General features: G+C 39.1%; 6 protein-coding genes and 1 long non-coding RNA gene across 10 annotated transcripts in view; 2 read left to right on the top strand and 5 right to left on the bottom strand.

Moving 5' to 3' along the window:
• The window catches only part of stab2 (stabilin 2), a 21,177-nt gene extending 5,573 nt beyond the window's left edge, over nucleotides 1-15,604 (bottom strand). Inside the window, exons 1-49 of the mRNA XM_079454374.1 lie at nucleotides 15,508-15,604; nucleotides 14,712-14,839; nucleotides 14,358-14,464; nucleotides 12,158-12,243; nucleotides 12,007-12,073; nucleotides 11,822-11,917; nucleotides 11,619-11,741; nucleotides 11,282-11,478; nucleotides 11,048-11,178; nucleotides 10,847-10,980; nucleotides 10,651-10,733; nucleotides 10,440-10,583; nucleotides 10,098-10,241; nucleotides 9,936-9,998; nucleotides 9,657-9,773; nucleotides 9,526-9,579; nucleotides 9,365-9,445; nucleotides 9,133-9,285; nucleotides 8,907-8,966; nucleotides 8,122-8,223; nucleotides 7,855-7,941; nucleotides 7,603-7,714; nucleotides 7,307-7,484; nucleotides 6,850-6,943; nucleotides 6,613-6,771; nucleotides 6,364-6,459; nucleotides 6,192-6,287; nucleotides 6,051-6,098; nucleotides 5,424-5,560; nucleotides 5,234-5,342; nucleotides 5,045-5,122; nucleotides 4,859-4,948; nucleotides 4,650-4,757; nucleotides 4,436-4,567; nucleotides 4,220-4,348; nucleotides 3,647-3,709; nucleotides 2,944-3,036; nucleotides 2,616-2,811; nucleotides 2,415-2,510; nucleotides 2,220-2,265; nucleotides 1,984-2,063; nucleotides 1,779-1,904; nucleotides 1,534-1,610; nucleotides 1,167-1,238; nucleotides 834-953; nucleotides 702-746; nucleotides 542-622; nucleotides 250-402; nucleotides 24-173 (exon numbers count right to left, since the gene is read on the bottom strand). Coding sequence (XP_079310500.1) covers nucleotides 24-173; nucleotides 250-402; nucleotides 542-622; nucleotides 702-746; nucleotides 834-953; nucleotides 1,167-1,238; nucleotides 1,534-1,610; nucleotides 1,779-1,904; nucleotides 1,984-2,063; nucleotides 2,220-2,265; nucleotides 2,415-2,510; nucleotides 2,616-2,811; nucleotides 2,944-3,036; nucleotides 3,647-3,709; nucleotides 4,220-4,348; nucleotides 4,436-4,567; nucleotides 4,650-4,757; nucleotides 4,859-4,948; nucleotides 5,045-5,122; nucleotides 5,234-5,342; nucleotides 5,424-5,560; nucleotides 6,051-6,098; nucleotides 6,192-6,287; nucleotides 6,364-6,459; nucleotides 6,613-6,771; nucleotides 6,850-6,943; nucleotides 7,307-7,484; nucleotides 7,603-7,714; nucleotides 7,855-7,941; nucleotides 8,122-8,223; nucleotides 8,907-8,966; nucleotides 9,133-9,285; nucleotides 9,365-9,445; nucleotides 9,526-9,579; nucleotides 9,657-9,773; nucleotides 9,936-9,998; nucleotides 10,098-10,241; nucleotides 10,440-10,583; nucleotides 10,651-10,733; nucleotides 10,847-10,980; nucleotides 11,048-11,178; nucleotides 11,282-11,478; nucleotides 11,619-11,741; nucleotides 11,822-11,917; nucleotides 12,007-12,073; nucleotides 12,158-12,243; nucleotides 14,358-14,464; nucleotides 14,712-14,839; nucleotides 15,508-15,594 — 5,208 coding nt within the window. The 5' untranslated portion in view covers nucleotides 15,595-15,604. The remainder of the gene's footprint in view (nucleotides 1-23; nucleotides 174-249; nucleotides 403-541; nucleotides 623-701; nucleotides 747-833; nucleotides 954-1,166; nucleotides 1,239-1,533; nucleotides 1,611-1,778; nucleotides 1,905-1,983; nucleotides 2,064-2,219; nucleotides 2,266-2,414; nucleotides 2,511-2,615; nucleotides 2,812-2,943; nucleotides 3,037-3,646; nucleotides 3,710-4,219; nucleotides 4,349-4,435; nucleotides 4,568-4,649; nucleotides 4,758-4,858; nucleotides 4,949-5,044; nucleotides 5,123-5,233; nucleotides 5,343-5,423; nucleotides 5,561-6,050; nucleotides 6,099-6,191; nucleotides 6,288-6,363; nucleotides 6,460-6,612; nucleotides 6,772-6,849; nucleotides 6,944-7,306; nucleotides 7,485-7,602; nucleotides 7,715-7,854; nucleotides 7,942-8,121; nucleotides 8,224-8,906; nucleotides 8,967-9,132; nucleotides 9,286-9,364; nucleotides 9,446-9,525; nucleotides 9,580-9,656; nucleotides 9,774-9,935; nucleotides 9,999-10,097; nucleotides 10,242-10,439; nucleotides 10,584-10,650; nucleotides 10,734-10,846; nucleotides 10,981-11,047; nucleotides 11,179-11,281; nucleotides 11,479-11,618; nucleotides 11,742-11,821; nucleotides 11,918-12,006; nucleotides 12,074-12,157; nucleotides 12,244-14,357; nucleotides 14,465-14,711; nucleotides 14,840-15,507) is intronic.
• Nucleotides 15,605-17,405: 1,801 nt separating this feature from the next.
• On the bottom strand, nucleotides 17,406-24,024 carry wnt16 (wingless-type MMTV integration site family, member 16). Of its 2 annotated transcripts, none has more exons than XM_079454539.1 (4): nucleotides 23,666-24,024; nucleotides 23,269-23,552; nucleotides 21,879-22,165; nucleotides 17,406-20,472 (listed from the first exon to the last, which is right to left on the bottom strand). In XM_079454539.1, exons 2-4 carry the CDS (start codon nucleotides 23,408-23,410, stop codon nucleotides 20,008-20,010), a joined length of 894 nt encoding a protein of 297 aa, XP_079310665.1. In that variant the 5' UTR covers nucleotides 23,411-23,552; nucleotides 23,666-24,024; the 3' UTR covers nucleotides 17,406-20,007. The 2 variants fall into 2 exon arrangements, with proteins under 2 accessions (XP_079310665.1, XP_079310664.1); XM_079454538.1 differs by having other exon boundaries at nucleotides 19,014-20,472; nucleotides 23,269-23,495; nucleotides 23,666-24,005.
• Nucleotides 24,025-27,264: 3,240 nt separating this feature from the next.
• cped1 (cadherin-like and PC-esterase domain containing 1) lies at nucleotides 27,265-66,213 on the bottom strand. 2 transcript variants are annotated; one of them, XM_079454537.1, is made up of 21 exons: nucleotides 65,577-66,213; nucleotides 59,913-60,084; nucleotides 56,808-56,902; nucleotides 56,100-56,181; nucleotides 54,639-54,723; nucleotides 53,980-54,136; nucleotides 52,657-52,787; nucleotides 52,047-52,119; nucleotides 51,533-51,700; nucleotides 51,211-51,315; nucleotides 50,656-50,801; nucleotides 49,843-49,913; nucleotides 49,514-49,700; nucleotides 47,696-47,864; nucleotides 35,611-35,725; nucleotides 34,118-34,254; nucleotides 31,032-31,252; nucleotides 30,296-30,397; nucleotides 30,091-30,178; nucleotides 29,780-29,926; nucleotides 27,265-28,529 (listed from the first exon to the last, which is right to left on the bottom strand). In XM_079454537.1, exons 1-21 carry the CDS (start codon nucleotides 65,853-65,855, stop codon nucleotides 28,302-28,304), a joined length of 2,958 nt encoding a protein of 985 aa, XP_079310663.1. In that variant the 5' UTR covers nucleotides 65,856-66,213; the 3' UTR covers nucleotides 27,265-28,301. The 2 variants fall into 2 exon arrangements, with proteins under 2 accessions (XP_079310663.1, XP_079310662.1); XM_079454536.1 differs by having other exon boundaries at nucleotides 27,319-28,529; nucleotides 49,843-49,916.
• LOC306893055 lies at nucleotides 32,569-35,674 on the top strand. Its single transcript, XR_013786527.1, has 5 exons — nucleotides 32,569-32,798; nucleotides 32,944-32,979; nucleotides 33,117-33,146; nucleotides 33,306-33,343; nucleotides 34,137-35,674. It is a non-coding gene; the product is annotated as an uncharacterized lncRNA (long non-coding RNA).
• Nucleotides 66,214-66,628: 415 nt separating the features above from the next.
• Nucleotides 66,629-73,557, bottom strand: ing3 (inhibitor of growth family, member 3). The gene is made up of 12 exons (XM_079454834.1): nucleotides 73,380-73,557; nucleotides 73,176-73,247; nucleotides 72,128-72,228; nucleotides 71,838-71,903; nucleotides 71,558-71,654; nucleotides 70,829-70,900; nucleotides 70,626-70,742; nucleotides 70,373-70,533; nucleotides 69,728-69,918; nucleotides 68,962-69,148; nucleotides 68,456-68,494; nucleotides 66,629-67,997 (listed from the first exon to the last, which is right to left on the bottom strand). Exons 1-12 carry the CDS (start codon nucleotides 73,405-73,407, stop codon nucleotides 67,881-67,883), a joined length of 1,248 nt encoding a protein of 415 aa, XP_079310960.1. The 5' UTR covers nucleotides 73,408-73,557; the 3' UTR covers nucleotides 66,629-67,880.
• A 1,935-nt stretch (nucleotides 73,558-75,492) lies between these two features.
• Nucleotides 75,493-86,088, top strand: tspan12 (tetraspanin 12). Of its 2 annotated transcripts, none has more exons than XM_079454832.1 (8): nucleotides 75,493-75,773; nucleotides 76,090-76,222; nucleotides 76,741-76,823; nucleotides 78,233-78,368; nucleotides 81,397-81,462; nucleotides 82,574-82,681; nucleotides 82,859-83,002; nucleotides 84,485-86,088. In XM_079454832.1, the coding sequence occupies exons 2-8, from the start codon at nucleotides 76,157-76,159 to the stop codon at nucleotides 84,779-84,781; spliced, it is 900 nt and encodes a 299-aa protein (XP_079310958.1). In that variant the 5' UTR covers nucleotides 75,493-75,773; nucleotides 76,090-76,156; the 3' UTR covers nucleotides 84,782-86,088. The 2 variants fall into 2 exon arrangements, with proteins under 2 accessions (XP_079310958.1, XP_079310959.1); XM_079454833.1 differs by lacking the exon at nucleotides 75,493-75,773 and adding an exon at nucleotides 75,932-75,992.
• A 3,269-nt stretch (nucleotides 86,089-89,357) lies between these two features.
• LOC306892949 (A-type voltage-gated potassium channel KCND2-like) lies at nucleotides 89,358-97,302 on the bottom strand (the record flags this gene model as incomplete). The annotated part of the gene is made up of 5 exons (XM_079454373.1): nucleotides 89,358-91,733; nucleotides 93,041-93,282; nucleotides 94,772-94,867; nucleotides 96,029-96,127; nucleotides 97,150-97,302. 5 exons carry the CDS (start codon nucleotides 97,300-97,302, stop codon nucleotides 91,553-91,555), a joined length of 771 nt encoding a protein of 256 aa, XP_079310499.1. The 3' UTR covers nucleotides 89,358-91,552.
• Between the last annotated feature and the right edge of the window lie 46,877 nt (nucleotides 97,303-144,179).

Raw genomic sequence — 144,179 nt, 5'->3', positions numbered from 1 at the left:
GGTGTGATTCTGTGAAGACATACGGGGGTGTTTTCTTCCTTCCTGTCAACAATGGCTTTCAGGTTCTGCAAACGGGGCGGGATTAGGACAGTGTCGATCTCGTGTAAAATCCCATTACTGCTTTCCAGATTACTGAACACAATTTTGGCCTTGTCATTGATGTATATAGTATCCTGGGAACAAAGAAATAGTGTTATCTTACAAAGTCGTATTTTCTTTTCCATTCATAAATGATATAGTGCATACTACCTCAGTGTATGTGATGCTTAGGACGTCACCCATAAGTGTTGTTAGGTTACGGGGTTGCGTAAGGTCCTCCGGGAATAAACTGCGGCAAGGCACTATATGGTACCTCATGATTTCGGCATATATGTCAGAATTTTTCCTAGCTATATCCTTTACCTAAAAAAATGAGTGACTCATCAGTAACCGTAAAGAAACACTACTGGTTCTCAATATCGTCTTTGTTTGTTAAGAGACATATAGCAATGCTTCATGTTGGATTCGATGGAAATGTCAGGAAAACATCAAAATCACATACCTCGGAATTTTTATAAGCATTTGCGGTGGGTACAAAGACAGTGAAGGGACCACGACTTCTGAGAGCAGAAATACCAGTCGTCTGTAAACGAATTCAGTCAACGTTTTTCTCACCCATAGAAAACACCTTTTTTATACACTATTATAATGAAGACACATACCAGCAATCCCAATAGAAAATCCCTCAATCTTCTGGTTGAAAGCTCCTGAAAAAAGGAATAAGTATACATATACTATAGTTGGAGATCAGTATCTAACGTTTGCGTGCTGAGGTGTTTTGCTGTACATCTTACTTTCTGCAGGGATGCTGTACAAGTCTCTCCATCTCCGACATAGCCATGATCACACATACAGGATCTATTTGAGGGTCCTTTCATGGTACAGCTGGCAAACTTGTGGCATCCACCATTTAACTAATAGAACACAAGAGATGAGATGGAAGTACGTCACAGAATAGTTAGTTATTTGTTTTAATGTGTGCTTGAGTCCAATGGATCTTTGGTACAAATGTAGTCTAAAATAGATCATGTAATTCAACGGTCTGTTTTGATATGACATTAAGCATAAACAAAGCTTCATAACAAATCATAATAAAATGGAATATATCACCAATACGCAAAACGTACCTTACGACATAAATTGATGATTTCACACTTGTTCCCGATCATAGTAAATCCGGTTTTGCAAAAACATGCGGTCTAAAAAAAAATGTCAGTGCCAAGTGTATTATTTAACAATCAGCAATTGCAAAACCCACATGATTTATAATAATTGTACTTCGACTACATGTGCCACCTAAACCCATTCATGTTTAATGTCAAATATATTTTGAATTCACTATATATGACATACAAAGTTATCTTTGTGAAATAAAATTAATTTAAATGAAGGATTTAAACATTCTGGTCGTATCCTTAAACTGCACATTTAAATGAAATGCGTTTAATGCTGACACAAGTTTTTACCTGGTGTGTGTTTATATTTAGCTTGTACCTTATTTGGGCCTGTATGAATGCAGTCCGCATCCGGGTGGCATCCCCCTTTATTACCGTCCAGACAGGGGTTGATGGCTTCAGAAACACAGGCTCCAATTAATAAATTACACAATCAATAATTCATCAGTCACCATACATTAATTCATCAATAGGTCCTTGAATTGAAACCTAAATTGAAATAAAATTCTGCCCCAAGCACACATTTTGTGTTAATTTATCATTGTGAACATTGAACGGACTTACAAATGCATATGATCCCATCTCCTTCATAGCCTGGGGGACACACGCATATTCTCTGTCCCGGGACAGTTTTCTTGCACAGCGCACGGGCATAGCAGCCTCCGTTATTCTCTGCACAAGCGTCCATCGCTTGGAATGACATAAAAGCATGTTTGATGCTCATAACGATTGAATACAATCTCTATTTCGTTTTGTGAAGGATTCTTACCTGTACAATGAGTGCCATTACCCTGAAATCCTGCTACACATTTACAGTAATACGTACTGTCCGCTTCATTCAGCAGACAACTGCAAACATTCAAATATATACGTTAGGTGCAATTTCAAGGTACTTCTATGAATGGCGTAATATTAAGGTTATTAAAAAAAAACATGGTGGCACTTTGGTCTATATATATATATATATATATATATATATATAGGGTATATTGAAAGTCAACTTACTTGGCACTGCTGTGACATTTTCTTCCACACATGTCTGATGTTATAGCTAAAAATAATCATTGGTAAATATGTTGATGTGAGATCAGGCAATATATTATGCTTATCCACATTTGGATGGATATTGCCATCGTATAGAATCCCATTTAACCATTTAATGTATGCATACTCCATGTGTGCAACTGATGAAAATCATACCAAGATTGCAGGTTATTCCTTTCCAGCCCAAATCACACTCGCAGCTGCCGTCTCCATCCATACCATCTTTACAACGTCCATGAACACACTTGCACTCTAGAGGGAAAGAAGTATGGACCCAAATTATAAACCTTTGGCCAACCAACTCTTTACGTCCAGTCTCTCAATGCAGTATGTGAATGTAGTTTAAATGTCTGGTACCTTGGTCGCAGTGAATTCCATATGTTCCACTTCGGCAATTCTTGCAGGCAGCGCCCTTAAAATTCTGGTTACACTGGCAAACCCCTGTGCCGTTCGTTCCATCAGCACATACACCGTTACCGAAACAGGGTTGAGCCTCTGGTCCCGGACACAGCTCACAGTTTATTCCATAATAACCCGCACAACACTGTCTTTTCTGCCAATAAAATGATATCACTTCAAACATACTTTGAAAACTTTATTTTTAAGTGTGTATTTTTTATACTGAAGTTAGGAACCGTGCAATGTCTGTGGTAAATTAATAATTGAAATGTAATAATTCACATACAATAGTGACTTTCACACATATGACTTCACATCCGATAACCACCACTGTGTCTCCGTAAAACACTCGAGTGTACATGCATCTCCTTGTTTTCATCTGAAAAGAATGTGAAATGTATATAAGTTATAAGTTTAATTGAATGCAGTATCTCTGGTAATCCATTAATAAATTGAATGTTTCATTTCGGTAATACAGCATATTTGGGTTCGTAAAGGGACAGTTCACCCAAACATGAAATTCCGACCGTTTATTCACCCAAAAGTTTTTTCAAATCTGTAAAATGTATTTGTTCTGGTGAACTCATAGAAAGATATTTAAAATAATTATTGTTACCAAACAGATCTTGGCCACCATTGACTACCAAAGTAGATTTTTGTGAAAATGTTATTTTCTGATGATATTTTGAAGCATGTAGGAAAGCAAATTGTTCTGCGGCGCTTTTGACTAACTTTTTCCTACTATGGTAGTCAATGGTGGCCAAAAACTGTTTGGTTATAAGCATTCGTGCAAATACTTTTCTCTGTGTTCATCAGAACAAAGACATTTATACAGATTTGGAACAACTTGAAGGTAAGGAAATGATGACAGGATGATCGTTTTTACATACAATACAGATCATAATAATGAGACAGCGTGAGATTGCACAATATGACTAAATATAATAAATATACATTCATGAGTAAAAATGTAAAGCTTTTGCACTCACCACTCTTTTCGTTCCTAGAGGACAAATGTCCTCAGCAGGTCCAAAACAATCCATGCAGCGTCCCTGCAGAAAGAAATGTATAGTTAAATATAAATCTATCTATCTATATCTATATATATATATATATATATATATATATATCGTATTTATAACATGATGTTTTGTCTTTGTGCTTCACAGAAGCCAGAAAATGGTTTGGTTTGGTTTGGAAGGAGATGAAGGTGAGTGAATGAACTGTGTATTTACACATCGACACAGCATATACAGTAAAACCAAAAATTATTCAGACAACTTCAAAATGTCTTGCATTACTTACTTGGCAACCATGACCAAGCAATGCTTTATTTAGTTTCATCTGTGGTGTTAAGAGCGCATTGGCAATTAAAATAAAAAAACACTGACACAACATGTCAAATGTCTGAATCATTTTGTCCCAAATTGTTATCAGTTTTACTGGTAGTCCACCATATGAAGAATTTTGGGGTATATGATGTCGGTTTACTTTATTTACTATAGTGTCCTGCACCCACTAGTAAAAAATCTGTTTGACTATTTTAGTGTGATGCATTATACCGGGAGAAGTGTAGTGGATTCTCTGTCACAGCGGTTGTTTGGGATGGATAGAACAGCAGACACTGTGTGGATCACCCCTTTATTGGTTTCGATATTTGTTGCGTTCATCTCGGCATCATTTACAAACAGCTGTTGGAACAGAGAACGATTTTTAACATTTATGGTTGAATACCAAACGATTGCATCATCTTAGCATGGCATGAGTTATGGACTTGCCTTGTTATCTTGGCGGAAAAATCCAAGCTGATAAGAGAAGCCCAACAGAGTATCTTTATAAAGTCCATCGATCAACTGTTCTTCTTTAATGATTTCATTCACAATAATGTGATACCGGGTCACATTCAATTCCTAAAAACAAACACGATGCACTTTTCAAGAATCATACTGTGTTACACAGATGTGTGTGCAAGTGTTTGTACTTGTGTATTACCAGTATTTCCTTGCCCGTTCTTCTGAGGTATTCTTGGATGGCGCTGTCCGTGGGGGCAAATATGGTAAATCCAGTAGACTCCTCTAAATCATCAGTCAAGTTATGTTTCTGAAAATAAAATCACAACTCTAAAAATCACAATTGATCCTTGGGTAAGATAAAATGCAACACAAGGTAAAGAGGTGCATTATTGTAGATATGACACTTACAATGAGAGCGTTGCAGAAAATAGAGAGATCAGAACTTTCATTCAACACCTCCAGTAAACCTTTGCTCAACTGTCGCTCAGAGATCAGCACCTGGAACAGACCAGCAGTGGTGTATTTCATTAAACCTCTTAGTTCTTCAACAAAAAAAATTCCAGATAGGAAAAAGATAAGGTTCTGGGCTCATACAGTGTCAATAAGATGGATTACTCCATTCTTCGCTGCCATATCTCCATATATTACTTTTCCTCCTGCGACAATAGTGCTCTGAATTAAGAGAGAAAAAAAAGTATTATTTGAAAACTATTTTAATGTGTGTTAAGAGAATGAGAGAATATCAATACACAGGAATTTTTTTCTTGTCATTGGTGGACTCACATCATTGGTTGAAGAAACTGGAAGTGTCCTTTTTAAAAGAGAAGCTAGTTGTGGCAAAGGGGTGGTACGAAGATCGGTCAGTCTAAATATCCCAGGAATAATGTGATTCCTGTGAAAACAACAAACAGATGCATTATGAAACGTAAAAGGTCATGTTTGTTGGATGCTTCTGCGTTCATCATGTTCTTACTTGATAAGACTTGGAAGGTTACTGGGGGACAGCCAGAAGTCTTTGTCGTCTTCACTCATTTTTTCTATTGCTTGAGCCGATGGTACAAAAAGTGTCAAATTCTCTGTCTCTGATAGCAGCTGAGAAGCATCCGCTAGCTATTAAATAATTCAGAACAAATAATTACATTCAAATTAATAAAAAAATCTGTAACAATATGTAGTCACGAATCATTCTTTGTATGTTTATTTTAGGCTTGTTTTGAAATTGTAACATTAGACGTATGATTTAGTGTCCTCAAATTCAAAACATATGATAAAAATATAAGGGTAATTGATAAATAAATTGTACATGTGTCCTATGGTGTGACAGCAAAATTTTGAAAACAAACTGTTAATATTACATTGTTCTGTATTATTGTTAATATTTATATAAAATAGCGAGAGGTTTGTCTTAATTGTTGGTTATTTTCTACCCATACACAATATATGAAGAGATAAATTCAAAATCATGTTTACATTTTTTGTGTTAGTCTGCTGTATTTTTTTGTTGTTATTATTATTTGATAAAAAACACGATTTGTGAACTATTGATGATGTATATATTTGAAATGTATAAAATACTAAACTACTTCAAAGCCAAACTTACAGTGACCCATTTGTTAAATTCTAGAAGTTCAGGGTTTGTTGCAACTTCCTACAAAGACATAATTTAAAAACATGTTAATACAGGAAAGGTTTGCATGCTTACAGAATGTAAAATCTCATCAGAAAACCTCATGTCATATACCTGTGCAAGCGTTCCATAACAGATGATTCCATCACCAGCGTAATCGTCCTCACACACACACTGCCATCCGTCCTGACCCATGAACCGACAGGTGGCCTTCAAAAATAAAAACCTGTAAGGATGCTTCAGATGTGTACATGTTTCTCTGTGTGAGTATTTGTTTGACACTCACCAGGTAATGACATCCACCCTTCTGTTCTACACACTGATTGATCGGTTCGCACGCCATCCCGTCACCGTGGTAACCGTTTTTACAGGCACAGTCGCTCTGATTAAAATGTATGTATCAGTGGTTAAATCATCAGGTGAATAGATGGATAAAGGGATGAAATTAATGAATAAATTACTGAAAGAATGGATTAATGAATAGATAGTTAAAAACAGATGAATAAATGAACACAGAGTATAAAGTCTCTCTCACCTGTCCTGGGCCAACGTAGATACAGGTGGCATTAGGGTGACACCTCCCTCTAGACTGATCCAAACAGTTATTGATGGGCTGACACTCATCTCCATCCTCTCTCCACCCGCTCAGACACTGGCACGTATGTGTACCTGGACCCGTCTTTATACATTTGGCCTGTGGATCAAGAGTTAACGCACTGTCTAACATAGAAGCTCATAAAACAACCCAAGCACACATGTGCATCTGACTCACGTTGATGCTGCAGCCTCCACGATTAGGCAAAGCACACGGATCACTCTCAATGCACATGTATCCATCACCTTTGAAACCCGGCTTACACACACACCTGATAGAAATCAATACAAAACCGTCTTATATGACTGATCAATAATTTAATAAAGATTTGAAGATGATATTGAAGTATGATTTTGCGGTTTCTTTTAAATAAAGGATTGTGCGACATTGCATTTTAAATGTGACATTGTCCGAATACTTTTTGCCAATCAGTTCACAGGACAGTGGAGAGCAGACAGGAAAATAGGGATGTTGAATAGGGAAATTTTCCAAGTCCCCATGAGCCAAAGACCCCTTAAGCCAATATATCATGGGTCTGGAGCATGTGCACTAACCACTATGCCACAGCTCTTTGAGATATTTTATTGCAAGGTTATTTCTGACTCAATTTAAAGATGTAGGGGACGGGACTAACGTTAAGGCTCCATTGTTGGACACGCAGTCAGCGTGGGCGTGGCATGGCCGGTTGGGCCCACACGACTGAGTTTGCTGCTCGCAGAATTCTCCGGCATAACCGTCTTTACAGGAGCCCTCCTTACATTTACCGCTCGCCTCTGGACGATTATCACATACACCGTGTATGCATCCACAGGCTGGTGTTGGGGGGAAAACAGAATATTGTTAGTTACCTGTTAAAAAAACTAACATTTGAAGTATTGCGAAATCGTTTTATACCAAAAGGGTATGATAAGTGGAGACATGAATTCATACTTTTGTCACAGGACGAGCCGTATTTGTTAGGGTTTGCACAGTACTGGCAGCGAGAGCCTTTAAAATTGAGCTCGCATTGGCACGTGCCGTTTCCATCGATGCCGTCAGAACACTACAAAAGAGATGTGGTTACCTAAACCAGCTGCCTTTTAGTGCTAAGCAAGCATATAAATACACAGAACGGTGAGTGGAAGTGGAACAATGCAATTACATATATTTATAACTGACAGTTCGTAGGTTTTAAAAATGTACCTTGCCATGAAAGGAACAGGGGGCGGTAAAACCACCTGGGCATGGAGAGCAGTCTGGCCCGAAGAAACCTTTGCAGCAGAGAGGGGTCTAAATTCACACAGATAAGCGTTCACATTAAGACTTAAGAAGCTTTGACTGGGTCAGACTGACCAGCAAAAATACAGTTGCACATGCAAGAAAATACTTGACTAAAATATAATAGGCTTAAAAATATATAGATAATAATCAGTTGGATTTAATAAAAGCGGAGGTGAAACAGATACTTACAGTCTTTGTCTCGTTGCAATAGTGAGCACAGCCAGAAGTGAGTAAGGGTATATGGCTCTCACGATTATTTAACCTATACACACAGTTTTTCACGACCTTATTCTGAGAATAAGGACGCAACAAAAATCAGGCACAGGTTGGTTTGAACAGATTTGCAACAATCTAACAAAGATTAATCAACATAATGTGTTTAATGATGTAACCGATTTACTCGGAGCAAGCTATATGTATAAACATTGTATGTACATCCCAATAATCTTGTTTAATAATTTTCAATACAAAACAGAAAAATAGTGATAACCTTTATGAAAAAAAACTATATTGGAATATAATGAAAATATAATTCAATTAAACAATACATTACCATATATTTAAACCGAGTGCTTATATTTTTTCAATTCTATATAATAAGGGCTGTACAACGATTAGTTGCGACTAATATTTGTAAACAAAAACTTGTGTGTGTGCTGTGTATAATAATTCTGTATATACAAACAAACACACATGCATGTATAATTTTTAGAAAATATATATATATTTATATATTAAATATTTATAAATACATATAAATATACAAATGTACAATTATACACATGTAAATATTTCGTATACATGAACATGTGTGTATTTATATTTACGGTAGTATTTTTACATAAATGCTAAATAATTTAATATATTCACTGTTTAATATATAGGAAAATACATTTCTTTCAGCAAAGGAAAATAAAATTAATAAAAGTAAACAATTTTTAAATGAAAATCTGATCTCTTCATTGAAACCTCACCGTTCGTTCACCGGTAGGACAAAGAGATTTGGAGGGATTTGTACAGCTAACACATGGACCCTGGGACAAAGAGAAAGTGTCATTTAAGCACTTATTCCACATTAACAAAACAAAGTCGATCCATGTTTAAAAAACAGCATTGGGTTATATCTTCATTTAAACAGCCATCGCTGATACAAAGAACACATTAAAAATGTATTTAAACCGATCTGAATATGTGACTCACCCTGTAAACATTGTTTTCTGTAAGGTCACAGCGATGTGGAAGGATGGGCTCTATAGATGCTGGAATCAGAACGCCCTCTACTGAATGGAGACGACCATTCGCTGCCTCAACATCCAGTTCCAGCATCGCCTCGCCATTGACCAGCATTTGACCCTGTATGCATTAAAAAAACAGCATAGACCACAATAGTACTGATCCAAATCGCTAAATATAATGATTGAGATGTACTCACAGCAGCGGTTACGTTAAAGGTCAGGGCCTGGTTGGCCAGGCTCATGGTACGAGAATTTGAGGCGATGAAACTGGCACTCAACTGCGTACAAATATACAGATATGAGAAATTATTTCTAGTCAACGATCAAAAAATAGAATTGAACATGTACACTCACAAACCTGGGAAGAGGAAATTATGTGATTGCGCATCAGCTCCAGTAGCTTATTCTTACCCTGAAATGGGAGAAATCAGAATTGTTTTTATATAATACACAACTATAATTAGGGAATTTGCAATATTTACAGTGTACCTCTTCAGACGTGAGGTAGTCTAGATAGCCAGCCTTCAGGAAACTAAATGCTGAATTTGTCGGTGCAAACAGTGTATATGGTCCTGGACTTTCTAAAACGGCTGCCATGTTGGTTTTCTGAGAAAAACAAAAATCTTTCAGATTGAGAAATTTCATTACAGATTGATTCAATGCAAGTCGTATTTTAAATAGAAGGACAGCACATAGTGTGACCTAATAACACCCCAAGGATGCATATAATGGCTCTTAGAACCTTGAAGGAACATTGAGTTTTCATACCTCAAGCAAAGACTTAAACTGAGAAAACTTTCCATTTTTCGAAAGAATCTGCAACAGGTTTTCCTGAAAGTAAATTGTATTTGGATACAACATCATGTTTATAATAAATAACACAGTTCAAACATAAAAACCGTGATCAAGAAATTCTTTAACTTTTCGAACCTCTTTCTCGCTGATCACGGTGGAAGGGACGACATCCATCAGCTTATCAACCAGATGAATAATTCCATTCGAGGCGAAGATGTCCGTCTCCACAAGCGCAGCTTTCTTGCGGCTGCCATGCAGACGGATTTTGATCTGCTTGAGCTTCGAGCGATCAGAATAAAATGTATTAGTCATCAAATAGAGATTCAAGTCATGACATAAGCATATTATACACTTTCCGGGAACAGAGCCGGAAAGAATTTGGGGAAGAAACAGGATATCACCATTAGGCTGCATGTGGACATTCTTGAGAACAACCAATGAAAAATCTACACGCACAGTTTGAACTTAATTACATACATCGATCATGGATTCACCCGCCAGGCCAGTCAACGTGTAGTATAAGATTCCTTTCTTCAGAGAGTCAAAATTCACCTCTCCGGCCACCATGTGCAGCTTGGCGAGATAGCGAGCTTGCATTTCATTGGCGAGCAGGGTTTTCACCTGAAGTTAAAACATGTTATTATCCAGCTTTGTGTATGTGTGAGTGTGAGTGTGTCGTCTGACTCACAGATGTGCCTTTAAAAGCTTTGTTCACCGGCACGAACACTGTAAATGGTCCGAGGGAGGTCAGAGGCCATGACATGGCTTTATCTGAAACAACACAGTAATGTCTGAATGTGTGAACAGATCCTGCACAGATTTACTATACGAAATACAAGCTAGAATTAAAAAAGAAAAAGCTCCAATAATAATAAAGTACTCACCAAACAGTGTAATGGCACTAGAAAGCTGGCCCGTCCACTCCCCACCTGGCTTTGAATTCAGTTCCTGCAGCTGCTGAATTATGTTGCCGAGGCATATCTTCCCGTTGCCAAGGTAACCGTCAAGGCACTTACACCTGTAAACAAGTAGGAATGTTGTAATGCGGGTAGTTCATTATAGTGATAAAGTAAAAAGAGACATACTCGACTGTCCCCGGTACTACTGTGGCACAGGTGGCGTATTTATGGCACGAGTCTGGTCTGCACACATCTTTAATAGTGCAGCCCATCCTTTCAACGAACTTCTCAAATCCCTCCAGACACTCACAGTGAGCCTTTTTAAATTAAACCGAAACGATCACAAGAAAGATGGAAGTGAACAAATCGCATTCAAACTGTTTAAGTGTATGTTGCTGAATATCATTTTAACACACTCACCTTTCCAGGGCCGTCGTACACGCAGCGTGTAGAGCTAGAAGGACAGTCACCCAGGTTAGTCTGGCAGGGGTCAATAGGCATGCACACGTGTCCATCGCCACTGTATCCTTCTACACACGTGCACACGTGCTGGTTTGGTCCTTTATGCGCACACACTGCATTCGCATGGCACACGCTTCTTAAGCAGGGATTAATTGCTGCATGAAGAATGAGACAAAAACGCAGAACAGATGTTGTGAAGTTGCCATCTCGCAGACGATTTCAAAGTTTGCCCTATGGAATCAATGTCCCATCCCAAATTCCTGTTTCAACAAGAAATATTAAATGAGGTACTCACACGTGCACCTGACTCCATCACCTTGATAACCAGGTTTGCACTTGCACACGATCTGGCCTGTGGAAATTTCCTCGATGCAGCGAGCGTCCGGCCCACAACGTAAAGAAGCACAGGCGGGGAGCTCTGGATAAAGAAAACACATATATCTGCTATTCCAATCTAAAGGCACGTATGCATAAAGTAAAACACCTCTCATTTCTTACCTTGACTGCAGTCTATACCAGTATACCCAGACAGACATGTGCATTGTCCCGTGCCTTTAACTCCGCTGTCACATAAGCCATGCTTGCACTGGCACACTGATTATAACAACACGGATGAAACAGTCAGAGCGTGTTTCTATTACAGACAAGATTTATTGCATTTAGGTATTTTGGTGACCCCTTACCGTTGCTGCATGTTTGTCCGTATAAGTTCTCTCCACAGTCCTCACAAGCTGTTCCCACAAAGCCTGTCTACGAAGACACTCAGAGATTCGTTGGGTGCTCGGTTACAGCGTGATGAAGTTAGAGAGATCATGAAAACGAGAGGGAACTTACCTTACATGTGCAAGTACCATTGCCCCCCATACCATCAGAGCAGACACCATTATTACTGCAGCGACTCGCCGCGGATCCCGGACATTCTATCAAAAGAAAAGGAGTAGAAATTAAATAGAAACGTTTGGAAAGAGAGAAGAAAGTTAACCAACTATTTAAAGTATCAAATCAATCTAGACAAATTAAATATGGCTGTCAAACGATTAATTAATATCAATCACATCCTGAATAAAAGTTTGTGTTTACATAATATACGTCTGTGTACTGTGCGTATTAATTTTGTATTTATAAACACATACATATGCATGTATATATTTAAAGGGATACTTCACCCAAAAATTGAAGAGAATGATATTTGAAAGAACACAGAGAATGATATTTGAAAGAATGCTTTGCTTATAACCAAACACAAACCTATTGACTACCATGGTAGGGAAAAATACAATTGTAGTCATAAGTGTCCCAGAACTGTTTGCTGTCCTACATTTTTCAAAATGTCTCGTGCTCAACAGAACGAAAATTGCTAGAGTCATTTTTCCTACTATGGGAGTCAATGGGGGGCAATTTCTGTTTAGTTATAAGCATTCTTCCAAATATCTTTCTCTGTGTTCATTAGAACAAAAACATTTATACAGATTTGAAACAACGCGAAGGTGATTTTTGGCTGAAGTATCCCATAAAGTAAAATATTAAATAAAAAATCAATAAACATTTACATATAATTTCAATGATTGGTCAATATAAATAAACAATAAATAAATCTAAATACATGTATGTGAATGTTTTGTGTTTATAAATAAAACATTTATATGCACAGCACACAGACATATATTATGTAAACACAAACTTTTATTCTGGATGCGCTCGATCTGGGGGCACCGAGTTTGACTGATTCTCATTTAAAATCAGGGATTTGGTGTGACTGATCCTAGGACAGTGTTTTGGGTGACAGACGCTTTGGGAGAGGATATGAGTTAGCATGTTTCTCTATTCTTTCTCCCGTCTTCTGTTTTTCTGACCCTCACTCTTCCTTTCCTTCCCGTCATTCTCACTTAGAAAGAACACTTGGTCTGGACAAAATCCCTGACATGATCAAAGCATTCCTTGCACAAAACGTAAAAAGCACACTTGTGGCTTATATTGTATAAACAGTAACTAATAGGCAGACTTTGATGGAATCGGTAAGGTTTCTCCTCGGGTCAGCATTATGAAAGTCTATGGAAACATTGTGATTTACCATCACAGCACTGTCTCATTGACTCAAAGGTCAAATCATTTAACTTTTCAGAAACAATGCAGGAAGTTCTGCTGATAACAGACCAAAGAGACCAAGACAACAGACGGTAACTTAAGTGCTTGACTCAGCTAACTGGTCGTGAGGTCTGTTTGTGTGCTGACAGGCCGAGGAAGTTCTGGAAATGAGACCTCCAAAACCTGTTGGTCAGCACATTCCAGTGGCATAGAGGTACAGGACTGCCATATCCCTCGTGTTGGAAAGGAAGTCTGCAAATCCCTTGTTCTACAAACTTCCTTCCACAATCACACATTTCTATAATGTGTTACAACTGGAAGCGTTCGGGGACGAGATACAGTGACTTGCTTTCATTGTGGAAGGCCAGATCCGTACATACAGGATTTATATCCCTAGTTAGAAATTCCATTGGCGTTCCTTTACAAATTTTGTATCACAATTTGATCCCTATTGGGATCAAATAAAAATCCTTTAGGAATTCACAAAATATCCTTCCGGATAAATTGAAATTCCCATTTTCTGTTTATTTTGTTCACTGAATTTTCCAGTTATCCAGTAGGAACAGAATAATAATGCATAACGCCATTTTTTCCATGTTTAAACACATCCACTAGTTCCCGAGAGGAACCGTTCTTCCCCTTGTTTGTGTTCCAGACCTTGTTAGTGGTCATATCAGAGTAGTTCCTGTCCAACTCATCCGATCAAAATATTCCCTCTGTGAATCTTGCCTCAAACAATAAAGGAAACACTCGATGCCATATAAAATGTGTAAAAATTGGATAAGGACATTGAAAAAGATATGAACGATTTTAATTTCAGGTTCAAGGGGTTATTGATGTCATAATGCCTGTGTGAAAGTGAATGATCCTTTTTTAAATCAAATTCTACATTACCACAACAAAGTACATTAGTTTACCATTTAAAAAAAGAAAATTTCACCAAACTTACCAATGCAGTCATTGCCCCAGTAACCAGGACAACATTGGGGCTCCATTGTGTCCTTAAAGCACACAAATGAGCAGCCCGCAAAACTCAATGCAGCTGTGACAGAATATCTAAATACACAGGCAAAGTTACCTTTGTCAATGGTTGGCAATTTATTATTGCATTTCACATTTTAATGTCACAAACAAGCATGCATGTTTTATCATGATCTTAACATTGACATCCATTTATTTTGTGGTTTAACTAATGTTTTTTTACTGTACTATTTAATCTAATCCTCACATAAAACTACACATTTATAAACGGTATATAGTATATAATATAACATTATGGAATAATATACACACGCACACTCACCTGCAGTCCTTGTTGCTTTTGCCCGGTGACATCTTGCTGTATCCCTTGGGGCAATTCATGAAAGATGACATGGAACAAGAATGACACACCGATTTGGTCACCACCTGGATGTTTTTATCACAGCGGTTCTGATGGACACCAAAACAAACAAGAAACAGTACATTACTATACGAGTTGAAACTCACATGAAGACAAACGTTCTCTTTCATATCTTCAGTTCTTACAAAACCAGTCTCAACACCTGTTCCTGATTTTCCAAGAAGATTTACCTGATTCGTACAGCAGCACGTTCATTCTCAACATGACTTTACCCAGCATCCCACAGTGCATGTCAAACAAATCAAACCAGGGAAGTTTGAATGGAAAAATTGTTTTGAATGCTTTGTATATCTTGATGGGCTACGTCGACCACATAGATGTGTTTTAGACTCAAACCACAAAAAAGCAAACATCTTTTAATTTAATATAGTAAACAGCTCACTTACTGGGCAATGAAGTTTTAGCTACAGTACAGGCAGGTAATTACACCGTTTTTTTCCCACGGAAACGGATAAAAACACTATCATCTAAAAAAATTACTTGTTTATGTCTTTCTTTGCCAGCCTGTTGCCTGGCATATACAAACATCTGTAAACAGAAACTGAAGTAGAGATAACCTAGATGCAACATGCGTCAGTATAAACTGTCCAATGTCTTGTGCCAGAAAGGAAATCTACAAATGCCCTCTTAACTCAAATTCCATTTATAGTCCAAACATGGCACATTCGTAACATGGGTGCACGTGAATAATTCTCACCTGTGAAGTTGCACCATTCACCCAGAGTATCTCGATTCCCATCAGGAGCAGCAAACTTGCATAAACGGAGTTAAATCGGAACTCCATGGTAGTCACACTGTTTATTTACCTATATCTCACCGTCTGAGAGGTTCCTCACCAGACTGTGGTCGCACAAGTTGGCCTTCTGCCTTTTTAACAATCCCTCCTCTCCTCTTTCCTGTACCATAACATGACAGTCGGGGGGGGGGGGGGTCAAATCTAAATCCCTGGCAATCACAGACACATCCATACATATAACAGAATGTCTTTATTTTTTTCATTTACTCCATATAAGATGGCAGTTCATATAGAGAAAGGTTAATGCATGATACTGTGTTAAGATTATAGGTGCACAAAGTATGCAACATCAGTATTTTTATGTGTTTTTTGTACAATATCTAAATATTTTAAATACAAGATTACTAGACTTTATATTAAATATATAATATTCAGACTATTGGTTGGTTTAAAGGTGTTGAGATATTTTTACTGTAAAACTGCTTCTGGATAAATATAAAACCACGTAAAAACTATCACAGATACGTTTTATTCAGCATCTCCGAGGTTTAGATTCTCTTCAGATTAAGAAAAATGGGGTTGAAGAATAATATCTCTTGCAGATAATAAACCCTCATAGGTGACGAATAAGAATCACAGAGTGGATTTTAGAATAAAAACTCAAGTTGCATGAGCTGGTTGATTTTCAGGATTGTGTGTGTGTGTACTGAAAAAAAGCAAAGCTAAAGGCAGAAGAATCACAGGATGTCCCCAGTCATAAATAAGACAAGCGATCAGGCGAAGATTACCCTGTCACACACACAGTTCCTCTGTGTCCTGCTGCATCATGACTTTCCTTTCATAGTTCGAGAACTTTTTAACTGAGAAATTTCTTCGTACAGCATGTGTGTGTGTGTGAGGTATCTAGCTATATACATTTATACAAGATAGGACCAAATTGTAAATTCATTTTACATGATCAAATTTTGCACTTTGATCAAAAAAACAAACACGTTTTAAGTAAACGAAGTTTTAAACAAACTAGTAATATAGTCCAACAACTCATTTGCAACGTTATGTGATATTACATTTATACAAAGAGGTAACTAAACAGGTCATCGACAAAAACAATTATTGGTAAAGAAATAAACAGTTACCAATGAAAAATCAAGGTTTGGAGTTTTAGATTCTATAGATGTCTACAGATTTGTATTCAGCCAAAAAATGTCAGCATCTTACAACAATGGTAAAACATTTTGTTTCTATTTTGAAAGCTTCTCCTAAGACCCTAAAAAACCTCCAAACCTGCTCTTTCGGCATTGCTCATATACTTCAGTGAGGAACACGGCAGTTAAAAACTATATAGATCTGTTATAGATAACTATTTATTTTTATTTGTTATCATTTTAAAATGGATAAACATAAACTGAGACTCTAGATTTGCATTTGTTCACCAAGACACTGTGACTCCAGCAGATGGAGGCAAAGGCCAGTTATACCACCAGTGGATTCCTTCTATTCACATTTCTTATACAAAGTATAAGAAGCGTAAATATGTCCAAACTTCGATAGTAGTAGGATATAACAGGGAATAAGTTAATAGATATGGAAAACACAATGTGAATTAAAGCAGAACTGGCACGAGAGGAAGTGTGTAGAATTCTAGGATTAACCCTACAATAGTTGTTGTCGGAATTTCAACGTTAAAACACAGTTATTGGCAGGAAAACATAATCACCATTCCAAAACTCCTCAGGCCTTAACAAACTCGACCAGACACCATCACGGCATCTACTAACTTCTGGGAAGGCGTACAGAGCAGGGCACCGCTCATAGAGCGTGCAGGAATGGGCAAGTGAAGGAAGCGTGACTCTTGGCTTGGGTTGTAATGTTATGCTCAGACGGACAGAACTGTTTATTCGCATACTGAAACAAAAGTACAGTGATCAACATGAGTGATGATCCTGGTCTCCACAGGCCAGCAAGGATCAAAACTAAAACAAAAAAAATGTCTCACGTGTGCATGAGGCAGCACCACCCACTGCGATGCTTTCAGTCTCAACAGTACGCACAAAAAAATGTCCGAAAATGTCTTCATCTACCTTAATTTAGCTAGAGAATGTAAAGTATTGCACGGACATGCATCAAAGTCCACTGGGGATAAGCAAATGCAGAATAAATATGTTGAATTTTTACTTTAAAGTGAAAAGGAAGGGGGTGCATATTCCTTTACCTATTAAAAAGATTACATTTTATCAAATGTTTTTCTTTTGTTTTAACAGTTGTGGAGTGAATGTCCACACTTATGTTTTTTCTTATTGCACTTTCAGAACATTAACAAAATCACTTTCAGCCCATTAACAATGGCGGAACAAAACCCGAACTGCAGTACAGCAGATTTATTTTGACAAATGATCTCATTTCGTTTATGATGTAACTATTAAACACATACTATAGCAAATGAGAGGAAAGAAAAGTGCTAAGAAAGCATTGAGGGAGTCGAAATATTGGCGGACGACTGAGCTGTTGGGTGAACGGATGCATCCACATCCTCGTCTCCGTCCAGGATGAGTTACTGTACCTCCAAATTTCCAGCACATCACCGCTCCTGAAAATGTACCTGGAGGGGTGCAATGAAAAATTCTCCTGTGATGTCTATGTTATTTGTTGGATTGGATTCAGGCAACAAGATGCTGGAATTCACCCCAGAAGAGAAGTGATTCACCGTGTTGTCCAGGAGCACAAGATCGGAAAAAGTGATTAAACGGTATTATTCTCATCGGAGAACAAGGAAGAATTTGTTATGGCTCTCGGGCAAAAGAATGAAAAATCAATTCAAGTCTTATTTAGAGATGCCATGATTGATATACTGGGTTCTCTAAACGGTGTTTAGCAGCGTTTCCAAAATGGAAACGTGTATTGGAAAGGCTGCGAGTCGTTGCTCTTCGGTTTACCTTAACGCAACAGAATTACTTTACACTGAAAGACAAAATTTCAAGCAAACTCGATGCATAAATGCAACCACATGAGAAGGAACAAAAAGGCATTCGGAGAGAAATCACGAACCGCAACACGAGAGGTGATTTTCCAGTAACTTAAACAGATTTGCCAGTGAGTGAAAGAGCTCACAGGAGTTTTTGTTATCGTACGGAGGCTCTCAGATATGGTTGTAAACCGTCACTGTCGCCTAGAATGTGGCAACATAAAAGGACCACTTGCATTAGCATTTAAGGGAATGGAGTCATGGTATTTGGCACAACTCTGTTACTTCTAGCGAAGCACTACGCTTTCAGAGATGGGGGGGTTTGGTGGTGGGACAGAATGAGGAGAAGAAGAGAGGAATGAGACATACAAACTGAAAGTCTCCAAACATGACATTAGAATTACGAATCGATAAAGCTCCAAGTGCAGAACTAATCCATTATCGACAATCTTTGGGAAATACAGGATGTGTAAACAGAAGTCACAATCCAAAAACAAGGTTTCTTCCAATAAACTTGAAAATCTTTATTTCTAAAATAGGTTTAAGCTACGTTCGAAGCTGAAGCCCACTGTTCATAACTTAATATGTACATTGAAAACTACAGTATGAGCAAAATTGGAAAATACATCATTAAAAAGGATTTAGAAATATAAATTCTGTCATTATTTACTACCTGCCTGTCAATTAACTCGTATCACTTTCTTTTTTCTGCAGAATACAAGAGAAATATTTAAAGGAACAGTGCTGGCAATTCAATTCTATCGTCTGGACATAAAACCAATCCAACTGAATGGATGCCGGTAACCAAATTAAAAATATCTTCTTTTGTATTCTGCAGAAGAAAGTCGTACAGGTTTGAAAGCGCAAGAGGGTGAGTAAATGATGACCGAATTTTCATTTTTGCGTAAACTATCACTTTAACTACATTAGGAATGTAACTTTAAATTGAGTGTGTTTGTTTATTCAGGGGAAAAATCTCATTTAGGATATTTATAAACATAACATAAAACAGCACATATGTTGGCATAAATACATTGCTTCATGAAGGTTGATTTAATTCACCTTCCATGAAAAGCGCCTATGACAAATGATATCAAATGCATTGAAAATTATACTTAAATGATGTCTCTTTTTTTATAAAATATTTTTTTAATCTATTTACACTTTTCTATGCAGTTCTTTATAAGCAAACTATTTCATTTCCCTTTATGTTCCAGTTATATTCATAGTCATTATATACAAAATGGCTTGATTCCCGTTTGAAGCCCATGGGAAGGGTTAGGCATGTGGAATTGAACGAATTATGCCATTTCCCCCCAGTATTCGCCGTGGATCATCGGTTGCCATGGATATTTTGTCAACATACTTGTTTGCTCGTCCCTAAAGGGCTTGCGCAAAATGGTCCACGTCAGTTCTACTCCCCCTCCCATCCTCACACGAGATGTTGTCTCTTGTAGGGTCCCACAGGGCCCCATCTTTCTCACCCTAACCGAACTGCTCTACTTGCAGGTGTGCATGTCGTTCATCGTCTCGCAGCGACGACAGCGAACGTAACAGCACCATACAAACTTGCACTCGCAGCGCTCTACATGCCGTACCACGTGTGTGTTGTAGCCCCTCCCACAGCACAGCAGGTTGCAGCCATCCGGCCCGGCTGAAGTTCTGTTACACCTGCGGCCCCTGGTCCCCGTCACGCCCAAGCGCCGGTCCTCTAAGCAGTAATTGGGCGATTTGTTGAGAAAGATTAGCTCCTCTTTGGTGATAGGCATGTGGCGGTGGTCTTTGTCCTTGCGTCTCACCTTACGTTTGAAACGGTCCACCACCTGAACGCTGGTCTCGTACCGCTCCTTCAGGTAGGCCCCCACACGCTCGAAAGCAGCTATTGTGCGCCAACATGTCTTCACGGCACAAGAACCAGACACGCCATGGCAGCGGCAGTCAGTCAACATCGTCTTGGCAACTGCCTGTAAAGATAGAAGATATGTATTTGATTGACAGATCTGATAAAAAGAGAAACAGATCTAAAGTAGATTTCAAGTTCTTTTTTATACATTTAAAACCTACCAAAAATATAAACATAAGAATTTAACCCCGTGTCTCACTTCCAGCATTTTCACAATTTGTTTTGACAAACTTCCCAGAGTTAAGGCAGAAATGCAGAACTAATTCATATCATCAGGAGAATTAACCAGGTGTGTGGAATCTTGTCTTGCTGTGAATATCCAAAAACAATATCATTTCAACGACTTCTTCACTTATTCTGCGAACTGGCAACTTCAGTAAAATAGGAGCATTTGCTTGGTTGAAGCGTTATGGAGGGCCTGCTCGCCAATTTAACAATTCTGTCTCAATAAATGTCCTTTGAGGTTTCCAACCAGAGCTGTGTTTGAGGGTTTTCAAATTTTTTCTGCAGAATTTGGTGCAAATCCTTTCTCTAATTTTCAACAAAACATCAGCGTTTAACGTTATATAAGAGCAGGTCTAGGACGAAAAAGGTTACTCATCTGATTGAAAAACTGCCGGATTCAGGAGACCTCTAGGGTGAAATCGATCAATTAGGTTTCTCATGTAGAAGCACCTATACAACATGCTTCTTAAAATTATGTTTCATTTACATTAAAACAATGATCACACCCTGGAATAATCTTATGACCTTTATTAACTTTTAGGTTAATTTTTGCAAAATACTGCATGTGATGATAATATTTTATGTAAATAAATACATGTACATGTACCCTATAGAGTTTCATCAGACGCACGCGCCTGGTCCAAAGTTAACTTCTGGTCTGTGTTTGGTAACAATAACAATTTATTTTGTATTTAATCTATATTATTAAAATTATTTATATTATTATTTAATTGCATTAAAACTTCTTTAAAAATTCTTTGCAGAGGAAGTTAAGTTTGGGTCACGTTTGTTTATTTGTTGGCGCTGAAACAGTTTATTGTAAATAATAATAAAATATACGTTTGAAAATACATTTTAACTACAAAGTAAATAGGTTAAATCCAAAAGTTGATTTCTCATTTTATATGGCACTTTTTACTGTCGTTTACGGTTTACTTACTTTTAAAAATGTTGGTAGCCTATATTTCTGTACATACTAGCAGTGCAATTTATTGTTTTCAGATTTATTTTCAGTCTGCACAGAAACACTCTTTGTAAATTACTCAAATTTGCTTTTGATGTTGGCAAGTGGCCTAACAATGAACTTTTATTCAAGAAAGTATTTTTTTCAACGCACACATTATATACACTGTCTCTTTTTCTTACAGATACATAACTAAATAGGTGACGCTTTTTCGTTCCTTTAACTTCCTTTTTTGTAAACAAACGTAATTCAGCAAGGTCATAGGTCATTTCACGCACCTGTCTCCCAGCTTCGCTGTTATGCTGGTTCATGGTGAGCAGAGCGTCTTCCCCGCGGATTGAGGTGTTCTTCACCGAATTGTCGATGAACCGACGGCTGAACACGGTCCCGTACGCGATGTCATCCGAGCAGCCACCCCACTGCCATCCTTCCGCGGGCGACCCGGTGCCCGGCAGGCTAGTATCACACGAACACTCCGTCATATTACCCGCACTGCACGCGCGAGTGACGGCGTGAACGAGTCCGGCCGCCATTATGGCGTAGACAAACGCCGTCTCTTTAGTCCCTTAAAACAATAAGAACAGAGAATTTAAGACAGACACCGATGCATGCCAAGTAGGCGAACTTATACATTTTAACAGAGGAGTGTGCGTTTTACAGTCACACCTGGAGAGACTGCGAAACCATAATGCGCAACAATTTATGGAGGAGGGTGTCTGCGTTTTGAACAGCAAGTATAGCACCGGTATGATTTATTTAAACATTTTAGGCGGTTGTTTATTTTTTATTAAATCTTGTTTGATGGAAATGTTACTAGTTTGAATGCATGCAGTCTGCGCGTATCTGGGGGTTGCCATCATGTCCAAATAAGAATAAGACGATTGTTCATCTTCATCATTACACGCAGCAGAAATTACGCGTGTCGTTACATAAAGTCAGAAATACATTTGTCAATTTAAGTTTATTCCTGTTTACAGATTTGAACTTTTGGGTTGAACTTTCAAAAGAGTTTCCAAAAAATCAAGAAGCGTGTTCTACTGTTACCGGTTGACTCTTTGTTTTATAATCACTGTAATCTTGTAGGGTTTACGGTTTTGTGCTGTTCAGGGCCAAGCTGTCCGCATGGCCAATTTAGTGTCGAAACAGTTAACCCAAAACAGATGCGCCACAGCTGCTCCCCGAATCGAATCACCTTGTCTGCATGATCAACCCCCGAATCATCTTTTAGCCCATCTAAACCGCCATAACATGACCGTGGGATTAATATATGTGCTGTATATTTTAAATATGTTGATCTCGAATTTATTTGAGTATAAAAAACCAATTTGATGAGTGGCACTAGCCAAATACAATGCGAAGTCATTTAAATAATGTAGCCTACAGTCAATGTTTCAGAATAGTTCAATACATTTACATTTTGCGTGTATACAGTGTATGGCTTTCTCAATAAAATCATGTTTATTTATTTAATACTAATATATTTTCTTTTTCAATCAAATAAGCAGAGATCTATCACTTTTTTGATCAGTCTCAGTCGTAGCACGTGCCCCAAATTTAGGCTACATTTATCACCTATCAAATGATTTCCAGACGTGCTGGTAACGATTTGTATTTTGATGAACAATAAGCAATATTTAATATTGATTTAACGTATGCATTAAAACATACCACTGGTTAGCTCGTAGCCGAACACGGTCGGGTCCCGTCTGGTCGAGCAGTTCCAGCGCTCGTGCTTGAATTGAGTCTGGCACTCGGTGATGCCCAGGCGCGCGCCCTCTTTAACGCTAGGGAGAAGATGCGGTTTGCGCATGCACAGGTCCTTTTGCTTGTTCGTTAAGGGCAAATGCGCGCATTCCGTCTTCTCGAGCACCCCTACAGATGTGAAGCCCAACCACCTGTGATGCGGAGCAGTGTGACACAAAGATCAGAACCGGTTCACCTCTCCTGTCGGCCTGGGTTGAAATGCCATAACCAGGCCCGAGGAAAAGGAGACAATTTACAAACGATCGCATCTTAAATAATGCGTAAATTCATTTTAGTAAACTAATATACCTGTAATACTTACATCCAACTTCCTTGAGAGCACAATGGGCAAACGGAGAGCCATATAAGGAATACATTGTAAATTACATTTAGTCCAAGACCGGTACTTTCCATGACCACTTCATTTATAAGAGCTGCTACTCATAAAAGTCCTAAACTGAGCGTTTGGACAAAAACGATTCATGCCCATCCACTACAAGATCTATTTATATAATCCACAAGGGGCGCGTTTAACTTCTTAAATCTCCTTTGCATGTATCCATTAAGTTACTGCTCGATCCGCCTTGGTGTTGTCCAGGCACTAACAAATGAACTTTTCCATCAGCGCACACCCGATATACACCAAACAGTTACATGCGCCTGTTGAAGAATCCCGCAACTAAACACTACCGCAGTGCGCTCCCACATTCTGATTGGTGAAACTACGTCTTAATATTCAGTAGCTTTGTCCGTTCTCGTCGCTGATTGGTCAGACTGCTGGCTTGGAGGCTGGTGAGTGAGGAAAGAGCGCAAATGATGGACATAAAGAAATCATCAGTTATCCAGGTCACTCGGGAGCACCGTGCGTTTAAAACGATGAAAAGCAGAATAACATGAAGGAATTATATATTTTTCAAATTTTGTACTTGACAAATACTTAGAGACGATAAAAAGGACACAATGAGTAAATCGTTTTTCCCCATTTAAAATATAATTTAACAAATAAAGAATGCCATTTTATTTATTTTCCACGCCCTTTTCTTCAAAAGTTAAGTATACAACAGGAAACAGGCTGCTTTAATTTATATATACATTTCGACTAAACTTAAGTTGCTTGAAAGACTATACAAATAAAATAAAAAACTCAAACTTAAAAATTGGCAAATTGTTATATTAAAATAATAATATAACATTTTAATTGGATAAAAATCTCGAAAACGTTTTATCCCAAATTGATAAACATTAAACTGTTTATAACATTTAGTGTTTCAGTAAGTATTTGGTCTTACGTGACAAACGGAATTCGTTTTCAGTTATAAAAATATAAATGTTTAATGGTTCAAGATGTGGTAACATTTAATTTTGATTGCAGCTTATGCATAACATGTATGATTTAAACAACCAAACATACTGGCACAATCCTTCATAAACACCAGAAACATTCTTCTAAAATGTGATCAAATAAATTGACCTAAAAACTGATACATCGTAAGCGGGAAATAGTTGCCAGCACAACCCTTTGAAATAGACAGTGTGCAAAATAACAGGAGAGTAAACATTCACTGTGAAATGTTTATAGATGGACCCTCATTCATGAAATGAGTAACTTGCGCGTGAAACAGACATTTCCAAAAACTTTCCTCCTGATTCACAAATCCTTGCAAAAGTAAGATTTCATAGTAAAATGTGTGTATGTTCATGAATTACAACCATTCGTAAACAGGGCGCCCTCTATCACAATTAGCACAGTCCCCGCCTTTGACTTATAGCTACGTAAATTACGTATCTAGGAATTCTGGAACCTCTGGACTTCATTATACTATTAGGCGATACCAATAAATGAATCAATTAAACGATGTGCACCAAAGCGTAAAACAATATCTGGTGCTCTTCTGAAGGCGACCAGCTGGTGGCGCTTAAGAATGCTAGGGGCAATTATTCTGGAGATGCGTTGCTTGCTGTGATTTAGAATATCCGCAACAGTTAACCTACTTGTTACTAGTATCTTATTTTGAAGAATATTGCTTAATATTAAAATGCAGTAACCATTAATAATAGCTTCTCCGTTGTTGTGTATGATGTAGTGTTTGAAACGCCTCTTTTTGACTCTGATTGAACGACTGTGTAGAAAAGGACAGTAAAGAGGTCTGCGTTTTACAGTTAAAACGTAGAAAAGGATAAAAGACAGGGTCAAAGAACTCGTGAATTATCATAATGATACGCATAAAAATGCAGTGTCATAATGTCTAAAATATTAAAGAACGTTACGTGTGGTTTTACGCACTATTTACACGTGGTATGGAGCTGGGACCCGTTTCAATAAGGAGGTTCAAGCAACCCTGAGTTAAAATATGAACTCTGAGTTGATTTACTCAGATAATCGCTACTCTGAGTTTTCTGTTTCAGAACAGCTGGTTTCAATGAGTTCAATCCACTCTGAGTAACTTCACCCGAGGTTACTCGTGTTCACCGCGGCTTTAAAAAGCCATCATCAATTGAGCGAAGATAACACGATTCACCATGGCAACGGCACGTGACAAAAAGCGCTCCGTTTATTTCTCGCCAGTCGAATTGTAGGCACTATATATCTATATATATATATATATATATATATATATACACACATATAAACATATATACCTAAGACTTTTGTCATGTAGGTGCAATCCTTCTGCAATAAAAAGAACATGGCAGCAGCTGGAAATGAAATATAAAAACATCATTCAGTCCGGTGAGTTTAAATGCTCTTGCTAGTAGGATGCCTGACTGGGAAATGTTTGATATATTTAATAAACTGGCCTTGAAAGTTATGAGGATATGAGAACCGAGCACTGTGGCTATAGAAGACAAAAAACTGGCCATGCTCGCCCCTGCTCCAGCTATGTGTAACGGAGGCCAGCTAGAGTCACTCCCCGACCAACAGAGATGCTCTGGCGACGGACGTTATAGGGACTGCGATCGTTAGGCTCGTTGTTAGAGCGCCCGTCTCTCATTCTGACCGACGACAGTTCGAAGCCCGCGCGGGGCGAGTTGGACCTTTTAAATTTGCACCCAATCACAATGGGAAACCCTAAAGGGTATTTGAATTATTAGAGTTTGCAGCGAGACCACATTTATTTGATCAGCTTATTCAGAAAGACGTAGGCCTACACCATTCACCTGCAATCCTATGAAACTCCTCTTTGATGGCTCTCACAGGAAACTTAACACAAATGTATATAAAGTGCTTGAGAGCGATACACACTTTTCTTACTGCTCTGCATACAGTTGCCTTGCTAACGTGTTCTGCATCCCCGGTGTTATAAAGAAAGCTTCCGTTAGTAAAGAAACGTAAAGCCATACAGAGAATCTGCTCAGATGTAAGAGCGCGACCCCGACGAGTGATGTAAGGATGAAGCAGATTGTGGATATATTTAATGGACTGTAAAGAAAAACTGTATCGCTCAAATAAAAGATCCTCCGGATACGATAAAACATCCAAACGGGGCTTCACCATATATTCTCTCCCGACGTAAATTTAACTCTCTCTGAATGAATGCAGCTTCCTCATCTACGGGTACTGAATAAACGGACATTTAATGTTTGTGTTACGAACTTGTGCGCGATTAAGGAAAACGAATGAAAAAACTAACTGCGAAGGCAATTTCAACACCACTCGCGCTTCTAAAAGGGGCGGAGATTGTAACAAACCTCGGGTTAGTGGAATAAAACCTGCTCCTGACCAGGTTAGGTTCACAGAGTAGGTTACTATGGTTACTCACTCTAAGTATAAGATACCTTGATTTCTGAAACGGGCTTGACTTACCCCGCGGTCGCGGGTTTGATATACCTCACGTTCTGAAACTGAAAACCCAGAGTATCCCGTTTTCCGGGGTTAACTTACACTGAGTTTGCACTTACCCTGCTTTCTGAAACGGGTCCCAGGTGTACATTTATTCCATACCAAATAACATTTTGAAAAAATGAGCATTTTCATGAATCCGAAAATTTATGGTAAAATGACTTTACGAATGATTTACACAAAAAATAGTTTTGCTCGTGTTTCATGAATGAGATCCATGGTTTCATGTTAATTCACTTCAAGTTTAAGGCTTAAAACTGTTGGAAAGAGAAGTCCTATGGAATATTTCAAATACTTTTTTCAAACTAAATCTCTCTTTCTCAAACTAAATAACAGACCAATGAAACATGTAATGTATTTCAACAATTCAGAGTAAACCCAGTAACAATTTAAAACTTACAGAAATAGCATAAATATACAGATAGCCCCTTTCCTGTAAACAGCAGTCTATACAATATTTACAAAGATTCTTATTAAAGGCACTAGAGAACACTGGTAGAAAAATAAATGTAGAAATATACGTTAAGAACATATGACAGATATACTACAACAAAGTATCCTTCATAAGACCTTTGGCATAAAATACTCATGGACCTGGTATGTGAAAGAAGGGAGTGCAAAGCTAGACTTCAAAACTTCGCTCGAGCTTCCATAAAAGTGACAATGCGAGACAGCGTGACATCAAAGGAACTCCGTAGCGCCTGCCAAACGTTTCCAAAATACATTTCCGCCCGAACGTTGCATAAGCGTTGAAGGAACGTTTCTAAAAGGCTGTTTGAAGGGACGACAGCTGTCACTGGCAGCCCTAAAACTGCAGCTGCCAGAGACATTTTGGAAAGACTTCAGGGGGTCTTATTTAACTCACCCCATGCCCCTTTCCATCTGAATCCCCCTGCATGCACAAACACCTAACCTGCATATCTCCAATGTACCACTTTGATGCAGCATATGGTAGAGTTTCATCTACGTAGATTTGGACCGAGCATTGCGCACTATTAATGTTTAAAAATACCTGAACGTTTTAGCCCTTTTAAAAAGAAATACGTGTCACTTATACACATGCTTTTCACTCTGCATACAACCTTAGGTTAGCGTCACCAGCCGCTAAATGTCCCTGTCATTGTTGGCCAATGGTCCTGCTGACAGCACGGTTCGCACAAATCCTACTTAGTAGGATTTCCGAGTAGACTTTGTTCACTTGTCCCTTGACGTGGTAGGACACATCAGGTTGATACGATGGTTGAGGCCCTGTGTGCACATTGGCCCTGGTCCCACTTTCTCCAGCGTACCTCAAGATCTTCAGCTTTCCTTCAGAAGCAGCAGTTGGAAAAGGAAGCTTGTAGACCTGTAAAGAACATATTGACACCTTTGAGAGAAGGCTGGTTGCGTAGCGTTAGCTGCGATTGTAAAGTCTGCAACACATGCACAACTATAATGAGCTATTGTAATCATGTGTGGTTCTTTTCATTGACTTTGGACATGTTTAATGAATTAGGGAAATGGTCTGTTTTTACATGTTATACTCTTAAATTAAAACGCTGACAAAATGCACAAAAAACATTTCTCAAAACAAAAATAAACAAATGTCAAGAAACATGCTCTTCAATTTGAGAAATATATGTTAAAAACCATGCATCATGTGTTTGTCTAAGTCCAGCCAAGCTGTAGACCAGAAAAAAGCACTCCGAGTTAGTTTAGCATTGTTCCCAACAATTCACAAATTTAGCAAGCTAATACATCTGTTCACAGCCTTCTCTTTACTGGCTAATAAAATATCGCCTAATTATTAATTACTCATTAACTGATCCACCTGCCACTTTAAGGGTACAGTAAAAATGAACTCAGTGCTCTTTTAAAAGGTTTACGGGGCTGGAAGCCAAAGAAGTATTTCTAAACGGAGCAATTGCCATTTAGCCTCATGTTTAGTTGAAATGATCATATTTGTTTCGTTCTGTGAACTACTAACAATATTTCTACCAAATTTCCAATAAAAATATTGTTTCTATTTGCAGAAATTTTAACTAGAGAAATGAGTCAAAATAATGCCCTGTATGTTTTTGTAATTTTTGCCTTGTGTTATTTGTATTTAGGAAAATAAGTGTGATAACCTTGATTTTTATTGCGGATTCATGTATTGTGTCATGCTCTCAGTCTTTTACGTTTCTGTGGGATAATTTTGTCACTCTTGAGGTTTCATTTTGTTGAAATTCAATAGACACTGGACTGGAATGACCACAATACATCTAGAAATGCTGATTATATGAAAACTTGGATGGTTCTCTTAATTTTTTCTGCGACTTGATATTTAATCTTTAAAATAATCTAAATTGAAAAAAGCCTTAAACATTTGGATGCATTGTGGTGAGAATTATGGGTATAATGTGCTTAATTGTCATTTACAAAAAGCAAAAAAACTATAATTTAATTGTACAAATGTCATCATAAAATCCATTTTATTTTGATTTTATATTTTGATGAGTTACACAAATAGATAACATTATTTAGGTTTAGTCCTGGAGTCGGTCTTTGTTCAAATGTGGAGCGTGCTTTGATTTCTTTGAAATACATGACAGGGCCTCACAGAATCTATTTTACCTCATGGAAATGGCAGGCACACCGGCCCTGCAGGAACTCTTTATATCGTCCCATAGTGATGCTGAATGTGTCAATGACCTCATATCCAAGATATTTGGCATTTTCCAGAATATCCTTGTTCACATGATGGAGTTCCTGCACTCCGCTCTACAAACAATGAATGAAGATGATGAAGAGTGACAGGTTTATACAATTTAAATAAACAAATATCTGAATGAATAAATAAATAACAACGTGAAGATCTGTTCCACAGACTTTGAGGGCTCTGATGTCTATCCAGTAAAGAACAAGCGGAATAATGCCTCTCTTACCAGGGGAAGGGACCGAATACCATCTATGGGGAGATGGAAACCCATTCCTAAAGACTTCACCACTACCAGAATGTTCTGAAGACCCTCACTAAGAGATAAATCAGAGATGTGACTCAAACATCAGATCTACTGTCATAGACAGAAGAAAGGGTATGAAAACTGCTTCGCTTAAGCATTTGTTTATTTGTAAAGGTTTCTGTGTCACCTCTTTAGAACCTGTTGAATGGTCCTTAGATGGTTTAGGTTGAGCCACTGCACCCCACCAGCGACCAGCACTGTCTGAGGGGTATCCTCCAGGGGTCTTGACCTGCCCGGTGAAAGTGGTTCAACGGTCAAAGGTTAAAGCTCTGCGTCATATCTTAAAACCATAAGCAACCACCATGGAAGGAACTGAACCACAATTCCAAGTGAAAGAGTGTAAATGTTAATGCTGGTTAAGTTTGTTAACTACTCAAATAAGCTGTATGTGTTCAATATATTAAAAATGGATAATTTCATCATTTACTGCCGCTAATGTTATTACTACCTGTATGAATTACTTTGTTGCAAAACACTAAACTATACTATTCTTTCAGTATAATGTAATTTTTTTATTTTAATACCACAGAACAGTATTGGATAAGTTAAACAGCTGAAACCAAAAAGGAGCTCACAAACACAGAAGATGATGCACACAAAAGCACTAAACACTACACACACATCTGTGCTGCATATCTCTCTGCCCACATCAGTAGCTGTATGAGATCATCGACACGCTGAGCCAGTAAAGTGACCACAGTATCCCCACAGATACGCACTGTGCGTTTGGGAGACGGTGTCAGATCAGTCACACAGAGCCTGCATCCCACCATCAGACACAGATATCATCATTCGGGGCCTTTCCACGTTAGACAGGCCATACACAGCCTAATAGGTATAATTTACAGACACATATACTGTACCTCTCTATAAGCTGTTCCAAAGCTCTCTGGAAGGTGGGTCTCTGGGCCTTCGGCAGCCAGAATTGTGGGTAGTAGGAGTAACTGGCGATAGTCCGCCCTTGATTCAGATTGTGGTAGATGATGGTATCGTGGGCCTTGTCCCAATCTTCCAGCGTGGTGTTTACTCTTTCCATCAGGTAGTACATCATCCCTCGGTTGGTGGAGTCGCCGATGAATAGGACCTGAAGCAAAACATTAATGTTTTAAGATTCATGATAACTATTGCTGTTGTTCATTCTTGGAATTGTGTCTATCTGTCCTTGACTAATCTAACTATCCATCCTTATCTGTCTACCCTTATCTATCCAACCTTATCTATCTACCCTTATCTAATCTATCAATCCTTATCTATCTATCCGAAGTTAACTTCTGTTCTGTGTTTGTTGATCGGTCTGGCTGGTGGCTAATAATATAACTAATTATATTTTAATTAATATGCATTTTTCAGATTTTTATGTATACTAAATTAATTCAACAATTTGTTAAATGAGTCGTGTAATTTTGTGGCATTTAAGTTTATCCAAGTAAGGGTTCTTCTACTGCTAACCCAAAAATAATTCTGACTAGACTTACTTTTAACTTGCTAGCAAATGTAATTTACTTGCTGCTTTTCAGAAATAATCCAGAGGGACAGACGGTCTACCGGGAGTTAAATTTGGGCCACAAAAGCTTGAAACCTGTTGTCGTACAAATGTTGATAGTTGTGGCAAAAATGTGACGAAACTGAATCATTCACCCTTTACAATAACTTATAAATACAGTAAAGTCTCTTTGTGCACATTTTCTGGAGTCAAGCACACACACGGTTTCCATATCCCCATGACACTGGAGCCAAACACCCCAATCCAACTGATGCCACACAAGACCTCAGACACACTTTTGGCCCCTAGCCCTCCACTCTCTTTCACTCACACACATGCATAGAGGAAAGAAATTCCAATAACGCTTGAAAAATAACGATGATAAAAGGAAGTGTCATTTTGAATACAAAAATTACACTTTCCTTGGTTTGCCGAGCCGTATGTGACACACACACCATGCACACATGCTGAGGGATGACCCTTTTTGAGTCTTAAATCAAGAGGGGGTGGAAAAAGTCATGCTGGGTGGATGAGTATTGAGGGAATTTCATGCGTGAACAAACTGTAGGTTTGGCACACAGCTCTTAAACCCCTGGTGGGCTTGAAGCAATCATTTGAAACACACAACTCAAAAGCGGAGATGCTAGGGAGACCGTGTTCAGTATAAAAAAATCCAAAATAAATTCGTATTCATTTAAAATCTTAAAGGCGCAGTGGTTCTTTTTAATGTGGAATATAACAACCAATCACGTTGGGATGTGATGGCGCAAGTTGATAGGTCCTTCATTTGCAATCTGTCAGGCAATCATGTGTATGTTGCGATCTGATAGGCTCTTAATTTGTAATTTGTTCACCAATGAGCTTTCACACGCCCTATACTGCTAACATATAAAGTCATTTGTGGCAAAATGGTGGATGTGGTTGCAGGTAAATGGCAGCTTGGAAAAGTAGTTTTATTGTTACATTTATTAAGGCGGTCATGCTTTACGTAAAGATTTGCGTGTCTTAATTTTGTGTTGTCTGTTCTAATTTTGCTTCTTGGAGCTTGTAGAGAACTTTCAATTTCCAAATTGTCAAAAAATGGCTTTACCAAATTCATTACTGTTCTGCTGCAGAAACAGACACCTACATCATGGATGGTTTAAAGGTGCGTAATTTAAATGCACTATTATTTGGCAAAATCTACTGTAAATAAAATGAAACCCCTGGTCAAGGCCTAGTTGAGGATTTGCATTTTATGAATCCCAAGGACCATGGTTTAAGCTAAATCATTATTTACTCTTTTGTTGCAGAAACGATGTCACCCATGTCTTGATTTGGCCTAAAAGGTATTTTCATAGCATTTTATTTGGTCCAATATTCTGTTAAAAGTTAAACCCTTTGTCAAGGCCTAGTTGAGTGCTTCCAATGTATAAATCACCCAGGTAAATGGTTTTCCCAAGTCATCTTTACTTTTCTTCTTCAGAAAGTCACTTACCTCTTGGATGGTTTGAAGGTGAATAATTTTACTGCATTTCGTTTGGCAAAATATTCTGAACCTTTGTTAAAGGCCTAGTTGAGGATTTGCTTTCACCAAGCCTTCTGTTAAATTGAGGGCTTTCATTTTATGAGTACCTAAAACAATAGTTTAAAGTTGTCTTTATTCCTTTTGCAGGAATGATGCCTGCTGAAACTTTATTGGCCTGAAGGGGAGTAATTTATCAGCTTTTTGTCATTAATCTAATATCCTGTAACCCAAAGTTGTTTGCAGTGTTTTGACTAGTTGAAAATTGGCCAAATCATTTCAGAAACAGCTGGTTGGGTTGTTAGCTTGCAATCCTTAAGGGTATGCCAGCCCAGGTAAGCCACTGGACATGCTAGGGGTTTTTCAAACCTGTCCTTGATGACCATTAGTCCTGAACATGTCTCCCATATTTGGTACACAGTTAAAGTATAGACTTATTTGGAACTCATGTCTTGAAGGACCAGTTCCCTGAATGATTTAAGTTCTTCAGATGCCCTATGTACTGTAGTTTAAGGTCCGGTTTGAAGCTCAACTACGAACAATAGCCACCCAGATACTTTCTGATTGCTTTCCTTTATTCAAATGGAATACTGGTAATGCTCTAATACAGTGGTATTAATTATGGAGCAATCAACCTAAATTTATCCTATACGTGTTTGAGTTTACAGCACTGTGACCATATCACTTTATTAAAATGTATTAATGTTTTAGCTTTCGCTGGAAAATATCAACCCAAGTAGCATGTGCACACAGATGGGTTTTTCAATTAACTTTGTGCACTTGGAAAAACTCAAGTTTTCCATGTTAATGTGCACCTTGTCTGTATACCTTATCTGAAGGTAATGAGCTCCATTGAATCTGATATTCACACAATGTGGAGTAGCTGTTTCCCTCAGACAAGAGTTGAACCGTTCTGATATGATTCTGATCTCCTTTAAAGTACTTCTATCTTTTGTCATTACCTTTCTGTCCATCATGCAGGTTTGTAACTGAGGTTGGTCCAGCAAGGGGTGATAACAGCTGTCGGGTTGCCAGGTGACCTCTCTCCAGTCACAGGTCCTGTTGTCCGTACAGCTCAGACATGGAACAACCCAACGACCTTATGGAGATCAAACATTCTGATATTTTGTCTGGCACAGTATGAATTTTATTATGTACTTTAACAAATATGATTCATGTTAAAATCTCTGTGAAAAATGCCAATGAGAAAGTTTTCAGACCCTACAGCCAAAAACTGTTGATTTTAAAAGGTTTCTTTAGACTGAAAGGTTCTTTGCAGCAATGCCATGGCTAAAAATTGTCTACACTGTTATGAATTTTACTTTAAAGCTTGTCATTTCTAAAAATAAGTTACAGAAGTGACATCTAGTTTGCACTGAATGTTGCCAGTTTCAAGTAAATGTTTATCAAAAATCACAAAAATTATTCTAGCTACTTTGAATGCTTTGTCAGATTTCCCTGGATTCTAAAATAATGTATAGGGAGGGTTTAGTAAGCATAAAGTCTATAACTCCATCCCAGACAGCTAAAGTGGTTCCCTTCTGACTTTTTTCGCCATAATTTGTTTTACTTCTATAGCACTGACCCGATCATTCTTCAAACTCTAACCTCATAGTGTTAAATCTAAAGTTCATAGCAGCTTAAGATGTGCACAGAAGCGGAACTTTCAGAAACAAATGTAAAGTCAGGATAGAGGCCCTACCTTTTCAGTAATAAATCAGCGCATTAAATCAGCAAGCAGCTTTTTGTAACAAATTGCCAAAGGTTGACTGGTGAACCAGATTTTTCTCATTCCCTACTACTGCAAGGAAATGGACTACAAATCTTTGCAATGGGGATGTTTTAAAGCCAGCTCCTTTATAGTAAAAGTTATGTCTGCAAAACTATTTGCAAGGCCTAGACTCTCTGTAGGAGTTACGACCGGCACAAGAGACTGAGGGTTTTAAATCTGACAGCGGGAAGTTACAGATTTTTATTTTTGATACTTAACCCCACCATCAAAAGAATTCCTTTGTTCGATGTATATTTGTTTCCAAACAAGTGATGTTTTGTATTTGGGTCAGTGTCGTGACCTTGTTTAAAAACATGTTTTGTTTTTGTAAGCTTTTATCTAAATGGTAAACTTGCCGGCCTTTGTTATCAAATAAAATGGCTTAGTTGATTTTAATCCATCGCTATAGTTTACTTTTGGTAACAAGTGGAAAGGGGTAGTTCAGCTACTTCACCTTGTGTTTTTGGACCATAAAATGGAAGTTAATGAGGGCTGATGTTTGATTTGTTCAAAATGTCTTTGAATATTGGATTTGGAATGAGAAATGTTTTTGGGTGAGCTTTAACAAATTTGTTAGATACAGAATTCCAAGATTGAGCATTGATTTTTCAAAGGAAACCTTTGACCTCAAGACTTTCACTTAACTCTAGTGTAATTCAGAGCTAAAATGTTGAAAAGACATACCGGTCTCATCTCCTGATAAGCAAGGTGGAAGTGATGCCTGAGCCTCTTCTGATCTTCTACCTGGAACTGGCTCCAAACCGCAGGGCTGGTCTAGTCTGACCACCAGGCCGCAGTCCTGAAGGTAAAACAAAGGTGAGTTTGATGTGTTTCGTGTTCTTTGCACTTCTCTCATCCCTCAGACGAATTAAACGAAGCTTTTCGTGGTTATGAAGTTGCTATCCCTTTTTTCACATGGACCCTTTTTCTCCTTCACAACCTTTGCTTTCATGTGTCTGTTTACGAAAGTGTACAGTAGCCACGCCGCCCGTCGCCTTCCCTGTGACCTTGGTCCTTGTAAGGGGTCAGAGGTCAAACAAACCTAACAGGCTAAATGCTCGGCTGACCCTCAAGGTCTCTCATGGGAGCCGTCGGGTCTGGCTCCACTTCAGAAGACCGGCAGCCCCACCCTGGACCGCCTCACTCTCTGATTTTCCCCCTTCCTTAACACTTTGCACAGGGGCTTCTCGCAACCACGTAACATTCCCCAAGATCCTGCCGCAATTCTCAACAAAGTGCCACAAAACAACTTAACAGGGATTTTCTTGTTAGTACCTGCACACAGTGTGCGCATGCAAACACGGGCCGGCTTTTGATATCGGCCAGGCCGACATAAATCAGTGGAACCGCTCGAGCCCGACGGAAACCGCGATGCCCTTTATCCATCAGAGTCAGCATCCCTCCGGAAAGGAAAATGCTTAAAATTGAACCACATTTGAAGTGTAAAAGATGATAAAATTGTTCACGCTCTCACCTATTATTCCATTCCTTGAAGAGGAAAGTGGAATAGATGCATCCAAGTGTCCTTTCAGTGGTGATGGTTTAGTAAGAGAGGGATAGAAAAATTATGTGCTGGTGAGAGCGCTTGGCTTTCAAATGTGCATAAACCTAAACGGGAAACTGTTATAGTATATTTAATATTGTAGGAAAGGTATTTATATAGAATCTTTTTCCTACTAACTGTCAGCATTTAAGTTCTAGCGGCTCTAGTGTCAATTACAAAGACCAGCGTCTCTGCCGTGTAATCTTCTCTGATCAAAGCATGACACCGATAGAACTGGACATTATTTTTCCGTATGAGACCGTGTGGTCAAGTTGCTAAGCAGTTTTCACAGGCCCCTTCAGATTCCTCAAGTTTTTTAAGCTCCATGAGTACGAGCGCGTACTTAAGAGTGCTGTGTTTGAATAAGCCGCCACTGAAGACGAAGTCCTGCTTTACCTTTGCTATAGTGGAATGAAACGTCAAAACATACAAGCAGGCGATAAGCAACGTTCCATCAGCGATTAAACATGTATAAACATCCCTATGGGATCGGGTGACTGATGAAAGTAAAGCAATTGTCTATCAAAAAGGTGGAATATGTGGACACAGATGTTTCATATCAACTATTTGTATTTATATATATTGAAATTTGGACTCTTCGATTTCTTTAATCTAGCCTACTTTACAATAAGGTTGTATTTGTTAACATTGCTAAGCATGTGAACCGTTATTACCTCAGTGACCCTATTCACATTTTTAATCTGATAAGCCCTTAAGGAATACTAAGTGATACTAGTGAATGATGTCCCAGACTGAACATTCTTGCAAATATCTTTGTGTTCAACAGAACAACAATTATTTACAGAATTGCATCAACTTGAGGATGAGTTAATGACGACAACATTTTTGGGTGAACTATCCCTTTGTTTTAACCGAAACTAACAATGAATAATATAGTTTTTTAGCATTTGTTCGTTATTTAATGCAGATACAATTATTAATGTTATATCAATGGGCATTAACTTAAGTAACAATTACAACTTGTGACTTAAAATGTGTATTAATACTTAAATACTGAAATGAACATGAACCAAGATTAATAAACACTATAGAAGTATTATTCAGTGTTATTTCATGTTAGCCAATGCACTAATGTTAATACTATTTGCATCTTTTTTTGCGATATCATATGAACTTATATTAATATAAAAAAGGTTCACACAAAATATGGTCTCTATGTGAGCCAAATTCAAACCTGCATGAGCACCAAAATATGCTTGAAGCAAACACTGCAAAAAGAAAATCTCTCAAACTTGAGAAGTTTTTCCATTTGACATAATATAACTTTCTTTTGTAAACAAACGGTTAATTTTTGTTAAATGCAAGTCTGACTTAAGCATTAAAGAGTGAATACAATAGACACAATAGTGCCTACATCTATGTAATGCAAAACCAAAAGAGTAATTAAAGTGAGTGCATGATGAGAACTGCCATACAGATGTCCCATCTGCTCATTCGGTCAAATCTTTTGTTATGAAAGACTGAAGTGGCTTTACAAAGAGTATTTAATGTAATCCTTTGGATTGTGAATTGTAATCCTATAGAACTGTCATGCTGTCGGCCAATCTCTTACGCTAAAAAAAGATTTGGACTTCTTTTCATTTGAGCTGGTGGAAAACCGAGTATTTTAAAGAGAATAAAAGGGCTTTCTGATTGGCTCCTTAAATCAGCCTTTATCAGAGAAAAACTGTCAAAGATAATTAAAATCTAGCAAGTAAAAGATCAATGACCATCATAAGAATGAACATGAACAGAAAACTGTAGGAAATGTGCGGAAATTCCAATACTGATACATAGCTTACAAACTACAATTTAATGCAATGCTCCATGTGTCTTTCAAAGGTATATATATATGCATTTTGTCCTTGAGCCTTATCTTATTCTCATCACAGATGGATAAAGTCCATGGATACAACATCTATAGACCGACTACCAGTGTTGCCAACTATTTTGAATGGAAATTAGCCTGCTATTATAAAGCCTGCTCGAAAAGTCGCTTAATGTCACCAGATGATGTCCCATGCTAATTTACAAATCACTGATGTCATCACGTATCTGACAAGCAAAGCACTCTACATATACAGTATTTTATTAAAACAATACACCCAAATGCCCAATAAACAGGTTATTTATTATTTATTTTTCTGTTTCTGTTGGCAGACAACAAAAGCTTTGTAATAGTGAGTGAACTCGACCAACACTACACACCAGAAGTCACTTACGCTGAACAGCTAAAATCCCTCTGTGTTCATGTTAAAGCGTAGGGATGATGGGAAAGCATCATCCTCTCGCAGGGCAGTAGAAGTGAAGCAGAATGTTTTGCCAAGTCGCCAAGGCTTATTCATAAAGTAGCTAGATTTGTTGCTAGTCGCTTTTTGAAAAATAAAACCAAGTCGCCGAGTTAACAACACAAGTTGACTACAGGAAATGAACTTAATTTAATATACTACAGTACATTTTTAGTATATACATGTTTGTCAATGTTTCATAAAACTGCAGGTCCAAACCAAACTTCTGGCTGTTGTCTGAACGGAACTGTATGCTCCTCTTCAGATGACCTGAACGAACATGAGTTTCCCTCCACATCTGGTCTGTTTTCATATAGTAGATCTCTATTAGAGCTGAACACAGTTACTGGCAGCTATACACTAAGAACAAACACACACTTTGTGGAAAAGATAACAAATCTGGGAAGCAATATAAAAAAGCATTATGCTCAAATGTTCCCTTTGTCTCTGGATGAAATATACCACGAATGTTCAGAACATTCATTTGTTTTATTCATTTAAAACGATCTAAAGTTTTTTACACAGTTTTTAAAAGTCAAATTTACTTAAAAAACCGTGCGCAAAACCTGCGAAATTTACACATAAGAAAATAAGTAAACCCTTTAGTTGTTTTTACAGTACTGCCATACTGAATACACGGAGTACTGGGCATGAGTGTGCTTTAAACTTGTTTATAAATTGAAGATGTTTATAAATATTTGTTCATGTTTCAAATAGAATTATGTAGAAAAAAGCTAAATAGATACTGATATAAATAAATACTGATAAGATTAAATCCAATTCATTTAGCAATAATGCACAACACAATCTCTGAATGTTTTCTCTAACTGGGCAACAGCAACATACAATGTATTCCATACTGGCCATATGTATCTTCTGCAAGCAAATGCCCTCCTGATGTTATACATCCTGATGACCTACATCCTAAAAGGTACAAAAAGGACTTCCGCAGCAAAAATGAATACGTTTGTATTTGACGAGATCCGTATATTCTTCTAATACACACCACACAAGTGCCGAAATAAATATGGTTTGCTTCTCAGTACATGTAATAATTATTATTTGTTATGCTCTTATTATTTAAATGGTTTCCAGACCAGGAGGAAATGTAAGGCACGCGGGGGCACGAGTTCACGACCTCTGATTGCATCACCAATCGCCGTCATCTGTTGTGGAATGGACAGATCAAAGCTCAAAGATCTTTGAGTTCACGTGCCGTCGCAAGCTTTGATTTCCTTCAGGGTCATACCAAGGAAGTGTTCGACAGCTGCCGATCAGATGAATTTGTGATGTAATGGAGGGTGGCAGATGGAATTCAGAGTCGAGTCAAGTTTGATTAAAACATCTAAGCAATCAAACATGTATGTGTCATCTGAGGAAGATACAGTGATGTTAGAAGACAGACACGTGCTCGAGGCAAAGAAGGAAAGAGATAACCAAGTGTTGAGCAGCATATTTGCCTGTATTTAAAGTCTTCAAACAACTAACCAACATAATCCTAAAGAAATTTGTAAGAGGTGACTGATTCATATCATTTTTAAGGATTAGGTTGTATCAAATTAAACACACATTTTAAATATCCCCGAGAATATGTATTCATTTATTTATTCACTATATTCCAAATCAGAGCATACATAAAAAATATATTTGTGTTATAGTCACTTCTCTCCTACACTCCTACACTTTTTTTCTTGCTTAATCTCTCGTTCCCTTACTCTGAAGAACTGTGGCATCAGATAAGCATTTACCAATTTCAGTGAGGAAATGAGCTGAAGTCAAAGCTGTCAGTCTCATCTCGGCAGAACACACACGGACTTCCTCTGTTACACGATACAGCTCTGTACCACCTGTGATACACATTCATGACTCCTTGTGGCACACACACACAAAAGCAAACTCCAAAAGCGCACAGCTCTTCCAATCATATGATTTTTTGTCCTGTAAGCAAGATCCAACACACACGGTTGGTATTGCTTCATTTACGTGTAATCTCTCCGTGGGAGAGCTGAAGAATGGCAACAGGTCTGCACCGTTCCGAAATACAAGTGGGATATTCAATAATGTGAATTTTTCAAGCCAGGGGAACAAATTGGACAAGGTCAGAAAATGCTGCAATGCTACTTTGTCAAAAATAAAGCGCGGCCAAAACAGGCACCTAAAAGTCACTCATTTAGAAACAAATGCAGCTATGCGTGTGTGATATGAGGGAAATTGGTCCACTGTTTGTTTGGTGCCTTCATAGCATCCAAACTAATTTAAAGAACCACAAAACTCCCATTTGAAAAAGTGTACTACATTAAACTTAAATGTACTTAAAGTGCTCTATTTTACACACCAATTTTGTACTTGATATACAAAAATGATTTTGAGATAATTCACCAAAAATAGAAAATTCTGTCATGAATTAATCCTCCATTTGTTCCAAACCTTTATACATTTCTTTGTTCTGTCGAACAATATATTTTTAGGAATCTAGTAAAGCAAACTAGATTTGGAGCACACTTGACTACCATTACCCCATTCTTTAGTAGTCAATGGTGCCTCAGAAATGCCGGTTGGTACATTCTTCCAAATATATTTATTTTGTGTTAACCGAACAAAGAAAATGTATACGGTTATATTGTTTTGGAACAACTTGGAGTAATTCATGACAGAATTTTATTTTTTGTGTGAGTACTCCTTTAAGGTAACCTCAATTGTGCTATTTTGAGACGCCATGAAAAAATATACAAAAAATATTTGTTTTTGTGCTTCAAGTACAAAATGAATATGTCACAATTGAGCTAAGTGCACCTCTTTACCTGCGCTGTACACACACAAACAAACATTGCTAGGCTAATAATTTAAACCTCCTTCCTATAACAGAAAGTCCAGTCACATCCAAAAAGGATCACATGGGTTAATATTTCGGTTATGATGCTAAATCCGTACAATGAATGTTTCTTCAGGATACGGGTGAGAGGGGGAAAAGGACAGGGATTGCATTCTGAGTTCAGGGATTTTAACAGATGGGATGCATGACATCCAATATTGCGTTTCCTCCATAAACACACACAGACGTGCACGCACACACAAGCACCTCATACATCTGCTTAATGAGACTCTGCCTTTATTATTTATTGCAGGCAACAGAATAAAAATGCTCTATAACTCATTTTTGGGAAACCCTGTGCAAGGCTGACGTCAACCAGAAAGCTAAATCAAGAGAAACCTGAAAGAACACGGTGTTGGCAATGCAAGTGTGAAAACAAAAAGAAATTCATCTCAATTTTAAAGTCCTGGATCAGATACCAGATGTCAATTACTAAACAAGGACAAGTCTTGTGTTCTGATTCATCCCTGGCCTAAACTCTTGTTGTTATTCTCTCTCTCTCTCTCTCTCTCTCTCTCTCTCTCTCTCTCTCTCTCTCTCTCTCTCTCTCACAGAAATTAGGAGGCACACATTCTGAAACCATAATTTGGGTGGGAGTTTATATATACACTCGCTGTCCTGTGCCCTGCGGTGACCCCGGCGGTGCTGCGAGAGGTTAATCCTTGTGTGAGTGGACCTGATCTGACAGACTTCAAAAGCTGAGCTCCTGATCACGAGCGCTGCCACATAATCTCTTCAATTCCTGAGTGTCTGAGATGGAGAGAATGTGTGTGATGTGTGGTCCTGATAAACCCTACATTGTGGGGACCGCTCATTTTTTGACCTCCCCAAAACCGCTTAAAAATCCAACTGATGTATAATTGAGAATGTAAGAAATGCAGAGAGACATTTTGTGAGGGGATGGTTTAGGGAATGGAATATACAGTTTGCACACACACACACACACTTTCCATAGACATGATTTTTATACTGTACAGAGAAAGAGAAAAGAGAGATGAAAGTTGTGATTGGGGTTTCTAAACTTTGAGAAAGATAAGCGTATAGCGAAGAATAAGAAGGAATATAAAACGAGGATTCCCAAGACATGGAATATATATTTTAAAAAGACATGGTTATAAATTAAAAATGATGAAGAAATATAATCCGAATAAGAATATGGAAAACATGAAAGATATTTTACGGTCAACATGAAAAATCAGTCAGCGTTTTACTTCTGCAACAATGAATTTCTGGGAGAGACTTGATTTTACCCATCAGGAATTGATCAGATGAAAAGTGGGCATTGTATATCAGAATGGAGGAAAAATAAGTTTGGTGACGGGAGACAAAAACTTGAAAGTTGTGCACAAATTGTCCCCAAATGTCCAGACACGTGTGATGTATATATTGGACAAGGTCCATACAACTATTGAGAAGTTTGCTTTATTTATTAAAAGTAATCATGTTAAGATCACCTTAAACAACAACTTTGCTTAAAAAACTCTGATATGCCGGACAAAACATCAAGATCTAAAGTCATGTGAACCTGGCATAGCTTCAAATTGGCATTTGCCCCAATAATGCAACCTACCGCTAATAAAGTTGGGCATCATGGCATCCGCAGTGCACTAGCTACAGTAGTTCCAGATGTGCGTAGACAGACACGGCATTCACAAGGCTGGTAACTATCTGTAGGGCAAATGGTGGCAGTTTTCTACGCAAGAAGGATTGTGGCCCAGGGTGGGTGATACTCCCAAACTGGTACACATCAAAGCAGGATCAAACACTCCTGACAACCTAAGGAAATCAGACTTTTGCTCTCTATCTCCATATCGAGCGCCGCATACAGCGTTTTATTTCTTAGAGCTCCGAGGCAAAATGCTTTATTATAATATGGTGAACTTATCGTCACAGAACATGGAGACAGACACTACAGACAAGTCAACTGAAAAAGATCAAGGAGCTTAACAGTTAGTTCAGAATGCAGCTGCCAGTGTTCTTACCAGGTCCAGAAAATACGATGACAGAACCCCAATGTTATCAACCCTTCACTGTTTACCCATTTAGTATCGTATTGACTTTAAAAACTCTTGAATAGGCTTCCCGACACTATTCGAGGATCAGACACACTCGCCCAATTTAAATCTAGATTAAAGACGCATCTTTTCAGCCAAGCATTCACTTAATGCAAATATGCTAAATAAACCACTGGGAAACTGCTGACATTAGATATTATTTACTGGAATAATTGAACTTGTTATATTAACACCATGCTATGTGTTTTACCTCTTTTGTGTTTTTCGTTTTTTCCCCTGTAAAGCTGCTTTGGAACAATGCACATTGTGAAAAGCTCTATATAAATAAAATTGTATTGAATTGAATTAACGTAGGAGACTTCAACGGATCCATCAGCGTTAAAAATCTCATAGGCTTCTGCTGAAGGAGGGATCTGAGATATATCCAGGGAACACAACTTCAGATACCTGAAGTCAAAGAGCTTTGTAAGCAATGTGCTAGCATCCACCAAAACACCTAAGCAACCCCTTGGATACCATACATGGACATGAACCACTTACAATTCTCCGAAACGGGACACACTGCAAACCAAATAGGACTATATTGAGCATCTTTCACAGCTACCTGCTGTAGGCCCCTCCCCCAAATGCCTTCAGTAAATGACCTGATTCAGCAAATATTTGAAGAAAATGACTATTTAAGCACATACTATAATCATTAGACCATTAAAATGTGCTTTTGCTTGTATATTTTTAATAAAAGACAAATGTGAACTGTACGCTACATGGAAACAAAGGGACAGATGTGTGCCTGTGCGTGTGTATACACCGATATAACCCCTCGTGGGTGGGGGTGATGAATGTTTGCATCATGGCTGTGTCTTCAACTGATTAAAAATCAAATTGCCCAACAATCAGGCAACATTTTGCATTAGCTTGACAATACAGTGTGCTGAGAAACTCGAGAGAACTTCAAAGCTCCGCTGGGTGAATGGAGCTTGTGTTTTGGAGGGGGGTGCCGGTGGTCCTCAACCCCCACCCAATTTACAGACATGCAGCTCTGACCATCACGGTGCTTTCACTGACCCATTAAGGTGGGGGGGACATGAAAAGAGAACAGATGATGGAGCAATTGGTAGGGGAAATAAGTCCAGGTGGTTTTTTAGGAGTCGGTGAAATGAGATGAACACATTTACATCTTAAAACTTCGCACACCAATGTTTTTTTGTTAAAAGTTAGGTTGTCAATATATTGATAGAATTATTGAAATAATCTCATGAGTGAAAAATGTAAATATTTTGCTGAAATTTGTTATGATGTACTTTGTCCAGGGACACAAATACGTAATTGAACACCTGTTGTGATGTAAAATATCAAATTAGACGAATGCGTTATGTCTTACAAAATAAACTTAATAATTAAAACATCTCAAAGTAATCATATTTCGAAAGACCACAGCGAATCATAAGCTAAGATAAATAAAACCACTGTCTTTCTATTTGTTTTTCTCTTTGTCCTATAGATTGAGGTCAGAAAATCAGGTTTCCAACATGCTTTTTTTTAACACATCCCAGCTTCTCTTGAAAAATCCTACCGCTCCAAACAGACCGTTACATTCAAAAGCACTTCATCCGTTTTACAACGTACCTCATCGAAAAGGTTACACTACTTAAAAAATACCACATCTCTACACAGTGCCAAAGGGACACAGAATATGTCCCCTCTCCTAATAACCGACTCCATAAACCCGAAAGACACAGCGGTGTGCCAAACAAATGGAGGTGCACTTCCCAGCTGGACTGTGCTTTAGGAACTGGGGGTCAGTCGACTAATGACACCACCAGACGAAGGACATGACCAGAGATCATTCTCTCCATTCTCAAGCAGTTGATCCACCCCACCAGGACAGCTTAAATTCACATTTAAGGAAACACTTCAACTAAGTCATGTTTTCCTGTAGATCGCTTTATAGGGCACTGCATTGGAAGTGCAATGATATACGTACAGATTTTGGATAAACTCATGGTTAGTTAAATTACAGAATTGTCATTTTTGGTCCAATCACACATGCTTATCTAAACGGTCTGCTTGTTGTCACGGATGAAGAGGGATGAGGGATAATTGTTGCCTCCTTAGACCTTTGATGGGTGCTGAAGTTTCTAATGGCAAACAGAGAAAGCGTTGAGAGGGTGGGCATGGATGTCAACATGCTGTGCTTCAAAAGAATTCCACATCCCTGTCCACTAACGCTTTCCACAGCAGACGATGGAAGGCCAGCGACATGCTCCGGGTGTCACATGTTAACGCGTGAGAACGAAGGTTGCTGTGTTTTATGCATTGCCACTCAAACAGGAAACGACTTGCATTCTGTAAAAGTTCTCTTAAAGTTCTCGAAAGAAATTCATGCTTTTATGTTACACATTTTATCAATAACGTAAGCTAAACATTATGAAAATGTTGTTTTTACATTGTTTGTGTAACTTTTTAAGAACATTCAGTAGCAATGTGTTTTTTATAATTTAAACGTGTAATTTTTTGGAGGATCATTTGACAAAAATGCAATATACCTTAAATAATGAAGCATAATGTTTTTAATAACCTTAGAATAAGCTATCTCGATCTACATACACCGCGGGTCCCCTTGAATGGAACTAGCAGCCCTAAAGAGCACGTTTCGTAAATACGTAGTTATCTCCTTCGGGAAAGAAGCCATAACATGACGACTTAGTTGTGTGTCAGCCACCGTAGTGCTTCGAAAGGGAGGGGTGGAGTGAACCGTTTGTTGCAATAGTGTATTGAAGGAAATTAAATAAAATTAGTTATGCATTTCTTTGAATTTTCAACTAAGGCCAACGTTTGATTTGTTTCCGACAGCAAACGTGATAAAATGCTCGATTCCAAGCCTGCCTTCAGGATTCCAAGCATCTTCTTCAGGGACCGAAGAAGATGAATGAAGGAATGTCATGTCAGATGCGTTGAGGATTGAAGAGCAGAAAACAATGAAAACTATTTCTTGAATCTATTAAAAAATCTTGATCAAATCACTTGCTGGCTTTGGAAATTCACAATTCCTTTTCATCTTAAACTGAAAAACACTTTAATCTCACATATAACCTTGTTATGCTTCATAAACAACAACGAAAAAGCAGTTGTTCACGTCGTCTGAGCTCCAGACGTTTTTTTCATGCTTCTGTCTTCACCTTCATTGCAGTAGAATCACAGCCATAAAACACTCTCATTATACCGTTCCTAAATCTCTTTCTCATTTACTCCTTCTGTCATTCTCCGTTAAATCACTTTGATCTAGTAGAGCATGCGTTCAACCAATACACAATATAAACCAACATGAATACTGCACAAACACATGCACACAATATGAGTCGCTGTCAGTCTCCACAAGTCTATGATCAGTGCTATCAGCTTCCACTGAAACCTGAACATCCATGAGGAAGAAAGTGACGATGTGTGCGAGTAAGAGAGAGAGAACCGACCGAAAACTAAGCTTTCTTGCATGATTAAAGCAGCTCTCTTATGTTTTTATCCTTGAATAGTGTGTAGTAAATGTGTGTGTGTGTACATCTACTTGCCTACTTACAGTTACCGTGATAGCAGGCTCACAATATGCTTTTAAACATATGCATATTATATACACATGCCTTTACAAAACTATATACGGGCAATAAAGTAACTCGTTTATTTCAAAGTATTTCCTTTAATGATGGCTGTTATAAATTATAATGTTATTATTAGTTGGCTATTGAGGATAATTTTGGGAAGGGGATCAGATTTGCATTCAAAAGACATGGCACAAACCCAAATCCCAATGTGTAAATCATCTGGATTCATTCTTGCGTAACATTTTGCATCAAGACTATAGAAAAGGGCTGGACGAATGAGCAGTCTGGAATATCTTGGACATTTTTAAAGTCAATTTACGAGATCAAAGGGTCAGAATGAACTCTCCTTCACAAGCATGCTGACAAATTCTTCTTAGAGATGTGTGCCTGGCTTTGAGCTCTGGGGAGGTGCATGTATGAGCGTGCACGTGTGTGTGAAGGTTTGTCTCGCGTACCTGCACAAAGCTGCACATCACATAGTCATCAAACATTGGCAGGCTGGGCCTGCTTTCACGGTATATATGCAGAGTGTATATCGTCATGACGACGGGCTCGGCTGCTGATTCGTCCGTCATCAGAATGTTGATTCTGCTGTTGCCCAGGCCGACGGGGTAGTTCGCCATCCTGAAGGAAACAGAGGAGAGTTCTGAGGAACTCGGCGTACCCGGTTGCATGCGTACACCCAATGCATGCATTTCAGTTTGGGGTTATTCGTGTTGTGACAGGGAGGAGGATTAGGGTGGATTAAACTGGGTATAGATCAACAGGTGACCCCCTCGCTCACTTCTAAATAAAGCTGTGCATTCACCAAACCTTAAGAACGGGACGGTGGCCCGGAAACTCTCTGCTTTCTATAATTGTTTTCAACTATTTTTCAGACACATTAAGGTAAAAAGTATATGCAGTTGTTTTTCTTAGGGAATTATTTTTACCAGATGTAAAAAAATTACAATAATAAGGAGTTTGCTGATTCCTTGATTCATTCAGTGAAATTTAACAACAGGTTTATAAAAAAACTAAATATTAAATTATAAAATGTTATAATAAATAATAAAATTGTTTATATAAAAATCAGGGGTGATTCATTGTGATTAATTACATTCAGAATAAAAGTTTGTTTTTATATAATACATGTCTGTGTACTGTGCATAATGTTGTATTTATAAACGGATACAAATGCATGTGTATATTTAAGAAAAATATTTAAATGATTGGTATATATAAATAAATACATTTAAATATTTCCTAAATATATACATGTATGATTATGTTTTTGTGTTTATAAATACAAAATTAATATGCACGGTACACAAATATATTATGTAAACACAAACTTCTATTCTGGATGCGATCAATCACGATTAATTGTTTGACAGCCCAACAAAATATAATTAAAATAATATTTTTGTTGTTTTATGTCAAATCTAAATCGATTAAAATAATTCTGAACTCCGTATTCTTTAATAATGATTATATGCAGTTTGTATTTATTCATAGTAATAACAGGCTATTCTGTAACTGGAACATTTCTAACTATAAAAAAGCCCATTTAACACCTAACTTTTATTATTGAATAAGAAATAATGTATGATATAATCATGTGTCCATCATCTTCAAATATACGCAAGATGTTTTTCTCTGGCAGTATTAGAGATTACAGGCTGTTACAGAGTCTAATAGACTGTAATCGGGGATTGTGTGTGTTGAGAATGTGTGTGTGACCTGCCAGGCATGGGAAAGCAAATTCAAAAATTAATCTGATAAATCAATCAAATGCTGAGGTGAGTTTGAGCTGACACATAAGAAGCCAGATCTGATTACCTAGAAAAAAGCAGCGACGGCACTACCGTACGGCAGGCTCTTTGTTCATTGATTCCCAGCTAAACCTGCTGTGTTTTACAGCACCGTGCAGGCTGTCAAGCAAAATGAAGCTTTCTCTGCAAATCCTCGACACTTTCTCCTATTTTATTTATTAAAGTTTTTTCTAAATCTTAATTCTATATTCTGAAAGAAATTAGCGAATATTTACCATGATTATAATTTGGTCGAATTAACTTGCGTAGCATTTACGTAATGTTAAATTACATAACTTAAGTCACTGCGTGTTCATATTAATATAAGTTCATACATTTATCTGCTCTCTGGTTTGTAAACATTTAATTGGTTAATTCCAACGTGCCATCTCAAGCACGATGTTATGAATGCGGTTATTTAGGAAATTACAATAGACTGGCTGTTAAGTTTGTGGTTACAGTGGGGTGTGTGAGGTTTACCTGGGTCCACGATGTTCATCCAAGTGAATGTGGCAGTGTGGACTGACCGGTTCTGGCCTGATCCGAATGGTGATCACATCAAAAGGAACCTCGGCTCGGTATTCTTTTACCCACGTGTTAAATGCTGGCATCAGGACCATTGGAGGGTCTGTGTACAGCTGCCTTAAGTGAGGATCAACACATCTCCCTAAAGGACAAAAAAAGCAGATTTCATATCACAGATTTTTTATTACATGTCATATGCTTCTTAAAATATTTCAGATCAGGTAAATATGTTACCGCAGTAAGAATAATTCATTATGGGATGTCTAGTCAAGACAACAGCTTACCTTTTTGTGATCTGTCTTCAGATTGGTCTGGATGCGTCTCACCATGCCCCCGGTTTTTTAGGTCATGGAAGCTGCTGAAAAAAGGGAAAAGCACAGTTACTTCATATGATGATTTTAATAATGCAGGTGTTTGGAAAATGGAACATTAGCACAGTGTTTTTATTTATGAAGTCAAGTATTTCAATTATATTTTAACAAACTCATAAAATGCACCAAACCATTATATTATTGTTGACATGTGCCAGTTTTATCGTCGCCAACCAAATGCAGACAATTTAACTCCATCTATTCAACATAAAACACACATTTAAGAGGTGTGGAGATACCTGAGACGGACATGGGATCAGTTTGCAGACACACTCAATGACATTAACAAAATGTGTTGAAGAATTGTCCACTTCAGGACAGAATGAAAAATCAGAAAGTAGAGGGCGATTTTAAAAGACACAAATTGTACGGAATTGTACGGAATAAAAGGGGTATTTTCCTCATCTTTCTGGAGCATAAGAGATAGCGAATTTTGCAAAACAAAATAAAAGGAATAAATAAAAGAAAGACTTCAGGAGGTTTGGGAATAATTCTAGGAGAAAGACTGTAAAAATAATGTTTTTACTGGACTGGAAATAACCCAAAGGCACCATTAAACAAGACTTTTGTAACAGAACTATTTGTAACAATCTACTGACCCTTGCAAAAGTTTTGCATGCCTGCAGCACAATTTATCTCAACACTTGAATAAAGATCAAGACGTTGATCTGGGGAATCTGCAAATCTGTTTACATGAATTTGTACGTATATGTGTGTGTGTTATACCGTCCGGTCTGATTTCTTCTCATGTAATAAAGGCTGAGCTCCTGGAGCAGGGCCATGAGAGCTGGTCTCCATCCCTGAGCCTGGACACCGAGGGACCTCTGGATTACATCATGATGGAGATCATCAGGAGGAGATATAGGGTACAGCTGCCAACACACACACCATGACATTTAATTATTTATAATTAAAAAAAAAGACGTTTTTTCATATTTTTTATGAAAAAGAATACAAAGTATTCTGAACAACTGTTCATTAAAACGATAACGGTAACATTCTAGTGGTTGCTTTACATCCATTTGTAGGCTACTGCATTCATATTTATTTCACATAAAATCGCACAATTGAAGCCACAAACACACAGGCATTTCCTTCCAAAACCACAAATAATTGCATGACTGTGTGTTTTCAAATAAGGGCAATTCTTCCCCTAATAGAAAATCTTAATCACATTTTATTCAAAGACCCTTTATTATTAGCTATTTTATGGGCATCACACAGACATCATGTGCTTATAAAGTGAAGAAAATGGGTTTGTGCAATAAGATGCGTGTTTACCAGTTGAAAAGGCCCTGATGTGTTGAGGTGTTGGTTAAACTGTTGCAGTAAATAAAGTTCATCTGGAGGCAGACACGGACTGTTCGGCCAATCACAGCCACCGTGCTGAAGCATACATTTGTATTATTAGACAGGAACAACAGAAACTGTTGATATGCATGCTAAAATACATTGCATAACAAAGAAGATAAAACAATCATAGTGTTGCTCACATGATACACAGCAAAATTGTTTATTTAGGATTTTTTAAATAAATACATATGCTTAATAATATACATTCAGAATAAGTATGATCATATTAAAACTAGCAGTGATGTTTAACCTTTATTTGGTTCTGTTCCTTTATACTGAGTAAGGGACCGGCCCCCATTGCCTCACTATTGCATGCTGGGAAAAGCAGTTTCAATACATCCTCCAGCATGTATTCTTTGGTGATCTGTCCATCAAAGTGAGGGTCTAACATACCGTCAAAATGGAGATCTGTTCGAAGCTGCGAAGAAAAGATGAGATGCTTCAACAATCATGAAACAACAAGAGCATGAGTGTGTATAGATATGCTACCATCTAGTGGCCAAGTTAACCAGGTTTGAAATCACATAACGTCTTTCGTCTAAAAAAGGTACAGAACAGGAAAAACGTACAATTAAACATAAAGTACGTTTAAAATGGAGACAAAAAAGTCTAGGAGCAGAAAAGGGAAATCACTTCACCACACAGATATGCTGTTTGAAGGAGATAAATGATCTGCTCATCTCACATATCACTGAATCTTTAAAGAGACAGTGTCCTGACTTTATTTTGAGGGATTTTAGCTGAAAGCTGTAAATCATATTTACCTTTACCACCACCGGATGGAGAGAGGCATTATAATGCAATGTGAAGGTCAGTAACTGAAAGCAGAGCAGACACCTGTGGGAAGCACAAACACACACAACTATACAAAACCGAACCCATAATGTATCGTATACATACAAAGTGTGTTAAAAAGGTTCCTAAACAAGTGTGTGTGCGTTGAGCGTTGACATACATTATGGTGAGATTATAGTCTTAAAAAACATCAAACAATGCAACATTTAAAAAAAAGAAAAACCAAGATAAATGTAAAACAAGTCCCATGAGCACAAATATATCGTCCTTTTGGGAAATAAAAAATGTCGTTGTTTGCATGAATTAAACATTATAAACAAATCAAATAATGCTTGTTAAAAGTGCAATACAGTCAATTTTCTATGTAGGTTCTGAATGGGACCCAGACGCTACACATTTTAGACGTCCCTCCAATCTAACACACCCATCACATTAACATCATCATTTAATAATAAGCAACTCCTTGATTAAAATTAATTGTCTAATAAGGGATCCATGCAAAGTGTGTTTGGATGCCTACAGACATGAATCTATAATAATGAACGAGAAAGAGAGAGAGAGAGAGAGAGAGAGAGAGACCTGGGTGAGGCTGTGCTCTCCTGCGTAGTTAATAAAGCAGCTCTCAGGATTTGACTGACCACATGTTTCATGTGCACACGAGCCTGATTGGAGATAACAGGACCCAGCATCTTTCTAAAGAACACCTGCAGCTGAGAGAAAAAAAAGTGTAAATCATTCCCCATATACATGTTATATATGCTATTATATATATATATATATATATATATATATATATATATATATATATATATATATATATATATATATATATATATACACACACACACACACACACACACACATATACAGTAAAGTTGTCCAGCTTTCTCTCACTGCTTTATGTGATCATGTGAGAGAAACTGTTCCATTGCACGGTGAACAATGTGACATCATAGGAAGTTGAACTCAACCGAGGTGTAATGACACGATTGTGCCAGTAGAGTCCACTATAGTAACAGTTTTCAATTTGACATGAGCGAGACGCCTTTATATTCAAAACTACAACAAATATTTGTACACAGCAACATTACACAAACACACACACTAGGCTATCTAGATGTGAACATACCATAGATGCGGCCAGACCAAACACGCATATCAAACCCTAACCAATCGCAAACAAATGTATTAATCATGTTTATTAATCTCAATTTTCCCAAAGGAAGGTATTTAACTAATTTCATCGGGACAAAACTGTCCACAACATTTAGCTTTGTAAACAGAAACAGACACACACTGTTTGTAGCTCTATTGCTTACAAACACATGCATTATACACCACAAACCAGAAATGAACGACTTTATAGGCTTTATAGTCATCTGCTTGTTTGTCAGGTTGTTATATCAACCCATGAGACTCAGTATCTTCTGCCTTTCATTTGATCCGAATGTGCCTTCCAGCTGTTTATAAGACTCCGCAGCCTCTTAATAAATCTGGCGTCTCACACAAACACAGTTTAATTGCAAAGAGAGCAGCGTTTCACAACTGTAGAGCCCTGACAAATATCATTACTTAACAAACTGCATAGAGATCTAAGCAGGAATACAAGACAGTGTGATCGGATTTGAAATGTAGACTCTTGTCAAAACAGCTAAAAGGTATCTAAGAAAGATCGTGCAATATTTCATTTCTTATGAATGTTGAGTGTTACACAAGTTCTCATTTACCAAAGAGCGACATCGCATTAATGCTTCGCATAAAAGCATTTGGCAAGTGCATAAATGTAGAGATTCTAGTGGTGAGATTATGAATTTAGCATTTAACATGTAAGGTATGTCATTTTTTCATGTGTTCTATGATAATGACCCATGGTCTTTGATCTTCAGGAAGATGTTTTCTTACCTCAGTGGCATAACTATTTTTGGCCAGGTGGGTTTTGACCAGGACTGTGCGGTGGATAAACGCTATCAACGGTGTTGCAGAGGTAACCAGGACGTATATGTTCACAGTGGCGTTGAAATTGTGATTGTCTGAATTTCCGCCTTTGATTGGCTTTGTCCTGCGAGATACAATTGCAACTACATTAATATACACACAACACATTAGGACCATTAATTCACTACTTGAAACCCACCTCTTCTGTGAATACTTGACAGACGAATGAAAAATAAAATGTACACTAACCCTAGTAACTTTAACAATACTAGTAACTATAGCACCTATTGTATTATTGCTCCTGTGTGACATATCGCTTATTGCTACCTGAACTCTTCGTAAGTCGCTTTGGATAAAAGCGTCTCCTAAATGACTAAATGTAAATCTGCTTTTTTATTTACTCAGCCAAAAATGGTGAATAGGTTTTTCATTTTCCAGTTCTATGAAATGTTTTGATGCCAAAACAGTATTTATAATATTGTATCGATTTATAATACTGTCTGTGATTGTCCATTTATTGTATATCGGCTTAGTCAATACAAGGCAGAATTTAGTATCAATCCATGTTTTAAATAAAACTATTTCCATAAGCAAGAGAAATTTGCCATTGCGGTGACACAACTGACCGTTCAGCTGTTACGGTGTACGGAATGCCGTCTTGGGATGGCGCGGATGAAGCGCAGGCAGATGGGACGATGGGTAATATCACTCCTGAGATGAAAAGCAGAAGGCAAGAGAGAGAGTCAGAGTTCAGACACAAGTATTTTCTCTGTGAGAAAGACACACATGCTCCAGCCATCTGGACCTGTAAACCACAGCTACTTCCATACTTTCCACGACGACTTCCAGACACTGTCAGTGTTTCATAATGCCTTCTTAGCACTTTATCACATATTGTCTGATTGTCTCAGTAACAGATCCTGTATATGTAAGGGGAATTTAAAGTATGAGTGTGTAAATACTGCTTTTATGTAGACAACATTCAAGTTAACCCACACACCAAACCAGAGAGCCTTGGAAAAGCAAAGGCCTGTTTCAATCCCCAAAACCTAACAAACAATGGATGTAAAATATCAGCATCTTAGCTTGGTGTGGGATGTTTACATTCAGCATGGTCACTGTGTTTATGCACAGCATGCCGGCCTTCAGATATGATTATAAAAAGGACACAAACTTTCCCCCCGAACCCTTAACACCAGGACTCAATTGCCTGTGTTTCTGTGGGCGCCGGTCCAACAGGAAAGACAATATTGTTTCAGAGACCAAAACAAAGGCTTCATTGCAGAAGCTGGGCGTTCTCGCCCAGCTTCTTGGGGCAGCGGGTGAAAATCGGTCATTATTTGACGGTCACAAAACGTGGGCACAGTTCTTGGTCTCGGAGGTCGTCCAGAGGTGATGACCATTATTGGCTCTAAGAAGCTAATTTAAATAAGTAGGATCTACTTCAAAGGGCTTTGCTTTATAAATAAGGTGTTCTCAAAGTTACAGACTACTTTGAGATTACTTGCCGATATTAAAATAGCCGTGCTGGGTTATTAAATGCCATTGATGCTGTGCATTAAGGTTTTGATATTTAGCAGATATTTACTAAACCGTAAACCCCACCCCTGACACAGACCTTTCAGAAGTAATTACAGAGATGAATACACTTCATTTTGGTGATTTTGTTATGTACACAGTAGTACTACACAATGACTGACTGGATGTTGCATTAAATAGCGACCGCTCTTCATTCAAAGTATTTCAACGTTGTTGTTTTTTATCTCAGTTTACTGATCAAAGGAACTTTCATTCAAAATATTAAAAAGAGGCAGAATCTTCCTGAGAAAAATGACTTTAATGTTTGTCCAATTGTCACTGAGAATTATGGTATGGTTTCACAAGATTTAGAATACAATATCTGAGTATTCTGAATACAAACACTTATTTAAGCTATAGTCACTGTATGCTTTTGTTTTCAAGTACGAGTAAATGACGACCGAATATATATTTTTGGGGTAATCCGTCTCTTGAATGCCTAATGGTCCAAAATCCACATCTTTAGTCCTAAAGACATTCCTGGAAGATTTCTACTTGGCACAGCTCACCTGCTAACTTGCTGTCAGTCAAAAACCGGCAGACTCCGCCCATGTCCAGAAAGGCACCAGAAAACGCTGGTATAATGTTAACCTGTGATGAGATTTGACCGCAGAGGGATCAGAGGTCAAAGATAAAAGAGCACCACCAAAACACAGCGTTTAAACAATATTTTAAAAGATGCCCTTTAATAATTCCATAAGATCCCCTGGGAACGACCAGAAGCTGAACGGGAATGTCTTAAATACGGAGACGGTGAGTAGCAGTTGTTCTTGGATGATGTCCAGAACTAAAACTGGCCCAGGATACTCACAACAGCTGAGATATTTAAAGGCATATGACCTAAATCAAATGCTATCGTTTTAAATGCAATACTAAACACAGGTTGCACGTAAATTATTAAAAAATACAAGGCCTGCAATGAATCTTGTGGGAGAGTTTTCAGAGCGTGAGCTCACAGTTCAGGATGCTGGAATGTTGTGACGGCGTGTTCCTACTTTACTCTGTTTTTATAAACATTCCCTTTAAATCATTAACCAGCTTTTATTTCACATGCATTTCTAATAAGAAGCATGTGGAAAGAGCTTCAGAAATATTTTCTACCAAAGTTTTAGATCTGCTCCTTTACAAACTATAATCCATCCTTTTGTATTATAAAGGGAAATCTTTAAAAGCATTGGGCGTGTGTTTATTAAGCAAAAAGAAATGGGCGGTCTTACCCTCTGGTGGTACTGAGGAGGAGCAAAGTTGATTTTTCGCAGGCAACTTTTTTCTGAGCCCTTTAGACACACAAAAACAGACCAGTCTTTTCCATCTGTATTCAAAGAGAGGAATTTCCGCAAGAGATAAAACATGGTGTGAGCAATATAGGCTAAGTTTGCCAAAACAGATGACTAGACACACAATCATTTTTATAGAAAAGTAAAAAAGAACTAGACAAAGGAAGATGTATAAAGTCTTAACTCTTGAGATAAAGATGGTCAGAAACTTAAAAAGGAGGACAAAAGCGGATTACGCAACACTGGGGCAGCCAGGAAGAAACCGAGGCGAGGCGAGGCGCAGCCAATTTTCCTTTTGATAGAAAAGATTGCCTTCCACTACTTTGCATTTTTAAACTAAAACTGCACGAAAGGAAATTATAAAGTTTAAAGAAAGGACATACATGGTTTCGATCAAGACATCAAAGAAACGTAGCCCCTACATCGCCACTCAATGTAAATCTGGATGATTTATGAGTCTTGCTTTAATACCCAAAAATCAGGACCAGAGGTCCAGCGGTCCAATTAGTCAGCTATAGTCACAATACAATCTGTTCCCTTGAAACAGGATACTTAAAGCCACGTGACGGCTCATTTCATGTGTCCTTACAAGTAGAAAACTGCGAGCCTTCAAAAGCTTCTTGCCATGGTTAACAAAGCGAAATAAAAATTGGATAAAAGGCGCTAGTGAGATTCATAAACATTATAAAAAGACGACGACCAAAGTCAGAAAGTGCACAAAAATCACAGTAAAAACAGAACTTTTTAAATTTTTGCATTAACTTGTTTGCCAAATTTTCATCAACAATTGTTAATATCTGTTTCAGGTTTACTATAGTAACTGCGATTATGAAGCTCCTGTTATGTACCATTTTTGGCTGAGCACATGGCTTCTGTTTGTTTTGTTGGCCATGTGCTCTTTTTGGCCCCGCCCCTCAAATTTTTCACCTGTTTATCTCATTACCTGAATATTGCCTCGGCATGCTCGGTTATGGTCAAACTGTCTAGAAGTCCTGTTGCTTTGTAGGCCTCGGTCTCGCACCTCTTTCCTCGAGGTTTGTTCGTTTTTTCTGAACCAAAGGATGTTGATCCAGGAACTTGATAGACTTAAATCCACGTGTGTGTATTTGTTTGCATCTATTTTGTTTCGGAATGCGAACCCTTGTTATTGTGCCACTGAATCTGCTTTAATTTTGACCGGGAAAAAGTGGAAAAGCACATCTGGTAGTTATTCTGGTAGTCAGCACCACTTCAGGAAATGGGCTAGTGTGCATTTGGCATGAAGTCCAAACGTTTATGCCCGAGTGCAGTCCCAGTCCAAACTACAGGAAGTAGTTTAATACCAAAAGGGGAATAATGGGATACCTGGCACCACATTCCAACACTAAATCATTGTGTTATTCACACAATCGATTAATGCTGTCAACAGTTCATTCTTCTAATTTAACACAATGCACTTATTTCTGCTTTACAACGGAAAAAACATCTAGTGTTCCAGGGTTGCCAAAGTCAAGTCTGCCGCCATTGCTGCTACATACCAAGCAGCACTTTGTTAAATAAATGTCTCCATTACTGTCACCGCATGTGAATCTACGATTAAACACTACACACGAACGCTACCAGAGCTGTTTAATGTGCCAGAAATGGAACAGCGTTGGCAACCTCACCGATGCTCCCAGCATTCTCGGCATTAAGATTGGAGACGGTTTTATTTAGTCCCTGTACATGTGTGTGCTTCTGGGCAGGAGCTGTTGCCCTGATGACCTATAATTCTTTTTGTTCTCGGCAGCGTGTGGTTGGCAGGCTTGCTCGTCCATCTAAATGACAGACAGCTGTTGACAACCTGTCCTTGTTTGCAAACAAACACCTGCTCCGATCCTCACGCAACATGCAGTTTTCTTTTAAATGTCTATTTATCTTTTATTTCCATATTTGACATCTCATTGTGTGGCGATAGGAGGTTTTAGTATCAATACAAATCTATGTTTACTGTAGACGAACAGGAGCAGTTTACTACACGGACCTGTGGGAAGGTATTAAGAATCCCTGCAGAGACCATGAAGCAGTGTTTTAAACTAAGCTGGACATTAGATTAACCCCTGAACTACCCGACAGTTAAAAGGAACAGCGATCCTTTATGATCATGAACCACATGCACACACAACACAATATGTTCACATGATAGCACACACACACACAAAACACTTGCGATACATCTCTTGTATATTGCATACTACTTAACGTAAGTGTTCTACCGCAGTACGGTACAATCTTTATACTATTTTTAGTATGCTACGATTCGTCATACCGCACTATGCATGTCTAAATCATATCACTTTCCAAAATATTAGAATTGTTCATATTTTAGTATGCCAATCTGAGCACAAGGCATACACGTGTTACTGAAACAGAATTCCTGCATACTGCTTAGTTTTAAAAACATGTAGTACGCTTTAATATTTGCTTACAAATTAAAAGTAGTATGCTGCATGACCTCACCATACACGTGTAAATCATTAAAAAAATTAATATAGTAGTATGCCAATTTGATCATATCCAATCATCCTGAACCCACCTGGAGCACAAAGCATGCATGTGTGTACAGGGTTGTTACATGACCTCACTATGCATGTATAAATCTTTTTAAAAATGAAGTATTGTAGTATAGTAATTTGAACATATCCAATCATCCTGAACCCATATGGAGCACGAAGCATGCATGTGTGTGCCTAGAATAGAGAACTTGCATACTGCTTTCCATTTAAGAATCTTATTGAAAGAAATGTTTATTGTGATATGCCAATTTGAACCTAACCAATCCACCCTCCAGCCCATACACACCACAAAGCATGCATGTGTGTGTTTAAAAATAGTATACTACTACTCTCATATACAAATAGTATACTGTGCAAGTGCGCGTGCTATGCAAATTCTGTATTCTGCAAATACCTGGATGAACAATATTTTAACATCTATCTAAATGAGAAGTATGTTACAGAACACGCTGTGCACAAAAACGTATCCCACAATGCAATGCATTTGACATGACCTTTTCCCCTTTCTCACCTCTTCTGTCCTGTCTGAGTGACGCTCTGGTCTCTGCGTACCGGGCCTGGTCCACATGATACCCCTGCTGCTGGAGGACTCTCCGGAACAACTGGACCTCAGTGTCTGTTGGAGAGTTTTGGCCTGTAAGAATAATGGCTTTTCCGGCACAGCTGCGTTTAGACTGTTGCATCTAAGAAAGAAAGAGAACGTTTGGTAAATGTTCTTAATAAAAAACATGTGTGATAGCAACAGTGATGCTTTAGTGATCAACAATCCGATTCATCATCATTCATAATTCATACTCGTAGCGATACTCCAAGAAAGTTAAATCGGGTCACATGTGTGGATCACAACACCAAAGGCTTATCAGACAGACAGATGGGCAATCCTACAGTTCCCATAACGCAGTGTACCGTGGTAATGACCTCTGTGGGCCATCAGGTTAAAAAGGAGGGGTGAACTATGTTTTTTTAGAGAAGGATTAGAGCTGAACAGCCTGGCCTTATTTTGAGTTTCAGGTGCTGGCTACCGCACAGGAGAATTGTGAGATAGATTTCAGTTTAGCCCTGAGAAAGTTTGGCTACATGTAGCAAGACAAAAAAAAAAAGTCTTATTAAAAGCTTCTGAGCAACCACTCCCAAACAAAGCACGTGGGCATTCAATTCTGTGTTGCGTAACAGCATGAGAAGAACACAGATTTTATGTTGCGATGAGGCGTTTGCTGGAAAAGGAAAGGGAGGGTTTTCCTCTCCTTCAGCGTGGATGATTCTGTTTCCTTTTCCTGATTCTGTGTTCATCCTTTCAGCTGTCGTACTGTTTTCTTTCTCTTGTCTTTTTGAAGTACTAATGTTTGCAAAGCATCAAAACAAAACCAGTAAATTTCAAGTAGCATTACTCGTGATATCCAATATGCAGTCTCTAGTAAAACACAGAGACCAAAAAAAGATTAGATTAAAATAAAATGAATTTCCGTCTTCCTTCGGGGTACTTCTCGTAAATGCTTCCATCTGGGAGCTCAGCCACATTAATGAAAGGGTCCTAATGCCCTCTGATAATGGTCTCCAAATAAACGTTATCAGTGGTTTACCAATGTGTATCCTGTAACCCCCTAGTTTTAAACTTGTGCGTGATTCGTTCTCCACATTTTATGCTTCGAACACGAATGACATCTAAAGCAGCTTGTTTCCTTTGCAAAGCAGCCTGACGTGCAATTTGCGGAAGAATGAGGGATGTGACCATACTGCATATAGACTCAAGAATCGTATTGGCCATGTAATAAAACACTAAAAGCACCCTAGCAATGAAAATGAAGCAATGTTTGAACACCTTAGCAACCAACCACAACACGCCAAATCTCAAATCTGTCAGTACCATGATGTCACTTACATTTTCTTTACAAATCGAATTGATAATCATGCTTTTTTCCTCTCACGTACATCTGATTTGTTTCCCTCTCATTTAACAACACAGAATGAAAACAAGCAGCGATTCATACTTATACTCCTTCTAGTCATACTTCGCAACTTCCTCTCTGTCCCCTGCACATCGCCCAGTCTGTCCCTCTTCCTCTCATCTCCGAGACCTCGGGCTACAAACGCAAATCTAAAACATGCAATTACTGGACTGCGTTCACGTCGCAAACATCATTACTTCATTAGAGCACAACCAAAACAGGCCAGCGCTCAAAGCAAGTAATAACAGCCAATGAGAAAAGTATCATGCAAATAAAGGGAAATGAAATAGAAGTCGGAAGAAAGAGAGAACCACATAACTCAAAGAGCAGTGGGAACAGATTGATGCATTAACTTTAATAAGGTCTGAAATGAAATCAGCTACACAAAACATTAAGTCTTCTCCAGAAACCATCCCTTAATTCCCACCTCGTATAAACAGGAGATGATAATCGCATGTACATGTACCGTATAAATGTTAATTTAGTCTTCTGGTACATCTTTGGAAATGCGGTCACGTCACAGAGGAAATTGAAATGCACGCTTTTGTGAAGGTGTTCTTTTCTTTTGCCGTCAATTTGGAAAAGGAAGAGCTTGGTTTGAAACAGGCGGGAGCTGGACATATTGAAAACTGTGGGTATTGATTATGCCAATATGTCAAAGTGTTAGTTTTTTTTAGTGATTGTGTCAGAGACGTATGACCTTGTTTTGGTACGTGTGTAACTAAATACCAAAGAGTTGGGACTAAAAATAATACTACTATCTTTAAAGGCCAACCTCCTGACACCGAGAGTCATTACCTTTATGGAAACACATTGTACAGAAAAAACACAGAAAGAAACAAACATCTTGTACTTTATACACATAATATGTATTCATGGGTTTTTGTGTTTACGTGCGTCTACTACAGCGTAAAAACAGATAGCAACACCTGCACTCAGTCAAACTTAATCCTCACATGCCTCGTGACCCAATAAATACACTAACATATACACAGCTGACCAAGACAGAATACAGGCTAGACCACCCCGAGAGATACTATACAGAAAACCTAACCAGTGTAACTGTAAGTAGTCAGACGATATACCATGATATACCATAGTACCACATGTTTTTATTTTACCACAAAGCAGACCATATCTATGAAATAATATCTGTTACCGCAACCTGTACATCATTATTGAGGAAGTTCATGTATGCCAAATACTTATTTCTCCATCAGAACCAAATACTTCAAGGTCTCGGATGGAATGGACTGCCTAGTCCCTGGTAAAGCCGGAGTAAAATATCAAGACGTTTATGTGTGTGGTCTGAGTAACACTCGAAGAGTTCAGTGCTTGTGCCAACATACCATTACCATCTCAAAAACCCTGATCTGGTTCCTTACGTCAGCAATGTGGAAGGACAAACTAAATTACCATCATTATTAGACATCAATGTTCAAAACTACACGTAAACGTTCATCCAAAAAAACTCAAAAAAATCTTTGAATTCTTCTTAAAAAACTTTCTTCAATGCAAAGAACACAACGGTCCCATAAACCAAAGTCAATATTTCAGTTGTGCAACTCACATCTGTGTCAGTTTAACCGAACAAGTCCTTCACTTCAAGGGAGCGCTCTGAATGTGGAGGGAGGGCAGACAAAATGTGGCTTCTGTTAGTATTCAGCAAAGACCTCGAACACTCTACTTGTCCACGCCGAATGAATAGTTTGCTTGGCTAAAGATTTGGCGTTGGCTCAACATTTTATTCAACATTTCCCCCACAAACTTCTCCTTGTTTTTCCTTTTCTTGCCTCTTTCTTCCTCCTCCTCCACAAATACCCCCTCTCTCTCTCTCTCTCTCTCTCTCGTACTCTCTACCACTCAGGGTTCTGTTACCACAGGCTCCGGTGTAAAGGGTTCAGAGGTTAATCATAGCTGCCCTAAGCCCCCCATATATAAAAATACTCTTTTCCGTCTCTCCTACACACATCTTTTGAAGCAAACCACATCAGACGCATATACAAAACATGCCTCTGTGCTGCATCCAGACCCTACACAACAACGCAATACATGGCGCACAAAGGCAGCGTGCTTGCAATGTACTTGCTCTCTCCAATCAGTAAAGAAACAGTAAACAATAAACTGTCAGCATACTTGAAGTGCACTACAACGGACACAAGGAGCATTCAATTGTGCCTGCAACCACAGGCCTAATATAGTTGCATGTGCTCGACGGCAGGAAACTGCATCTCCCGATAGCAGGGGTTCGACGTTACATGTCTTTTTTTTGTTTATCATTAAAAAGTTTGTATATATATGAATACTTTTTAAAGTTTCTTGACGCATTTATTATTTCAAAAACTGAACAAAATGTTACCGTCACTCGATATCATTTCACTCGCTAATAAAGTCACATTTATACACTGCATGGTGAGGTTAATGTTAGACCTCCGCATGGCGACATCAATGCAGTTATTCATATGACAAAGTGTTAGTGTGTAAACTCCGAGTTAATCATCTGTAAGTGTGGAAGTGGGAATGAATGAAACCGTGAGACTCTGGATCAGAACCAGGGAGACTCCAGTCTCTCAAGTGAACAGACAGAGAAGTGACTTTGTTTTAACATAAATGAGCGTCTCCCATTGGTGTCCTGGGGCAACGAGACAGCATAGGTTTGTGGGAAAACAGTACGTGCGGTAAATGCCGCTTGTAAACATATATTATGTAATACAAACATCATGATGATTATTGTACCACTTTTGCTGGGGAGTGGAAAAAGGACATTTTAAAGTACACAATACATTATGAAAGGACATTTCTGTCATTTATCCACCCTTATGTCATTCTGAACATGAAGGATTTTTGTTGGAACGAATTTGAGGTGGATGAGTCACTAACATTTGCTTTTGTGTTTCAGAAGAATGCAAGGTTTGCTTATAAAAAAATACGATTATAAGTATAAGGCATAAAGATGGGACAGTTTTGTCATAATAATCATTAAGTATTATTATTATAATTTGGTGATATATTTATATATATTTAGTATATTTTACTTCGTCACAAGAAAGCCGTCACACAGACACGTTTCTATGAAAAAAGTTATTATAGTTTTCATGTTTCAGTTTTATTAATGTTTTAAATTAGCTCTTCTTTTTGTATATTTGTTTTGTCATATTCATTTGTTACTACATAGATTTACTTTGTTTTATGTTTTACTTTTACTCATTTTTAGGAAACAATTTTAGTGCCTCGGCTTATACGCCGAAGGACATTCAGTACATTTTTATTTTCGATAAGTTCGTTTTTCAAATAATATTCAGCCAAATATTTTTTTCCAATTTCAGTTTAACAAATATTTTAATAGTTTTAGTCAACGTTGTATACAAGCCAATTCCTAATATTCCGATTTTCTGTCTCACACCGTTATTTGTTCATGACTATTCATACAGCAGCACCAGACAGTCTACGGGACAGTCCGCTCCCACAGCACTCCGGAGAGGTACTTAGGGTGCCTCAGAGTGATAACTCTATCCAAGCAGCAAGCACGCACACACACATACGCTCAAGCACAGCTCACTAACAGCTGATTGAGGACAGCTGTCATGGTTCACAGTGTATACTTCCTGCTTTGAGTTATTTAGCATGGGATTATCGGCAGCACACCACTGCATCTCTGGCTTAAACCTCTCTCACCTCACATTGCTTGCCTGCCTCATTCTTCTGCATCACTGACCCTATATCTGTTCCTCAAATCTCACTCACTTTCAGCCTTTGCACCTTCATTTTTTCTTCATGCTCCTCTCTCTTGTCCCATTTCCCACTCCCCTCCCAGACAGAAGTCATAAATAATAGCCAGGTATCCAACATGACAGCCGTTCTTTATTCTTGGCATCTCTCCTCGAATCATGCTGTACTGACGAAACGAATATAGATGTCAATCAAAAATAACTCCATCATGTGGTCTCCTAAACCAATGAATGTCAGGCCTTGAGTCTTCTCCAAAAATACCCCCAACAAAGACACCCATCATAAATAAACAAAACTGGCTATTTTTAACCAGCGGTTTCATGGTGAAGGGGCGGAGGGAGAATACATCCCAACCCAGCAGTCTTAACATTTCTGTATAATAAAGTCTTCGAGATCCAAATGCATCATGTAAAATCATTGGAATTATTACATTTAGAATTACATCTACACATACACATTATGATAAAAGTAGTTATTACGCAAGAGTATAGAGTACTTACAAAACCATAATTCTGTGATGTCTCAAGAAGAGATGCGAGTCTCTCGGGGTTCCTCAGAAGCAGATTGTGATCAAACATCACCGATTTATTCATTTGGACCCGTTGATCGTTCTTGAACTCGGTTCCGTTCCGATCCACAGTGTGGTACAAGAGACCCACCGCTATCCCCAGGAGCAACAGGGGTCCCGTGCAACACCTCCGACGCAGCGTCCAGATTCCACGGAAAAACATTCCCACTTCTGCAGAAATGTGTCTGGATAAAGTCAAAAGACATACCATTCGGAATGTGCATACGGACCCCGCATCATCGCTCCGGATCACACCGCGCTCTTGCGCTCAGACGCGCGCCTCTGGAACCCAACGCGTAAAGCGCGCATATTCGACAGACAACGTTATACCATAGTAATGTGTCATCTGGAGTGGTTTAAACACGATGCATCTTGCTTTATATACAGACCCCTTTAACCATTTATATGTGCGGCGGTTGTAATTCCTACTTTTACAGAATCCAAAACCAAGACAAAAGTTCCCCAAAGTCGTCTTTCTTTTCAATTCCGAGCCCCACGGTTTATTAAAAACAGTCCCGAGTAGCGGAACCTCATGACTGAACGGTACGCCTCCTTCACAGACACGCACTGTCAGAAAGCGCCTGCCTCCCCGTGTCAAAACGCTTTCAAGTCGTGCTAAACTCTCGAACCTTCACAGGACGCAATCCTGCGATTATTTTTAGTAGTGGGTAACACTTACATGTATTGAGTAGACAGACGCCTTTGTCCAAAGTCACATAAGAGCGCATTTTACTTTCTGCCTAAAGGTCTATGAGCGCACTCGCACAAAGGCGCATTCAATTAAACTTTTAGACGTACCTTTACGCGTCATTAAAACGTAAAAACGCATATTTGCGGCCCTAAACGATACCGTTCAAAAACGGTAACGTGAACATGTGAATTAAAGCGAAGTAGGAAGGAAGTTTGGGTTGATTTAAGGGTAACCGTGTGCACCTGGTTTGCGTTAACAGCGATTTAAGGCCCACTAAAAAAAAACGTGCTCATATCTCTAAACATGATTTATTTACTTCATAAACAAAAGCATTTATGTTTGGCTTTCAGATCAATCTAACATTATATTGTGGGATTCGTGCTTGAAACAAAACAACAACAAAAAAGATTATTCGTAAACGGGGTAAGAACAATAATAATTTGCCATTTTGAAGCTGTAGAAACATCTCTGTTGTGCACCACAGCATTATGTTTGATTTCGGAAAGTACAACATATGCCTATTTTATATAAACTCTGTTTTAATCAAAGCTATCCCACACTTAGCCCATGTCCCCTTTACCACATTTGGCAGATACTACCACAGAATTCAAACCCACAGCCTTTGCACTTCTTACGCAATGCTCCACCAAGCTGCAAATACACTAAAACTAAAACCGCACTGTTGGGTTCACAAAGAGACCCAAACAAACAAATGATGTTGAGTTGGTTTCAGCTTGTACAATGCTCTTTGACACAATATGTACCAAAAAACCTTGATCATTTTATTGTTTTTTTTCCATCTCTCACAACTTTATATCACCAAATCAGTGCAGTACAGGCTAGACACATACTGACAAACATACACACAGGTCGCGCTTGTTCATTTCTTCTATTGTACATTTTTAAGAGCTCTTCGCTAAAATAACAAACATTCTGTCCTTAAAGCGGAGCATAATACATCATCTATCCATTACACACAAATACTCCAGTGAAATGAACGTTTCCACTGTAAATCACTGTTACAGTCACCATCTGTTTATATCAGGATCCTTTTAAGATTTGTCAGAGCTCCAATTAAACGTGCCTGATGTTTCTAGTCCATCACAGAGTCCAGGACTACGATTCCCAGTCTCCATTGTGTCAATCCATACTCTGGCATGTAGCGGGAAACGCCAAATGCGAAGGATCATCACGCATGGCAAGCCGAGGAATGTCATGAATGTTAAAATACACGGGCCTCCCAGAAAACATCTTGCACGCCTCCATAATGATAAATGGAGATAAAGACGTAAAAACAAGAAAGGTTTGGGGGGCAGTGTGCGCTTGGGAATTACACGTTCACCGGGTGAAACTTCCAACCTGAAGGTGACTTACACAAATACACACACATCATTGCAAGAAAAACATCACACACACCCTGATTGCATGGCGATGTAACATGTATACACTCAGTGAACCTCTCCACATCATGGAGTTTTGCAGGTGAGTCTCTATGGGGTGGTCATTGTTGGTTGGCCCGAGTGATGCAGACAGTCGTCTCAAGATTTATTTGTGTCGGCTTCCTCTCCTCTTCATAGCCGCTGTGCACTGTGGGCAGTACCACTTTCCTTTAGGTGCCTCGGTCAAACCCACGCAGCCGTAGTGGAACCATTCGATCGGACACTGTGGGTGGAGAGATAACACAAGAGTCAAGACCAAATCTGATAACTTAGGGCACATCGTTGTGCTTTTTATCCAGTATGTGTGTCCCAAGACTTAAGATAACTTGTACTTTAGGAACAGTATATGCAAATTCACATACATTTATTTGAGAATATCTAGAAAAATAACCATCTGACATCAGAATGACGTAAGAAAACATGCTCTTTAATGACAAAGGCTTTTGACTTAAGTGACCAGGAAATGAAAGTTCAGATCATTCAGCATTCTTTACAGACAACCAGAGAAACAACACTGATTGCTATTTGTAATAAGGAAGATGTCTGCCATCATCTCTAAAGATCATCCCGAGGTTCTCATTGTAAGTGCACTGAGAGCACAGGAGCTTTCAAAAGATAGAGCAAGCTAGTGTTTATTCTTTGAAGAGGAAACGTGTCACCGGAGATGAAGGGTTGACTTACATCTTGGTTATCACAGCCGACCATCTCACCGTACGACACCTGCACAGAACCAGAGAGAGAGAGAGAGACAAAGCGTTAGAGACAGACGCACACCTGCAGCTGAGCCACGCACACATGCACACCTGCCAACAAAGCTCCTTTGTGAGTCGTCTTTGATGTCTACGCAGACTCACACACACAATTCTATTTTTGATAGGTTTTTGACAAAAGCAATTTAACTTTGAGGCTGTAAGACAAACGTATTCGGGGGAGACAATTCTTTTGCACTCATGCATAAAACAAAAACAAGCACGCACACACACTTTATCGGAGTATGTCAGTTACGGAGTCGTACACCTCACTCCTGTGAGCAGCCCTTTGATTTTTAAAGTCAGAAGTCTTTTTGGTTTGAACTGTGTGGCAAAACCTTTTCATAATAATATGTTTTATGTATTTCATGTTTATTGTACCATTTTGGAAAAAAAGTGCAAGCAAAGCATAAATACGGATGGCTGAGGAAAACGTACCTGATTGCAGATGCAGTATCGGGGTTCATTGGGGTCATATGTCCAGTCCAACTGACTGCTGGTGTCGGTCTCAGTCACTGTGGTCTGTACGAGCTCATGAGCCAGAGCTGAGGATGACGAGCAGGATGACAGAGAAGAGGAAGAGGAGGATGAAGAGGATTGGTGGTTGGAAGACTTTGTGTTGCTTCTGCGAAAATAAAGAAAGAAGAAGACATTTTTTAAAACAAGAGTAATAAACAAATGGTAACGTTTTTAAAATGGGTTTAATTTGTTAACATTGTATAACAAATTATGCACAAAAAAACAATACAATAATGTTTTTCTAAATTAATATTCTGCTAGTATACTAGTCACTGAACCTTGTTGTAAAGCGTTACCAAAATAAACTTTGTGTCCATTAAGGTAAGGGTTCCCAAAGTAGGGGCAAGGCCGCGAGGGTGGGGTCGCAAGATGATTCCCAGAATACCATTTTTATTAGAAATAGCTGCTTTTATAAATAAGTATAACAAAATATAAAATATTAGTTAAGTCAAAAATAAAACCATGCATATAAAAAATGCATCAGCTTTTGTAATTTCCTTCCCCTCAATCGTGACCCCCTGAGGTGATTACATCACATTAATGATATTAGCGTGCAGCATTTGTGTACTTTAACCAGTATAGTGGGGGTTTCGAGTCACTGGCACTGTTATTTTGGGGGTCGTGGGCTGAAAAGTTTAGGAACACCTGTGTCAAGGGGGCGGAGTCTAAGGGGAGTGTAACTTACTTGGTCTTGCGTCCTGTGCGGGAGTCTGAGCTGTTGCTGGAAATGAGGGGTTGCGCGAGCGTGTTGGCCAACGCAGAAGACGGGAAACTGCTGGACTCCCGACTCGAAGCAAACTCCCGACTCAAGAAGTCACTGTTCTTCACAGCTTCATAACTGGCCTTCAGACTCGACGTTCTCCTGCCGTCTTTCATCTGAAACAAACACAGACATTAGGTCTTGTACGTCTGCGTCCAGAGACGTGACTTTAAATTTGAGTCTCTGAAATCATACAGCTTAAACCAAATGAGTAAATATTTATAAATATCATTATCATTGCCTTTTAATTGGAAAAACATATACGACAAGTTAACGAACACAGCAAATTACAAAAGCAACGTCTGAGGAAAAGGAGTCTCGCTGAACCCAAAAGAGAAATAGAAAATTACAGAGTAATAGAACAAGGGCCTGTGTAGCTAGCTTTGAAATAAACAAGAGCCGAAGGTCACGATAACACAATCTGCCACAAAGATAAACAGATCGAGTGGAACGAGTGCAGAGGAAAAACATAAAACCCCATGGGGCCAAAAATAGTGGAAACAGGAAGTGAATTGAAAGAGGGATGTACAACCAGATCCAGAATTAGAGGAAGGGGGGGGGTGCATTTACCTGTGCAGTGGCTTGCACTGCCTGGGCCGCTGCCATGGAAATAGCTCCCGCCCCTGTGGCGGGCCCGGCAGGAAGTGGGCTGAGATTGTATGAGGATAGCGACTGGGTTGAGTTTACATTATAAACGCTGTTAGTGGAGGACGTGCTGTTGACTCTGCAGCCTACAAAACAACGGGACACGATTATTACACAACAGGAAAAACTTAAAGAAGCCAATTGTGTGACATCGTGCGATATTACGTGTTGTACGTACCTGGTGTGTTTTCTTTAGAGGCGTCTGACGTAAGTGTGGAGAGCAGGGCCTCGGATTTGAACTTCTTTTCTGGTACATGTTCAGTAGTGTGGTGGGACGGTGTGCTGTACTTCCTCTCTGTTGACACATAGGAAACCGATCAGAGGTGAGGGATCGAAAAAGAGGTTAAAATTCTGACAAATATTCAGAGGGACGGGGCTTACTCTCAACAGTGGCGTGTGAGTGGACGTGGTGGTTATTGACAGGTTGGGAGGGGCTGTCCATCTCAAGCGATCCTTGAAAAGAAAGAAATGACTTTACGAACAGCTTTTGATCAGCACAAAGCCTGAATTTTACAGGGCAGAGTACAGTTTACTGAAGCGTGAGCCAAATGATGCTGACTGCTTTGATACGGAAATTTACTCCCGCACATAAAGTCCCGTGGTGTGAATTTCTCTGATGCTATAATCTCCACACACAGAGCCAAAGTTTTTGCTGCATTAATAAAGCACACACGCGTCTTTCTCTTTCTATCTCTCTCTGCGCTGGTTGCTGCTTGATCGTATCACAAGTCATCTTCTGTCAAATATATTCAGTCATTTTCACTTATTCAGCCGAACATGCCTTTTTAGCTAATTTCGGCCAAACATGTTTGGTTGTCGAACATGCGGTGCATTCCTACTCAGGCCAATTGAGGAATATGGGACTATATCATCATAAAAAATTTTTTATTAGCATGGGATTTAAGCTTTAATATATTCAAGTGCAAAAATATGTGAAGGAAAACTCAATTTGGTCCTGTATACTGGAAAATAATGTTTACATTTTGAAAGTATTTTATCAATAATTAGCGCCCGCTTACGAAAAGGTTGGAGACCCCTGACTTGTAAACTTCATTACCCTTTTCATTTACACAAAATCTGAAATGCGGGTGATTGACATGCGTCACTCACGTCTCTCCAGGATCTCTGTGATGCCGGCATTGTCTGCCTCCAACTCCATTTTGAACTTCGCCAACTCCTGATCCAACTTCCTCAAATACCGATCAACCTAAACACATCAACAAAAATCATATATTCCCCTGCATGCATCATTTCTGACCAAGAAGCAAACATCCACATGAAGAGAAGGTGTCCCTAATCATCCCCAATTCTCAATCTGTAATAGCCTGCCACCTACCGGACAACATTATGTACTGAAAAAGGCATAAATTGTTACTGAAATGTTACTCACCAGATCATAGATTTGATTGGCTAACTGGACTTTTTCATCTGCATCTTCTAAAGCTTTATAGTAGTCCTGATAGAGAGCAAAATAATCATCAATGATTCAGAAGTACAGGCAGTGTTTACATTTGTAACTCCTACAAAGACAGTAAGAGTTCAAATGAAACATCAAAAATATAAGTTATCCAAGTATCTAGAATTATCATTACAATTGTGCTTAGGACAAATAACATTATAAATGCAAGCCAGCTGAGATCTATTCAAACAAAAGTGTGAATGATGTCATCTGTTCGTTACCTTTTTAATGACTTCCATCTGTTCTTCTCTCCATTCCGGTTTGTTCTTCTTTGCATTAGTAAAGAACTCATTAACCCGCTGCTCTAGCTGGTCCATAGCGTCTAAACAAAGGAACAGGGGCATGAGCGTTCAAGAGCCCAAAACATCACTGATGTCTACAGTCTTAGGTAAACGGCAAAATATTCTCTTTGGTGATGGTGTGAAGACGCTGATGCCTGATGGTTAAAATCTGGGCCGGAAACGTTTAGAAACAAATGTTTAAACCATATCTGAAACAAATCAAATCACAACTGTAGGGATTTCTGGGTTATGTTGAAAAACATATTTATGTCTAAAGAAAGCATGTTCTCAAAAACCATTAACATCTTTTAGATCGTTTTATGACAACGGAGCACAGGTTTCCCCCAAATAACAAAATCAAGTTAAAAGCACTAGAAAAAAAATAATAATAACAGGTTTGAATTAGCCTTCTAATTTTAAGGTTTCCATATAACAATAAAATGACTAGTAATAATTATTAGCTATAATTAGAATTAAATAATTTGTTTACAGTATGAAGAATTAGTGCACAACTGAAACTCTTTCTTTAACAGGTTCTTCCCTGAACTTCATGGCAACAACTGTACTGTTAATATTTATAAGTATCAGGTATATTGTATTTTAATAAAAAAGTGATTGTTCTATAGTGATTGAAGCTCAGCTATCATTTTCTTGAACCTACAATGGTCAACCAATCACGCACTAGGAACCGGTGTCAACTTTGCCTAAATGTTCAGTGGACAGTAAAAACAATGTTTATTTCACTTTACAATGCATCCCTTCTATAATCTATAAACTTCCACATGGTCAATGCGCACTTACACTGTCATTAGCATGCAGCAGCATCAACATCATCATCATCATCACACATCCATTCTCATTATGCATGCAAATCACACTTCACACCATCACCAAACCCGTCCCCGCTAACGTGAACGCTCTTTCTGCATCAGTCAAGGACATGTATGATGTTTAATGAAAGAAGAGTGAGTTTAGGGTGCTTTCGTACTCTGCACTTGCAGGTCCATCTCTCTCATTTCCGTAAACCTGTCGCGGAGATCCATGGGTAGCTGCTCGATCACTGCCGGGGAGAACAACAAGAGGCGTGTTACTAGCTAACGGCTGCGACGCCTTTACACGCTTAAAACAGCCCCCTCGAACCTTCAATCGCCATATTATCAACACGAATCGTTAAAATGGGTCTTATACTTACTCTCGAGGTAATCCTCTAGGTACAGCATCCTGACAGAGAGAGTGTTTCGGACGTTGAGGAGAAAGGGTGTTTTTCGTCAATATGGCGTCGCAGGCAGCGGAGATCTGAAGGGGAGGAAAAGAAACACGTTGGAAGGAGGAGGGACTTGCGTCCAGAGCGTGTGATCCGATTGGGCGCCGGGGGAGGATTTCGCTTCGTGGGACTTGTAGTTTTTTAAACGAGCAACTTGAAACGTACACCCACCGCTCGAAATTGCGCAATGTTAGAATATATTAAAATGACACTGCAGTAAAAACGTTATATTACGATTAAGTTAAGCAAACAAAATAAATATAAAATTCGAAATGTATTTTGTATATAGCCGACCCTATATACATGTATTCGCCAATGCAAAGATACTTGTATATTTGGAGAGTTTGGTTCCAAAATCAGATACCTCCGTTTTGATCCATAATAACAAACAAATATTGCTAACTAACACAATAAAACAATAAAAAACATGATTTTCTCATTTCGGAAGCAAACTTTTCATTTATTTATTGACATATTTTTATTTTATTGCCCAGTTTTATTGCATATCAAACTTCAATAATGGTTACGCTTCCTAAACAAACAAATCTTATACATGTGTACATTGATTTTCAGAGTACAAAATATTAAAGATCAATATTTTTTCAATAGGAAACAACTAATTCTACATTTATCAGACCTTTGTACCTTTGCACTAGCGTAACTGTCTATTACTGTACATCCAGCATTGGCCTTAGGAGGGCAGCACCGACTGCAATTTAGACTGTGTCCTCAGATCCACCTCAGTTTGTTCCAGACATCTGTAATTTAGTCATGTTTGTGCGGAAGACACTTTTGTGAAACATGCCACTTTGCTTGTAAACGACAATGCAGCTACACGGTTGTTTCTTGAGAAGGGACCTCAGCTTGACCCTCAGTGTTTACTAGACAGTTATAATTTGGCGCAGTCGCGGTGAAAAAGGCTTTTGTAAAACATTGCATTAAAATGTTTCCTTTCAAAGACGATATTGCAACACAGCTGTTGAGATGAAGTGTTCTGTAAAATGATATTGCACCTCAGCTCTCAGTTTAAAAAAAAACCAAATGTGCTTGAAACATGATGGGAAGCAAGTTTCCCCTGCTGCCATTCGTGGCTGTATGAAAGCTATTACAAGTTGTCTTTTAATATTTCTTCTCATCTCAGTTTACTGGTTCTATATTTGCACACTATATCAAATAATCAGTCAGTCAGTGCATAAGATGCTCCAAATATAGCTGTGCGGACTGAATTAGATTTGCGTTTACTGAAATGTTCGAAATGGTTTTTTTTTGGTAAACAAAACAATTTCTTCACAAAACGTTTTTGAAACTTTACAAGCTTTTTAAATAAGCAAATAGAGGCGTACTAAAGTAAAACAAGGCTCTTCAAAGCGCTCTACACATGAGAACTCCAGTGTTTAAAAATCATCTTCCCAGATTTAAAAATAAATAAATATTCCAGACAATAGCAGATTGTGACAGTTTGACCTCTTCACCCCACTGAGTATTTGTTGCAGGCGGGGATCTGGACACATTCCCAGTATTTCTAAAAAGTGCGTTAATATGCATGTAATAACCTACAACAACAACAACAACAAAAAACTGAACAAGTAGATAGAACATCTATTTATATAAAATACTGTATACAAAGGGCGGGGCTTAGTGGCCCAGTGGTTATCTCTGATTGGTCATGTATGATGTGTGATGGGTCTTTGTACTAATTCCCATACTTGATGTTCTCACTTTTATTTAATTTTTTTTTCTTCAATCATTGTTCAGCTATAAACACTGCTAAAACAGCAGGTTGACAGAATTGTCACGTGATACTGAAAAACAATATGTACAAATTTGAATGGTTTGCAGTATAACCTTTATTATTCTGGTCTATTTAATGAATTACAATAAATATTTGAACGTCCTTTGAATGAGTTCAATGGCTTTCTGAGCCTTCATGCGTTCCATGGAGGAAGACCACTCTATGCCTCACAATGAGTGCTCGTAGATCGGGATGGACGTAATGACCTAATCTTTGGCTTTAGGACCCAGAGGAACCGCTGCTCCGGATGACACTCAATAGAGAGAGCGCGTTTAGAATGAAAGTGTCTACATGTGTAAGTTGAACACAACACTTGTGGAAAGGCGAAGTGTATACAGTTGGCCCTCTTATAGACCGCATAAGAATGACAGCAGCAGAGTATGGATTGCAGTGAACACGCCCGACTGTTGCGCGCGGCTCCGTCATGAATATGGAAGTTATTCTACATTGCATTCGCATCTGACTTTGAGGAGTTTTTCTGCAACTGTATCGTGCGCGAAACAGTTATTGTGAAGTGCTTTCCAAACAAGGTGCGTTTTTCCCTGTTCCTCTTTTGGAGATTTTGTAGGAGAAATTGTCTGGAAAGTATCCTGAGTGATTTGGATTAACTTCATCACCCTGCAGGAAGAGAACACCGCAAATCTGTGTTTTATTTTGTTATTTTCTAACCACATGTTGCTTTCGTAAACCCACGACGTGCATGGAGCATTTACAGAACATTATTAATAGCGCACATGGACACGTGAAATGTATGATTTGAAAACAGTTCCACAACTAATGGGTTTTAACGAAAACTATATGAACTTTACACATTTCAAAGTGCTCTGTGCTAATTTTGCTCCGTAGTGGATTATGGTTCCTTGGTGGCAGACGTTAAAATGACGGCTTTTGCCGAGCAGTTGGTGCGCTCAGAATGGCCCGAGAGGATTCAGTGAAGTGTCTGCGTTGTCTGCTCTACGCTCTCAACTTTCTCTTCTGGGTAAGAGAAGTCCAAAGTGTGAGCAGGTGGCCGGGCGAGCGCTCACGTTACAAGGCACGGTGGCGCGCTGCTGCTGTGCGCTCTCCAAGATGCGCAATTGTCGCTCTCCAAATAAAAAGCGCAGTCTGTTTCTCCACATCACCATCATATGTTATCTTTAAGTAAAGGACAGCCTGAATTCCATCTTTGCTCAAGTGGCACACACCACACATTCTGTTGCAAGCTATTTTAGGGAATTAAACGTGATAAGCGCCGTGTGTTTTTAGAACAAGAATGCATGCGTAGGGCAAACTAAAACCCTGCCACTAATATTGCTGCATGTTAAGCACAGTACCTAAATAGTTTTCCAGGCAAACTACATACCTACATGGTCGAAAAGTTGCTTATGTTTATACAGTGGCACCAAATGCACTTCAAAGAAACGCTTTCGTTTTTAAATTTGTTTTAGTTAAAACGTTTTAATATTGGTGCCATCTAACCTTCTCAGGCCAAATGTTTTCTTTTTTTACCCCCTCAAGCTTATGGCCCTGTGTGTGCTGGGAGTGGCCGCCTGCCTCAGGGATCACCTGAACAATGTGCTCACCTTAACGGCCGACACCAGGTGAGTGCTAGCGCATGGACAGGTGGGAGCTGTAAACCCTTTCATCCAGGGCACTGGTCCATGTAAAGGTCTAATTTACCGTTTCCCCACTTTTCAAACAGCCCGGATCATATTGCATGAGCTTATGAGCCAATTACAGGCATGACTGTGATGTGCAGTTCTGGGGAAGAAACAAATAAATTTATTAGCACGCCAGTGGAGACAGAACCTGGGTTAGATAGCATTCATTTCAGTGCGTTTTTATGTAAATTCTCTCAAGCATTAAAAGGAAACCCGGCAATACATTCTGATAATATCCTGAAGGCATGTGATGTCTAATTAGTGTTGACAAAGCAATTTATCACTAAGGTGCGCATTACAATTCAGGGTGGTTACCAAGCCCTCCGTGGCCCGCATCATGACATATGTTGGAATCAAAAGAGAGAAAATTGTGTTAAGATTTGATTGTGCACAGCTGAATAGTTTTTTTCCGAGTGCTGCATCGTGGTAGAATGCTGATTCAGCCTGCCTTTCAGTAATTGAAGAAATCTCATCTCCACAGAAACAAACACAATAGGATATCAGTAAGAGTTATGCAGATGTGTGTGGGTGTGTATGTGAATTCTTCCCATGGTGCCAAAGAGGCACAACATATATATAGGTGTTGTGGAGGGGTAAAGATGTGGAAGTGTTTGGGTTACTGCTGGGTTCTCACGCATTCTTTAGCAAACAGGATCACTGGGTGCAGAATGTTCCCCCTCTGATTTGTGAGCTAATAGGATTTTGAAAGCAACATATGGGAAAAATGAAAGTTTTTAAAAAGTAAACCTAAAACGGAGTTGCTATTCTGCTTGGATAAGTGCCTGGTGAATGCATCGTGTGGGATCTCAATGCATATATATTGTTTTTAATACACCAACACGCCTCTCATATGAACCATTTAATTGTTAAAACATTATTAAGTTTCCCTCCCAGGACACCCTGAGCGGGAACTCATCCTTAACTAGTTAATCTAACAACTATTAAACGTCCGACTCTGGCATTCCCATGTCCTCCCATAGTGAAAAATAGGTTTGCAACTTAGAGACGAGAGAAACAGTGGGGAAAAACAACTAAGCGAAGAGAAATAGTTTGCATTCCTACAGAAAATAATTAGAGTTTACTTGCAACTGGTTTATTAATAAAACATGCTGCCAAAAGAATGAAGGAAGAAACGCTGTATACAATTGCCAAACGCATAAATGTATTGCAAAGATATACATTAAAATATACAAAGGAATCAAATCCATGACCTTGGAGTTGCTATTGCCATGCTCTACCAGTTGAGCTATGGGAACATGGGAAGAGATGAGGGAAAGCAAGCAAGATTTATAGATAAATAAACAACAAGACTGCCAAGAAAATACTTTTTTTCTCTCTCTCTTCCCCAGACTGGAGGAGGCAGCCATTCTCACATACTCCCCTGTTGTCCATCCAATCGTCATCGCCGTGTGCTGTTTTCTAATCATCGTGGCCATGGTGGGCTACTGCGGCACGCTCAAGTGCAATCTGCTCCTACTGTCTTGGGTACGTAGAGAACGGGAAGGAAAACACAGCAGGAACATTGTGCGTCTCGGAATGTGTGTGGTTTCGTGTACTGGGAATACTTTAAGGTTAGCCGGCGTTGACGCTGTTGACACCCTCTCGAATCAGACAGTCGAAACAAGTGTTGCTTTCAGTATCCGTGCACTTCCCTCATAGTAGAGAGACAGAACACATTCTTGAGACTAACTTTTTCATTTTACTCATTTAACTTACGTAATGTGATGTGTTTAGTATTTAGTAGAAAATCACCATCTGAGCGTTGTCTTATGTGTCTCTTTGCGTGTTCGTGCCGTGTGGTGGATGTTGCTAGCACTTTCATACACGTGTATCAACTTGCTCCAGTGGGTTATGGCCCAAAGCTCTCGACTCTGAGACAAAGAGTTAAACAGAAGTAATGGATGAGCACATCAGTCAACATGATGCACTTTCGAGAAGGGCCAAATACAGGTACAAGTTATATCCATTGTGAGAGTTTTTGCAGGTTTGTTTTTACACGGATGTTTTAGGGACATCATGATGACATCTGACAACAAAAATAATCAGAGAGGAGGGGAACATTTAAAATGCGTTTGTAAATTTCACAAATGTATACATATACGAACGCTGGGGGAGTGTATCGACCACAGAAATACGATGTCATACGTCCAACTCCTTTTTGACAAGTTGAAGCCAGTGTAAAGAAGTCAGAATGCACGAAACGCCCCACATTTATGTGATTTTAATAACATTAATAAGATATACCTTCCATTCATACCCATGCTATGCTATGCTATGCTATGCCATGCTATGCTTTAAAGCCCTTTAATAATTAGAAATTTTGTATGAGCCAATTTCATGGTATATTTGCCCTTTTAAAAGGTCATGTCACACTTTACGACTTTAAATGAACCTAAAAAGCTAAAATGTGCATAAAATAAAATTATAAATAATAACAATACTACTAGACTAGTTACAGCACTTAAAATGTACACATTGTCTTAAACAAAATTTTATACATTATAAATGATGTCCTCGGTAATGCAACCATAGCATGTGACCTTTTCCAAAAATGGAAGCTAGCTGGACAAAAACATTGTATCATTGCACAGCATTTTTGGAAGCAAGCAAACCTTGTTTTTTTCTATAATGAAGTGAAGAAAGCCCATCGTGTAAGGTGAGAAAAGGGTAGGCAGAAGGCTGTTTTGTGAATCTCACTCCCAGGTGTGTGGCGCTAGAGAAGGTGGGGTTCCTGTCTGCTGACCCAGACTGTGGTCCGGTTTTCTGGAACTCCTTGGCCCATCTCTCCCCCCTACTGTTTTTCTCTCTCTGGGTCTCCATTCATCTCCTCAGGAGCCATTCTTCTCCCTTCCCTGCCTCAGTGAGCTTGTGTTACCCAGAGCCACGGCGACAAACAATATTATCTGGATGGGATACAATAGGTAAACCAATCCAGGAGGAGAGAGGGAAGATGTGAGGAGAGGCTCTTGGGTTACGAAGTCGCTCCATTCACCGGCAGCCCTCTCACAGAGAGTCGCGGCCCAGCCGTACACATTCGCTCAAACGCTCTCAGAAACTCTTTGTACCATCCGGGCAGAGAAAAACAGATGGTGACAGAGAGATCTCTGTCGATTTTTACAGTTCTGTAAGCGAAGGGTTTTTTGTTTATGCAAAACTGTGTCGTCCAATCTATCTTTTTGGTATTTTGCCACAAATTCAACAGTCATTAATTCTAAGTTTGCCAAATTAGCCAGATGCCAACATGGACAGGTTGGGCAACATGTGTGACCCCAACGTTCGCAGTTTGAGGTTTCAATTAATTGAATTACATGCCAACATGAAGCCTTGTCTTGGCTTGTATAATGGCATTAACGGTATGTCAAAGCAAATCTGAGCTTGGTCCGTGTCATGGTAATTGTGTTGAGCATGACTAAGAGGGGGAAGTTGTTCCTGAAAAAGGAAATCCATCCATTTCGCCACATCCTGTTTTCCTTAACAATACTCGCCAAAAATGTGTGAGTAATGTGCGAGGAAGAGTAGAGCTCTCAACAAATCAATAAACCGAGAGGTCGCAGAGAGAATGTAACCTCTCTTACCCAGAAATGTGCATTTGTAGATGAGCCAGCTTGTTCTTCATATCCGAGAGAATACGGAGGGGTTCAGAGTACTCCTCAAACATATTTAAACAACGGATATTAGAGCAGAGGGTAAAGAATAAAGGTTGTCATTTTTTTTGTGGTGGGCGACTGACAGTTTCCAAATGGACGGAAATACTAACACAGCCGTAGCTCAAGCGATCTGTCGGACACAAATATTTAGAGTCTCCCAAATAAACAAGCTGTCAGAAGGGCCCGGGCGCTGAACGCGGCTCCTAACGGTGTCATTCATCTTGATAATCTCTCTCACAGTGTGTGTTCAACAGAGGGGAACTGTGTACATGTTAGAGATCCTGAGCAGGATCTGTGTTTGTCTTCAGGTTGCGAGAAGAGAAGTGTGTCTGGCTCTAAAGACAAAATCTGGAATTTGTGGAATTGCAGTGCAACGTATTTACATTTATGCATTTGGCAGAAGGCATAGTTCACGCAAAATAAAATTCAGCCTCATTTTGCTCAAAACCTGTATAGGACTCTTTCTTCTGTGGAACACAGAAGACGATATTTTGAAAAATGTCTTTGCGGTTTTGTGACCATACAATGGAAGTCAAGGGGTCCAGTGTTGTTTGGTAACCAACATTCTTCAAAATATCTTTTGTGTTCTGCAGAAAAAAAAGTCATACAGGGTTGGTATTTCAGAAAGTATTTTTTATTTTTGGGTGAACCATCACTTTAAATGATATATTTTATCAGTATGTGTGTTCCCTGGGGAACAAACCCATGACCTTGTGCTTTGAACGCAAATCTCCACCAATTAAGTGACAGGAAAACCCACAAAGCCATCTTCATAGTTATCAATCCACAACCTCCTTCTCTATTGTTTCAAAAACAAAACAGATATTTTTAACCCTGCAACATTTTCTTTGTGCGTGTCCCCACAGTATTTTGGCAGCCTGATGGTGATCTTCTGCGTGGAGCTGGCCAGCGGCGTATGGACGTACGATGAGGTTTGTGGTGCTATGAATAAACAGGAATGTTGGCCTGCTATCTCCTCTCTTACTCTCCATCACTCCTATCATCTTTCTGCCCCTCTCACGACAACATGGCCACCGCACGGCTGTTCCCTGCTGGGACGAGGATCCGATTTCTGCCGCCTGCTTATGGTCTAATCTTAACCATTATGACTTTAAAAGCCTGGATCTAACACGTTGACTTTTCCGCATTCGTAAGCCGAGCGTTTGCATGTACATGTGTCATTGTGGAGGGTGGAGTCAGGTATGTAAATGTTCTCGCTGGTTCTGAAAAGATTAGCATCATCTTAAGACAAACCTGCTTCTGATCTGCAGGAGTAAAAGATTCGATCAGCAGGGGGGAGAAGGGATTGCAGGAGCATCTGCTCTTCTTAGACCAGTGAGAGTAGAGATAAGACTCACCTCCAGGGGAAGATATCTCACACACCTGCCTTTAATCTAACCTCTTTAACTCAGATATACACAGCCTTGTCCTCAAGACTTTGAAGGGTTTGATAGTCCCATTGTGCATATATGACCTAATGTGACCTGTGTGTGTGGGCGAAGGGGACAATGAGCCCGTCTTAATCATAACACCTGTCGTACTGTAGTAATGTAACATTTTCCATATTGATCGGTTCGGGAATTAAATAAGAAAAGTTGAAAAATGAATGAAATTCTAAAATACGATTGAATTTGCAAATATAATATTTTTTACAAAAAGATTTCTGTCACAAACAGAACTCTGCCACACATGTGCATCAATCCATAAATAAAATATTAAAATGGGATTTATCTGTTAAATAATGTATTTGCAAATTACATTTTTTGTGAGTTTCATTAAATTTGTGCTACTTCTAAAATACATTTGTAAAATAAAATCTCATTCTATTTATTTGTAAACACATATTTTGTACAAAAGTCTACACTTATTTTGGAAAGCTGTTTATTTATTTGAAAATATGAAACGTAAAATAAATTCTCAAATAAATGTAGAGAAATTTCAACATGCATCACCTCAATTCTCCATCACCTTGACTGTATTCCATAAAGCTTTTGCTATTGGTGATATATGTGAAATTATTCACCCTCTTCTCTTTCTCTTTAGCCTATGGTACAAAGGTCAGATATGATAAGCCTGAAATCACGTATGCCTCATTTTGGCCTGCCACGCTACCAGTGGCTCACACACGCGTGGAACTCTATACAAACCGAGGTGAGAGGACAACAACATGACATTTAACCCGTTCTAACATGTTTCCAGCAAATATTTGTGTTCTCATTTAATGGGTAAATGCTGCAGATTAACAGCCAGTCAGAGCCATATATATATATATATACTATAGCTATATAGTGTAAAAACTAAATTATTGTATTTACACCTGCATTGCAGTTAAAGTGTTGTGGAGTGATCTACTTTACTGATTGGCTGGAGATGACAGAGATGGAGTGGCCACCTGACTCCTGCTGCTCCAATCAGTATCCAGGGTGTGCCCGCCACGCCCACTACAATGACCTCAGCGACCTCCACCAGGAGGTGAGCAAAACTTAGATTTTCTTTTAGCTAAAAATCCATGGAAGAATCCTAAACCTGCTTAAATGATGAAAATAAGATTTTTGAAGTTGACTAATCTTTTATTTTTTTAATCTTAAAATTAGACCAACAATCGAAAGATGTGTTGTTGCTTAGTTAAGCTGTGTTTTTAGGGACACCAACGGTGCAATTAAAGTCAGTCAAATAGCTTGCCTGTGCACCTGTGTGTTACACACTATCCTGGACAGATGCAAGGCAGATGCCCATCTGGCCTCCTGCTCTTCAAATTTCCAGCTCAGCTGGATTCCGCAATACAATCATTAACATCTATCTAGAAGAGCAGATGTCCCTTGCTTCCCAAACAAGCATGTGAATGCAAACGCTTCTGGCTTAATTCGTGGGCCATTAGTTGGGCCATTACGTTTCTCCTACAGGTCAAATAAATGTCACAGGGAAGAAAAAGTTAAAGGAAAGTCTTGCATAGCTAGGTAGCAAGTTAGAGAACGGTCATAAAGGACAGATCAGATTTAAAGGTACAGACATTTTAAAGGGACACTCCACATTTACTAACCCTCTCCGTTGAACACGAAGAAAGATATTTGGAAAACTGTCCCAGAAATGTCAGATGCTAACATTTTTCCAAATGTCTTTCTCTGTGTTCATCAGAACAAATAAATTCACACAGGTTTGAAACAACTTGAGGGTGAGTAAATGATGACAGAATATTTGGGTTGAGTATCCCTTTAAGGGAACTCTGTTGCCCCCATGTGCCCCCCAACGTTATGTTTTATACACTCGTGAGACCAGAGTTGCCAAGCATTCGAGTCAGAGCGTGTACACTTGTGTACAACATGTTTCTGGCCACACACACAACGTACATCAATATTTCATCAGTTATACACATACATCTGGTCTCCCTCCTCAGGCCTCAGGCTAAACCAGTGTTCTGTGAGAGAGAGGTTCATTTCTATACTACATGGAGTAAACATCATAAACACAGTGTGGATAATTCAGCCATACAGACATGTCAAATGAGAGAAACATCGATCACAAGAGGGACAATCAAAAACCAAGGGTTTTGAGACGAATCCTCTGTCTTTCTAAAAGACTGGTAGAAGAATTAAGTCTGGCATCTCACTTTGAGATATAAATCCCTCACTAAAGGGAAATACTTTACCTGCCTTTCCGCAATTCAACACGGGAAATACCCAACAGACGCAGGCACACACGCGAGCGGATGAATGTGTCACATTGCTCGCATATCACCGGGGCAGTTGTTATGCTGGCAGAAATGCAAGCTGCATCTGCAGAAATTCACGAAACATGGAAAACAAAGTAGTGCACTTAAAATTAAAGTCGATGGGGCAAACACCATACAGATTTGTAATGCATTGCATTGTCGATTTATTTTGTTTTCGTTTGCAGAATTGCGTCCAATTTATTTTCAGTTTTTTAATAAGTGTCTCTTTGTGTTGTTTTTAACAGGGCTGTGGTCCCAAGATCTACAGTTTCATTCGGGGCACAAAGCAGTTACAAGTCTTAAGGTTTTTGGGCGTGTCTATAGGAGTGGCTCAGATTTTAGCCATGACATTGACTGTCACACTTCTGTGGGCTCTTTATTACGATCACAAACCACCAGAAGCGGCATCCCCGGACCCCCAAACCCACAATCCTAGAGAGGAGCCGCTAAAGCCCAATCACTCCCATCCACGAGTGGCTGAGGCCTGGGCGAACACACCCACTAATGGACACACCCAGATTGAGATGGAACAGCTCTCCTAGCAGCCAATCAGAGCCGAGAACATTACACCGAACGGATAAGACAGCAGGGAATTGAACCGGAAAACGGACCTTATGGAATACTAAATAGTTCTGTGTGCCGGATGTCACGTTTGGTTGTGTTTGGGGCGAAGGCATGTTACAATTCGCTGCACAAACAACTAAGGGTATAATAGAAACCAATGGCTGTGTCCGAAATCTAAAATAGCTGCCTTGTTGACAAGACAGTCAATGACTTGGACACCGTTTACGGCTTAAAGGGAATGCCACATGTATTCATCAATGTGTATTTTCAGTTGAAATGAAACCACAAATTGAGGAATACAAAAGAACATTTATAAATGTACTTACTCATGCCAACTGATCATTCAATGAAATCTTCATGCAAAGAATTGTGGGATATAACAGACAATTGAAGGGGTTCTTTGTTTCAGTGCATAAAGGGATGACGAAGATTTACAGAGTTTCTTCCTAATAAAGTCATTGCTTCCATCTCTCCATGGACTCAAATCTCAGGAGAAGGTTTATCAAATGAACTATAAGGGCAAAGTAAAAAATGTTTGCTGGAAGAATCACACGTCGCTTCAGATCACAAAACAACAATCGGTTTGGTCAGAGACACAAACTTGAGACTTAATTCATTTTTTCGGATGGAATGCATTACATTGCCAGTTTCGATCTTGAAGCTACTGGGAAACATTTGTGCAGATTTTCAGATATTAATTTAACAGCATGTAGTTTCAGACCGCTGCGTTAACGTGTGTTTTAGGTCTCAAAAGCAGCATTTATTTTCTCTGCGATTTACATGCAAGATTTCTTAAGCCACAGAGTATTAAACACAAAGACAGAAACATGTTATTTGAAGACAGTTTGTAATTCTCCTACCTGTAACTGTATTGTGTGTGCGTCTTTTTAAAGCGCTGCTAGAATAATTTTTGTTTTAGTATATAAAGTTTTATAAAAGTTGTGATGAAGAGACACCCGATAAAACTCTCTACCATGGCTGGGTAGCTCACAGTAAAACCATTTTATTCCAAAATACTAAATCTGTAAATTTATGCATTTGGGAGACGCTTTAATCCAAAGCGACTTGCCTATATGTACTATACATTTGTTTCTTACTGTGTAATCCCCTGGGATCGAACCCGTGACCTTTGCATTGCTAGCACCATTCTCACCACTGAGCCACATTCAAAAGTGAATTCAGCATATGCAGTTTAAAAAAAACTGCGTAATGGGATGTTTTTCTATTTTTCAGTGTAACATTTTTAAGACATTAAATGAAATTTCTGTCATCACCATGTCATTTCAAACATGTATGACTTTCTTCTTCTGCGGTACACAAAAGAAAATATTTTTAAAAACGTTGGTAACTGAACAATATTGGAGCCCATTGACCTCCATTGTACTTCTCAAAATATATTTTGCGTTCAAAGAAGAAATAGTTACACTAAACAAAATAAGGGTAAATAAATAAAATATTTTTTATTTTTGGGTGAACTATCCCTTTAACTGAATTTCAAATAACATTTCCATTGCAAACATGTTATCACAGGGTGAAATCCTTGACCAGCGGCCAAAGTTTTGTCATAATACTGCAATTCATAATATTTCAGTAACATCAATTTCATGCTTTGCAAAATCCGTATCACTGCATTTCAAACAGTATTCAATGGTTCCCGCTGTCCAACTAAGGACATTCTTCCACTGAAGCTTTCTGATTTCTGCAGCGTGCTCTGTTTATAAGTGTGAGCATTCCAGAGGGGTCACGCTTAAGTGCTACTGGGTGGAATCTGTGGCTTCGTCCAGGACTCGATAGGAAACAAATCTGTCTGAGGTGAAGCACAGGGATTCAGGTCTGGCCTGCTTCATGAATTTTAACAGATGTAAAGCAATGAATAAAACATCTTCAATAAAGAGCACACAGAGACGGATAGAAAGAGAGAAAGGAAACAGACAAAATGAGACATGGGCTGTTTAATAAGGATACTAGCATACCGCATACTGTTTTTAGTACGCAAACAGTGTATGATGCAGTGATAAACATTTACAACAGAGGGATGCCATTTTTTAAAAGAAATGTTTAACCCTTGCATTACTGTATGTTCGGGTCTGTGACGTGTTTTAAATGTTTTACAAAAAAAAATACTTTGTTTACTTATTCACAAAAAACATGTTTTTCACCCATATCACAGATTTAGTTTTTAGTACTTTTTTTACAAAAAGCACCTTTATCAATGTGATTTAACAGCAGTGTTTGGCAAGTAATACCCATATATGCTGTCTATGTTGTAATGTATTTTCACATTAATCTTTATTGCCGACTGATCTAAAAACTGAAAACGCTGTGGGTCTAAGCGCTGGCTGAATAACAAAAACATGAACCCATACAAGGGTTAAAATTGCTCTTGTTATTACTTCTGGTGATGAAATGCCATATCTAGCACATTGTTATTCTTCCAGAGACAGAATCAAGACGGACCACTTGAAGTAAAAGAAAACGTGTGGCAACCAACAAAACCGACCACTAAAGGGACTAAAATAGAAATTCTGTTGTCCCAAACCTGTTGAATTTCTTTGTTCTGTTGAACACAAAGATATGGGAAGACTGTTAGCAATTTTCAGTTCTGAAACATTATTCACTACCGTAGTAGACAAAAATATATATATTTTTTTCTGTTGAACACAGAATTAAATATTTTTCAGGAATTTAGGAAAGTACTTTCGACTCGTTTCAATTTTTCCTACTATGGTTGTCAGTGACGTCCCAGAACTGAAAATTGCAAACATCCTTTCAAACATATCTTCCTTTGTTCTGCAGAACGAAGTAATTTAAAGCCTACAGGTTTGAAACCACTTGAAGGCAAGTCAATGACGACAGAATTTTCATTTTTGGGTGAACTGTTCCTTTTCCAGGTAGTATTCCAGGCCGTATTTTTTGTAGCATATTAGACATTTTGGTAAATGTGACATGCCTGCATTTGCCAAAATGTGTAGTATGCTAAAGGCAATACATGGAAGTTTTTTCAAATACATAAATAAAAGTCACACCAATTTTCCATGAAAAGCTCACAGAGGGAAACGCTTCTGTCAGCTTCCTCTTGTCCCCAGAGCTCTGCTGATGCAGGATGAGACTTATGAACGAGTCGAGCACACAGGATTGCCGTCATACATGCTTTACAAAAGACATACTGTTTCCTCTCTTGTTCCAAACACCCCCCCCATTCATCTCCTGTGTGTGTGTGAGTGAGTGTGTGAGAGAGAGAGAGAGAGAGAGAGAGAGAGATGATCCTACGGCAGCTTCGCACTTTGGCTTCATCCCTCTAATCTTATCTTCCATGTGTGACCATGTGGTGCAGTGTGTTTACCTACTCTGAAAAATATGTTTTGACAGGGATTTAACAGTCAAGACTCTAGCTGAGATCGTTGACTGCGTGTCACTTAAAAGCGTGGTTGCACATGGGCGGTACTACCACATAGAGTCTCCCCCTTTCCTTTCCTTTCGCTGAGTACGGTAAAACAAGCCAGTCGGGAAATAAAACCATTAACTTTTCACCTCTTCGTAAAAATAGCGAGGTCGCCAACAGACAGCTGCAGCTTGCACAAGGCTCGACTCCAACATCTCCCCTTTTGTGACGAGGTCCCCCACATCTCAACGCTTTCGGCAGGTCTGCGATACTGCCTCTACCTACAACCAACTTCAAACATCTCAATTACCATCGGCCTGATGGGAAATATGCTAATGTTCAGTCCTATCGCTCGCTTACAGGGAGCTCAGCACAGCTCCTGTGCTGCACGACAAGTACAATAAATAGATGTGGTCGCCATCTCTTCCCATCCAAGTGTACAGTATAAGAGACAAAGTGGTCATCGAATTTGAGGACTAATGTGTAACTTAATCACGTTAGACTGTTCAGCGGCCTGAGGCGGGTGAGAATGATATCCAGCTGATTGGTAAATTCCTTTAGAAGTGCATTGGAAGAAAATATAAACTGGGTTGCTGCATCATGATTCGCCTAGTTATGCCCTCAAAACATTTTTGGTGCCTATGTCATTTCATCTACAGCGATGAGTTGCTGTAACTTTTGAAAACAAGTTGAAATTGCTTAACTAATTTTAATAAGTTGAATTAATGTAAATGTATTAAAAATGATAACACAGTTTCCGGTAAATTTCCTGTAAAAACAATTTAATTGTACTTAGAAATTTAAGGCCGCAAAAGTATACGGTTCGCGTAGAGTTTTTGTACATTTTAGTGCCTATGCAAGTTCTGCAACATACAAGCAAGTGACTGTTGTTGCCTAGGCAACAGCTCTGAGTAAAGGATGGTCATTTCAACACACTATGATTCGGGACACGCCAATTGTTTTTGTGAAGACTATTTAGGATACATGGTATGCGAATTGGGGCACATGTTTAGAATTCTCAAAGTAAGAATTTTTTTTTGTTTATAAACTGTACATCAGCATATACAGTATACAGTGGTATACAGATGTCATGGGGTATTGAAAATGTGTATATTGACGAAAACTGAGAGATAAAAATATCCTCAATGATCACAATGCAACAATGTCTTTTTATCTGTATTTTAATATGACAATGAGTTATTTCTATTTATTCATATACACTGCACCGGACTAAACAACTGCTTTGTATTTTTTTCATTGTTTTTCAATAATTCACATATTTTCATGTCCATAACACAAGCCGTAACAAATTACAAAGGACCGTCATCATCCTGTAGTCATTTAAATGTACATTATGTCACAAACAGGAATTCCCTTTTCAAAAGTCCCTTGTGGGTCCTAAAACAAAAAAGCTGTTGGTCGATGATGAAACGGCAGGAGTCTGTGAGCACATGCACTCTTTCAGTCTTCTCCTCAAAACGGGAAATAGAAAACCTCCAAACCTAAACATACGGTCCTGCGTTTAGTCGGCTATCCGGAAAGTAAACAGTAAGACATAACATTTCACGTCAACGAAAATGAGGAAAAAGAAGAAACCGCGATAAATTTCACCACACCGAAGAACAAATTTACAGCACAGGTGCACGAGTAACACTCTCCCTTAACTCTGTTTTTATCTTTTCATTTTTTAGTATTTTACAACTGAAATACATTTAGAATATATAATCGACACCATTTTAAAAATATGCATTTGTGAGACTCTATTCCCCGAGTATCCCCTTTAATACAAAGCATATCTTTACAAAAGGAATCTTGTTGCATAAGTCACATGGTAAAGCAGGAATGAGTGCAGGCATTGAGCAGGGGGGCGGTGGTGTGTGCGCGCGCGCGTGTGTGTGTGTAAATGTGCTGAGCGAGGCTCTTCTCAGCACATCAAATTGCTCTGACATCGGTTTAAAAAATATCCTAAAAAATATCTTCTGACATTACAGACTAACTTCTTGCTAATTCCAAACATCAAACGGCAGAGGAGAGATGATTAATTCATTTTTTGGGGGTGAAAAGAGTTATTTTTTTACTTTAGCTTTAGGGTGAAAGTCATGAAACCTGTCAAGAACATTTTTCAGCCCAAAATCAAAAGACATACAAATTATATTAGCTTATAGAAAATAAAGCCTTTTTTAAGGCTATTAAGATATTTTGCATTCTATAATTATTTTTATAAATTACACCCAGATTCAGCATATTTACATCAACACTGAGTGGCTGCAGAATGTAAATCTGCAAAACCAAATGATAAAAAGAGTTTTAATGGGCCGTCATATCTAAACATTTCCTCTGGAGAATATTTGCAATTTATAAATCACTTCTTTAATAAGAGACGGGCCAATGTTCTGGTCCAGGCTTCACCATGATCACGACAACATGCACAGTAGTGGAATTTCATCAAACATAATAAATAAAAGAAGTACATTGTTTGTCTTTTCACAGTTAACTGGCAAACTTTTGAGTATAAAATGGAATGGCTAGTATTCAAGTCCTCGAACCTCATCTGTCATTGTGAGCCAAAAGTCTCCAGACACGGAAATTGAAAAGGTTGCTTCCCTTTCCGGTCACCTCTGCTTTGCACTCGGCCACGAGAAAAGGAAAAATAAACATTCTATCAGTCCGAGCGAGAGGTGAATGCAACATGTCTGGGACAGATTTTCTGTTTATCACCATAAAGACCTTTCTATTTGACCTTTCTATCATTCAGGGGGCTCAAGGTTGCTGCAAATCAATACTGTATAACTAGGCAAAATACTGACAATTAAACACACCCACACAGCCAATCCTTATTGCTCATGCCGAATTGGAAATAAGACAAAGACTTATGAATGCAAAACATGCAAGAGACCGGTCTTTACCAAACGCTCACGCACGCAAAAACCCCAGTAGAGCCCAGCTTTACTTCAAAGTATCAAAAGTATCGGTGTGTAGAGCTTGTAAATATCATACTGTAAAATCCCACCCCTGCTGGTACACTCATCAACACAAATAGCTGTCGACCTCATTAAATTTAAGACAATAAATTCAAACACACACAATACTCAAAAGTATAGAAGCCATAATAACCACAATGGTATGGTTATCGTATTCCATTTCTTCTATGGGTTGAGTGAAAGCCTATTGGGCCCAGGTGTGAGTCACACAGGCGGAGCTGACATCCCGGAACAGTGAAGCAGAGCCCTGGACATGAACCGGAAAAAAAAATCCGGCTACGGCCCGTCCTGCCGCAGGGCCTCCTCTACTACACTAGGGGGCTCCAATTCCTCCTGTTCCAGCGTCCACTCGCCAAATAAAACAGCTAATGGTCACTGTTGTCGGTCTATAGCGCCGACACCCTGACAATGTTGCTTCGCAAGAAGTCGGTCGTGCTGGAGGAGTCTCCGCCCTCGGGTGTGGTCACAGGCGGAGTCGGCATGCTGATGACAGCGGCAGTGATGTAGGGCTGCTCTTCCGAATTAAGAGGTACCGTTTCCTCGAACTTGGCATTGAGGCTGGAACGACTGCATTAAAAGAGAGAGGGGAAAACAGGCGGGTGAGAATGATATCCAGCTGATTGGTAAATTCCTTCAGCTGTTGGATGGAATCAGGATAGCGTTCCCAGATTCAGCTGGCATGGGGGGGGCTTGGGGGGAGTGCCACCACTGGGGCTTTTCGGGATTCCAGCGGCATGAATCACTATGGGAACAATTCCAAACACCCAATTCCAGGCTCACACGGAATCCAAACTCATTCTCTACAAAAAGCTCTGCAGATTTCCGCACAGCTGGAACGGCCGTCGTTCATAAAGATGCGTGCATTTCCAAGCCAATGAATATTTAGGAAATTACTTGCCTAATCTGATCATGCTTTCCAATGGCAATAAGAGTGCGTTAATTTAACTTTTATCATGTTAAAGTCCAGCTGGATTTATCCCAAATCAGTGTAGAATATATTACACGTTCACAAATTCTGTCTTGGACTTCCTTGCGCTAAACTTACAGATTTCACACCATGTTTTATATGTTATGCATACAAGATACTATGCACACACAAGAGTTTACCTATGATGCATACTACGTACTAAACGGCACACTACATAATGTACAATGTAAAATGCATGTAAGCAGCTTTGCTTACAAACGTCTGCTAAATTAATAATGTAAAGGTAATGTCAAAAGTACTACACTGCATACTGCATACTAAGTACTTCAGTACAGTCAGCATGCACTGTTTTTTAGTTTGTACAAAGCCCATTTACACCAGGAACGATAGCTATTACAATAAATAAAGTTTAAACAAATAATTGTGAATTTAAAAAGAAATGTCAGTGCTCACATCAAAACAGTAACATTACAGAAGAAAGATATTGTTGCGATCATTGTAAGAGCAATTGTTTTAGCGGTGATATGAAACAACATTGAAAGCCAAACAAAATTCATAGAAATGTAAAATAGCAGTGTAGTTCATGTCTGTTGGTGTGGATTCTCCTAAAAAAACATTTTATTGAATATATACATTATATTGAAAGTTCAGTTTAGTGAAGTCACATTCTGAGTGTTTGAGTCAGACCCACACACGTCTCTGAAAAAACACACCTCTGAATACAAAATTTAAATAGTAAAATGATGCATCTGCTTCCACTTGGACTCATTCATATTCTGACCACAGGCAATACATCAAGAAAACCCGTGCCAGCCTTTGTATAACTGTGTATGTGCATTCAGGTGTATGGTATTAAGGGCGCGTCTGTTCAGAGAGCGTGTGCATGTTTGTGATTATGCAGAAATCATGTTTGTGAACTTGTGTGTGTGTGTGTGTGTGTACGCACCTGTTGCTCAGTGGTCTCTCTCTGATGTGAATGGTGCTGAGCTCCTGTATGCTTCCTCTGCGTATACCTGTCATGTTGGAATTGGGGACGTTAAAGCTCTTACGCTTGTTCCTGCGGGAGCAGCAGGAGGAGAGGCCATGCGGAGAGGAAGACAACGATGAGGAGCAAGACATCGATGGCTTCATCCCAGAAACCTCCATACAGCTCGTCTCATAGGTCTGTTCGTCCACAAACTCATGATTCTAGGAAAGAAAAAAAAGGAAAGAAATAAGCAAGGATTGGTTTTGAAATGTGATTATTTCATTATTTATGGTATTCCCGGTTTTGAAGTAATCATATATTTTTGCCAGTAAAATATAATAAAAAAACATTCCAAAATAAATACATATTTACTTGAGAAGCAAAAATACACGAAACATTCATTTTATCTTTTATTTAATTTAATTTAATTTAATTTTTTTATTCATTTATTTAAAGGTTTTTCTATTTATGTATTAAATAGAATAAATAAATTTTTTTAGTTCCTGTTTGCAATCGGCTAAGAAAAATTAACTTATGTCCAGATATACTGTTTGAATAAATACTCTTACTGGAAAACATCATAAAATACTGATAAAAAGGTTGTTTGAGTATTTAATAAAAATACAAAATAAAAGCCTGAATAAAAAAAGCCAAAAGTAAAAAACCAAAAAGACCTGGGATCGCAGATATTTGGAGTGCACGGTGTATCATTCTTACTGCTAAGATGTAAATATATCATTACTGTACAGATGCAGTCTCTGTTTTATTGCTTTGGCTGTATTGAGTTCTCATTAGTTTCATGAAGTGCTGACAGTAACTTGAAGAATGACTGTAAATCTCAATTACATATGCACTGTTGGCCTCTAAAGCAAAATCGCACAAGCGTTTATAACTGCTGCAAGAGATCAAACATTAGACGTTTAACACAGAATCACTGTAGTACTGGCGGTATCCCAAACAGTCCTGTATCCTCAGCAGGAAACTGGAATTTTCCATTGAAATGTGTCTAGTCTAGTGCCCTAGGAAAGCCGGAGCGGGTCACAGTCTGTTCTCTAGACGGTCGTAAGTCTAGTTGGCAGAGGACGACAGTGGTTGTCATTTTCATGCCAGCGCCTGACTCGCGATTCCTTTTGAGAGAAAAATTTCATTTATTTGTGGCAAACCCACAAGCACTGAAGTGCAAAAGATGCCTGGAGCTGCTGCTGTGATTTGCTGGTGTTAAAGGGTGAGTTCACCCAAAAAGACAAATCATTTATATATACACATTCTGCCTGTTTGCTGAAAATCTTCCCTTGATGCTTTTAAATCAAATTCATACCGGTGTTATATTCAAATATGGCTTGTTAAAAAGCTATTTTTATGTAATTCATTCCAAAAACTGTTGGTTGTCATGATATATGAGAGAATGAGGTTTGAGAGCTATATGGACAAGAGCATACAGGAATACTATATGCAATACTATTCCTGAAAATACGTTAACACTTTAAATGATGAATAGGATGAGGAAAGACCCTTGTCAAGTTACCAAAACAACTAGAAGAAACTTCATGTAGATGTGCTTAGTATTCATTATTCTGGACATCTTTACATCAAGAAAAATGCCACATTTTGGAAATGGTTTCTTCCATCATATCTAAATCAAATGGTAAGAGTAAATTAATGAGAAAATACAGGAGAATGTTATGGACAACGGAAACCAAAATTTCTTACCGTGGTTTTCTCCAAGCAGTGAAGAAGATGGTGATGTTGGTTGTCGAAAATGGGGTTGGCCTTACATACCAGAGATTGGCCCGCCTCTTTTGATGCCTTATAGGAGACACAGAAAAGAATGACAGATTATCAACCGATCAGGGTTCAAAACAATTAAGAAAGTGAGAGACAAGACAAGAGCATTGACAGCAAGGCCCAATTCTCACAATGATCAAGCAACATTCTGGCGATGTTGAGTATTTTTGGATCATTGTAACAACGGTAGGCTCTTGGTCACTGCCCCATCCTGTTTCCCAATATCATCTCCATGAACAACCTTGATAGATGGCTCCTGGTTCAAACACAAAAGTCCTACAAATAATATTCTCTGTGTAAATATCAGTTTGAGTATTTTCTAAGTAATAGTATTAGTCTTTTTGGAAAAACATTGTCGGTATTAAATACTGTAGGTGTCTGTCGTTTTTGAACTGAGAAGGCCACCGTACCCATTCCAAAGTCCCTGGAACCCTAGGAGCTGGACACATGACGCAGTGACTAAACCACTAGGGCACTATTCATTGAGTAACAGCGTAGGGTCACAGCACCACCCAATCAACACGCCCCGTGGTCTCTGCATCACATCTTGTTTAAACGCTGGCCAATCAATGACATGCAACTCAGAAAATATCATTCTTCCATGTGATGCGCTCTGATGATGTCATGACGAGAGAGAGAGACAGCATAGGCCAGTCCGGACAGCCGTGAGAAATCACTCAAAAATGCATGTTAAAAATGCATGAAGCACAGAAGTAGTCGTCAAAAAGGTAGTTAAAAAACAAGTACACGAGCTAAAGAAGACAACAACGAGATAAAACCAAAAGTAAAGTTATTGAAAGATGGAGAAAAGGGTTGCAGAAATAGGGGGGCCCCGTCGGAACTGGAGTGGATGAGCGTGGCCCCCGCAAGGCAAAGCCACATGCTTTACACTGCCATTGGACAAAAAGTCACACGATTGTGGTCTTAAGCTACCAGGAAGAGGTGCCAGCGCACCCGGTCTAGGTGTGAGGGGAGCAAAACAGAGTTGAAGAGTGAGAAAAAGCGAGAGAGAGAGAAAGACAGCGGTTAAAGAAACATCACAGAAACATTTGAACCCTGCTTGGACCCCGGTCCCCTGGTGGACAGGTGAAAGGTCACGGGGGGACAAGGGGTCCACATGCACCAGCCCATCATGGCATGTTCCATTAAGAGAGACCACGGCGACGAGGTTTCCACGGTTACCTCCTGCTGCATGTCCACCAGCATCCCATTGCGTTTGTACTGCAAATAAGCGTTAGCACCGCCGTTCTTCGTCACATGAATTCTAGCAAGCCTGGATTTCTGTTCAGTGGACAAACACACGGGGCGTTTAGCCTGACACTTCACCCTCTCATGATCAATGTGAGAGTGTGACTCAAGATTGGCATGCCTTTGTCCAACATGCACAACGACGATATGTAAAAATCGACTGAGAAAAAAATCGTGGACATTCGTAATTCGGCAAAAACTCCATAGCACTCAAATGCGCTGAAACCAGTCTGTCCGATGAGGTCAATCGGTTGCATGCATATTCGGGCACATGCTTTGTAATGAACATTTGCAACATTACTTTGAAAATTAGGATCATAAAATATAACTTCGTATTGGTACAGGCCACAGAAAGTTCAATTTCGTGAAGATCCTCAAGTAACTACTTCACGAAGTTCTTAATATTCTCTCCCTCACTGTCTTACTTTCTCCACTTAACGGAGAAAACAGATTGTTGTTCTTTGTTGGACTGCTGTAATGCTTATTTGTGTGTGCGTACTCATAGGGGGATTGAGATATCTCAATCTTTTCCCCATGGCTCAGAGCTATATTAAGGGACTCATCCAATGACATGACGTGATGTCACTACATCTACTTCTGATCACTCAGAGTCTTGCGTTCACACTGCAGTTAAATCGTGGAGTGACTCACTCCCAAAACGTTGGGTATTTAATATCTTACTCAATTCTTCACTGTCACCATCATTCATCTGTCATCTTGAAAGTATCTCCTTGCTTGTCGGTCTTATTTATGCATGTTTGTTTTTCTGGTCTGATGTTGAAATACGGCATGAGATCTGGGCATGCACTAGAAATGACTGTACCACAGAGACGTACACACACTAGCTCATACAGCACACACACAGCATGCAGACATCTGGGTCACAAGCTTTTTGGGCCAAGTTGCATTAAACACTATCCCAGCATTATCGTGTACAGTCAGTGGATATTATATCTTCGCCACATCCAGACCTGTACCGATTTTAAAGGAAAATCTATAATTGGCTTCTGCTCAGAGCTCTGTATGACCAGAGGTCGTTGACCCGGGTGGGGTACCTTTTGGGCACGCCGCTTTTCTGCACGTTGACTCTGGTGGTAGATCCGGCTGAAATTGGACACGATGACGGGCACAGGAAGAGCGATCACCAGCACGCCACTCAGAGAACAAATAGAGCCGAAGATCTTTCCCATAATGGTCTTGGGAACCATGTCTCCATAACTGTAACACATACAGAAAGAGAGAGCTTGCTTTATTTCTCAAGTACTTCACATTTAGCACAAAAGAGTGAATAAATTGTACAAGTTTTTGTTTGCCCACAATTTCTCATTTTTACCAGCTCAGGTGGATTTTCTTCAACCTGGAAAAGATTACAACACTAGGGGGCAGTAGAGAATCATACAGCATTAGGCAAGCACTAAAAGTTAGTGTGACCTCAGGCTTTTTTCTTCATAAAGCCCTAACATCCTCAAACATTTAACTTGATGCTTAAAACTGTTTTTATGTGGTGGGTAAAGCTTTGTTGTTATGTGTGAGGACACAAGCTACTTAATTCGGATTTAAAATGACAATAATAACCACAACAGTCATTTTATATGCTGATACGACACAAACTATTGTCACACAACGTTGGGCAGGTGATGTTTACATGTTGTCTTCAGAAAACAAAGTCCTGGCATGATTTCAGCCAGAGGCGTCATGCCGATTCAAACAGTGCCCCCTCAGACGTGCCCCCTCAGGTTTTTGAATAGTTAGTTTTGAAAGCAACCTCCAAATGATGAGTTAGACATCTACTTATCGGTTGCACGATTCTATAGGAAGAAAGCGTATCGGTTATGAGCTGCACCCATGTCCTCTTTTGGAGATTTTCGATCACGTACAGGAGCTTAACATTTATCAATCCGACAGAAGCAACAGCACTGGCTAATGATGTAATCAGCATCTGTGCTCAGCCGGGAGCTCGGCTAACGTAAAAACCTGCATCCCCGAAACAAGACTTTCAGACTCATTCTAGGCTAGTATGCTCTGTCGTTTAGGCAAAGCATTTGTCATCGACTTTCGTTTAGACCCCGCGACCAAACGGGTGAGAGAACTGGACCCATGAACTGGGTTTTTGACTTAAAAGTGGCCCAGACCGATCCCAGTATGTCACAAACTAATGTGAGAACAGACTGCTTTCAAATAGCTTGTGCGATAAGTTGGTTTAGTCTGCGCAGTCAACCACACCTCTTGGCAATTTGCAAACAGGTAGCATCGTTTAAAGTGAAAAACTTTATGTTAGTTCAATTTCAGGGTGCAACGACTGACAATACTCTTAAAGAAAATATATTTTCCTCTAAATAAACCATCAATAATATATTCAATAATTTTATATAGATTTGGAAATAAATAGAGACGTATATTACTTAAAATAATATATACAATGTTTTAAAGAATACAAAGAATTTACACTTCAAATATTAAGATGCACTTAAATTAATGTATGATGAAATATATTGCATTATATATTTTCGTTTCCTAATGGATGGAATTCCATAATGGATAATAAATCTGTATAATAGGCAGATTAACAAAGGGTAACCATTTTGCTTCTTTTTATTTCCTTTTTCTTTTGTGCTCTATGTTCTCTATAATATTGTTTTTAATGTGTGTATTTATTTATACGTATAGGACATGCTTCTTTGTGTTGTGCACACTGTACCCCCTTAAAAAAATGGGTGCATGACGCCCCTGCTTTCAGCGTTGCTCCAACACACACACACACACACACACACACACACACACACACACACACACACACACACCTTCTGTCATAGCACTCTGTATCTTTTTAAAGCATGCCAGTGTATGACAAACCAACACAGTCACTGGCACTGAGAAGACGATCTGTCGTAAGCAGGCATCAGAACCAAGATGTCACCATTGAGCATTTTAGGCAAATTGGAACTTAAGACATGCATCATTCTGACAGAATCAAACAGCTTAGATTTAATACGTTTTCAAATAATACAGATTTGAATACATTTGCATTTTTTCAATGTGGTGTCAACGTCGGACACCATCATCGCACAACTAGCAGTAGCGGCATGCCAAGCAGAACATTTTCGTTATTCTACATTTCAATCTTCACAGAGATGCAATACATTTCAGGACAAGCCTCAACATGAGACCACATTTTCATCTTCCATTTTCATTATTTCTGATAAGAACTTTTATTCTGCCTTTCTTCGTTACAGCATTTCAGAATGAATCGACCTTAGATCAAGGACTTCGAGAAACAGTCTCTCATCATTCCACAAAACAAAAGCAGAGGTCAACACGAAGCTGCACTTTTCCTTTCCCTATGAAAAAAACGTAAAAGAAATGCAAAAATAAATAAATAAATAACATTGTGTGTTTCTAAAAGAGTATAAAATGTCTTTATCAGAGCTGAGAGGCTTTCTGTGTTCTAAGTGAAGTATCTAATTGAATTACGGAGATGAGAATATGAGCTCAAGGGGCCCAACGCGACAAAGCCTTCAATGACTGAGCCGTAATTACGAACGGCAGAGAGTCGACTTCTCCAATTAAACGCCTGTAATTAACTTCACCGGCGACAGAGACGGCAAGACACGCAAAGAGTTAAGATTCCCACTTTTTTGCCTTTGTCATGTGGTTGACTGTATTGACCCGGTCACTCCAAACCCCGAAAAATACCCATATTTATGGTCGCATGAGCTACAGAAGCGTTCTGTTCAATAGAAAGCTTTGTGATCCTCTTCAACAACAGACAATAGACTCATTATAAAGGCCCAATAAAGTCCCTTGTAGGCAATTACCCTCATAATTAGATTTGTGTACATGATGAATATGTCGGCCGCTGGCTGTTAATCCAAATCCGCACAGCAAGACGGGTAATTTTCAGAAGCGTGTTTGTCTTGTCTGTTGTGCGTCGCATTCTGATATTCCACACCCGGCATCAGTGCAAACAAAAAAAACATTGACCTTGTTCTCCATCAGCCAGGTGTGTGTGTGTGTGTGTGTGTGCATGTGTGTGTGAAGTGAACTGAACGAGAGGGAACAGGAAGGACTCTAATTTGCTATCTGCGTTTGTCATTTCCTCGCTGCTCACTGTCTAGTGCCGTTACGTATGACAGCATCCCTATTAACCTCAATGACCTCAAGTGGCTATACACACACCCACAAACCACCCACGAACGTGCGCACACACACACAGTTAAAATTTACAAATGCACAGTATAATGCACAAATGTAGACCTACACTTTAGAGATGGTTATTATGTGGACAAAGTGTAATGCTCCAGCACACAGTGACATTTTAGTGAAGTGTTTGTCGCTACCTTTGTGGCAATAGTTTGGGCAGATTAGTTTTTCGAATGACGTGCCCCTGTGGACCAAGCGAGGTCCATAAAGAAATTATTTACTTGACATAACAAACCTATATACAAAGCCTCGATTCGAGATGCGATTATGAACCGTACCCCATCACCCATCATCAATGCCTGACCTTACTGCGTCCATATGGGACTAAATCCCCACAGCCATGTCGAAACATCTTATAAAAAGCTTTCCTAGAAAAGCTAAAGCTGTTAAGCAGGACCAATTCACTGTTACCGTCAAAAACTTTGCAATGAAACACTTTACAAGCCGTAGGGTTTGTGCGTTGGGTATTTATAAATCAGTTTATCTTGGATTTCCCAGAATGCCCCCAAAAGTAAAAAAAAGTTGTCCACAAAGTGAACGCACACACACCCTCCAAGAAAAACTTTGTGAGCATCTTGATGGTCCAATGCAATTACAATCAGGCAGCGGAGGAAACGGGTCATCAAACGGCACCCAATCGTCTGAAGGTAAACATCTGAAACACCCAACACACCCCCTGCACATCACAAAGGACAAAATCAAGACAGAAAGAGAAAGAGAGAAATGAGTGCTATTTGTGTGTCTCATAAGACCCTGTGAATATCAGCATGCTGTCTTATAAAGCAGCTGCTTATAGGCAGCACGCAGCTTGCCTTGTTTTGAAACACAGCTATTATGTGAAATGAGGAGTCTGGTGGATTGACAGCTAGAAAGAGCCAGATTAAAAACATTAATCTGGTTGATTTAACAACTACTGCTTCATCGACGCTCAGGAGCGGTTGGAGATGGAGCGAACGTTCGGCTCATTACAATACTGAAGGACTGAGTTAATGACACCGTTCCATTTAACCAGGCCTGTATGGACTATTCAGAGTCGCATCAGAAAATGCACACAAACAAAGATATGTTGAGAAAATATATTCTTTGTGACCTGAAGAAAGAAAGTCATACAGGTTTGGATGACATGAGGATGAGTAAATTGTTCCTCATTTTTGGATAAACTATGCCTTGAGGCACGAACCTATTTAATAAATAAATAAAAAGTGTTGGAGGGATGCTGGTGGTGATATAAACATTTATTTACAATACCTGTGCTGCGATTGGTCACATTATGCAAACATGCCCCCCCACTCGAAGGTTCTGTCAGGATCTGAACTAAATCAGACCCGTCTTGTTTGATTTAAACAAGCAGAACCTTGCGCATGATCTCCACTCCGGCAGGGAGCAACGGCACTGTAGGTGAAACTGCACAAGCGCGATCGTCTTGAAAGGCTTCTGTGAATGCTTTATGCAGAGGCTTCACACGAGACCCCCGCCCTCCCTCATCAATAATTCCATCTATGCTTTCTCCCATCCTTCTCATGAATGCTGAACAATCCGCTCATCCCAATCTTCCCAATTTTTTCCCCTCTGTCACTCTACACATTTGCAAACACAAACGCTCTTTCAAACTGAAATGTCCCACGCTCGAGCGTGTCTAAAGGAGATACATGATTCAGAGATTATCGCATCAACGATTCCCTCTTCTACAAAGAACTTAGCAGGATCAGGTGCACAGTCCTTGACCTGATAATGAAGGATGTTCCTCTGGCAGTCAAACAGAACCTCACGCTGAGGAAGAAAAAAGAAAGAGAGAGCGAGAGAGAGAGAGATGATAACAGTCTTTTATCTTTTCTTATAAACCCAGTGAATGGTCTACTGCTCCACTGACTCACAGCAGATCAATCAGAGATAAAACTCTGAGCTCACTTTTGTGTCAAAGAAAACACTCTCAGCACACGACAGGGCTGAAGCTGAATGTGTTGGATTTCCAAAGGAAATAATACTTCATGATCATAACATGGACCAGTTGCCCATTTGTACAAAACTGGGTTCGGTGTCCACCGGTGTTGTGTGTGGCACGGCACCAGAAAGCGTTTGAAATGTGATGAGATTGAGGGGAAGAGCATATCGGGGTTATTGGGGATGGGTGACATTGATCGATCATAGTCAAATATGATAGACTCATAACCAAATCAATCTGAGCAATCTCATATGATACTGCTGTATCGACAGGGTGAATGATCGATATGAGAAAGCAGAGGACAAAATGAAAATGTATGCCAAGTTGCATAACAACAAGAAGCTCAATCTCTTTATTGACTGAAAAATATAATTTTCACGGGAATTAAACACACACATTTTCATTAGTGTAATGTATCCAGACATCCTTTCCTTTTGTAGGTTTCATTATTCTCAATGATGCTTATCATTATGTCATAACAAGACAATTCTATTACATTAACAACAATATAAACAATATAAATAAACTATTTTAACAAAATCAGCATAAACAGACGAAGTAAAACTTCCATGATGCAAAAATAATTCATTTGCAGTACAGAAATACTCAAAATGATTGTTTTATTGGGTTTCAGTCCAGACGTACAGCTCTCAGTTGATTTGCTCTACATGGAAAATGATGTAGAAATGTATAAAAATATAATACATAATATACAAACAGTTACCTTCACTACTAGCAGCTGTAAATGAAGAATGTTGCGTGTTCCTAAAGAGATTTTAATGTGTTTACGTATTTATTTTCAGATTTTGGTCTAAAAGGACCTACCTCGTGACTAATCAGCATAATTATGATGGCCTAACTGTTATGATAATGACCTACCCGGCTAACCCGAAGGGCTCCCTGATGAGAGGATGAAAAAACATCTACCATCATCCCTTTCTCACGGATAATTATCGCTCGTGTAATGGCAAAGCCCCGAAAACTCCCCTCACAAATCCCAGAATTCAGCAGATTTAGGCAGAACTCGAACGCCTCCAAGACGACGCTTCCCCGACCTTGCATTTTAATTTATTGTCCTAGTTTTATCATTAAATTTCATATATTTTTAATAGTTTCAGCTAATGGGATGATTTGACTTAAGAGTGCAGTCCTTTCAGCGCCAACTCAATTTAACCATATTTAAATTCCTTAAAATTAATATTTGGTTATCATGTAGGTCTCCATACAGTATACCAAACATGGAATTAGTCAGCTCAAACTCAATTTAACCATATTTAAATTCCTTAAAATTAATATTTGGTTATCATGTAGGTCTCCATACAGTATACCAAACATGGTATTAGCATTTCAGATCACCACAGCACTTTTGTAAAGGTAGCATGATAATTCTTATGCGTTTCTGGTGAGACAAACATTGTTTGCCATTTTATTATAATGTCAGGTCGCATTATTGTGTGTTTCGAGGTTAGTAGAAGCTAGGAGGAGGTTTACATGAGCCAATAAGTTATTTCTGATGTTCTGAGACAAACCACGTGAAGAAGTAACAACATTAGTGCCAGTTATAACCTGTTGAAGGTGTGTACGAGGGACGAGGGTACGAAGACAATTACATGTAACTTGGACATAAATGTGACTGAATGTGAAAAAGCTCTTGATTCATTTATTACTTTATTTCCAAGGAAAACCGTATGACACACACCAAGAAAGCAAGGTCAAATCAATGACATGACATTTCAAAAAGCAAGTCCCCATCAAAAAGCAAAGGCCAACCGGCAATAATGTTAAGAGAGAAGGCAGGTGTGACGGGTGGACAAGAATAGATACAACATCATTGATGCGCGCGTAGAGGTCGCGGTGTGCCGTCCGTGTCAAGCGCGATCTTGCCGTATTAATGGTTCAGAAATGTCCACAGAATACTCAAATGTTAAGGGTGTGATCCATCTATCCATTCATCCTAAGCCTTTGTCACTTCATCACATCACAACCTGCCTGTCTTTGTACTCCCCACCATGTCAAACAAAATGACGCCCATGTTTGAACACCCACACACAGAATGTTCCCTTTGAGTACAAAAACAAGTGCGTCTAAAACCAGATCTGACTAAGATCCTCTGTCGGTTCCATTGATTTCTGAGACGTTCCAGAAAAAATGCGCCACACACACAAACGCACCCTCGCTAGAAGGGAACACAAACAATTGTCAAACGAGACACTTATTGCCCCCTATTTTAGCTCTGAGCTAAAACACACAGACACACACACACACAGAATCCCACTAAATTATGCACACTCACAAACTCACACTGCACACACATAAATTCACAGAAAAGCTGCAGTTTGACACTTCATTCCACCTACAGACACAAGCACAGACACAATTAGTCAAGCAGGCCTTGGGCAAGACAGATCCAGATGCCATATTTCTCTGTAATCCAGTAATAGGGTCTCTGCCGGTTTCCGTGGTGAGTGTGTGTACTCATGATGCATGAAGGATTCAGAAGTAGTTTTATTAGCAGATTTTTGTATTCCGAGTTTTATTGTCTCCAAGAGAAACATCATTCCTCCTCCGTGATTGGATTTTACGTCTTTCTGCCACACTTGAAGTAGAAAGCACTTATTCCTCTGTCGGAAAAAATAACTACGACTGAAGTCGTTTGCTTATCTTATCTGTTTGAGATGCTAGAAAGCATTTGTTATAAAATAACGCAGATAAATATTTAGATTGTTATAGTTGTTTTAGCTTTAATGCCCGTTTTGTTTTATTTGATGTAAGCAATAAGGTACGAGAGGATGTGGTGTATCGTAAATAAGTCTGCTGCAGGGCATGACGCGAAGCAACCTCACAACCGCTTGAGCCGTGACTCGTTTTATGGAACGTGCGTAACCATATTAAAATCTTTCATATTTAATTATATATGGAAGATTGAAAAAAATAAAATAAGAAACTGGAAGTGCATCTGCACCATGTTTACATCTTGAAATGGTCTATAAATAACAGTCAAGCGTTTGAGGCCAAAAGACGCTTACTAGATCTTCCAGCTAAGCTGAAGTTCAACCGGCTTAACTCGTTTCCAGTTAAGGAGACCAGTTAAGCTGGTGGTCTCCCACCTTAACCGGTGTTTAACCATCTGTAAAGGAAGAAGGTGATACTGTTAGCCTCGTTTTACACATTGTTCCCTAAAATCATTTCGAATAATTCCTCTAAAAACAAGCACGTGCGGAAAGTCCGCAGATTGCGACCCAGATACGAATGCTTCAATATCCGTGGCTGTTAACCTGGTCATGAGAGGTCGGTAAAAGCGAGTATAAAAAGAAAATTGACAGCCTAACCATTCCTCCATCATGATATTCTCTGACTCTATAGCGAGCCCTTATAAACCGATCTGATTCCCAATGAAAAAGTGTCTCCGGTAGAGCAGCTATAATTCACGGAATAAAAAACGAGCGGGAAAAACTGCGCCAAGGATGAAGGGGGATGAAAGCCGGGCGCTATAAATAGCCCACCTGGGCTGCTTCACTCATTCGTCTGCTTTTGAACTTGTCATCTGCCAAATTGGTGCTTTGGGCCATGTCATCCATCTCTTTTTGTAGAAGGGGTGAGGAGAGGGCGTACGGGAGCTGTACCCCTGGCAACTGCGCAATCCCTCATCCGCACGCTGATCCATCACGCTATCTGGCTGAATCTGCATGCGTTTGGAGAGACTCCGTTCATATCAACAAATAGACGTAATATTGACTAATATGAAGCTAATGACTTACATTTCCCACTTTGCTTCATTTTAGATTTGTTTTTACTAGTGTATTATGATTTCAACTCGAATGCAGAAGTGTCTGACTTATTTGGACGTAACCATAGGTGCTACCTGGGCACATTTGAGGACATGCATGTATATTGGTTGTCTTGAGGTGTTTGTGTGGTTATCACCTGACTTATCAGATCAGATGGGTGTGATGTGCTAAATACAGTCAGACAACTACCCTCCCCGCAGTGTCTGTAATTCAATTCAACGCCAATAAACATACACGCACACACACGCACGCACACATAAATGCTAAACAGCAAGGTCACATTTACTAAGCATTTCTCATACTCAAGTCAAAGGGCGTATTTACCAAATCAGAAAATGATTCTGTATCACACATCATTACTCTGAATTAAAGCAGTCTTCTTCAAAAGAGAGCTGATTCGCAGAAGGGAGTAAAAAACGGTTCGCTACTGCTGTGAAGCCCGCTTTAGATCTTGTCTGATCTGTGGCGTTTCATGCTCAGAGAACCGTGTTCTTTTGATAAACAGCACTCCGTTGTGTTCATGTGTGTTTGCACGCGCAAGCACTTGCGGGAATGTGTGTTTAAGAGTGTATTGAAAAGCTTTCGAGTTCATGGTTCAACGATCACGGAAATGATGGCTCATGGCCACTAGGGGGCGCTTGCACACAACACAGCCTTTCTTTACAAACCCTGGTGACACTAAAAGGTCCTACGCACAGCAGGGCCGAACCAGATTGAACTAACCCAGACCGAACTCTAATCCCAAAAGCAATCTGAATCTCTGAATCATATCCAAAACACTCCTCCTCCCTGATGCCATCTGCTCCAAGCCAACAGGGGGCATGACACAGCCAAAAGGAAAGATTTGTTGCCTGTTAATTTATTCTCTTTCATATCAAACCACGACAACAGATGTAGATTAATGAGCGCGGTGTTAAGACGAGCCTGGCACAGTCAATCAATGCCACACTTCGAATATCACATTTTAATACTAAAGTGCTGTTATGAGTCATGTGAAGGCCATTAAGAAAGTTGAAGCCGTGGACTAGAATATGATGCATTGTGAAGCTTATGGAATAACAATCATCATCATCAAAGTTTAAGGGGAAATATTACTTGAACTATAATGAAAATGTACATCCAAAAACAAACATTTATCAATTGCTTGTTGTTCTAAACCCATAGAATTCTGGGTTTCTCTATAGGGAGCACAAATATATATATATATATATATATATATATATATATATATATATAGGTGAACTAATCTTTTCACTATCCCACAGCTCCCCTGAACAGCACCAAGGTTAATATATTTTATTACAATTTTAAAACTACATTTAAAACACATTTGAAAAACAGAAATGATGCCTCTGCACTTTTAGTTGAGGCACTAAAATTATTACCTGAAAATAGATCAAAACTAAATAAATGATACATAATATAGCAAATGAAAAATAAACAAAACCCTAAACTCATCATTTTTAAGATTTATTTAAGACATTTTTATAAATGTCCTCTAGTGTCGAACCCTGGTCAAATTGTGTATCCCTTGTAATAGCGTCTCATGTCACCAGCTTTAAACATACATGACTTTTTAGCGCTACCGCCTCTGTGTCTACGAGTCGTCTTCTGTTCTGAAAAGTCGCATTTCAAACGTGAAACTAAAATGGTCACCGAATCCATCTCTCTCCCTTCCTCTCCACCCTCACAGGGCCCCCAGTAGTGTTCGACAAGTTCGCCATTAATCAAGAGCATCCTCGGGTCTTTTCGCAACCCTTCTGTCTCGCCCCGCTTTGGTCTCGCTTGTTCTTTTCCTCCGAGGTATTCCGGCAAGACGTGTTTCTAAAATATCTCTCCACGTTTGCTTGTTTAACACCGCTGCGCTGGAATAACGTCTCTCCTGAAGGACCCATGGATCTCTGGATGTCTCACAAACAGGTGGTCTCATTAAGCCTGTTATAAATGTCTTCAGTCAGACACAGCGGAGCCCCCTCCATCTCTTCATTCTCCTACTTCCTTTCCTTGTTTTCTCCGCTCTCGCTCCCTGTCGTCACTCAGTAGGGTGCACGCTTTGGAGGTGCGATTGCACAGATGGAAAGGTGTAAATAAGAAAGGGTGTGCGCACACACAGACAGACATGCATGAAGATGCCCACAAAGAACTCAGAAAGAGCCGACATGCTAGGAAAAAAATATGATTGTATTACAAACACATGCAGAGATAAAGATATTTGCCTACAAAGATATACAGGTATGACCATAACACACACACACACACAGAGATATGAGAGAGGGTGAAGTTAGAGGAAAAGCAGGGGATGCAGAAATAAACCAGACAGACTTCTGTCTAGTTCTGCATCCACACAGCTGAAAATAGCCAGCGCTCTCTCTATACCCAAACTCTCTCTTACTCTAGTTCTCGGTTTCTGTCTCTCACTGGCCCCTTGGGCACAAGTGGCTGTGTCTGTAACCGATGAAGCAGCAGGTGTGCGTGTCTCAGGTTTAGTACCTGTGGAAGACCAGCAGCAGGTGTGTGCACACGTGCGCTTGTCCGTTAAGCAACTGCAGGTGGAACTCACAGGTTGGCCCCTCCGTACCTGTCCATCCTGCTGTGCGTGTATGTGTGATGATATGCTTTCAACCTAGTTAACCTTGAGTGTGCGTCTTCCACAGACTAGATTAAAAATGCAATAAAATAATAAAATAGAAATGTAATGTTCAGTGATTAGATTTCATATTAAAGTTGAATTAATATAGCTTATTATCCTTACAGTAGGGTGGTTGCCTGACAACATGGTGCATTTATATAGAATTAAAATGCAAGGTCAGGTTTTTATATATGGGCTGTTTAATCTAAGCTATTTTGGCGAAGTATTTCATTTTATGTAAATGTGACAAAGATTTAATCATAAAAATGTATACCCTTTTTTGCCTTTTACACTTAAGCAGTCATTGAAAAGCCTATGTCGGGACAATAAAATACATATCTTTAATGCAAACTTAAGCATTGTAAAATTCATGTGTTGTTTTGAATTACATCATATTACAGATTTTGCGAAGCCCATCTGTACATTTTCATTGATTATCGTTTTAAATCACATCCATGTCATACTAAGTATATATCCAACATCGTCTTTGTTATTAATCCCCCAAACATCATCGAAGACCTCAACAGATGGTGCACAATAAACGTTGATTTCCATCACGGAGCATTAACTGTTTTTCTAATACTTCGCTATCTCTGTCCTTTCTAAACAAAAGCGCTAGACGGTCCTCCGCTTTAATCTCTATTCAGTGGTTCAGGTTAAAAGCAGGCTATTGAAAAAACACAGACTCCCCTCATAACGCAGAACAGAAAGCCCTTCATTAGCAGATAATCGTGATGAGAAACTGTCATTAAATTATATACCTCCATTCATTTTTTCCCTATTAATTTCAGCGAAGCCATCTGGTATGCAATGAGGCGTGGAGCAGTTTAGATGCACTTTTCAATTACGACTGACCTTGAAGCGACAGTGTTAGCGTGCCCAAAAGATAAATGCATAGCATTTCCAGAAATTGCCTATTATTGATAATACATTATCTGAACCCTCTAATTAATGAATGATAATATAAACATAATCTGTGACTACACTTCGCTCGGCAGACATGTTGTAACAGGAAGTATATTTTTGGATCGGATAAAAAAACCTGTCTCTTTATCTCACAACGATTCACAACTGCACGCCTATAGTCATGATTTAGTTGAGCGCAGGTTTGGAGGTAATGTCATTTGATTTCGACACAAGTAACTTGCAATTTTGTGTTATAAACATATAAACATGTAATACATATAAACATATAAAAAGTAAGTTCGTCTGGGAGTAGACTCGAGCCCTGTCCAGGAAACTGCCCCTATACGCTCAGATAAAGCTTTTGCTCGTATTTGCTAAACTCTTGATGCTTGTTCAAACGTGCCTCAAGTTGTGTCGGCCGGGTTTAGACGAGCACAAGCCATTCTATGGTACTTTATTAGAAAGAATACATTGTTTCCCACCATCCTAAAGAACACTCCAATTATCAGAATATTACTTGTCAAACTCCCACTTCCACTTCAGTCAAGTGCCGCTAATGGTGACTCACGCTAGTACGCTACGACTAACGTACACTCAGCCCAGCACACATGCGCACAGCGAAATAAAACCTTTGAAATGTGTCATTGAAGATAAATGGGCACCAAAAGCCCTTGATGCAAAACGTTGTGCAGCGAGCTGCATTATGCAAAACACCGCCGGTAGCGCCGAGACGCACACAAAACACACTAGCTTTTAAACACAACCCTGGTTAAAGTGTTTTTTTCCAAAACGTACTTTACAGAGTGGATTTAAATAAGTCGCCTGTGCTGAAAATGTAGAGTTTGGGGGAAAACTCTTTATATATGAAAGGATGGAAACTGCTTAAAATCGTCCTCCCCGATCCACCCTCAGCCACCAATCCTCCGCTTCCCTTCAGCACATGCTGCGAGGGCTTCCTGCTGGCTCATCAGCACTCAAAAGTTTAGAAGATATGAGAAAATAGACAAAGAGTGTCTGCGGAAAAGAGATACATATATTTTGGAAGTAAGACAATCTGGTTTGCTCGCTAGCTACTAGCTACAACCTTCTCGTTCGTCCTTTCAGCATCCATATTGCCAGAAACTTCTCTTTTAACGGACAACATTTTATTTCTTCATCCAAAGAAAGATTTAGGAGTGAAAAAGGACATGCTTGGTTTGATAATGAGCAGGATTCTGAATGTTTGGCATCCGGCAGAATTGGGAATTGTTGTTCTGCCTGGTGTACACAATGTGTTTGTCCAACAAAATGGGACATTATAACCACATTCTTACGTTTGAAAATTAGTGCTTACTTACCCATGTTTATTTGACTTTGTGGTGCCTATATATGGCTCAGGTGTCTTCTTTAATGTAGTTCTATTGAAAACTTTTTACCTGATTTATTGTATGCCCAATGCAAGTGTAGCTAGAACAGAAAACATACATTTCTGTACCAGAATGAAACAAAAGCATCAAGACTGTTCAAATAAATGTGCAAACACACACAACTGCTTCCCAATCATCCCACCAAAGACACACTCCGTACAACACGTAACACATCAGACACAAGTAATGCCAAATAACGACTGAACATCCCCTCATTGGTCAAACTAACATCTCAAAATGACGCACAGAAAGCAAGCCAGCGTTTGCAAATCAATAGACTGCCATCAGAATTCAGCCGAGCTAACTATCTATCGATCCATTGACCGCCGCAAACCTTAGTGATTCATCAACACCACCAGGCACCAGACCAGACGAAATTCAACCAATTACTGACCCCAGCCGACTCGATTTTCGTCACTTCTTAATAAGGCATCTTTCTGAGAAACCTGACTGACGCCCAGCAACCTTGGACAGACGTAGGCGAGATACAGGCGCCACCCCGCAGCCAACCATTTGCGTCTGTTTAACATAGCGCAAACATTGTCAGGACGTCGTTAGCAGAGACGAATGGCCTGTTTAAATCAGAGACGCTCTTGCTAGGCTAACACTACGGCGTGAATAATGTAGGAGCTGACGGGCGTGATGGAGCACCCACATATATAATACGAGAAGTTACATGCAGGCCACGCCGTGACTAAACCAAGTTTCAGATCTCAAGCGAAAACTCATTAAGGAAAAGGATTTTAATATACGTACATGACAATGACTACGTTTCCTGTTGCCCAACTGGTAGAGCATTGCGTTGGCAGCGCGAAAGGTCATGGGATCGATCCTCAGGGAACACACATACTGATAAAGAAGTATAGGCCGGATGAAATTAAGCTGCTTTGTAGCCACCCAGACTACAATACAAATACACTCACTAAATACTTTACCCCGTCGCCAAGGCAAAAAGCCAAAAATAAATAATGACAAGGAAAGAAAGTGTCTTTTGTTGAAACCACGTTGAGAAATGATGCGTTTAAAAAAGATGTTCTGAGTCTAGAGAACATACGTGTTGTCCTGCAACTTACTATATATACACACAGTACACATTATTTTTGCATCAGATTTTAAAAAGGGTAAAAAATAATTCAGGAATTCTGACATCATTTATTCAATGGCATGTCAATCAAAGCCTGTGACTCGAGGATATTTTGAGAAATGTATCAGTGGTGTCCGTACAATGGAAGTCCATGGTTGTTTGGTTGCCAATATTCTTCAAAATATGTTCTTTTGTGTTCTGCAGAAGAGAGTCATGCAGTTTTGAAATGGCACGAGGGTGAGTAAATGATGAAAGACTTGTCAATTTCGGTTGAACTATCACTTTAACCATGGTTGGATTCCACAGTTTCTTCCATTCAACAGATTAGGATTTGCATCATCAAAATGTAAGCGTTTACATAAAAGCTATTTCTTTGTTTGAGCTATTAATTGTAATAAATATATATTATTAACCTGCGTATAAACATAGCTAGTGAGAGTTAATTGTAAGTAAATGCATTTGTGTAAATTATCACCTTGGTGTAACATTGCATGCGCTTCGAAGAAAACAAATAAAAAACCTGAGTGATATCTTTACTATACATAATCAGAGAAAGACCTGAACACAGAACAGTCTTCGAACCTAGAACCCTGAATAAATGAATGCTTATTGATTATTTTACAACTGCTTTTATTTCTACTCTAAATCATTCATCCATACATCACCAGCTCCACGTTCTCCCTCTCTTCTCAGACAAACTTTCTCCATTATTCTCCCTCTCTCCTCCCATAATTCACTCCGCCTTGGTCCATACGTCTTGTAAGACAGTTTAACTTGGTCCATGGAGTTGGAGTGATCCATTCTGGGGTTAATCAAGGATGACCCCCGGTTAGGCCCCCGGGTGGAAGGCTCCACCATTACCGGAGCTTTCCCAGCTAATTAGGTTTCGCTCACAGGTCAGTAGCTGTTAGATGCATCATCTTTCTCAACCGTCCCCAGAGAACAAGGCACGTGGTGGCCCAGGCCGCATTTTTAGTTCGTTCGTGCGTGGGTCCCGATCGATAAACAATAATTGACGGCCGAATGGAGGAGGTGAAAGGTGTGCTGTTTAAATTACATCACGCCACGAGAAAGGGAGGATAAGATGAAAAGAATAGTTTGCACCTTTGTTTTTAACTCATCCATCTATCACAGAGTGGAAGGCTTCTGGGCCGATTGCCTGTCTGCTAATAGAGGCGGGTTTGGAGCGAAAGATGTGGGGGTGCTAAATTGAGATGCATTATTGCATGATGGGAAGGGTGTCACTTTACGCCATGCCTCACTTTGATTGACAGCCTCATTCGGACCAACTCTCTCCGAGTCTCATCTAGGTTGACTCACGACTTGTCCCACTTAATGCGGAAGGCAACATGGATGCAACAGGCTATACAGATATCAGGATCATCTATTTAGTTAAGACTAGTGCGCCGCGAATAACCGATATATTTGATTTAAAGAAGAAACTGGTTTTCTGTGTTAGATTGCTTCGGATTTTTAAATCGGAGCCTAAACGCGCCTCATATAGCACTGTCAAATCCATCAACCACACACACAGACATCTGATAATTGGCTGGCGGTATAGGACTACATGTATAGCTTAAGCCTCACAAAAGAAAAGAGGCCCAGAGACGGTGGCTTGAGGGATGGTGTTACAGTTCTGATAGCATCTAGCGATAACAGAGACCTGACAATCAAATCCCTCATGGAAAAACCCCTAACAGAACCATCAACACCAGGCAGACCACACACAGAGAACAGTTGATTACCCAAAACACCCATCTAAGAGACATTCAGTAAAACGAAGACATGTTAGCGCATGTTTATGGAGAGTTACAGCTAACCGAGAAACTTGTATGACCAAGATCTGTTGCTTAAGGCAAGAAAATACAGCGACTTGGACTCATCCTTGGAGAGTTGTAGATGGTTGTGTTTTGTCTCGCATTCATCCTAAGTCAGGCAGACAGAATAAAGAGAGTAAGCCTCTCTCATCCCAGCTGGATTTCTATTGGCCGGCATCGATTTCTCACAAATCCAAGCTAAACGGCGCAGTGGAGCGTCCACGGAGGGAGGCGGGGATATACACAGAGTAAAAGAGTGAACGATGGGGCAGAGAGGCTCTATAGCATCACCTGACGGTTTGGCCGAAATACTGTGAAAGTTTAATGAGTCCTGTTGCTGTGGATTAACTGCGAGCAATATATTTAATTCATGCACGAAGAGCAAAGCAGTTATACGTGTTTGTTTCTCAAAAAAGCAACGATATCAGTTGGTCAAAGATCTTGCAATAGATCGCAAAATATCACATACGAATGCAGGCTGAATCACGTGAATATGTATAATGTGTGAATATTTTAGTTGTCATTCAAGTCCATTTTATTTAAGCTGTCAACGCTGTTATGCTGCAGAAAAATACAAAGAAACATCACAATGTAAAGCTTAAACACATTTGAACTATGACTGGTGTAGGTGGGAAAAAAATAACATCTGTCAGGTAGACCTATATTTGTTTTTATTCATTATTAAAGTATCAAAAGCATACAAAGGACAATCTTGGTTTTAGTGTACATACCTGCCCTAAAGGAACTTAAATGGTTTAACTACGAATATATTTTGAATATAAAAATTGAGTTAGACTAACATTTACAAACACGCGCATTTGTGGTTTCAAAAATAAAAACATGCACTCACTTTTATCCGAAATGTGTTCAAATAATACATCTGTTTGTGTGTTTCCTGGAATCAAACCCATGACCTTGGCATTGTAATGCCATGCTCTACCAGTTCAACTTCAAGAGCTCGTGAATACTTCAATACCAAGTCCTCACTTACAGTAAACGAAGAGACGAAAGAGGAGTAAGCAACGGCAGTATGACAGTCATTCTCACGGGTGTGGAAGTCTTACATACTCAGCCGTGTGAAACCTGTACGTGGGTGGAATGAGGCAGAGGTGGAAACAAAGGGCTAATCGAGCAGGTAAAACGAGACCGTGTTCTAGAGAGGTTGATTAAGATACAGAGACAAGGAATTTAAGGGTAATTTAAGACTACTTTGTGAATAACACAAGATGTGCTTACGTGACCGATGCAAATTCGTTAGAAACCTGCATGCACGGGTCCGCCCTAGGTCATACTTTGACTTTCATGAGGGGTGAACACGAGAAGGTCAGGGAGGCGATTACCTGAACCAACCTTTACACATACATGCAGGGCAGATTGTGGCATATGGCACCTTTTCAATAAAAAGAGATGAATATGTGTAAAGGGATTTCAGAAAGTATTTCTAAATCAAAAGTTCTGCCAAACAAATCAAGCTCAGCAGGTTTATACAAGACATTCAGAAGGAACATTAGTATGGAATTTATGAAATTAATATTATGGAACGTAGCTCACCCCAAAAACATGTTTGTTCAAAGTATTATGATTAGAAAAAAGAAGCAAACAGGAAAAGCCTGTAATTTCTCATAACAAATAACCACTTTTTTATTTGAGATTCATCTGCTTCAGATAAAATTATGAAATTGAAAGATTCACCGCTATAAAACTCGAAACGAGAGTTCTGGAGGGAGGGGACGCACAGATTAACTGCTCGCTGAAGACTATGTTTGGGACATAATCTCTTGTGCTGCATCCAAAGCAGGCAAAGCCATATCAGTGTTCAACACACAATTCAGGAGATTAGACATGCACCCCATTAGCCTTCCCGCTGTATCCGGCCGGAATGCAGAGCAATCCCCTAAGACCAGACAGTCACTGCCAGCCTCTCAATACAAACACACAGAATCTGTGCTTTCAAGGGAGAAAGACAATTGATGTCATACAGAGACCTACAGTATATAACACCCAAGTGGTCATTACTTGTAATAGCAGATACATATTTATTAACTTAAATGGACAAAATAATAAATAAATAAAAATTCTATACATTTATTGTACCGTGAAAACACTCAAAATTCAGAACTCAAGTATCTTACTTGCATTGACAAAGATCGAAAAGCCAAAACACAGATGTAAAAACTATGTATTTTATTAAATAAAACAAATGATTATCAGATGCAAATCATACAAGGCTAATATCCAGCATCAATGACTTTCACTTTGACTCTCAGTTGCTGATATTTCGCCATCCGGCCGGTGTCATTAAAATGCCAGTCACTGTTTTCCCTCTCCGCTTTTGGCAGCCGCGGCCTGCGGACAGGATTTGCTGCTAAGCTGTGCTCACATAGCTGATGATGGTGGAACACGACACGTTTTAATACGGCCTTCTGAGATGGAGGCGTCTAATAGAATCCAAGCTTACCTCTGTTTCCTCTCACTTAAATGCAAAGGACAACCCTGTAACCGCCCACTGTGCTAAACGCAACTTGCTGCTTTGTATATTGGTTGAATGCAAAAACCAAAGGTCACACAACACATATAAGCGGCGTATAAGAGTTTTCAGCTTTTCCTCTCTATAAAAATTATATGAAAAATAATACAATCAAAGACATCATAATAATAGGCATAAGGTATTAGATCTCAGGAGTTGGTCCATAAATTACACTTTTATAACTTTTAACTGTTATACATTCCTTAACGTTTTTTCTTTCAAATAAGATGCAATACGTTGTGTCTGTGTACACATGCCAGAATACGTAATTCTGCACGTCAAAATTCTACGCAATCTATTCAAAGTGTTGTTTATGTGGCCACAGGGAGAGATCTTTCTAATTAATAACCTTTATGTTTTACGTGTAGACAAGTGGCGGTAGAATCTGCATTCAAGCCTTTTATATCCGTGAGAAATGGTTTATTTAAACTCAATGCAAGATATTTTACACGAGAGAGAGAGAGAGAAAAACTCTTCTAAGCTTTTAACTCAGCATCCACAACACACACATCTATAACATTATGCTCCGCTTTAAATTAATCTGACCATGCAGCTCATCCCAAATAATTCCCAGTCAGCAATGAGAACATTAATAAGGTATAATCCAATTACAGAAATCCTCATTTTCCGCCCACAGATGCCAAGCTTTCCTGGTATACACACACCAACACACACATACACACACACAGACAGACAAAAACACATAGACAGGGTTCATTAAGCTGCGAAACGCAGACTTGTAAAGGTGACCTATCATTTCACATACACACGCAGTATGTCCTGATGTGCCCACACATACACAAACACACACACATTTCCATGGCTGCATTTAAAAAAAATACAGATTCAAACACACTTTGTAAGATTTCACACAATTTACCGTGTATGCTAGTTTTTGAGATTTTATTTATATTTATATTCATGTAAATATTTTTTGTTTACTTTAAGCTAAATGTAATATTTTCATTACTCGAGCAGTGTTACAAAATAATTGCTAAAATTGTGCACCTACCCTGGTTTAACAAATGTTTAAAAATACGTTTTTTACGCAATACGCAAAATACGCAAATACGTTTTCATTGGACGCACGCGCTGGCCCTTACTAAACCCTCTGGTCTATTATTGCTTTTATTACTTTTTTTATTTTAATTATAATCATATAATCATATTCATCAATATGTTATTGTATATTAACTAATATTAGTATTAAATAAATGGTTCGTACCTGTTTAACGTTTATTGAATCTTTACGGAGGTCTACCGGAAGTTTGGGCCGAATAACGTTTGTTTACGTTGTTGCCGCTGAAACCGTCTATATTGTATATCGTGTGTACAGTGCTGTGCACACATAAACATTTTGCACAAAATGTGAAGGAAACCCCAATGCACAATGTAAAAATACTTTATCCCCAAGTGGTTTAAACAAAGGAACAAGGAATTTTAGCGACAATTGTCCTAATGCTTGTCAGTCGAATAACATAATGGAAAGTTTAATATAAAATGACATTACAACGCAAAACCACCAAGATAACTGGACCCCACACTGTAAAAAGTTCATATGAGTGGACATTGTTGCATATTATTACTATTTAAAATGATACTTCATTCATGTTCAGATGTCATTATGCAGTCCTGGTAAGCCATACTTCCACATGGTTACTGAATAAATAATCATTCAAATCCATCTCGGTTAATTCAACTGACCAAATGACACTAGTTTTATTTTCATAACATTTTCGTTCGTAATCCTATCGTATCACAATGTCTCCAATCAGATTACATGTTTCCTAATATTTCCTTTCGAAAGGCACAACCAACCGCACAAACGCACGCACACAGAACTTTTATATCCTCCTGGCACTGTCGTTGGGTTCCACACCACGTGCACTGCCAACATCCTCATCTTTTTGGCTGTCACCCAGGGCAACACGACAGGCACTTGACATCAAGTCTGATATTGTCTGACTGTCGCGCACACACACTCTATCATGACAGGACACATCAGAAGACCTGGGTTTGATTGCTATCCAAACCACAGACTATCACATATCTCTGTGTGTGTGTGTGTGTGTGTGCACTGAAATGGAATACATGGCCTCTAGCGTCCATCAAACTGACGATGACAGTAGAACACAGAGGTGTGCCCAAATCTGTCCAAAAAAAAATGCAGCCACACGCGCACATACACACACGGACACAGAGCATGATAAACACTATTCCTTATTTTTCCTCTCTATTCTAAAACCCTCCCCATAATTTCCATTCTGTCCATCATGACAGCGTCTGTTTTAGACACTTTGGCAGTCAGTAATTCTGTTCTCTTTCACATCCACACATCTTGGGCAAACGAGAGGAAGGTGTAAATGTCACCATTTTTTTACGTGTTATTTGTTTTGTCCCTGACATTTTACTTAAGCTGATCTCATCGTTTCTTTTGCAACTCTCCAGACGATCCGATCTGAGGAAACAACCAGTCGCAGTCTAAAATAGCGTCAGAACTGTCGCCGTCGCTTTTTTTAGACTCCTGCCGCCTGCTCGCTCACACAGTACAGTGCGGTTAAATTGATCCTAATAAATCTGTCCTATTTCCAGAAACGTGTTATGTGGGTGTTTTTCTGCCGTTTGACTTCAGAATATTAGTTCATTATCGTTTTCTGTCTTTCGAAAAAACAAACTGAACACAATATGAACACTTTTACGTCTGTGATGCATCCTTTTATCGTTCTATATTTTTCTGATCTCTGCGGTTTACTTTTACATACAAATAAAATAAAAACCCATGCAAATTTCTAAGATCACCGTACCATTAAAACAGTATAAAAGACTTGAAATATAGCACACAAAACGTTATTCGGTGCTCTTTTTGTGGTTTATAAAGCTTAACAGCCACTAATCTGCTCATATTGCTTTTACAACACAATAAGATGAACTTCTTAAATAGTTCCGAGTGCCTTTCTTTTAGCTATATTGTTTCGATAAAGGACGAGACAAGAACCTCGAAAGCATCGACCTGCATCTTTCTAACCACATCAGGGGAGAACTGTCATTTACGTACATATACCAAGAGGAAGAAAAGAGATATAGCAGCTTGTTTGTCTGACACATTCTCTCGTCTGCTTCTTGTTACATAGCACATCAAGGGTGTTTAGCATCAGTCTCTCAGTTTCTCAATCTGTTCATGTCACTGAGACCTGTAAGAAGATGGACGTCCACGCTTTAAATGCAAATGGGTTACACATTGAGCTCAACTTCACTCAAAATTTACAAAGCACTTTGCAGGTAACCGACTAACATGTCACCCAAGCGTGACTTCAGACAGAAATATAGAACAGAAGTAAAAAACTCCAAATGCTTTGAAATATAATGAATTGCCATTTCAAAGCGAAATATTTATGGAATATGGAACACTTGAGGTATGGCGCAGTTTGCAACATTAAAAATAAATTAATTCCTTTTAAAAAAAAGTCCATGCATTTGTAGTTTTGTTCTCAAATCGCAAACCGCCAGACGACACAGCATAAAACGCAATGACACGCAGGCGTCGTAACAAGTGGTGTTCTCCCCTTAGACCATGAAGATGGAACATGGTTTTGGTTTATCACATTGAACTAATAAGGTCCTCTTTCTACAAGTTTTACTCTGAGTGAGAGAGAGATTTTCTACATCTCTATCAAACAGCAGTTTACGGAGCAAATCTGAGACCGTCAGGTCCTGAAGACACGGCGGGTTGGGATGCTTTGTTTTTGTCCCGTGTAAAGATCATCATGCAGCCAGTTTATTTACTATCCCAAATGAACTAAATAATATTTTGATAGACATGCACAGCCAGACGTTTGAAAATGTGCCCGAGACTAGACGTTCTCATTATGTCAACTCCGTCACATATGCTTAGACATATACCAGAGACAAAGAAACAGAGATTACATGGTCTTATTTCCCGTGTCATACTCAAAAACACAAGACCAACAAAAAAAACCAACATGTCCAAAACTAATCTTCTTCCCCCACATATGCAGCTTCAATCCCTTTTGATGAAACAAGCACATTGACACAGTATACTAGCACGCGAACCCATGCCAGGGGTGGAACAAAAAGAGCTGGGGCTTTGTGCGCATGTTTTATTTTCCTCAGCAGAGAGCTTTCTATCATCTTTCTGTCTGGACTGATAAATAAAGGAGGAAAAAGGAGCCTCTGCTTTCAATACAGCCCTCTTCATCTTCTCAATATCTCTCAGTTCGCTCAAAGGACCGCTTCCCCCCCAACCCCGCCTACTACCTATTCACAGCAGACTGACGTTCAATCCTGTTTCTAAAGAGGACTTTGAAAAGTCTTCCTCAGCTCGACTGGAAGCCCAGAGCGTTGACTTAGCATAGAGACAAAAGGAAGCCGTTGGAAGTCACATCTCGATTCCTTATCAGATCTCTTCCTTCTCTTCAAGTTGTTGCTTACATGTATGATTTTCTTTCTTCTGCAGAACACAAAAGATGTTATTTTGAAGAATGTTGGTAACCAAACAACACTGGACTCCATTGACATTGACAAAAAACCCTTTTGACATTTTTCAAAATATCTTTTTATGTTCCACAGCAAGAGTCACATACAAGTTTCGAATGCCATATTCCATTTCTTTCTATACAACAGTCAGACAAATACTATTGAGATCATGTTGCAAAGTCTAGTTTCTAACACATTTTCCAATGGTGTGTTGCTGAGGGCTGCAGTATCTGGACGTTTAAACACAGCTTATGTTTCTTAAGATTTCCTCTGGCGAAGGAAGCATCTTCTTGCATAAACACTGTTGCATACTAATATCAACTTGTGTGCAAATGTGAGTTTAACTGTCTCCAGGGTGCATATGTGCGTTTTCAATTTCCTGGTGTGTGTGTGTTCTCAGTAGACGTTGCGTGCGGTTTGTTGTGTGTTTGGGAGATGAAGGGCCAGTCTGTGGAAATCTGGAGAGACTTCAGTAAACTGCCTAATTAAACACTGAGGATTCACTGACGGAATGAGAAAAATAAACCCAACACACACACACAATAAGACAAATGACGGTAATATTCCCATCCATACTAAAAATATTTGTTTTGCATGTGAATGGTTTCATGATTTATTCACTAAATGTTACAGGAATCATTCACAGAATTCTGTTGTCGATCGAAATTCACAAAACTCAATAAGAGTTCCGTTTTTTGTCATAAGTCAACAATTCATTAAAACCAGGTTAAATTACTTTATTTATACCCGCAGGCACATTGTTTTTGAAGTAAACAGAGACATTGACATTCATGTTGACATACAATTTCAAAACACATTTCAAAAACATGAACGACAACAATAACAATCACATGCTACCTAAAAATAAGCTACATACTTCAAATCCACCCTCCTACAGTTTAACACAGTTAAGCGCTGGGAACTAAGCTATTTTTATACCGCTTTGTTTTACACCTTGGGATTAAAAACCTCCATCCAGAGGGAAGAAGCTTGAACTCACTGTGCAAGGGGTGAGAGTCGTCATTTCAAACAGAAGTATCTATTCGCTGTAACTGTGTATACAGGCATGCTAGATCCACCTGTGACGCACCAACCAGTCGACTAGACCAGGGGTTTTCATACTTTTCATGCCAAGGACCCCCAAATATGTTTAATCTTTCGCGAGGGACCCCCTTTCTAAAATATATATGATTTTTGGTATAAAGAAGCATTTAAACTGTTATAAAAATAGTACTTGTGATATTATATAGACTACATATTGTCTGAAAAAGTTTAACTGGAATAATCTTCAGCATAGAGTTTTACAAATTTTGCTGTCTGTAGTTTCTCAAAAATATTCTGGGGTCCCCTGACCCTAGTAGGAAAACCCCTGGACTAGACCATTCATTTGACTATCTGGTTTACAGAGTTCCTAGCTTTTAAGGACATTTTGCCATGCGACCAAAGAGAAAGACGAGACTGATTCAATAAAAGAATTGTAAAACATAATCATTATAATTATATGAAAGTGTATGAAAATCATATGATATTCCTTAAAGGAATTGTTCACTTTCAACATATATTTTCATGATAAATTAATGACCCCTGTTGTTATCCAAGATGTTTATGTATTTTTTTCTTTAGTGGAAAAGAAATGAAGGTTTTTGATGAAAACGTTGCAGGATTATTCTCCATATAGTGGACTTCAAGGGACTCCAAACGGTTGAAGGTCAAAATTACAGTTTCAGTGCAGCTTCAAAGGGCTTTAAACGATACCAGACGATTTTATGCATTATAAACACAAATGCTCAACTTGCTCTGTTATGCAAAGCGCACGAAAATGTATGTTGAAAGTGAACAATTCCTTTAAGCAATACAAGAGCATGTGACCTTTTTTACACATAGCTGCACAATTAGCTTCAAAGTTCAATTTATGTCATTTCAAAGTGCAACTACATAATTGATGCCAAAATGGTTTTTGTGTTCTTCATTTTTTTCAAAGTTCAAAAATAAACATATTGCGAAAACCTTACACACTATAAATAAAATTGAATTGAAATTTAATTCTGGAAGTGAAGATGATATTATGGCTTAGAAAACTATATTGCACACAAGTTGTAGAGACAACTACTTTATTTGGCAGTTTTAGGGTATTTTCTGCAATACCGATCACCACGCGACAGTAGCTGCATAATAATTCTTTAAATAAAGTCAAATTTTTTTTTTTTCACTGTCAAAATAACAACATATGGGTGGGTGAGAAAGCAGAGTTTTAACCTTTATCTTTATTTGACATCGTAGCCATAAACACCAGGATTTTATTTAATATTTCTGTCATTTGTACAATGCGATTCTGAGCCTTCTGTGAACACTTCTGAGTCAGCATTTTCTGTGAACACTCAACGAATCGATGAATCTGTTTTTAAAAGCGGATCATTGAAATGAGCTGCCTGCACAAATCAATCAGCTAAAAAAAAATCAGAAGACGAAACCACTAAAGATTATCAGTATTTATAATATAGTGTTTAAAAGTTCATATTTTAAATCGAATTTGATCATCATTGCCGGACTGAACATGTGCGATATGAATTCAGAGCACAAACTGTTTGACTCTCACAGTGTTCAGATCAATGCCTGAAAAGCTTTCTCCCTCGTGAACAAATATAAATCTTTTTCTAACTCTTTCTCTGCGAATATGCAATCCATCTTTACCCCAGAGCAGCTTTGCAAAGACATAATTTCACATATCTAGATGGCGCAATCAAGTGAAAAGTAGGCAAATTCAAGCTAACTGCTCGTTCTCTGGAGAAATGGTCCTGTAATTTGCTGACTAGATTGCACCAGATCAGCAATCCTCGTGTGCGTGTAAACACGTCGGGCGCATATTGTTTAAGCCACACGGCTCTACATTTAGCCTAATATTTAACATAACCTCTATTCTTTCGTTTGGTTTTAAACAGGCCGTCTGGCACCAAAATGTACTATACTGAAGAAAGACTGTCAAAGGGAAGATTAGAGTTTACATGGAAAACGCATATGAATAACATGCACGAATGCACAAACATATGCGACAAGGTAGGCGTGCACTCACTTGCATTGATGCATGTTTCTCTATAAATTATTAATAATAAAAAATGCATGGAGAGAGCTACTGTAACATTTATAAAGACCAAAATACTATCTGAATGATAAAGAGACGTGCAAACACGTTCACACAAAGATGATAAAATACAATTTACACTGAATACCCTTATCAGGCAGAAATCAATGGAGCCATTCAGATGTTAAATAATGTATAAGTGTGCCAGAGATTGCATGATAAAAAAAAGTTAAAGGTACATTAGGCAATAATGTACGGTTACTGTATCCTATACATTTTTTTTGACTGACAGACCATTTGAAATACGTTTACGTTTTTTCAAATTAATCAAATAAGAAAATGCAGTTCAACTCAAATATGGAGTCCAAGTATATGCTGTGCATAATTTGCATTGATAAATATTATTATTAAACCATCATTTATATATAAATATATAGAATTGTTTAAAAAAATATTTATCAATGCAAATGCCAACATATAATACATGATAGAATATAATGGTTGAATGCACTGGAAGCCACTCCGGATAAAATAGTCTGGCGAATGCATCAGTGCATGTTCTCTTTAAATCCATTAAAACAACAAAGATGGTCCTCCATTTTATCACCCTGCTCAGTTGATAAAGACAGCGTTTGTCTATTTGTTTCACGCTCGTCACTTATCTAGATCAAGGGTAATGCAGTCAGGAGTTCAATGGTGTTTGCGGCTCTCTAATGCAGCCGATTGAACCGCGACAGACTTCAGAGATAAGTGCTTTCTGGTCTGAGACTATGTGTAATTGTTGATCTCACGTCAAACGTGAAATTTAGTGTGACCCTCAAATGCCCGCTGGACTGCTAAACGCACAGAAAAATAGATTTCATGGATCTGGAGGGTATAGCATCTGCACCTGATAACTTGTTGACATGTTTAAACTCCCACACGAGTTTACAAGAGCAGACGTGACGCACAAGGAAAGCGCGCGCTGCCAGAAATACAAGACAGCATCTGTGTGAGAAGGGACAACTAGTCACCAAAAGCACAAGCCCATATGACTCAAGTGCCATATTTTCATTTTTTGCAAGTAAAAGACTGAAGTGAGCTGTAATAACAAAATGTAATTTTCTGGGTACACTATCCCTTTAAAGCAGTATATTAAGCATACTGTACTTGTACCCCGAGTCTCGCTTTCATTACCGTTGAATTAAACATCAGAAAGATAAAACAAAAGATGGAGACGGGCAGCGAAATGAACACAACAAGTGCAGGGTCAGCACACAAGTGTGCACTCATGTTAATACAATAGGGAGATTGAACAGCAGTTTATTATAAACCGTAATTGTGAATTAACTAAGAACACTTAGCAGCAATTATGACGCTGATCAACAAGATGACGGATAGGATCCAAGGGTCAGATGGAGGCTGGGGATTGTTGGATGTTTGATGTAAATCATTTCATGTTAGATTTTAGCTTCCTGTCGAGGGCAGGCTTGCCTTAATAAAAGTCCTCAAGAGAATTATTCAATCAAAAGCCAGAATTTAATTAAGCCTAAATCTTGCACGGGGATTTAAATGAACATCCTTTGCCAGGTCTCCACGGAAAACGACTAAAATACTAAACCTACTATTTCTTTTTCGTTGTACAACTCTCACATTTAGATTGTTTGTTTTTCTATTTGTTAAAATGTCTGTGTCGTAGTCTTGCTATTTAATTACAATCGTTTCTTTAGTTTGTTTGCTCTTTGGCTCCCTTTCTAACTATTTTTCTCTTTTCATTCTCCATTCCATGCCCTCCCGCTGTGAGAAAACCCCAGATGAGCTACTACGGGGAATCTGTCGGAAAGACATTAGCAGGGAGCTCCAGTCCTCCAGTCGTGACTGACTGGCCCGGAGCCAGAAATACAGGCAGACAGCAGGCAGGTGGGTTTCGCTCCACACGCGAGGGGCCTTTCATGAAAGATGCAAGCAACCGTATCAGGAGAATAGACGGCACTTGAACGGCTGTTTTAATCCCTCATTTATATTCCAGCCAGGTTAAGAGCAGGTGCTCATGTTGAGCCCAGTCCAACAATGAGCCCTGATTGCTCAGACTGAATCCATAGACCTGACGGCATCAGGAGGAATCATCATTAAGAAATGTACATGCACCATGTACATAAATACATGCTGGGGAAAGATATAAACCAATAGTGCTCCAAAATCGTTTTTAAACCCTTGGATGGAATGAAAAAGTGCATTTTGCGAAATCTGTTCTTACTAATTGCCATTTTATTAAATCTTGTTAGTAAAATCTTAATTTAATGGCATTGGAAAACAAATTGCTTAAGCATTATCAATAACATGTGGCATTAAGTAGCTAAATATGCAATAGATGTATCAAGTATTCTCCATTTTCCTTGAAATAACCTGGTACAAAAGATCATTTTGGCAGATATGAGGTGACTTCCTCTCAAGTTCACACAGGTAAATCCAAAGGTGTAGTTCATCACATGAGCCAGACGTCTATAAGACTTGAATCTTCATTTTGACACAATAAAAACTTAAAAAGTGTGCCTGTTCTATTTTACAATAAACCACTTAATTTATACATAAACATTGTCATCAACTATTAAACAAAATTGAGATTTCACGTGGATTGATTTGGTCACATCAAGAGAAATAGGGCCCTGTGTAATGTGGTGTACAAGAGTTCACTAGCTGCTTCTCGCTTCGGGTTGGAATTATGAGCTCTCACATCCCTTTCCTCCAGTCAGAGAAAGTGCCGAGCTTATCTGCCGCTTGACAGATTATCCAATCAAACGCAGCGCTATTAGTGGGTGGAGGAGATTAGCTGCGAAACTCCATTTTCATAGGTTTTAAAGTGATAAGCGGAGGCGAGGATTGCCACCTCATATCCTGGTCTGCAGCATATCTCTCCATCAGTGCTGAGCAGAGAGAAAAAGGGGCCAGGGTAAAGTGGGGTCCTTGGGGGAAGTAAGTGTGTAGGATTTCCCATCTGTGAGTGTGTGATGTCACAAGAACAGACAACTTTTGTAAACGGCTATCACCTAAATGATACCTGTGGTTTTATTACGCAACCCAGCTGCTTTATAAGGCATTATAGGATTTTAAGTGAACGGGTGGCATTGTAGAAAATCAGTCTTGTGATGTAAAGCGAAGACATTTCAGTGCAGAAGGAAGCTATTTTAATGAAAGATTAAGACTTTTAATTCAATTTCTATAAAATTGTGTGGACAGAAATGTGGTTTGTGAATGTAAATATTGACTAAAACAGTAGTTCCCACCTAATATTGACTTGAATTCCTTTCACCATGTGTGTTCTAGACTTGTTACTAAAAGCATTTCTATAACAATGACTTGATATGAACTCTGTTACATTCAAGAATAACAAATATATAACAAGAAAATGCATTGATTAATAAACACGACATTAAAGGCCACCACGAAGTGCATAAACCCCTTTAAGAATTTATCAGTTTCTCTCCACAGCTGAAACAGAACTGTGCAAATGTTGCCGTCCCCCAGACAGAACGCTTATCTTCACTAAAGTGTCAGGCATAGAAATAAGTGACTCATTTGGGATGGAGCTAATCTCCATAAGGCAGGCAATAAACCTGCTTTCCGTCTCTACTCCTAACACATCCACACACTCAGAGAGACTAAAGGGGCCCACGAGCTGATCGCCGCACTGACGCGATTTATGTTCCCTTGGTGACGTGTTTGAATCGGGCCAGCTCAGCTCTCTGGAGCGCTGTCGCAGAACTATACGGCTGCCAGAGCTCACTTCAAAACTCACAACTCAACCTTTATGCTTTCTTCTAGTACCCTGAGACAAGACGGAAGAGGGAGAGAGTAGGAAGACGGAGCGGTCAGAATATTATTCATTCACCTCAGTTTCACCCGGGCTCCAAGGCTCTAATGGAGAATGGGAAAAAGAGATAAAGAAAACATGAAATCGAGATATTATAGAGTCTCTTTAATTGAACTTCTAGTTATAAGAAGCGACAAGAGAGATGTTTTTTTCCCTTTTTTATGGGAAATGTGAGTGCATTTACACATGCAAAGTCACCATGGTACGAGCCTTGTCAATTTAATGCAATTTTGTATTTATTTCGTTTAATGCAATTTTGTATAAGCTAATGCAGTTGTCCGGTTGAATTGTGTTAGCTTCGACTGTTCCATTATGGCAGATGACTTGCATTTAGCAGCCCATGGAAATGTATGCTAATAAGGCATCGATGCATATACATCTATTATGATCAACATGTCAGCATGCATATTTATTTACATTAGCCCTATTTAATAACCAAATTCGAAAAATCAAAGAAGCGCCACTAATAAAACACTAATAAAACTAATAAGCTTTTTTCCATATGTTTACTTTATGACGAATACTTGGCATGAAAATAATCTGCAAAGTATGTAAGAGCAGCTTGTATAAAAGCTTTGTATTTACAAACCACAGTTCATGACGCCTTTCTCCTCATTTCTGTAAATCAACATCAACACATGAATCTGTGCTACTTCACAAAGAATTCTGCCTGCGAAACAGAGCAGGACACTCTTCCCATTCTTTTCCCCTCCATACCTAGTTGATCAAAACCAAAGCAAGAGCTTCCCGGAGACCCCGGCAGCACTCCACACAAAAGAAAGGCCCAGTCCAGAACCTTTCATCAGAAGCCTCTTATCTAGCGCTATTTTACCGGTGATGTGCTTGTGTGTGCACTCCTGCAATCTCAACAAGCTTTCAGCGCTCACAAAAACAAGAGAAGGAAGATAAATAATGAGAGAGGCCAAGAGGCGAGAAAGAGAAACAGACTGCAGAATGCCGTAGGTGAGACAATAACAGAAATTACCCACAATGCTTTTAGGCAAAGTAGGTATTACGTGTGCTCTCAGGCATGTGTGGTGATGGTAAGTACCCTCAGGATAATGAAAATTGTCCTTCCAAAATGTAAGAGATGATTGTGTGTACTCTAGGTTTCTCTTGTCGATGTGTTCCTCATCCAGAGCGTTCCGTAAGTAACAGTGCTGTCGATAACCACAATTGAAATCTTGATAGAAACGGCTCGGAAACGTCGCTCTCAGCACGCGCACACATTCATTCTGGGATGAAAGGCTTTTCTGAGACTGCGAGATGAAAGTCGAATTGTTTCTTTGCATCTGGTACTCTTTAGGAATCGAAAAAGAGGACCTAACAAGTGCTTGAGAAGAAAGACGGAGAGAAATGCCGATGCACCTTCTGATGTAGCTTTTGCGAAACAGTACCAGAACGCAACCCAAAAACCTGCTTGCACCACAGCTGTTCCAAAGCCTGCAGCGACACGGCTCGCGCAATAACACTGGCCAACAACTTTTCAAAGGAAGAGGGAATGTGAGATAGTCAAAACAGGAAGTGCTCGTGGAAAGCATCTTTATAAAAGGATATTGTTCGTGTGCATGCAGCAAAGATAAACCAACCGCCTCCTTTCCTGTACTATGGCCTTTCTTACTGGTTTCATCTTTAAAGGTCCTTTCACGTGATTTGTGTGATTCCTCAATGAATTAAAATATATGGCGTGAAGCTTTTAGCTAGTATTACTTCCAGCGCCAATTTCTGTGCAGATCAAGAAATAAAACGACACAAATAATGGTTATATACATTTATTTTTACTATTTATCGAAATAGTAGTGAAAACAGCAAATACATTTGTTTTAATGATGACTAAAAGCGGCCTGTGGATTTATTACACGTGAAAATGCAAGTGAGGCATTTCGATGTCACTGTAAATATTCAATAACCATTACCATGACATTAAAGGGATAGTTCACCCGAAAATGAAAATTCTTTAATCATTTACTCGCGCTTATGTCATTCCAATTCAATCTTCTGCAGAACACACATAAAAAGATATTCTGAAGAATGTTGGTAACTTGACAATATTGGCCGCATTGACTTCTATTGTATGAACACAAAACCACTGAGACATTTCTCAGAATAAATTATTTTGTGTTTCACACAGTGTTGAATTTTTTGGGGGGTGAACTACCCCTTTAACAGAACCAAATTCAACATATGAGAACCCATTCAGAGAGCATTATACTGTACATGGAAATATATTTGAGATAAATCCCATGATTCAATCCCATCAATCCAGTCATGTAAAAGAGTGTTAGTCACCTTCTTCACAGGCTGTCGAAACCCTCAGGTGAATAATTAGCAGTTACCCAATGAGAAAACAACGTGCGTAATTGCATGTTTCCAAACCGAAAATACTTTCCTTTTTTCAGGCCTGTATAAAGGACTCAGAAGTGGTGACAAGGAGGAAAAAATACATTTATCTTTGGTATAGAAGAGGTTAATTAATATTCATGAGGTTGAGGTACCACAGTGGCATCAAAGCCAGAAATGAGTAATGAAGACGCCGTTCCTCAACTCCTCCAAGCACATTTCATACCCGTTCATTCCTTTCTCTATTTATTTCAGTGGATGATATTATGTTTCTGTCAAGGTGTAAGCTGTGGATGTGTGCAGGAGGTTGTGATGCTCGGTGGGAGTCTTTTCCTTATCTTTCCACATCCATTCCAGGGGGGACACACAGCTCGGCTACTTTCACACAAATTCACATATGTATACACACACAAATAGCATTCCAACAAACCTCTTTTAAGGCCAACTTCTGTTTTATTACATCTACACACATGTTAATACCACACAAGCTTGACTTCTAATTCAAGAACTTGAGTGAATGCAATGCAAAATGAAGTAGGATAAGAAGCTGCATTAAAAACATGGATTCTTCATGCTACGCTTTCAGAAGTCTTGTCTTCCGTGGATCATTAAACATTCACATGTTAACAAAAGACTGCCGAGAGTAACCTACATTTAGCCACACACCTCATTTCTCGAAGCCTTTGAGGAATCTCCTCCAAGCCACGGCTGCTATGGTTACGCAAACAAGGCGGTGATGTCGACAAACCACTTCTTCAGCCCATCCTTGCGGAAGAGCATGAATGTACTCCGCATAAAAACCTTCCTTCTCTCCTACCAGACACTGTATTAAATAGCCAAAGCTGTTGTGCTCGAGGAATACATCTGAAATCTAAATATAGCAAAATATTCCTTGAGCTTTTGAAAAAATCGTCACTGTTGAGACTGACTCTCATCCTTATTTTGCCTGTTATATAGTCTCTTTGATTTTTCTATCTCGTATAAATGCGCTTGACAATTCCATTTCATTTCACCTGTCGTTTGCTTTGCTCAGGTTGGCTGAGACTCATCCCACGAAACGGCCGCTTGACCGCTCAGTCACACCCATCGAATTAGCATTTGCGCCAGCTCTGAACGTAGAGAGCCGCTAGGGAGCATGTAAGCATTTTGTTGTGATTATAACCAGTCGTTATGTTTGATTTACTTGCAAGGAGCAAGCGGAGAGCAGACGTAAAAGTGAGGGAGAGAGAACCAGGGCGAGTCAGGAAACAAGTGAAATGACAATATGGTTTATGGGCGCTGATTGATTAGCTAGTGAATTGATGCACGGTCTACTTTTATTGACACAGCCCAACAACAAAAGAGTCATGCTGACTGCCGGCGATCCATCACGCAATGCATCAGGCGCACACTAGCCTTTTTTATGAGCCTATCACATGTTTAGTGACGAGCGAGTAAATCTCTTGAAACTGACCGCCCACAACCTTGATGCTAGTGAATTGGTGCAAGTGCAGTTCTTCTGGATGATTCTTGGTTGTTGAGAAATATGCAATGTGCATTTGAATAAATTAAAGTTAGAATGCCTAATGTTCAATTTCATTTTACGCAGAATACGCATTAAACATTTTATGGACACTTCATAAACAATATTGAATTATTGTGATGTACAAAAAAATTGCCATGATTCTTTAATTAAACACCTTTTTTTAAACCGATAAATGATCAATCGCTAATTGTTCGCAACACACCACAGACCCCGTCAGCACAATGCTAATGCTAATAACACCACATTGAACTGGGCTGACCTCTGACCCTAAACTGTTATTGGACGTGAGGATTTGTGCAAAGAGCAGGGATTTAGGGTACACTTTCACTGTAGTGTGGCTTCAGGTCTATGCTAAGCTCCATTCGAACCATAAGCCTCAATCACAAAGCACCTCTTACTGCCGGGGCTATCGATCAGCCGTGAGAGACGAGTCAATACAGACCTGAAAAAGATCTACACCTCTTTATTTCATGCTGGTCTGCCTTTCAATCTGGCCATCTCTCTCATCCTGTCACATTTATTCTCTATATTATGCTCCTTTGGACTGAAAGCAAATACAAGTTTTTTTTGGGGGGGATTTGGAAATGTGTCAGACTGCAGCTCATAAAGCATTGCAAATATTTTACAGTCATTCTACAGTCACATTTTTTCTACGAGTTAACTTGGTCTGCAGACTCGCACTTAAAGGTCACCCCAAAAATAATCTGTCATCATTTACTCACCGTTGAGTTGCTCCAAATCTGTATACATATCTCGGTTCAGATGAACATCAGAACTTGAGCGTGAGTAAAAAGATAAAGGGTAGACTGTTCCTTAAAGTCTTGACTTTACATTCATCTTCATATTTTTACATAGTATCCATTCTTTACCAGCAACCTTCATACGGCTCTTTCTTTCACAAGGTGAACGCTGTAGTCTGGTAATGTGAGCCCATCTGTTCTAAGACTTGTTAGGATAATGAATCCTTATGTGGCCCAAATGGCTTCCTATTAGAAACGAGGATGAAGGACAAATTAGCCCCCGCGACAGTCAAAGAGAGCGCAGATGGACCCAGTCACTATGAATAAAGCTGCAGTAAAGGAGGGTCAGCTTCATAGCGAGAGTAAGACGGAGTCTTCGAGATAATACAGCAGGGGCTGAGATGTTTCTAATTCACCTGCAGTGACGGTGTACAGTAGTCGCGGCAGATGGTTTTTGAGCAACAGCAGCTGTGTGTGTATTTATGCGTGCGTGCCCATAGACAAGCTTAAGTGTTAAAACTCCATTAGCAGCATTCAGAGAAAAAGGTCCTGCACTCGTGTAAACGAGGCAATTCAAGCGACGTCTGCAATATATGGGCTGGTGCTTTTGGCTTGTAGTGAATCACAGTGCATGAATAATTGTTCACAGGAGACACGGACTGTTCATAAATGGTTTTCAAGGAATTATAAACCTTGGAGGATGAAAGATGATGACACACACACACATACTGTACTGTAGAACCTGTTTATAATCTACGAGACAAAATATAATTGCTCAATAAGTTTCGATAACTGCAAAACTAAAATGTTCCATTTCATTAAATGGTTTTGAAAATGTTTACATAATAAGGAAGAAAAAGACTACATACAAGCACAGAAAGGAAGACCTGAAATATTGTTTACAAAGCATACAAGGGAGCGACCTCAAAGTTGGCTGATAAAACTTCGAGAATTTGTACAAATATTTTCCTGAAAAAAAGGATAACTGATAAGGATAAAAAAACGAATTTTTAACTATTTTGGATTTTTAAGCCACAGTCATATTTGTGTTATTTCATATTGTTGGTGAGTTTACTTATAACCTGAAAGATACGTACATATGTATAGACCCTTTTGCAAGATGTAAACAACACTGATCAGTTTTTTAACACCACATAAATGTTAGAACACAATACAACCAGAAGAACATTAAGAACTAAATCCACGTCATAAGGACTTAAATATGGATGTGAAAAGGAGGTTCTTGTTCACGTCTTGCAAATGTACAAGACGTATAAAATTTAGACAACACACACTGTTTGTTGAACTTGAGCAGACAGAACATTTAATTTTACATTGACAAAAAAAGAATCTATGAGAAACAGAAGTATATAACTGTGCTTAATAGTTATGAACTATCTTCACGTCAGTAAGAAAATGCACTATAGCACACACTATGCTTGCAATATTTATTCCAAGAATATTTCACACAAATTCAAAAGCTAAAAATGCAAGACATTAAAAAAGGAAGGAAAGAAAGAAAAAGTGATGGCCAATATATGACAATGCAGAGCGCAGTGCGGGCGAGATATTTGAAATATATGGAGGAAGGATATGTCAGGGAAGTGAGAGGGGAACAGAAAGGGCTGAGTCAGGGTGTGGACAGGGTCTCTCAGAGAAACACAACTACATTGTCTGTATGGCTACAGTAGTCGGGAAAGATTATATTTTGCTATATCCACGAAAAACCGCAGCTGTGTGTGCGTGTTTGATTGAAATTCTGAATCTGTCTGTTTGCTTCTCATAATTCTTACTGTGATGTGCCAAACAGATCTTGTAAAGTTCATCTTTGGAAACCTGCGTGTGCGCACGCCTGTGTGTTTGTTTATCTGCGCGAGTGTGTGTTTTCACTGTCTGTCGCTATAAAAGCAAATTAGTTTGCTCTACGGTCTCATGTAGGCAAGGTGAGCCGATAAACAAAATTAATTACAAGCCGTCTCTATAACACGCGCACACAAAATATGCGTAAACAGACTCCATGATGCTCTATCATCTTCTGAATGGCTCTCTGTGGCTGTCTCAAAGACAGTTTGCTTGTGTAAATCTCAAGAGAGAACATTAGTTCAAAGACACATCACTGCAGCACGACGCAGAGCGTGCCGCACCTGTTAGAAACCCTTTGACGCGAGTCTTGCTGTCAGTCGGCATGTGTTTAAAACAGCCTTAACTAGATTTTCACATTTCCCCCCAAAATAAACTTCTAAAGATAATAGTTGCCAGGCTGCTAGGGAATTGCTCAGGTGTGGTTGCTTGGGTGCAGCAAGGTGGTAACATATCGTCCCAATCGATCCAAACCAGACAGCTATACATCCACACATCTCTTTTTGAGAAGATTTGAGGTATCATTCAATGTTGTACATCATTGCTGCAAACAAAAAAACAACGAAGTAAGAGTTAAATACACACTAGTATCAGCTGAATGTCAAGGTGCAGTGGGTTTGTAGGACATCTGCTGATATTACCGCTGACACCAGTTCACTGTATCTTCTCCAGTAAAGGTCAGCAGTCTGATGAACCACACGCACAGAACCTTTAAAAGATCACCATATGTAAACCTAACGCGAGTGGGTATTTATAAAAGAGATGTCCAATAAAATGTGTGGTAATGACCCCAGGTTATTTTCTCACGGCTGGGAATGACAAAAGAATCTGGATTAATGCAATAAACCAGGATAAAAGGGAACAAGGGTTCGGTAATGTAAGAAAGGGAAAGAGATGCAGAATGACCCAAGGTTTTGAGCTCCGGCTGACTTTATCTCTTCGTTGGACCTAAGCTGGAAAGTCCTTGAGAAATACAATTAGACGCAGAGAAAGAAGAAGTCAAATCTGTTACGTTTAATTCTATTTTCTGTCTGCCAAAGCCAGAACAGCCCTCCCCAACATCTCCCACCCCTCGCTGGATGTGTCGTAATTGCATTTGCATCCTCATTCGAGTGAGGGCTGATTGTATCGTTCTGGTAACAACCGTAGTGGGGCCATGGGCCATCCAGAAGACCACAGAAAGAAAGACCACCTTCCCTCCTTCGTAGCATACTTTCACTTTACGAAAGTCTATAAAGAACGGGTACGTTTCTGGAACTAAAGACTGGTGCAGTAGAGCACATGCACTTTTGGTGCTAAAAGGACATTTCGGTCTTCATTTACTCACCCTCAAGTTTTTCCAAACTGTACACTCAACATTGTTCAAACTATCTCTTTTTTTAACAGAACAAAGAAATGTATAAAGCAATTTTTCCTACTATGATAGTTAAATGGGGGCCAAGAACTGTTAGCAACTGCATTAACTAATAATAACAAATACAACCTCCTTGTAAAGTGTTACCAAATAATTCTTCTGCTTTTTCAAATCCCTGTGTTTGTGCCATATGTTAAGTTCAGGGCACGCCGGAAGATGTCCAGCAATACATCTCACATCTATGATAAGAGTCCGATTTTTTACTTCCAAATTTATCCCACCGTTTGACATAAAAAAACACATCAAAGAAAGGGCGAAAAAGCGCACATGGTGATACTAAGCACATGCAGTCTGTTTGGCTGATGTAGAAGCCGCGATCTCTGTGGCGATGACGTTTGTTGTATCCGTCCATGCCTCCCCGAACCGTACAATTCCTCCCTGAGTCATCACGGTGCCAAATACATCTATCTTCAGACCGCACAACAAACCCACAGTCTGGGAGAAGATCCAGCACTCCTCTCTCATTCCCCAGTAATCCTTAACACTTTAACATCTGACAGACACAGACCACAAAAATAGCAAAGATGTGTTAAAAGAGTGTGTGCATGTAAATTAATTCTTAAATAGACAAGACACACAGATATGTAAATCAGAAGCACGTTGCTATATCATACATACTGTGTTCAAGTGTGAAGTAGATGCTTTTATCCAAAGCGACATAGGGTGCCATTCAAGACATACATTTTATCAGTATGTGTGTTCCCTGGAAATCAAACCCGTGTCATTTGTGATGTCAAGTCAAATGGACTATATATAATAGGACTGAACTGACATCTGGGTACAAAAAGGATGAACTCTCTTTAAAAACATGCAAGGTCAAATTTTCTATGGCACAAAGAAAAAGTCAATTCACAGCTCAGGACAATCCTTTCAATCTAAAGCTAAAACTTCCTCATGCTTTTTACAGCAGGATCTCATGAACTCGAGACATAAAATCTTTGCTCCTATGACCCCGACTCTAAACCAACCTTGAGGAATCTGCTCAGTGCCGGTGTGTTTAACAGCCGAGCGTGAACCCTGTTAGAAGATCTCAAAGAAACAGCATTGTCTATTCAACGCCTGTCTGCACGCGGCGCATCTCCCTCCGAGACAGGTGCACAAACAAGAGAGCCGGCGATAAAAGATTCTACTTACGACAAAAAACAGCGTATGAATATTTAACATGTGCTGACGAAAAGTGACAGGGAGACTGAGTAAGAAACAAAGAAATCAGAACCTGATATCACTGCAGGCGGGTTTGCAGAGATCACCCGGGATAAAGAGAGCGTTACCTCGTTCGGAAACGAAACCGAGTTGATGACACACAGATGCATGACAATGTGCATGTTTAGACAACCACAGTGTCCATCTTGAGATATAGTCAAAGCAGATGACGTTTCAGGTTGACGCAAAGGAAAACAAAGCTGTGAAGGATAGAATGAAAGCGTTGTTTGTTTGGCCCTTTAGTCTTAGGTCATGTCTTCGGTTCTGTTCAGAAAGCCAGCAACAATCAGTTTTGCAGCAAGTGCAAAAGTATTTCCAAGGTCGTGGTGACTATTCAAGACCTTAATGTGATGTCAACAGCATTTTTTCTCTGCTCATCAAATAGCAATGAGAAAGTCAGTCGGCCATTGCGCCAGACAGAATAGATGGTGATGTAAAGATGATGTTAAAGAGAGAGTGAGAGAAATATCCACACGTATCGAGTGGTGCTTGATCGATCGCTGGCGAGTTTGCTGACACAAGCGTTAACCACTCTGTTGCCGCACGATTGGTCAACGTGTGGTGGATTATGATGCAGCTTAACGGCAAACTCCCCAAAGAGCGCTCAGCATTCAAGTCGCTTAATTAATATAAGGTGCTGCTGTATTGATAATCCATAGAGGGAAGGCTCTTATAGATGATCAATACTAATATCATCACCACTAGATGCTGGAAGGTAATCCGTGTAGCTATACGGCCTAATTCGTTCTAATATAGACATTCTATTTAGAAAGTAATGCACGAAATGGGAGCATTTTTGCAAGCGGTGATAGAAATGATGGATTCAAAATATGAATGCGAGTTGGAATTACTTTATTATGTATCAAAGACACCAAAGAGTGATACGAGAATTGTGAAAAGAGAAACGCCATGCAGAAGTAAGTGGCTTGGGATAATGCTCATTTAGAATCTCTATATAAACTAAAAACGCTGGGTCGTTTCAACTCATTTTCGGCCAAAACATGGACAAAACCAACAGTTGGTTAAAAAAATTACATTCTCATAGAAAATCCAGAAAATATCCATATTTGACCCAACGAAGTATGGATTCATTTAAATCCAATTGTTGGGTTTGTTTGTTTTACCCAACCTTGGGTTGAAACACACATTTTATTATGGTGTACATACATTGCTTGAATTTATAAGACCACCTGTCACAATGAAGAGAAACACAAATATTTTCGGAATCTGTCATAATAGTATTCTCTGTATACAAAATATTATAAAACAGAAACAGCCAAATATTCCTTATTTACATATTCATACCCAAATTTGAGCAGGCAGATTCAATAAATAAAAGTGTAACAGTCAATAGATAACCGTGATTGGGCATTTAAAAAAAGTGCTTTACTGTTTTACTGCCTTTTTAATAAAACAGTTCGAAAAGTTTATGAATATATTAGCATTAGAAATACTATGGTGACTACAGAGCTTCCACATACTGGTGGATTAACTATAACAGAAGCATAAAAAAGGAATTTATAAATCATAAATACTGTTAGTTTAGGGCACAAACCTTACACTGGGTATTGGTCTAACAAATTTAGGCACCATACATATACTGGCAGTACGTAAAACAGATTTGATCACAGAGAACTGTTGACCAATCAGAGTCTAACATTCTAGCGAGCCATGTAATAAATATGTCTCCTCCCATGAATCATAAAAGCACCCATCATCATATAAATGAGAAATACGTCCCCTGAACTCAACGGCCATTTCTTGTTGCAAACAGGTAATTTCTCATTTCAAATGCACAAACTGCTTATCACTAACCCAACACACAAAAAAACAACAGGTAAAGCAGATTTGTCTGACCCTGAGTGGCAGGTAAACTATGCCTGGAGCGAGCGCTGGGTTAAGTGAACACAGCACAGGGCTGAAGAATGGTATAATCACAAGATAAATAGTCGTACACCAGGTCGAATAAGAAGGGTTTTCTGGTCCAGTAGGCGAGTCATAGAAATACAATTTCAGCGCATGGACACAGCGGTAGAAATCATTAAACGCGGATGGCATTCGCCCCGAATGATGCAGTGCAGGCAGTGCTAAAGGAAAGGAAAAGACGAGGTTGAAATAGGGTAAAGATAAGGATTACATTTTATACCCTGTATATTTAGCCGTTTCAACCAATAGGATTAAATTGGAGATACAAAACAAGGAGATGAACCCTTGCTGTTTGGAATAGTGCATGTAGAGTTCGTGAGCATCAGGATTCTCCAGCTCTGGGAAGAGGACTGTTTCACTGAGTGGGACCCTCTCATTTTGATCTATCCTCTGCCACCTCCCTCGCTCCAGAACAAAGGGCTGTCAAAACCGATTAGGAAGTCTCTGGGAGCTTTTCTTTCAAACCCAAGTGGAGAATTAAAGCCGTAAGCTCTCTCTCTTTATCTCTGCATCTCTCTCTGTGGGTTTGGCCAAGATCATCGAAGTTGGTCTATTATATTTGTTAAGCAAACATAGCTCAAACTAATTATGCAAAGAAGTGACAATATAAACCTTGTGATGATCCATTCCTCCTTAAGTTGTTGCCATTTTCTATTCTTATGAAATTGTGTATTTACGGCGCGTACAATGCAAGTGTGAGCTCTTATAAACAATCATCTAAATTGCTGTTTTGTGTCATTTGCCTTTGGATGATCACTGTACCAAAACAGCAAAACAGATTTTTTTTTCTCAGGCACATCTTTCATCTGAAACGCTGCGTGCTTAAAATTGTGATCTACGATACTCTATAAACCAAAGAGGGATAGTTCACTCAAAAATGAATGTCATTTCTGCATCATGTCATTGGAAACCTTTACGTAACTCTTTCTTTCGTGTAACAAGGAGGACGATATTTTGAGGAAATCTGAGGTTTCGTGTCCATACAATGGAAGTCAATGGGGGACAACGGTGTTTGGTAACCAATGTTCTTTAAACTGTGTTCAGCAGAAGAAAGTCAAAAAGATTTGTAAATGACATGGGCGTGAGTAAATTATTTTCACATTTTCTGTTCAGTTTTGTTCAAATGATAAAGAAAATACATAAACGTTGAAAGTTTAACAAAGCGTAGAGATGCACGCGCGCACGCACACACACACACAGATAGAGGGTACAGTAATCCCATTGGACAAGAGAAAGTGCTTAGAGAATCAGCGAGTTAAGCAAACAAATAAGATAAACTGTCATAAACACAACGGAAACCAATTCTTGCTTCCCAGAGTTCTGTAATTACACCCAGAAGCAAAGCGGTTTCAAACCAGATTACTAGACTCTGGAAACCAAGAACTGGTTCTTCATAATATAAACTAAATTAAAGGATCTAAATCCTTGCAGACTTTAACTCACACGCATACACACACGCACACAATAATAATAATAATAAATGGCAGCGACACAGTCAAGTGTGACTGGAGGGATAATTTGAATAACATGGTATAATGCATTAAACAGTCAGATGTGCCAATTTAAACACATTCATTACGCTCAACACAAATACGCAAATACGCAAATACTAAGGGAACGGAAATGTGATAGACCTCCTGGAAGGAAGCAAAAACAGAAAAATGAGCGTTGGGGGGAAAAGACGTAGGAGAAAGAGAGAAAAGGAACATTCTCATTTATTATCATTTTGTGTCACCAGGAATCTTGCCACGTTCCCTAGAGGCATCTAGATCAGAATTATGCAACTCTATTTTTATCTTTCTCTAATGGAGGCAGCCATATGTAGAGACACAAACACAAAGAGCTACACAAAGACACACAACATACCAAACAGTAGCCGGCAATACATTCGTGAAATTAGCAAACTACAAAATAACAGAAATATCACAGATCAAGTAATATATCAAGCGTACAGAAACATTTGCGATCGTGCACAATGTATTTGAATATTCTTTCTACCTTGTAACACTGAGCAAAATACAGGCTGAAAATGGAATACATTATTTATGAGTTATTATGGCCAAGCAACATTATTTTATTAGAAGTGCATTCATGTGGCTGGGATACCTGCCGGATATTTATTTTCTTGCAATTTTTGTGCGAGTGAAGATTATTCAATATGTGCGATTGGTTTTTATGGCGTTTCAGTCTGTACTGTACAATGACAGCGTGACTAAAATTGTGGTCCAACTCATCCAAAAAGCAAATGACTGGTAAAGACAAACATAGACAAAAGCTAAAAAACACAGTTTGGCGGAAGTTTGAATGACGAATTAAAGATCAGAACAGGGCAGATGCAAACACCATGGATACTACCACTATATACAGTATAGCACTTACATGATGCCGGCCATATGCATTATAAATCATGACATGGCTTTAGAAAACCTCTGAACGTTTGCATTAATGCAATTTTCTCGCTTGCACATGTACACCGATGTCTTTGTATGCAAAGACCAAAACTCACACCAACAAATAAGCTATCGCGGATGATACAGCACACAGGTCACCGTTCCGGCAAATCAGACCCCGTGAAATGTCCTTCAAGCATCACGCCACAAAAACACACATCGTGACCTATACTCGCACATCCTCAGTCTGCAAAACCTAAACATGCAGAATGTGACCCAGGAGGTCCGTGTAAGGCAATGAATACAGGGGTATGTTGAGGAAAAGACACCTGCTGGAACAACAAATAATGCAGATGTAGTTCTACCCAATAACATTCTCATTCATTCACGTTGATGCATTTGGCAGATGCATTCATGCAAAGCGTCCTACGTTGCATTAAAAGTATGTGCGTCCTCTTGGTATTCAAACCCGTAAACTTAGCTACCAGAAAGTCATTCATCTCAATGGCAGTTCACAACTAAGTGATGCACCGGTTTAGTGCAGCGGAACCAGTTAAACCAACTGAAACCACCACACGCATGTTAAATCTGTGATGCAAGTGCCGTAATTGACTGATATTAGGTCCGGGGAAAGTTACGAGAGGAATCCGCTCCTTATGACATCCCCGCCACGAGAGAAAACCAAAGTGAGAAAGAGTGAGTGACAGGTTAAGAGAAGTTGATATTGATGGCGGTAAAAGCGAAAGTCAATCCGCAAATTGAATTTCATCTTTTATCTGACAGGCCATATCCTGTTTGATTAATGAAGAACCGACTTTGACTATAGTCTTCTCTGTCAACCCGCTCGGAGTCAAGGCTTTCTGGCATACACGGCAAAGAAAGGAAGCGCTAAAAGAAATGTTTCTTTCCATTGGTAAATACACATCTGCACATCCGACCCTCTCTTTACAAATACAAAAGATGCTTTACATAATTCATATAATTGCAGTACAAAACAAACTATTTTACCAGCGAGATGATGAAATATTTATTATTTTTGATAGAACAAAGCACAGAAAACAGTCCGCACAGAAATTTTACAAATATTTCAAGCTACACCAAGTAAGCTCGTGTGTTGCCTTAGGGGCGATTCTTAGTTGGGTTCAGCCCCTTAACTGAGCGTGAACTGTTGTGCGTAAAGAGGAGTAAAAAGACCACACGTCTGAATCTTGCGAAGTTGTTTTTTCCAATAAGTGCTATTTGCCATGAATTAGGGTCATTCAACGCTCCCTCGTCTTCATGTATTATTTCATTGTTTGTTTCAACTGCTAGTTTGTGGCAATCCATTTGGCCTTTACACCAGTCATGTGCAAGCAAATGTGTTATTTAGCCGGAGGGCGTGCACTGTACTGACTTCACGCAAAAGTACAGTGTGTGTCTGCGATGAATTCTAGTGAAAGGGGGTCGAGGGTTTGCAAAAGGAAAAGAAAATCAGAAAGAATGATAAAGCGAGCGAGCGAGGGAGAGAGAGAGAGAGAGAGAGAGAGAGAGAGATGAGTGACTATTTCACTTTTCTTGCATCTATCCTTTGACATTTTAATCTCCAAAGACGCGGGTCTTTGTGTGCATGAGAGAACTTAACGGTTTGCCAGCAGATACACAGTGACAGCACAGGTGCACGCACATTCAAACACAGAAACACAGAGAAAAAGCTGCCAGCCCTAAATATGCATATGCCCGGCACACAAATTTGACAATTCCAACACATTATGATGAGGTTTTGATGAACAAATCAGTCACGGACTCCCCCACACGCACATTCGCACAAAACACGCCAAATGTGAAAATGATGACTCACTTGCTGTGTGATAAACTGCCGAAACTGTGCACTTCACAGAGAGAACATTACACATTCACACAGTGCCCAGACAACGCAGGTCATCAGTCTTAAAAACAGTGAGATGTGTCAAATAAACACAGAAGGATCTGGATCCCCACGAGGCTTTAACGTTTTGATTCAAACGCCCCGATTCATCCGTGTTTTACCTCGACAATGCAAGAAATACCACACAAACTCTTTCTCCACCTCCCTAAACTCCTTTTCTGAGTGTTAATCATCAAGCAAAAATAAAGAACACAAAACAAACCACGCTTTCAGTTAAATTATCCTCATTTTTTATTCTAGTAGACATCACCATAAAATCCCTCACATTAATTATTTCGGCCACGATAACCAAGTAGTGAAAATGAAATATCGTAACATCCGTAGTCTGCACCAAAAACTAGTGTTAAAACGGAGTAAATGTGTCCTTATCCTTGAAACAGCTCCAGCTAAACACATAAAGAACCTCTGCCAAAACACCACACGCTCTTAGCGTTTTTATGTTCAGACATTTCCTAATTTTGACTTCATAAAACAAAGGAATTTAAACCACGCGGGCCGCTTCACGGCACCCTGGCCACGGCATTAAAAAATAAATAGGAAATTACTTTCAAATATTTTGAGATTGCTGTTTGTACTTAAATAGAATTGCATGTACTTTGCGTTCTGCATAATCATTATTCACCGCGTTGGGTGAATATGATTCAACGGTTGACCTAATATTGACGACACCGGCCTAGCAGTAGATCTCCATTGCGTTGAGAAGCAATGAGTCACTCTAGATAAACCACCCAACACTTGATGAGAGCAGGGGGCAAAGCGAGAGGCCAGGACAATATGGCACAACTCTGTAATTATCGTGCTCTGAGCAAAAGCTCTACATACGACATTCAACACACAGGAAGCTGCTACAAATTGTCCTGGTTGAATAGATGGACTCATTGACCTCAATCACACAAACAGGCAAGCCACCGGTCATTAGCAGAAAAAGACCACATAATAAGGACTGACAAAATCATTACCGTCATCACCAAACAATCACAGTTAAAGTTATCAAAATCATTTCAGTAATTCCAATTAATATTGTTTCTTCAGCAGATGTCA

This window comes from Barbatula barbatula (genome assembly GCF_947034865.1).
Source record: "Barbatula barbatula genome assembly, chromosome: 4".
NCBI classification, from domain to species: Eukaryota; Metazoa; Chordata; class Actinopteri; order Cypriniformes; family Nemacheilidae; genus Barbatula; species Barbatula barbatula.
This window is presented reverse-complemented; position numbering and strand designations above follow the sequence as displayed.

Excerpts from the sequence above, each read along its gene's own strand:
- ing3 (XM_079454834.1), bottom strand. The coding sequence starts at position 73,407 with ATGCTGTACCTAGAGGATTACCTCGAGA. Across the intron at positions 70,743-70,828 it reads CTCACACGCCACTGTTGAGA|AGAGGAAGTACAGCACACCG; the intron begins GTAAGCCCCGTC and ends ATGTGTCAACAG. Across the intron at positions 67,998-68,455 it reads TCGGCTGTGATAACCAAGAT|TGTCCGATCGAATGGTTCCA; the intron begins GTAAGTCAACCC and ends CTCCACCCACAG.
- wnt16 (XM_079454538.1), bottom strand. The coding sequence starts at position 23,757 with ATGGAAAGTACCGGTCTTGGACTAAATGTAATTTACAATGTATTCCTT. Across the intron at positions 23,496-23,665 it reads TGCTCTCAAGGAAGTTGGAT|GTGGTTGGGCTTCACATCTG; the intron begins GTAAGTATTACA and ends TCCGCATCACAG. Across the intron at positions 20,473-21,878 it reads ACAGCGAAGCTGGGAGACAG|GCAGTTGCCAAGACGATGTT; the intron begins GTGCGTGAAATG and ends CTATCTTTACAG.
- tspan12 (XM_079454832.1), top strand. The coding sequence starts at position 76,157 with ATGGCCCGAGAGGATTCAGTGAAGTGTCTGCGTTGTCTGCTCTACGCT. Across the intron at positions 81,463-82,573 it reads GCGTATGGACGTACGATGAG|CCTATGGTACAAAGGTCAGA; the intron begins GTTTGTGGTGCT and ends CTTTCTCTTTAG. Across the intron at positions 82,682-82,858 it reads GGAACTCTATACAAACCGAG|TTAAAGTGTTGTGGAGTGAT; the intron begins GTGAGAGGACAA and ends CCTGCATTGCAG.
- cped1 (XM_079454536.1), bottom strand. The coding sequence starts at position 65,855 with ATGGTATGTCTTTTGACTTTATCCAGACACATTTCTGCAGAAGTGGGA. Across the intron at positions 56,182-56,807 it reads CTCCTCAGTACCACCAGAGG|GTTAACATTATACCAGCGTT; the intron begins GTAAGACCGCCC and ends ATCTCATCACAG. Across the intron at positions 34,255-35,610 it reads CTTATCAGGAGATGAGACCG|GTCGTTGGGTTGTTCCATGT; the intron begins GTATGTCTTTTC and ends GATCTCCATAAG.